This window comes from Nipponia nippon, unplaced genomic scaffold (genome assembly GCF_047370975.1).
Source record: "Nipponia nippon isolate SJK-2023a ecotype South Korea unplaced genomic scaffold, ASM4737097v1 scaffold_32, whole genome shotgun sequence".
Classification (NCBI taxonomy): Eukaryota; Metazoa; Chordata; class Aves; order Pelecaniformes; family Threskiornithidae; genus Nipponia; species Nipponia nippon.
Window position 1 is genome coordinate 3,286,141 of NW_028262350.1, and position 136,118 is coordinate 3,422,258.

At 51.0% G+C, this 136,118-nt stretch overlaps 9 protein-coding genes and 3 long non-coding RNA genes across 31 annotated transcripts; 2 read left to right on the top strand and 10 right to left on the bottom strand.

Annotated features, from left to right (window-relative positions):
* Window positions 1-998: 998 nt before the first annotated feature.
* On the bottom strand, window positions 999-4,639 carry HOXB2 (homeobox B2). The gene is made up of 2 exons (XM_087770144.1): window positions 3,319-4,639; window positions 999-2,185 (listed from the first exon to the last, which is right to left on the bottom strand). Exons 1-2 carry the CDS (start codon window positions 3,710-3,712, stop codon window positions 1,554-1,556), a joined length of 1,026 nt encoding a protein of 341 aa, XP_087626270.1. The 5' UTR covers window positions 3,713-4,639; the 3' UTR covers window positions 999-1,553.
* Window positions 4,640-7,327: 2,688 nt separating this feature from the next.
* HOXB3 (homeobox B3) lies at window positions 7,328-22,374 on the bottom strand. 4 transcript variants are annotated; one of them, XM_087770354.1, is made up of 4 exons: window positions 22,105-22,374; window positions 16,777-16,839; window positions 10,645-11,198; window positions 7,328-9,585 (listed from the first exon to the last, which is right to left on the bottom strand). In XM_087770354.1, the coding sequence occupies exons 3-4, from the start codon at window positions 11,078-11,080 to the stop codon at window positions 8,819-8,821; spliced, it is 1,203 nt and encodes a 400-aa protein (XP_087626480.1). In that variant the 5' UTR covers window positions 11,081-11,198; window positions 16,777-16,839; window positions 22,105-22,374; the 3' UTR covers window positions 7,328-8,818. The 4 variants fall into 4 exon arrangements, with proteins under 4 accessions (XP_087626480.1, XP_087626482.1, XP_087626479.1 ...); XM_087770356.1 differs by lacking the exon at window positions 22,105-22,374 and having other exon boundaries at window positions 7,328-9,582; window positions 16,777-18,087; XM_087770353.1 differs by lacking the exon at window positions 22,105-22,374 and having other exon boundaries at window positions 16,777-18,087.
* A 10,821-nt stretch (window positions 22,375-33,195) lies between these two features.
* Window positions 33,196-48,057, bottom strand: HOXB4 (homeobox B4). Of its 3 annotated transcripts, none has more exons than XM_009464583.2 (3): window positions 35,496-35,688; window positions 34,962-35,388; window positions 33,196-34,191 (listed from the first exon to the last, which is right to left on the bottom strand). In XM_009464583.2, exons 1-3 carry the CDS (start codon window positions 35,607-35,609, stop codon window positions 33,875-33,877), a joined length of 858 nt encoding a protein of 285 aa, XP_009462858.2. In that variant the 5' UTR covers window positions 35,610-35,688; the 3' UTR covers window positions 33,196-33,874. The 3 variants fall into 3 exon arrangements, with proteins under 3 accessions (XP_009462858.2, XP_087626240.1, XP_009462859.1); XM_087770114.1 differs by lacking the exon at window positions 35,496-35,688 and adding an exon at window positions 38,816-38,900 and having other exon boundaries at window positions 33,197-34,191; XM_009464584.2 differs by lacking the exon at window positions 35,496-35,688 and adding an exon at window positions 47,928-48,057 and having other exon boundaries at window positions 33,198-34,191.
* Window positions 48,058-48,294: 237 nt separating this feature from the next.
* LOC148054274 (uncharacterized) lies at window positions 48,295-63,915 on the top strand. Of its 2 annotated transcripts, none has more exons than XR_015707484.1 (3): window positions 48,295-48,401; window positions 58,885-59,187; window positions 63,189-63,915. It is a non-coding gene; the product is annotated as an uncharacterized LOC148054274 (long non-coding RNA). The 2 variants fall into 2 exon arrangements; XR_015707485.1 differs by lacking the exon at window positions 48,295-48,401 and adding an exon at window positions 57,137-58,319.
* On the bottom strand, window positions 49,298-52,158 carry HOXB5 (homeobox B5). The gene is made up of 2 exons (XM_009464591.2): window positions 51,372-52,158; window positions 49,298-50,461 (listed from the first exon to the last, which is right to left on the bottom strand). Exons 1-2 carry the CDS (start codon window positions 51,919-51,921, stop codon window positions 50,214-50,216), a joined length of 798 nt encoding a protein of 265 aa, XP_009462866.1. The 5' UTR covers window positions 51,922-52,158; the 3' UTR covers window positions 49,298-50,213.
* Window positions 54,695-64,416, bottom strand: HOXB6 (homeobox B6). Of its 2 annotated transcripts, none has more exons than XM_087770187.1 (3): window positions 63,922-64,416; window positions 56,557-57,031; window positions 54,695-55,239 (listed from the first exon to the last, which is right to left on the bottom strand). In XM_087770187.1, the coding sequence occupies exons 1-3, from the start codon at window positions 64,072-64,074 to the stop codon at window positions 54,980-54,982; spliced, it is 888 nt and encodes a 295-aa protein (XP_087626313.1). In that variant the 5' UTR covers window positions 64,075-64,416; the 3' UTR covers window positions 54,695-54,979. The 2 variants fall into 2 exon arrangements, with proteins under 2 accessions (XP_087626313.1, XP_009462865.1); XM_009464590.2 differs by having other exon boundaries at window positions 56,557-57,143.
* Window positions 64,417-66,474: 2,058 nt separating this feature from the next.
* HOXB7 (homeobox B7) lies at window positions 66,475-72,170 on the bottom strand. 11 transcript variants are annotated; one of them, XM_087770067.1, is made up of 4 exons: window positions 71,949-72,085; window positions 71,284-71,501; window positions 70,282-70,635; window positions 66,475-67,431 (listed from the first exon to the last, which is right to left on the bottom strand). In XM_087770067.1, the coding sequence occupies exons 2-4, from the start codon at window positions 71,378-71,380 to the stop codon at window positions 67,178-67,180; spliced, it is 705 nt and encodes a 234-aa protein (XP_087626193.1). In that variant the 5' UTR covers window positions 71,381-71,501; window positions 71,949-72,085; the 3' UTR covers window positions 66,475-67,177. The 11 variants fall into 11 exon arrangements, with proteins under 11 accessions (XP_087626193.1, XP_087626195.1, XP_087626198.1 ...); XM_087770069.1 differs by having other exon boundaries at window positions 71,284-71,498; window positions 71,949-72,071; XM_087770072.1 differs by having other exon boundaries at window positions 71,284-71,442; window positions 71,949-72,045.
* Window positions 72,171-72,263: 93 nt separating this feature from the next.
* Window positions 72,264-75,170, bottom strand: HOXB8 (homeobox B8). 2 transcript variants are annotated; one of them, XM_009464587.2, is made up of 2 exons: window positions 74,270-75,170; window positions 72,264-73,443 (listed from the first exon to the last, which is right to left on the bottom strand). In XM_009464587.2, exons 1-2 carry the CDS (start codon window positions 74,688-74,690, stop codon window positions 73,139-73,141), a joined length of 726 nt encoding a protein of 241 aa, XP_009462862.1. In that variant the 5' UTR covers window positions 74,691-75,170; the 3' UTR covers window positions 72,264-73,138. The 2 variants fall into 2 exon arrangements, with proteins under 2 accessions (XP_009462862.1, XP_009462861.1); XM_009464586.2 differs by having other exon boundaries at window positions 72,264-73,446.
* A 7,839-nt stretch (window positions 75,171-83,009) lies between these two features.
* Window positions 83,010-87,853, bottom strand: HOXB9 (homeobox B9). Its single transcript, XM_009464592.2, has 2 exons — window positions 87,225-87,853; window positions 83,010-83,814 (listed from the first exon to the last, which is right to left on the bottom strand). The coding sequence occupies exons 1-2, from the start codon at window positions 87,730-87,732 to the stop codon at window positions 83,579-83,581; spliced, it is 744 nt and encodes a 247-aa protein (XP_009462867.1). The 5' UTR covers window positions 87,733-87,853; the 3' UTR covers window positions 83,010-83,578.
* A 9,596-nt stretch (window positions 87,854-97,449) lies between these two features.
* Window positions 97,450-100,894, bottom strand: LOC148054275 (uncharacterized). The gene is made up of 2 exons (XR_015707536.1): window positions 100,641-100,894; window positions 97,450-98,297 (listed from the first exon to the last, which is right to left on the bottom strand). It is a non-coding gene; the product is annotated as an uncharacterized LOC148054275 (long non-coding RNA).
* Window positions 100,670-108,923, top strand: LOC148054276 (uncharacterized). Of its 2 annotated transcripts, none has more exons than XR_015707533.1 (3): window positions 100,670-100,747; window positions 100,956-101,109; window positions 107,714-108,923. It is a non-coding gene; the product is annotated as an uncharacterized LOC148054276 (long non-coding RNA). The 2 variants fall into 2 exon arrangements; XR_015707535.1 differs by lacking the exon at window positions 107,714-108,923 and adding an exon at window positions 103,370-103,633.
* Window positions 108,924-129,969: 21,046 nt separating this feature from the next.
* On the bottom strand, window positions 129,970-131,753 carry HOXB13 (homeobox B13). The gene is made up of 2 exons (XM_087770600.1): window positions 131,135-131,753; window positions 129,970-130,232 (listed from the first exon to the last, which is right to left on the bottom strand). Exons 1-2 carry the CDS (start codon window positions 131,751-131,753, stop codon window positions 129,970-129,972), a joined length of 882 nt encoding a protein of 293 aa, XP_087626726.1.
* Window positions 131,754-136,118: the final 4,365 nt, after the last annotated feature.

The following is a 136,118-nucleotide window of genomic DNA, read 5'->3' on the forward strand; positions in this document are numbered from 1 at the left end:
TTGAACGCCTACCAAATTTCTGCCGTGTCTGAGGAAACACCGATGACTTAGCAAAGACGTAATATGATTTATTTTGGGTGTCACCGCGATTGATTCCTGCGCTGACCCCTTTTCATTCATAAGCCTCCCCACCCCCTCTGCCTCCCCCTCCCTCCCTGATCTATGAGTTTTGTATTTAAAATTACGCGTTGCGAGAAAGCTTGCGTAAAGGGACCCGCGGCCGGGACGGAGCGGCACAAATTGCCGTGGAAGGAGATCACGGATTGATAAGGCCGGGGGGGTCTGGTTTGCACTGCTGAAAAAGAGGAGAGGGAAAAAGAAAGGCCTCTTTCGGGCTGATCTCCTACCCCTCTTTCCTCTGTAGCATTTATTTGTTGGCTAAAATGCCGGCACGCACCGCCCTCCCGGGGTGGATTTTTTGCAATTACTCAAAATCCTTCCCTTACGCCTTATTTTTTGCAGTCCGGCACGTTTAAAGCACCAACAATCGCGATATGGAGGAGCGGGCTGAAGGCGAGAAGGCCGGGCTGGGGGGGGTGGGGGTGTCCCCCGCGGGAGCTGAGCGGCCCCGCCGCCCCCCGCGGAATGTGCGGGGGCTGCGCGGAGCGGCCGCGGCCCCGGCGCCTCTCCCAGCGCTGCCTTTGTGTCGCCTTCCCCCCCTTCACCCGGCGGTTTCCTTACAGGAGGGGGGCGGTCAGCTCGAAAAATATAACCGCCAGTGTTAAAATTAGAAACAAATGTCCTGCTTTGATTTAGTGAAAAATAAAATCAAATCCGAGCTGGAGGCGAATGCAGGCGGAACTGAACACAGCGAAACATCCCGGGCTCCCGAAGCCTCTTGAAAATGTTAGTTGGGAGCAATTTCTTTTGTCTCCTCTCTCAATGCACACAAGGGGGTTGTTAGGACACCGTCACTGCAAAGCAGGGAAGAGGAAGGCGAACGATTTAGCCCCAAAAATAGCACATTTTCGAATGAAATACGTAGCGAGCCACGTCTCTTGGTTTTATAAAGACATTTATTTACTCTATGAAAATAATGTACAATAAATAATTTGCCATTTACTATTAAAGGATTTGAATAAATAGTCTACATCTAAAACTTAAAAAGAGGAAGGAAAATTCCTCTGTTTTTTTATTTTATTTTATTAAGAAATCTAAAAGTCTCGTTCTGATTCCTGAGAAAGTCTCTTGAAGGATTCACAAATGTTTTCTCTTGGGGGCCGACATCTCTGATGTGCATGAGAACTATCGGGTGCTTTCTTTAAAATAAATAAGGAAAAAAATAAAACTATCATTAAATACCTGCATTTAGCAAAACTCGGGCTGTTCTTTCATGTGAGCCTTCTAGAATAAATATTGGGAGGGTGATTTGGGGCCCACAGTGTGAGGAGCTTTCCGAGAAAGTGGGGGGGGGGGGCGGGATGGGGCGATTGAATGAGAAATGGCTTGGGTTTATTTTTGGGGGTCCCCCCCCCGGTACATGAGACCGGGGGAGCCGGCAACGGCTCGGGATGGGGCTCAGAAGCGGCGAGGCGGGCGGGGAGCGGGGCTCGCTATTGGAAATTTAAATGTTGTAAATCTATCGTACAAAGTGCGCTTGTAAAAAAGTCCAAGTCTTCCTCGGAGAAGTGGACGGGGCTCTCCAGGGAGGCCGGGAGCCCGGGGGAAAGCCCCTCCGAGAGCTGCAGGCAGGACTCTGCCGAGAAGATGCTCAGCTCTGGCAGCAAAGGCGAGTCCTGGCCCCCGGGGTAGCCGCGGTCCGAGGGGCCGGCGGCGGCACTGGGCTCCCCCGCGGCCGCCCGCTCCGCCCCGGCCGCCGCCGCCGCCCGCCGGCTCCCGGGCTCCGCGCTTCGGTAGGGCCCGCTGGGCTCCGGAGCCGGCCCGAAAGCCGGGCTCTCCTCAGCCTCCTCCGCCGGGTCGCTGCCCTCGTCCAGGTTGGGGTAGGCGAGGTCCCCGTCGGGGGTTTCTTTGTACTGGGTTTGCCTCTTGTGCTTCATCCGGCGGTTCTGGAACCAGACCTTGACTTGCCGCTCGGTGAGGTCGAGCAGCGCCGCGATCTCCACCCGCCGGGGCCTGCAGAGGTATTTGTTGAAGTGAAATTCCTTCTCCAGCTCCAGCAGCTGCGTGTTGGTGTACGCGGTCCGGAGCCTCCTGGAGCCGCTGGTGTCTGCCAGCCCCTGGGTGTCTTAAACACACAGAAAAGCCCACGTTGCAAAGAGAGGGAGCGGGGGCAAGTGGAGGGTCTGGGTCCGTCCCCTCCCTGCTGCGGGCAGGGCAGAGCCGTGCCCCGCACAGCGAGCACGGGGCGGGGGGGAGCCGCTACGGGAGAAAATAAATGTTTAATTAAACTCTTCCCACTGTGGAAGAGGGTTGGAAATCACTCTCCGGTCCCCTTGCCCAAGGAGGAGAAAGGATTTTGCTCCCTGGCCTCTCCCTTTAGAGACCTTCCTTCTCTGCCACCTTCGCGGAAAAGGGGAATTTCGACCCATTCCTTCCTTTTTTTTTTTTTTTTTTCTCCTTTTGCCAGTAGTTTGGGGACGGACGCTGCGGGGCTTTGATTTCAGTATTCCTGCATTATCTGGCCAATGAGCTCCGGTGTCCGCCCTTCTGCCCGGGCATTTACCTGCACGGTGCCATCAAAACCCTGCGGCAGTGAATTGTGCCTTGAGCACCTCGTCCCGGGGGAAGGAGGCTCCCCGGCCGAGGGGCGCCTCGGAGAGAGGCTGTTGCTTTATCGGGGGGCCGGGGGGAGGATTTGGGGCTGTATTGGTTTTATTTGGCCCTGGGGAGCTGCCTCTCCCCACCGTGCTGGCCGCTGGGAGCCCTGCTCTCGCTCTCTCCGCCTCCCCATCCTGCTGGGAGCAGCCTCCGCGCTACCCACCCGTCTTTCTTTCCCCCCCTCCGCTCTTCTTTCGGTTTTGTTGTTTTGTTTTTTCCTCCCATGTAGGCTGTAAAAAAATTCAGGGCTGGGAGAAAAAGTCAAGCAAATGGAGCTGTGGCTCAGCTGCCAGGTCCCCCCGCCGCAGCTAGTAAAGAGCCCGGCTCCCCCGGCCCCTCTCGCCCTTCGCTTTCGCCGAAGTTACAGCAATTTGCTCTTTTATTTGCGGGGGGAGGAGGCGGGAGGACCCCCCCCCCCCCCCCGTCTGGGTGCATTGCTGCGGTGTATTTTATTGCGTGACACAGTTTCGGGGGAGGTGCGGGGCAAAGTCTGCTGGGGAGGGGGCTGGGGTAGGGCTGCTCTGGGGCGGGGGGGGTTGTTTATTATTCGGATCCTCTCCGATTTCAGCAAACACCCCCTCATCCCCTCATGATACGAACCTGCAGGAGATCCTGCGGCAGGGACCGGCACCGAGGAAGATGATGGGGGGGAAGAGGAGGAAGAAGAGGCTGGAGCCTGGGTAGCTTTCTTGGACGATTTCTTCTCCTTCATCCAGGGGAATTCCGCTGCCAAGGGGCCGGGCTGTGCCGGAGGCTGGGGCTGGAGCTGGAGCAGGCCATGAGATGCTCTTTTTTGGCTCCTCGGTCTTGCCTGGCTGCTGGAACAAGGATTCAGGCTGAGGACGGTTTGCTCAAAAGGAGGAGGAATTAATGTCGAGTCCTTGATTGATGAAGTTTGAAATGTCTCCAGGACAGCGGGAAGAGACGTCAGGCACTCTGCGAGCGAAGGCTGGCTATTTATAAACCCGATCTCCCTCTCAAATTCAAAATTCATGGCTTTTCCAGGGCCCAGGGTTTAAAAAGCGGGAGGGGGGAGAGGGAGGAGGAGGGGGAGAGGGAAAGAAATCTGAGGGCCTCAGTTTTTATGGCAGTGATGATGATGGTTCTCGGGCTTTTTATAATTGTTATATTGCTGATAATACAGGCGTATGGGGACCTTGCTCTATTAAACTCGAGACTGGGGCGAAATTGCAGCCAATTCCTGGTCACGTGGCCAGCCCTGGCCAATGGCAGGCGGGGCCTGGTGGCAAACAGAAAGCATTATTTTCTTTAATTGATTAAAAAAAAAAAAGATCCCCCGAAAAGCCTCTCCCCCCCCCCCGCGCCCCCCGCCGCCGCCATCCCTCCTCGGCCGGCCGCGGGCTGCCGGGCTGCTCTGCCGGGGCCGGCGGGCTGCGGGCAGGGAGCCCCTGCCTGCGCTGCCTGCGCTGCCTGCACTGCCTGGTGCTGCCTGGTGCTGCCTGCCCTGCCTGTGCCGGGCGGCTCCAGAGGCGCTCGCTGAGCTCCCGAGGGTTTGTACCCCCAGCGGGGGGACAGGCGTGGGAAAAGGGGCTTTGCCCCCCCCTGGCCGCCCGCCGGCAGCCGGGGCAAGGCAGCCTGAGCCGCAGGCGAGCGGGGAGCTGGGGTCTGGCGAGCGAGGCCGGCGGTGCCGGGCGCATTTGCATATTTTATCCGTATCGCAGAGCTTGGGAAGTTCAAGCCAGCAGGAGGGTCTGGGCCGGGGGTCGGGCCTGGCTCTGGGCAGCAGCACTCGGGTAACCAAGTGAGCCTCAGGCCGGGTACAGCTGGGCCGGCCCGAGTGCCCTGGGTACATCACTCGTAAAGAACCAGCGCAACACTTCTGCTTCTAAAGCCAGACTTAATGGACGCTTTACGCTTCCCTTAAAGGCCAAACATGCTTTAAAGTCACGGATATCTTTGAAATCACATTTCTTCCTTCCCATTTTTTCCCCCTCCCCAATAAACGGCTCCACTTCCAGAGTTTACAAAATAAATAAATAAATAAAATGAGAAGTAATTTCCCAGGAAGACTTTTTTTTTTTCCCCCCCTTTTAAAGTGCCCGGGTCCACACAGACCGAAAAGAAGAGAGAAACGATCAATCTTTTTCTCGAAAGACTTTTGACAGCTCGGCCTAACTCACTCAGCGAAGAATTTTGGCTTTCGCAAAAGAGTTACTTCAACCAAGAAAGCTTTAAAAAGTTGAATCCAAGGGCCTGAACTAGGGAAGTCTAGAAAGTAAAAATTTCAGAGAGAAAAAAAATAAGCTGCCTGCTGGAGAACGGCAACGCGGCTGGTTTGTAGTTTGTTTGTTCAAGCTCCATTTCTCCCATTTTGCAGCGGAGAGGGACTGGCAGGCTGCATTCACGCAGGGAGAAGCCTAGAAACTTTTGTCAGTTCAAGCATCTGTGTGGGTGGTAAGGGTTTCTGAGAAACACATAATAAATCTAAAGCTGAAGCCGAGGCTAAAGCGCAGTTTAGCAAAGGGGCGAAGAAAATAAAAAAGCATTTGCAAAACGCGGCTCGATTGAAGGGAGAATTTCCCTGAATATTTCATATCTGTGCATGTGCTTATCGAAATCGGCATAAACCTGCTCAATCTCAGCAGATCAGGACTGATGCAAAAATTAATAGTTAAGTTTCCGATCATTTCTTGCTTGTTTGGATTAAAGTGGCATTTTGGGGGTCCCGGGCTCTGTCGTGAGGTCGCCGGTTCCCACTTTTTGAGGGACGGTGCGGTTCAGCAGGGAGCTGGGATACAGGGAAAGAGTTTGGGATGCGAAAGGAAACTCTTTCCAGCTGCTCCCAACTGTTCTCCCTGCTTTTGCTAACACCGAAGTTGCAAGGGGGGGGGGGGGGGGAGGGAAGCAAGCAAGCAAGAGAAAAGAAAAAAGAACCCCTTGGGGAAAGAGGGACTTTTCCCACGCACTACGCGGAGGCACAAGGGGAAAAAAATCTCCCTCCTCAGGGGGAAAGGCGTCACCTTATACGAATGGATTCACAGGGTTAGCGAACGATAGAGAAATGCAATAATTGTAAGACAGCCCCGGGCCTGCTTCTTTAATGCAGATGAAACCGTGGATGCGAGGAGTTGCGGGGGAGGGAGCCCACCGAGAAACCGAGCGGTGGCACCTCGGAACCGGCTGCTTTTTCCCGATTTTCCCTAGTTCCTGGGAATCCCTGACACAAAACCCGGCAACATGGCGACCGGGAGGCGAGAAGGAAAATCATATTCAATGAGAGGGGGAGGAAAAAAGCCAAGGAGAAACGCAAGCCCAGCCCAAGCTCCCGTTCCTTGAGCCGATCCCAATCAGAGCCTGCACGCTTTTATGCTTTTAAATTACAGTATCGCCGAATGGCAATTTGCTCTCTGCATGGACGGGCACAGCCCAGCCCCGGTCCCGGGGAGAAAAACAAGCCCTGTCTCCCTGTTATGCCGTTATTTATTATTGCGCGAAGGTTATAATTATTAACCTGGAACTTCATTTATTAAGAGAGATCAGAGATAGAAAGCAGCGCGGGCTCATTTCTCACGTACAGCTTTCTCCGCTCGGCCTTTCTGTGCGGGTGGGTTTAGCCAGGCGCCCACGGATGCGCCCACAGGTGTGTGAATACAGGCACACCCACACCCCCCCGCTCTGTTTCTACAGCCCAGCTCTTTTTTTCCGTTCCTTTTACAGCCTTTTCAGCCCTTTCTCCCAGCAGCAATCAAAATCCCCCTCTCCTTTCCCCCGGAGGGGACCTTCCCCTCCGCCGGCCGCAGAGACGGAGCAGTCGGAGCCTGACAAGCAGCTCCCTCCTTTCCAGAACCATAAAACTTTTATTGGCCCTCGTTGCTTTAATATAAGTTTTCTTAGGGCTTTAGAGCATAAAAAGCAAATTATTCACGGTGTTATCCCATCTGCTTTTGCTGCTGGCGAAGGGTTGGTCCCCCTTTTGCTTGCCCTGCTGATGTAACCTTTGGCGGCGGCTTTTTCCCCTCTTAACAACAATTTTAGGGCCGCGTGTCAGTGCGAGGGGGTGCGGGGGGTGCGTGTGCGTGCACACGTGTGTGCGTGCACGCGTGCCTGCGTCTGTGCACATGGGCGCGTATTTTCGTAATAATTAATCATAATAAGTAATTTAATTTCTCTTCACTTTTAAGGTCCCCGCATGGAAACTCGGGGTCTTTTTTTTTTTTTTTTTGGTGATTAATCCTTTTCCTTTGTTTTCATTCGCGGCCCAATGGCAGCCCGGCCCCGCCGCCACGTGACCCGCCTTTGTGGCCGCGGGCGCGGGCCGGGCCGCGCAGGAGCCGCGCAGGAGCCGCGCAGGGGGCGCGGAGGGGGCGGCCCGGCCGCTCCGGGCCCGAACCCCCCGGGGTTCACCCCAGGAGGGGACGCGGGCCTGAACCCCGCTGTCTGGACGCTGGAACGGTTTGGGCGGCCCCTTTCCTGCCTTCTCTTCGCTATTTTGATTTACACATCGTTTCTTTTCACCCTTAAGTCCGACTGATAGGACAAGATAAAATTGATAACAGAAAGTTTATTCAAGAATTGTTCAACAGACAACCCTTAAGCAAGGAAATAAAATAACTACCATAAGAACAAAGAAAGATCTCCCAAGAGGAGGGGTGAGGTGGGAGGGAGGGATTAGCTATAGTTCTTCTAATTCAGGACTATACAGTTACAGTCTGGTTCTGCTCTCATGCCTCCAGTAGAACTAATTACATTATTCATAAGTACGAAGGTAACATAAAACTACTGGTCTTTCTAAATTACAATAACTAAAATAAGCTTGTTGTACAATGACAAGGAAACACAATGTCCTTTGTAACAGTAAATACTAAAAAAGTACAATTTGATTCTTTTTTCCTCATATAAATACATAATATTGGGGATAAATAATACAAAAAAAGGAAAATATTTTAAACTGGCTATAACCAATAAATATATATGAATGTTCACCAGAACACACACCTATTGAAGGACGTCTCGACTGAGTTGGACGAACGCCCTTCAAAGTTGTTTTTATACCCATTATATGTAAACTCTAAGTGCAACAAAGATGTCCAGACAAGAAAGCATTAGCAAATACTAGAGATCCATTCACTTCTGCTTCGATTGGAGGACATTCCGTTTGTTCAAATATACCCTGTTTTCACGTAAGGTCAAGAGAAGAGGAGGAAAGAAGCGTAGGACTTCTAAGTCTTAAGATTGCTTTTCTGTTAAGGAACCCTAAGAAAAATACCCCCAAAACAAAAAACCCCAGCAGCGTCGAATGGAGACTTCATGTCATCAGAGGCAAAGGTGCGAAAATATTCAGACCTGTCAACTCTTTCTTCCTCTCTTTGGACTGCTGTTATTGTTGGCGGGGGGTTTCTAGGCATTTCAAAAACTTGTTTCCCGAATCTTTTGCAATTCTTAGACCTCTCTTATTCTAATTTTTTTTATTATTATTATTATTTTTGAGAGGGGAGGCAGGGGCCGGAGGGGAAGAGCGTGAATCCCACGTGTTGGCAGGTATGTATATTTGCAGTTTATGTGGGGACTGGTGGGAAGTTACTGAGCGAAAAAGGATGCCCTTCCTCCCAAGGCTGGAAAGGAAAGCGCGAGGTTCCTCTTGAGAAGGAATTGGAGAGAAGGGTAGTTTTCTTGCGAATCTCTTTTGATTGCATATGTATAGACATGTGCATGTTTACGTAGATGCGGAGACACCAACTGTAAAGACTTGGCTGGCTGACTATTCTCCTTTCCAGTGTCCGAGAATTATCAGTGATGATCTGTACTTGGAATTAAGGATGCTGCTGCTAAAAATCTGCTGGATTCCCACAAAACTACCCCAAACCCATTTCAGAAGCATTTGTGTTGAAACACAGGAGGTATATCTCTTGAGAGAGAGAGCTGCTCGTGGCAGTAAATACTGAAATGCTTGGAAATTGTGCCTCATAAAACCCAGAAATAAGAATAGCAAGCACAACCACCTGGTAGAAATTGCCCTGTCAAAGAAAGAAAGAGAACAGCTCAACACAAATGTTCCTGAAGCCGATCCTGCCCTCTTCCCCTCTCCCACGCCCCGTGGCGAGGTCCCATCCGCTTCGCCCGAGCCTGTCCCTGCTCCTGATCACAGGTGGGTCAGCTTGGGCGCCTCTTGGATTCTGCCCTGAGAAGAAGCGTGGTGCGTGGAAAGGTCTGTGTAGGTGGGGTGGGTCTCGCATGGTCCGTGGTGCTGGCTCGGGGGCATCTGCGGAGGCCCACTGTAGTCCATGTTGGCCGCCTGGTGATGTGGCAGGTGATTGAGGCCGTAAAGGGACGGGCCAGAGGTGGGCATAGAATCCACATAGTTACCTCCAACATAGACGGGGCTTCCCTGCATGCTGGGAGTCCCGTAGGCCACCCCGTTCCCTTGTAAGACGTGGGGGTCGTACTCGGGGGCCGTGTTGGCGTATTTCTGTTGGGAGGGGCAGCCTTTGATGGGGTTTTGGTAGTTAGTTGACATGGCATAGGCATTTTGGTGGGGTTTATTGAAGGAAGGCGGCGAGGGGGCATCATAGTTACTGCTCATGGTGTGCAAGGCGTTCATAAATCCAGCGGAGGATTGCATGGGCTGGGGGGGGCTGCCGGTGGGGGAAGGCCCTCCTGAGGAAGACCCCATGCCTTTCGACTTCTGATCTTTCTTGTACTTCATCCTCCTGTTCTGGAACCAGATCTTGATCTGCCTCTCGCTGAGGTTCAGCAGGTTGGCCATCTCCACGCGGCGGGGCCTGCACAGGTAGCGGTTGAAGTGGAATTCCTTCTCCAGCTCCACCAGCTGAGCGCTGGTGTAGGCTGTGCGGGCTCTCTTGGAGGCCGAGGAGCCTGGAGGGCTTTTCTCGCCGCTGCAGGTTTCTGCTGGCCGCGAAATGAAATAAAAGATAATTACTTACATGCAGAAATTGAATGCATCGTTTCTTAATAAATCCTGGAACAGGCACAAGAGTTCGACCCCCCCTTCCCTCACCCCTTTGCATTAGCCTGCACTCCATAATCATGTCATTTATTAAGAGTTCTGTTCTCCAAAGCTGCCCCTGGTTTATGAAAATTTGATCATGTCATGTAGAAAAGGATTCCAGGGCCATTTGTTTAGGAGTCGATTATTTCCAACAGATAATTTTGAGAAAATAATATTTGGCAGGGGGGCAGTCACTGCAAAGCCAATTAATACTAACACGGGTCAGTGTTGGGAGGTATTTTGTTTGCCGAGGTACGAATGCACACACACACATCTTGTCTCTTTCTTGTATTTGTGTAACACAAATATTTGCACGTACATTGTTAAACACCGAATTGCATTTGTACCTAGCTTTTTGTGAGATAAAAATGTATATAGCATATATTAACGTAGAGTCAAGTGTGTGCCGCAAAGTTTATATGAATATATCTGTCAGAACAGTGATATTTCCATACTGCTTTTTTTCTTGATCGCGTTAGAGATGTGCGGGTATGCATGCAAGAATATCCATGTGTTCGTGCATACGCTCTATACATGCGCACATACACTCCGAGCGCACCATGTTTACTGCTGTGTCTGGAGGCAGGGAGGTGGGAAGAGAACAAGCTCTCCACTTTAGCATCGCTAGGTTGAGCAGTGGGTGTACATTTTCATGTATCTGTACCTACACAGTCAGACATCGGCTGTGTACAACCGCCTGGTTGTATTTCCCTGCGGTGCTCTGGATATGTTTAAAATAAACCAAGTGTGCGCAGTCAGTGCTGCAGGATGGGCCAAGGCTCGCTCAGCCTGGCCGGGGCATGCGGCTGGCAGTCTTGGGATCGTGCCCAGCACCAGGATCCTCGCTGGATCCTTGCTGGATCCTCGCTGTGTCCTCTCCCCCTCTCCCCTCCCTCCGAACAAGATCACTCTGGCCAGTGGCTGCGTTACCTCGCTGTTACAAAAGCAGAACAGTGTACCTGTGCTAGGGGAGCTGTTTTTCTGTTTGGAGTTTTGCCTCGATTCTTTCATCCAGGGGAAAATCTGCTTGGTGAGACTGGCGTTTGCACTGAGGTTGGCTTTGCTGGGGGCAGTTTTACTGCTCCCCGACTGGTTATTGCTGTTGCTACTGGTGCTGTTGGCGGCAGGGTTTGGGGGCGGCGAGACGGGGGGAGGCGGGTGGTGCTCCTGGGGCAGACTTGGACGCATGCAGCTCCCGTTCAGGTCTTTACTTTTTGCGTGCGGGGTTGTGTTGCCAAGAGACTGGAGGGAGCAGGCGGACCTCTGGTAGTCGTTCTCCACGTGAGAGGCCGGCTGGAAGGGCTGCTGGGGACCCTCGTAGCCGAACCCATTGGCACTCCCGTAGGAGTAACCCCCAAAGAGCGTGGAGCTGTCGTAGTACGTTGTCTTCTGCATCTCTGGGACTCCCCAAAATGATTTTTCCGGCTACCAGGGTCTTGACACCCCTATGGCAGAACATTGGCACCCCAAGGCCACGTGACAGGCCGTTTCCAGCTGTCTATTGGAAGCTGACCTGAAAGGTTAGGAGAAAACACACAATAATAGTACCCGGCCTATGAATCCATCTTGGGGCCTGAAAGGCCCATGACATGAATAGGGTCCTGCAGAACAGGGCGAACAGATGCTTTGAGCAGATTTTGTCCTGTGTGCAGCCTAAGGAAGCTCAACAAATGTTACAGCGCAAAAGTCTTGAGCTGATTTTGGGGGGTAGTTTGCCTGGTTGGATGGTTGTTTGCACCTTTTTTCCCTTACAGGATAGCACCCAGGACGTATAACTGCACACATGCTCTGTAAGTGCACGTGGTCTCATCTGTATACATCTATTTACTTCTATATTTATCTATATACATATAAACACACCCCCATGCATTCACATATGCTCCCATATAAATGTGCGTGTGTATATGCGTGTAGATGTGTGTGTTGTGTGCACGTATACACACCCACGTCCAGACAGCACACACATTAACGTAAATATGAGAATACAGAACGGATAATTGCTAGCTACAAGCATGAAAGGAATGAAAGTCTTGCTTTCTTACCCCTGACCTATTCAGATCAGCCATTCACACACATAAAAACCGGCAAGACGTTATATCATCAGAAATTAAAAGTCTGCTAAGTTTCTTGCACGGCCTCTGTCCGGTATATTTGTTTTTAAACTGGAAACAGCAAATAGTCAATATGTTTTATCCAGGTAACGCTGTCCTGACACAGTGGCTTGATTTGCTGTTTACACAATGTCTTTGGAATTCGGTGCAAATATTTTAAGCAGATTTAAACAGGGGCCCAAATTCAAGAATGTGCTTCCTTTGGCCTGTTTGTGAGTCTCTCGCTCTGGTAGCACAGGTTCTGTTTAGAAAACATACCCCTTCGTTGCCTGCACTGCTTTGTGCTCATCGGTCTTGAATCTGGAACTACCATTGGCAAGATGTGATTCTAAAACCAGTTTAATTGCCGTTGGGTTTTTTCCCTTGGAAAACAAACGCGTCACCAGGCCATTTGCTCTTAACTTTCTGCCCTTTGATTTTTCGTCGTTCCTCCCTCCCTCAATCCAGGCTCAAAAAGTCTGAAAACCCAATCCAAACCCTCAAATTACAAAATGAAACCTTCCTTTTTTCTTTCTCTCTCTGGCCTTTTTACTTTTCTTCATCTCTTTCTTTCTCTTTCTTTTCTCGAAACATAAACTTTCTCTGCCATAAAGACAGAGTAGAAATACCCCTAGAAATACAAAAACTATCTTTACCTGAAAATAATCTGATGTGTGAGGAGCAATCGAGCAGCAAATGTATTTTAAAAGGGCAGTGGCTTCTCTCTGCAGCTCAGAGTTTGCGAGGAGCCACTGTGCATTTTGTTTGGAAATTGATATCCATTGTATATTTAATTGTATCTATTGTATATTTAATTTTATCTGGGCTCTTTCATTCTCTAAAATAAAATAAAATAAACTCTGTGGAGATAAAGTCTAATGCGATATTTCTAAGTACCGGGGTTTAACAGAAGCCATAGCTCGACGATAAATAACATCTTTTTTTCCCTTCCCTGACTGCTGTGTTCGTATGTCACGTCACATGAAACCTCCGTATACTTCGAACACAGCCTCAGACAACGTGTCCACGAAGGGACTGCTCCGCTTTTTTACACCGATTAAATCCTTTATGCATTCCCAAATCTGTATTGTATCTTCCACGGAGATGTATTATTGTCTACAGAGAGGATGATAGCCTTGCTGGGAGTTATTCTCATTTGGTTTCCTCGCCATGATAAATATGTCTTATTAAAAAGTAGACTCCGCTACCCGAGCCGAGAAGCTGTGAATTAATTAACAAACAGCAGCGCCTTGATTATGAATAGGTTTGCTGAAAATATCTGCGAGGGCAGAGGTGGGAATTTCTCCAAGGCCTTCCTGTCTGGCATAGGTTTCTTAAAAAAAACACAACAAAACAAACCCAAACCAGAACCGAGCAGAGAGGCTCAGCTAAAGCAGCTAAAAATAACAGCGACGATTTTTTTTTTTTTTTAAATGGCCATAAAATAAATTTACAATCCCCTTTGCCCAAAAGCTCGCTCGCTTGTGGCTTCCACAGAAGATTTGCTTTGTACCTCATCTCTCAGCGCCTCACAAATGCCGCTCATTTATCTTCGCCGAGGACGGCCGCAATCCTAATTATTTACTCCAAGGAATTGTTTAAAAAAAAAAAAAAATCTCAGGCAGAATGATAAATATTCGATTATCTCCTGTTCCAATTAAACCCGGGCAGGATCCGCGCTGGCTGTTTCATCACGCTCCAAGTTTCACTTTGCGAGCGGTAACATTTAACCACAAACTCTTTGCCTGCAACTTTTGAGTGCGAGGATATGGAGATATTTAAAAAAAAAAAAAAAACAAAAAAAAAACCAAAACCAAAACCAAACAAATCGGGGGAAGGTGCGAGAGGGAAAGGGCTGCGGGGAGGAGGAGGCTCGGGAAAAAACAGGCGGTCGGGGGCAAAAGAGAAAAGGGATCTGAGGCAGAGGGATTCTGCTGTAAAGCCATCCCCTCCATGTTGGAAACCCTAAATTCACAACCTGACCGTGTTTATGAAGAAGAGCAGCGCCTTTCCCCTCCCCCGCCCCTCCTAAGGTACATTTCCCAGAGCCAGCGAAACCAGGCAGAGCCCCGCTTTTAATTTAAATTATTATTAATAATAAATATTCTAAACGTGCCCTTAACAATAGGTCGGCTGCTCAGAAAGAGCGCAAATCCCAGCGACTGCCTGGCGGTGGATATGCCTGGAAAACAGAGACACATTCCTAAAATTTCCCTCTTCCCTCCCCCCACAACCGAGCTTCACCCCAACCAGAACTCCCCAGTTGTAAAGCGGGGGGGAAAAAAAGGGCCCTGGATGAGGGCTGCAAAAGAGCCTCTGCGTGGAAGGAAGCTTAAAGCTTGTGAACTCTTCTTGAACCGAGATTGGAGTCATATGGTCATAAATCATTGGGACATATACTCCGCCATTCACAAAGTGATAGCCTATTTGAGTCCGGCTTACCTTAGTCTCTGACGAGCAAAGCACAGGCAGACATAATATATTTTCACATCCAGCATCCACGCAATCAATAAGCAAGGAATGACCCCCTTCCTTTGAAAACGTTAAAGGAATATACGAGAGAGAGGAAAAAAATCCGGCATATGCATGTATATATGTATAAAAAAAAAGCCAAAACAGAGGGGGAGGGGGCTCAGCCAGTGGAGCTTTCGGTTACGGCAGCTCAAATTGTCTCTCTGTCTCCGTTTGGGGAAGAGGAAAAAAAAAAAAAAAAAAAAAATCAAGATGCTTTCCAGCTTCCAAGATGTGCAGAAAAGCTGAGGGCTTTGAATGGACAAACCCTGAGATTCTACTTGCCCTATAGACTGGTACGCGCTGCTCACTGATAACAATGGCCTCTGCTTTACCACAGCAAAGGGGAAGAAGGGAAAGGAGAAGGGAAAAAAAAAAAAGAAAGAAAGAAAAGCTGAACACAATCCCCCCCCCCCCCTTTAACTATGCAATGCTTGGCTGGGATTAAAATAATAACGAAAAGAATCCAGACTACGGAGGGGGGGTGGGCGAGGGGGGGGATAAAGCGGAGGGGATATTTAAAAATAAAGATTTGGTTGGGATTGCCGGGCAAAGCCAACGAGCCTCCCGAACAGCGTCACTAGTGAAAAATTATGCTAATTGCAGACGTGGTGGACAGAGGCCTAGGCAGAAAGATAGCAAAGCTTGCCTTTGATTCACGTGTTTAACAATTAGGTGTCAATTTATGCTAATAAACCGTTTCAACATAGTCATAGTCTCCCCCCTCCCCTTCCGCGGCGGCGATCGCGGCTCTCAATAGCCGATGCTTTGCCTCCCCCGGCCCTTCGGCCCCTCGCAGAGCCCCCCCCCCCATAGCGAACCCCCTTTTCTGGGGCCGGGGGGGTTCGGGGGGGGCCGGCCCCGGTGCTGGCGAGGGGCTAAGGGCGGAGGGGAGCCGGGGCGGGGGGAGGAATCCCTGGTGTTGCTGCAACTCCGCAGCCCCGGGTAACTTCGGCGTTAAGTTTGCGCGTCCGGATGCCTGGGGGCTCCTCTCGCCCCTCGGCCCCCGCCGGGGGGAGGCGCGGGGTCCGGGGGGGCTCAGGGCGCAAATCCCCCCCGGGGGAGGCCGAGGCAGCGAGGTGCTGAGCAATAAAGATGATTATTATTGCTATTATTAATAACGCCGTTATTGCTATGCAAGGCGCTGCTGCTGTCGCCACGGGAGATTTATGCCTTTCCCCGCTCCCAGACGGCTGCCGAAAGCAGAAACTCGCCAAGAAGCGTTTTGGGGAAAGTCCGTGACGAGGAGGGGCTGGCGAGTGGGAGGAAGGCAGGGCAAGGAATTTAGGTGTCTGCACTTTTTTTTTTTTTTTTAAGTGCTACTTTTGTTTCACATCGCAATTATCTTCCCTCCTTTAATTCCGGCGCTCACTGCTTTGGGTTAAGTGCTGACGGGGGGGAATTTACGTTTAGCAAAACAAGAAAAAGAGGGACCACAAAGGCTCTTTGGACTTCGCTGGGAAGGTATGAGCCGTCGGGGGGGGTTTGCATCGCCTTTTTGTGTGTGTGTGCACCTTCAGGCTGGTAACTCTGGCGAGAAAAAGAAGGGTGTCCAAGTCAACATTTGACTTTTGAGAGAACTGACTCTGGGCTGGACAGGCAAGGTTTTCCAGGTGATGGATAAAGCCTTATCCCAAGGACTACGGTGTTTCCAGCTATTGTTCTGGCTGCAGCCTTCCGATCCCAGACGGGAGGGTTCCGAGCAGGGGACACCGTTACGGCGATTTCCCCCCCCCGCCCCAGCTGACTTTTTATGAACTGCTCCGACATAAATCTTCTGCTACGGGATAGTTCCTATTTTGGAGCCCCGGCGTTGAAATTCCAGGGAAGGAAAGAGGAAAACCAGTCGTGGACTATTCTTTTAAAGACTCCTCTGTAGGTGAAGCGCTCTCTAGGTTTCTGAACGTGGATCTCCACTGACCCGTTTGGAGCACCTAGGCAATCAGAAGTACCTCGGACTCTGCAAATAACTCCTCTCAAGTGCAAAATTTTGTTTTAACCTTAACTGGCAGCCGAAAAAAAGCCCTGTTAAGAAGGTCGTTGCACGTTTATATGTTGAGCTCCTGTAAGTAGATTTTTTTTAGGCTCCCTGCGTCTTGCCATCTTTGCTTTGGTTGCAGCTTATTTTTCTTTAAAATGTAACTCCCTCGCACTCGTCACGAAATCAGCAGCAAATGTTGCAATCTGACTGGGTTTCCCTTCAAAGGGAGCACAGGAAATATTTTGGATTTAAAACACTCCCTCAAAGTTACGGCCATAAATCACAAAGTTTAAAGACAAGCCAGTAGCAAAATGAAAATACTCAGCTGAAATCCAGGGCAGCCGTGCTTATTCTGGGGTTGGTGGAGGGAAGGGGAAAAAAAAAAAAGAAAAGTCACGTTGGGTGACTTTAGAGACTTTGGAGAAGGAATGGCTTCCAAGCCTGATGGAGAGGGGGGTACGGAGGCACACACAGACAGGGGACCAGGTAGGACATTCGGCAAAACTCACCAGTTCTCGGATGTCTGGTCCAGCAAATACGAGGCAGCGGTGGACTTTGAGAGAGGAGAAGAACTGGGTGGGGGAAAAAAGGGAGAAAACAACAAAAAAAAAGTATGAAACTTCGGTCAGAAAAGCGTGGACAAGGGGATTCATCACAGAGGGAAACCTTTGGGTGGAAGTGGGGAGAAGATAGGCTCTAATGAACAAAAGCCCCCGCGTTTCCTCCGAGATTATCGCCCGTCCGAGCCACCACAGCCTTTCCAGGTCTCCATCCACTGCTAACCCGGTGTTCCCACCGGCGGCGGTGGGCACCGGGGCTGCTGCTGCAAAGCGGGTGCGGGCCCCGCCGCCCCCTGCCCCGGGGGCTCCGCTCCCCGCCGGGCGCCTCGGCGTGAGCCCGGGCGGCTTGGCCACGGCTGCCCGTCAGCTCGAGCGTCACGGCAAACATACCGGGGAGGGCTTGGGTTAAATTCTGGTGGTAATTTCCGAGTTAAATGCGTTTAAGAGATTAAATACGTGCAGTTAATTAGCTCTGGGTTCAACAACGGGGTAAGAGCAGGGAAAAGAGGAGGCCGTTTTCCTCAGAGGCAGAAAAGCCTTAAGGATGTTTTTTTCGTGTTTCTCCAATGTGGTCGGCGGATCGCCACGAAGGGGGGGAGGACGGAGATGCTTTATAGTGTACGCGGACACTCACACGGCAGTGATTTGGTACCAGAATTAACGGTATCGAGCCGTAAACATTTTTAAAGCCACGCCGAGATTTATCACCGCAACTTTGGCACGAAGGACTAGGAAAGGGAGAAAGAAGGGGAGAAAGAAAAAGCAATCTCATTTAAAAATATTTTCGTTTGGGGAAACATTCAGTCGCTTTAATAATCCTGTTTCCGTTCTGTATGTTGATGTTATTAATCTCAAATAAAAATGTTCCCCTCACACCCCTACTCCGCTTGTGACAACATCCCCGAGTCCATAAATCACCCGCGGATGCTCCGTGACCTTCTCCAGTCGGCGGCCTATAGCTGTATTTTTTATTAGTATTATTATTACGTGCGCGCACACTTTAATACACAGCTTTGGCAATATTCCACTTACATCACAGCCTTCCCCGGTTAAGCGGGGCTTTTCAGTTCCCACTGTAGAGTACCCATAGAGATTTGTAAAAAGGGGGAGAAAAAAGAAGCAGCAGAAGAAAAGCGAGCGCCCTTTCTGCGCTGGGAGCGGAGCGAGGGCAGGCTGGGTCCGGGCGAGTTCCTCCCACGCCGGGCCCGGGAGGAAGGGGAGCGGTGGGCAGCCCCAGAGGAGGTGGAGAAAAGAGGGAAAATCGCGTTTATTCGGAGTGGGAGAGGGAGGGAGGAGGGGGGAAGAGAAACAAACAAACAAACAAACAAACAATGCCGAAGAAGCGGCGTAAATAACGGCTCCAGCAAGGAGGGCGGGGGGGGGGGGGGTGTTTTGCTTGGGTTTTAATTTATTCCCTCGCAGTACAGGCAGGAGAGGGATGGAGAGAGCCGCCCCCCCCCCCTTTGCTCTTTGTTTTGATTTGGGGTTTTTTGCTCTATTTGCTTGGCATTAATTTTGCCCTCGGAGGCGGCGCAGGCCGGGCCCGGCCCCTGCTCGTCCCGCAGCCGCCGCCGGGCTCACCGCGCCCCGGGGCCGCGCACCCTCCGCGCCCCGGGCTTTTCGTCTAAATGGAGGGAGTTTGGCTTTTCCCACTCCCCGAACAGAGAGCCCGAGGGAGGGGAGAGCTCCGAGGAGGAAGGGAGAGTTATGGAGGGTCCAGGACCTCCTGAAGCCCCAAACAGAAGCCAGCCCGGATAAGAAATCAAAATGAAACTGAGTGAGCAGTGCTTTTGCCTTGACAGATTAGACCTTTTTCTCCCCCTGACCTTTGCTTGGAAGAGCAATAACTCACCAGGTTAATGATCAATCAGCGGGAGCGCTTTGGAATTGTCTCCAAAAACCCAAACCAGAAACAACACGGGGGCTGCCGGCGGGGCGGCCCCCCCCGAACCCCAGCACCCCTCTCCCCGGGGCCGCCCGTCGCCAAAAGCCTCAGCGGGGGGTGAGGTGCGGCTGGGTGGGTGGGTGGGGGGGTGCTGGGGGGGTGCGGGGGAGTGCGAGGAGCCGGCGGTTTGCGATATCGGCGTGCGACAAACAGCTATTTTGGGAGCAGCTCACAGAGACGGGAATCCCCATCCCCACTTTTCTTCCCTCTCTCCCCCCCTCCAAATGCCAAAATAATAGCTTGAATTATGCGCTCACGTGACCGGGACACGTCAACCTTTTGCCCGTTTTACAGAGAATTGGGACCTGAGCGGCTCCCCCCGCCAGCCCCTCTAATTCCCCCATCAGCAAATTCCCCAAACTTCCCGGGCAGGCGATGCCCCTCGCACCCTCCTGCCGCAGTTGGGGCTGCCCTGGCCTTTGGGGCGTTCTGGGCTGCTTTTCCTTTTCCTTTTACATTTTTTTTTTCTTTTAGCTTTCCTTTTCCTTTTTTATCTTTTAACCTGACGGCGAAGGAGGCGAACAAACACTAACGAGGAAAGCGACCGCAGCGGCCACGGTTCCCAAAGCCTCAGCGTCCAGCCAAACGGCAGAGACGACGGCAACGGAGGGATAAAAAACGGGTTTGGGGGACGGAAAAAACGGAGAGGGGCTTCTGTGCCTGCCCGGCGGCGGGGCAGCGCCCGGAGGCCCCGGGGATGGCCTCCTGGCCCCCGGGCTGCGCCGCTGGCCCCGGCACCGAGGCCGCGGCTCCTCGGCTTCCTACGCCCGCGTCCAGGCTCCCCGTTTCTTCCCATTTTAACCCCCACCCTCCTCCTCCAAAACAAAACAAAACAAAAAAAAAAAAGAGAGAGAGGGAGAAAATGAGGATTCAAAGCTTTTCTCCCGCTGCCCTTCCTTCGCCTCCCGGGAGGACCGGGCACCCACGCTACCGCCGTGGCCGTTTCTGTGAGAAAAGGAAGGAATTCGGTTATTTTTTGCAGTGATACTCGCCTGAATCCGGGCCCCGGCTGGCGCTGGAGGACGAGCTGGGCATGGGGGAGAAGGGACCTGGGAGAAGAAATGAGTTCCATTTTACCTGCTTCCATCTGATAATTCATAAAGGCTAACAGTTCCTGAGGAGCAAGTCTCAGGAGAGGGAGAGAGAAGGGGTGTCAAGGAATGGTATTTCTCTGCTTTGGGATGTTTACACCGAATTATTTATCGTCTGTAGGGAACGGCGCGGATCCCAGCGAGTCCTGCACCCTCCCTGCACCCTCCCTGCACCCACCCTGCACCGTGCGGCTCTGCAAACACCCCCAAACGCGGGCACACACCCGAGCCACCCCCCTTTGCTGCGACCCCCTGTTACTGCAAGGGTGCTGGCTCTGTCAGCCTCATCACCATATCAAAGGGCTCCCATCCATCCCGAGCTCTTAGTTAATTTTTAATTAGGCGGGAAAACTTTGGGAACGGCAAGGTTGAACGCAGCAGAGGACACGTAGATGGAAGCGGGGGTTTTAAATCCTTTACATCCTATTTTTAAGGCGGATGCGAGAGAGGCGGTGCTGGCGCTGGCCGGGACGCAACACGCGTGGTTTTCCCAGGGAGATCCCATCCCTGTTCCCACCAAAGCCCCGGGCAGAGGGGATAACCCACCTAGGGGAATAACCCGAGGAAACCCGACTCATCCACCCCAAAACGCCGCATCCCGGTGCTCCTGGATTTACCCACTGCTCCAAGGAGGAGCTGAGCCCTCAGAGCCCCCCTCCAAACCCGGGATCAGGTTCCCCACGCTGGGGGAAAAAAAAAAAACCAACACAGTCGGTTTTTAGGGATGGTGGGAGAAACGAAAACGAGAAGGGTGGAAAAATACCTCCCCCCTAAAATCTCTTGTCCCAAAAGAGCAGAAATGGGAGCACCGCCACCGTATAGATCTATACCGTTAAATTTCAGAAAGTGTCCATTAATATCAATTTACTTCAATGAAAACTTTGGTTCTTCATGAAGTTGATGATTTATGATAAAATCAATTAAATTACAGCCACTTAGGGCCTGCGGTTTCTTCTCAGATTTCATTCGCCAACAGATCAAGCGCTTGGTAAAAAATTTCAAGTTTAGCTGGAGGCGAGTAAAGATAATTCTGAAGCTGAGGAAATTTAATGCAAAGCAATTTTCAGCAAAAAACCAGGCGCTTGTGTATCCGAGCTCCTGCTCTCTGCCAATATACCAGTTCGCCTCGGGAAATATTAGACACTGAGTCAAAACTTTTCCAGTTTCACAATGCATGAGGACATTTTTAGAACTGGCAACTTGTCCCGGGGACTGAGTTATTATCTCGCTCTAAAGGGAGAGGAACCAAAGGAGAACAGAGAGCGTAGATAGATAGACAGATAGAAAAACTTTCCAGGTTTAATTCGATTTCTCGGAGGGTTTTTTCCTCCGTACAAACGATTTCCCTGTCTCGCTCTTAAAATAGGCATCGGGCGCTGCCGGGGGGAGGCTGGAGGGGGGATTTTTTTTTAAGCCAGAAATGAATAGCACAAGTCCATGGAAAACAACGCATCCGATATTCCCACGCGAAATCTCGCCCTCCCGGCCGTTTCCCTTCCAATCCCAGAAACTGCATCGCAGCGAAATGTCCCGTTTGGAGGACATCCCCCCCAGCCCAAACAAACCCTCAACCTCTTTGAAAGCCTGATCTTCTCAGGCTCGGACTCCCCCAAATGCCAAATGTTTAAGAGCCTCGGTCTTACCCATTTCGGTCAAATTCACTGGCCGACTAAAAGGAACAGCAGCTCAGCTAACCAGATGTTTGTTAGTCACATCTGGCCACTACAGCCCGACCTGGGGAGGGAAAACCCGCTATGGACATACACAGAGCTCGGGATTTTTTTTTTTTTTTTTTAGGAGCCCTTGTAATTAGGGTCTGCTTCAAGTAAACAAAAAACTTTGTAGGGCCATAAATCACCATCACATACATTCTTCAGTTTAACACCCCGCTTTTCCAATGGGCTTTTGTAGTTTCTTTTTCAAACACGAGAGAGGTGCTAAACCTTTACCAAATGCGTCCCGGACAAACTCCGCGGGGAAGACGCACTGGGAAGGGAGCGGCTGGCGGCCGGGCTCGGCTCTGGACCCCGCCAGCTCCTTGCTGCTCCTCTTCACCTCCCCGCTCCCGAGGCATCACTCTTAATTTGCTAGCAGGAGAAAGTCGGCTCTAGCTCGGGGTGAGCGGTGGAGAAGCCTGTCAGAGCTTTCGGAGCAATTAATTATATCTCACAGCGTCGGAGCTGAGAAGGTAGGAAAGGCAGAGCCGCAGCATTCCTTTCTTTATTTATTTTAACTTCTTACCTGTGATACTGTCCGACCCAGGACTTCGAGAAGAAGGAGCGAAGCCGGATCGGGGTGGTGTGAGTTCGCAACCGGAGCAGGCAAATTAAGGAGAAGAAACTACTTTATTGCACCCCGGTGGATCTTGCTGACGGCTTTCTCGGCCGGTTTGGATATTTTTTTTTTTTCCTCCCCCAAAGATGCTTTGATTTTTTTGGACTCGCTCGATTCAAACGGAACTGACTTGACGTGGAGAAAAATAGAAACTCTTCCAAAACAGATTAAAGTATTGCAAGGATGCGGCCCCCTTTGCAGAGCGATGCCGAGCGGAGGGGGACGAGCTGGGGGTGCCGGGGGGGGGGGGGGGGCTGCGCGCACGTTCCCCTTTAAAAACAAAAAAAAAGGCCCCCAAAAACCTCCCCCACTCCCGAGTCCTTGGTATCTCTCTGGAAAGCTGTTTCTCTTTATAAAGACTTAAAATGTTGCAAGACGGTTATAATACTGAGTGACAAGGGGTGCTGGAGAGAAGGGAACCAAATGGATTCTGGTTTTTAGAGCCAGTAGGAATTGGCCAGCCTTCAATGTCAGGATTCAAAATTGATTCCATATGTCTCGTCCGGAGAAAGGGGGAAAAACGAAGGAAAGGAAGAAAGAAGGAAAGAGAGAGAAAGGAAGGGGGGGGGGAATAAAAGTTCTGCAAAGCCCACCGGGTTTCTTTCCTTCGCCCCCCGCCCTTCCACAGCCCCGTCATTAAGTCGTGCTCTTTTTCAGGGAATAGCTTGGACTCTCGCCTTTGCAGCGCGGAGAGGGAGAGGTACCGGTAGCAACAAGCCAGATCCTGGCGGTTATTTTTAGACTCGGCTTTGCTGGAGCTGACCTCAGCGCGGGGAGAGAAAAATACGGATCTGGTGAAAGGGCGAAGCGTGCCCTGGCGCGGCGGCGGCTCCCAAAATCCGGGAGGGAAGGGGAGGGGGGCGCAAAACGTCCCCCCCAAACCAGCCCCCAGCCCGCCCGGAGCCGGGCAGAGGCGAGGGGCTGGGGGCCGGGCCCGCGGGCAGGTGATGGGCTCGCAGGCTCCGGGGCGGTGGGAGAGGGGCGGGGGGGGGCGGCCGGTGCCTCTCCCCGTCCCCCCCAGCCCGGGACTGCCATTCCCTATTGATTTCAGCGGGATATGCTGGGAGAGAATTTGACCCGAAGTTTTTCAGGCTTTTCTCCTGACCTCTAGATACCACTGCCAATAAAGCGCTGATATACTTCGCATTGAGTCGGACATCAAAAGGAGACGAAATAGCAACGAGTGGGGATTTCTCCTTAACCCCTCCCCTCGCAGCTACGCTAAAAAAAAAAATAAGGAGTCAAATCTCCACCATCGCCTCTGATTTATAGCCTTCTTTTTCAACTGGGATGGTTACGCGCAGGGAAGTGTTGAAATGTGGTTATTGCCTTTTATTTCTTTCGTCTCCCCCCTCCTCTCCTCTCCTCTCCCTCCGCCCGACCAAAAAAAAAAAAAAAAAGGGAAAACTTCAAAGAAAACCGTCACCGTTTCCAAACTTTTGCCTATTTGACTGAAAAGCGACCGAGCTCTTCCCTTTTGTCTCGTCTGCCTGCGACTCGTGTTCGTCTCCCTTTTTAAACATGAAAATGAAGCAGCGTAATTGGCACCGGCTCCGGGCCCTCCCCTGCGGCTCCGCGGGCGCGCAGCGGGGCGGATTTTGGGGCGATGCCGGCTTTGCTCGGGCCTGAGCCGCTTCGCTGGAGCAGCAGGACCGGCCCGGGGCCATGCTGGGGGCCGGGCCGGGCAAAGACTGCCCGACCCCCCCCTTCCAGGGGAAAACAAAACAAAAGGTGGGGGGAAAAAGCTGCCGCCACGTCCTGCCCGCCCTGCCGCCGCGTCCGCTCCGCGCCTCTCCGCGCCGCTCCGCGCCTAAGCCACAGGTTTCCGCGTTATCCTCCTTATCGCTCTGCTCCGCTCCCTCGCCTCCACGCCTTGCAGCTCTCGCCCTCCGCGATGCTTTGATCTTAAATAACTCTCTCCTACCGCCTGCAATAAATTATGAATTAAGGTGCTGTTGACTCATATTTACAACTTTAATAGCTTCCTCTTTGGGCAAAGATAGGGTCTGCCCGGCCGGGAGGGGAAGGGAGGGCGGCTGCTTCGGGGACGAGATGCGATCAACAGGGATTCGCAGCGCTGATAGACCAGGGACTTCTGACGAGATGACAGGCAAGGAGAAAGGCTTATTGCGCAGAAATTAATGAAATAGCACTTGCTCGAGCTACTCGAAATAGCTTATTACCTCCTCCCGCCTCTCGAACATGACTTCTGCCATCTGTAACTCTAAGGCACGGTAGCTGGTTTCTCGAAAAACTCGGTTTCAACGAGTTAATAAAGAAATATGGCTCAAAAAATGGTAAGGGATTATTTGCTGGTTATTTTTAGCGGGTCTGGGAGAGCAGCGAAGCTGTTGGGCGGCTGAGCTGGGAGAGGCGGTGGTGAGCGGCGGCGGCGGGGCTGCGCGGGGGCTGCGCGGGGCTGCGCGGGGGCTGCGCGGGAGCTGCGCGGGGCAGGGGCTTCTGCTCCGGATTTCCCTTCCCAGCTCTGGCCGACACCAAGCTCTTTCCCTCGGGTCACCGCTGCCCGCAAAGGGGAGAAACTCGGGGTTTTGGGGAGGACGGAGCTGACACGGGTGGGGGGAGCAGAGCCCCAGGATCCGAGGCGGTGCTCCGGGGGTCACCCTCCCGGGTCGGGGTCCTCTCCTGGGTCTGGGGTCCCCTCCAAGGTTGGAGGCTCTTCTCCCGAGTTTTGGGGTCCTATCCCTGTTGTGGGGTGCCCTTCTGGGTCTGGGGATCCTAATCGTGGTCTGGGTCCCCTAATGGGAGTGTGGGGCTCTTATCCAGGATCTGAGATCCCATCCCGGCTCTGAGTGTCTTAATCAGGGTCTGGGGCTCTTACCCAGGGCCATATTTCGGGTCCGGAGCCCCCGCCCGGGTCCGGGCTCCCCTCCCGGGCCGGGAAGGCAGCGCCCCGGGCTCGGGGCTGCGTCCCCAGCACGAAGGGTCGGCCAGAGCGACCCGGCAGCCCTCGGCCACCCCATCTCCTCCTGACAGCTGATTATTAAAGGGAGACACTCGCACAAAGGCGTCTGGACCGGGGATAAATAAAGCCCCGGTATTGATTTAACGGGGGCTGCCGCCCAGGGCGGGGGGTGCGGGGTGGCTCCCCCGCACTGAGCCCGCAGCCGCCCCCCGCCAAGGGCCCTTTCTCACGCTCAGCATCCCAAGCCGACAGGAAAAAACAGAATACAATAAAATAAAACAAAACAAAATACCACCGAATGAAATAAAGGGGGAAGAAAAAAAGAGGGGAGGGGGTCTGCATCCATTTGAAGCCGACAACTGAAATTAATACGGGGCTTGACAGAGAATGATGCTCTACTTCTGGCTCAGTCACCGTCCCTGGATCTCCCTTAATATTTAATGAAAGTCGCTGAGTTGCTCTAATTTTGCTACATAAAGGTTTACACTAGCAGACAGTTAAATACCCCGGCTGGGGCGGTGTGAGCCTTGGCTGGCGAGCGGAGGGGAGGGAGGGGAGGGAAGGGGGAGAGCGGTGAATTCTCGCCCGAGAATCCGGTGCGAACATTTAATCTTTGCTCCTGTTGTCAGTTTTATTGACTCCTCGCATGCTGGAGCTTGTAAAATATTTAAAAACGCGATCTCCCACTTCCTCCTTCCCTTTCAACACTCCCGGTTAGGACCAATTTGGTCCAGTTTGGAGACGGGAGGGCAGTGCCTGACTCCTGACCTCCCGTTTTCCGCGGAAGATGCGCTCCCCGCGCTGACATTAAGGCAGGTAGCGGTGCTCCCCGCTTGGGACGCGCATCTCGTCCCGTCCCCAAAGCTTCAGCTCCGCTGCCCCACCTCAGTGGCTTGAGAGGAATTTCCCTATTAAAGCTCTCCTATATTTTCCATAGCAATCACTACAACGGTAACCGCTGCCGGCCGGGCTCCGCTGCTATTTAAGCTTATTTTCCGTGCTGTTTCTCCTCGGAGCTCTGCTTTTCCCGAGGTAAACAACAGGCCCGGGCTCCTAGAGGGAAAGCCATCCCTCAGAGCACCTTCTCCAGCTCCCACCGTCCGCCGTCCCCATCCATCCCCACCGCGGCTCGGCAGAGCTATCCCCCGGCTCCAGCAGCACCGCCAACCGCCCGCCGCGGGTTTATTCCCCTTTCCCTTGGTGTCAGCGGCTGTGGGGAGAACTCGCCTCTGCCGGGGTCCCTCGGCAGCGCCCCAGTTCCCGCAGACCCCCATTGTTCTGGTTTTAATGGGCAAAGTCCCCGTCCCACCTGGGACCAGAGCCGTGCCTCTCTCGGAGGCAGCTACCTTGCAGCCCTCCTGCTGCAACCTCTACTTTATTTGGGGGTGCGTTTTTTCTTTTTTTGCATTTTAAGTCCGATTTCTGTGTCTGCTTTAAGACAGGGCATCTCCAGAAATTACCTTGCTCTGCTAAAGCAACCTGTGCTCCAGCGAGGAGCCCTGCCGGGGGATGGGAACCGGGGAGAAAATGAGTTCTCGTTGATAAAGGGATGCTGCAACGCAGGACTCCGAGCTGTGATTTTTATATTAAGGTCGTGCTCTTTTACTAGGTCTATATGCCAATGAGGCGTTCCCGGTTTACCAAATTTATACAAATCTCTCCTTAATTGGTAATCACAGATGCTGTAATTTAAGACCCCCAGCTACAGAGCTTTCATATTAGCTGCTGATCTATTACTGTAAATCGTCTGAAATAATCAGCTCCAGGGAGTGGGGTAGAGAGAGATCCTCGCTCTAAAATATCATCGCTTGCACATCATTTTCACTCGAGAAATGATTTATCTTGGACACCACTATAAACAACACAACTCTCTCACAAACACACACACAATGGCAGCCGCACTGCTGCTGACATGTTTATTGTAATAAATCAAGAAAGGGGGGAAGAGAGAAAAAAAAAAAAGGTTGCGAGGAGAGAGAGGGAGAGGGAGAGAGAGGAATATTCCTAAAAATATCAATGAAATGCCTCGATGGGTATAAACACACATACCACCATGTGAAGAGAAATGGGAGGAAATGAAGACGGCTATTTGTCACATTTTACGACAATAACATTAATAACAAACAATAAATTTACATGGACATATAGACACGCTAGGAATCGGGAAGCCCCTGCTACTTACAATAATCCAGCCCTCGGCGTGGCTTCGTGGTTCCTGAGAATTGTTTTATTGCCGACTCCTCTCCCTCTCCCTCTCCCTCTCCTCCTCTCCCCCTCTTTCTCTCTCTCCCTCTCGCTCTTTCTCTCTTTTTTTTCCCTCAGCTATAGGCTTGTTTTTTAAAGGACAGTTGAATTTCACGTCAGACACAAGGAGACCATGTCTGCGATTTTCCTGACGAATACATATCTATTCTGCAACCTCTGCATTAATTATTTAATGAATCACGTGATGGGGAAGGGGGAAGGGGGTCTCTCCGTTTCATACTCAAAGGACCACTGTGACCTTCCACCGGAACAGTATTTTTTTAAAGAAGTTGCGAACTGAACGAAGCTTTTCTGGCTGGACGGAGCCCCCCCGCCCGGGGCCGGGGCCGGGGCCGGGGCCGGGGCCGGCGGGGCAGGAGGGTGCGCGGAGGCCCTCGCCCCTCGGCCGCTTCTCCAGCGAAGGGCACCAATTCAGGGTTATTGCCCCGTCCCCCCTCCTGCCTGAAGCTGGGAGCGTTTCAACCTCTAAACCCTTCCCGGAGGCTGGCTTTGCTGCACCTCGGTTCAGCTAAGCCACATCGTGCTTTTTTCCCTTTTTTTTCCCCTCTCCACGCTGAGATTTTAATGCCAATCTCCTACTGAATAGCACGACTGTTTTAGAGCCTAAACCAGCTGAGAATATTTATACTCTTGGTTTTCAAGACCTCAGCCCTCCCTTCGCCTCACTTCCAGGCCTTTTCTCCCCGCTGCTGTTATTGTTTGGCCAGCCTTTATTGCATTAAAAAAAAAAAAAAAATCAAATTTTGTCTCTGAAGAGAGCTGCCAAGTACAAGCATCCTGGAAAAAAAAAAAAAAAAAAGACTCAGCAACAAAGGGAGCCGCTGGGAAAGGCCGCCGAGCGGGCGGCCGGCTCCCCACGTCCACGGGGGAAAAACTGACACCCCAGAAAAGGCAGCAAGTGGAGGCTGAAAGCCTCAGGACCGTGTCCCAGCACCCCCGGGGCTCCCAGGTGCGGGGGGGACCTCGGGGCTGAGCCTCTCCCCAGCCCCCCCCCCAAGCACCCCAGCATCCCTGCACCCCACCGGGGCAGCTACACCGGGAACTGAAATGCCCCCCCCGGGTAAAGCCTGGAGGGAGCACGTATGAAACATAGAAATTAATTTTAAAAGATTAAAAGCGGGGTTTCCCCCCTTTAAGCCGAGCCTAGGGGCTGGGGGGATCTGGGCTCCCCCCGGCCAGGAAGGAGCGAGCGGGGAAGCTTCGTTTTCAAAAGCCCTCGATTATTTCTAAATCGATTTTATCGAGTGAAAGTGGCTGTCGGAAGAGAGACGTTTGGTCAAGGTGTGGGAGGGAGCGGAGAAAAATCCGATTAAAAGGGGCTCCCGCCGCTGGGGGGGTCCCACGAGGGAGGAAACTTCGGGGGGGCTTTTATGGGAACTGCAGGTCAATTCAGAAGCCGCAACTTTCGCTTCACACAACCACTTCTTTTTTTTTGCCTTAGCCATAAAACGAAGCGTCCCTGTGAATGGAGCCGGGTAAATAATAAAAAAAAAAGGAACCAAGCCATCCGAGGCAGCAAACGGGGCAGATAAAACCTCCCCCCGCACCTCCGCTGGCATTTTTGGGTTTGTTTCATGCAAAATAAGCACCCATTTCGTGGTTTTGTTTTTTTTTTTTAAAGCCCCCAGTTCAAAGGGTCGGAAACGCGGCCATAAACAGCGGCTTCGCCCTCCGAGGTGCCGTGATCAAAGCCGTTTTCTTTCTAAAGATAAAATGAACGTTTATATAGTGAGAAAGCGAGATTGATTTACGGATTTAAACACGCCGTTCTTATTGCGGATCATAAATCTGTCACCGGGGCTGAGAAACTCCCAACCCGCTCGCCCAGCCCAGCCGCCTCCAAAGCGACCCAGCGCTATAGCGGGGCAGCACGGCCCCCCCAGGCCCCTATACCCGGCAGACCCCCCCTTATCCATGCCTATATAGCTAGATATACACGTATAGATTTATTTTTACTTCCTCGATACCCCTTCTCTCTGGTAACTACATCTCAGTGGGGCTGGGTTACGCGACTTCGCTCTCACGGGAGAATCCTTTTTTTGTCCCATTTTGGGACCCAGAGGAAACAAAGGGGCTCCGAGGGGGGCTGGGATGGGGGTCCCGGCTCGGGGGTCCCGGGGAGAGGCCGCCCCCGCGTCCCCCGGCGCGCTGGGATCCCCCCGCGCCGCTCCGCGCCTCTCCGCGCCGCTCCGCGCCGCTCCGCGCCGGCAGCTGGGCACAGAGAGGCTTTTGAGAGCGCCGTGGGCAGGGGCGAAGCGGGAGGAGGTGCGGGGGGAGGGCGGGGGGGATGGAGAGGGACTCTCGGAAACAAAGGAATTTCTGAAAATAAGAGGCGAGGGGAGACGCGGGCCGAGGGAAGCGGCGGCGGGCTGGGGGCTTGGCTGCTTCGGTGCGGGGCTGGGGGTGGTTTTCCCCAAATTATCCTTGTAAAGCAAGGAGCAACCAGTCTGCTCCGCGAAGGCAAACCCGGGGGTCCCCCCCACCTCTCCCGCTCCCCTTCTCCCCTACAAAGAAGCGCACAACCGAGCGACCACCGCGGGCTTTTGAAGTGAAATCAGAGGGGAGAGCGCCTGTCGGGCCCGGGCTCGGAAAGAGGACGATTAAACCCTGAGAAAACCGAAATAAACCCACTCCTAAGGCCCCTCTCCGCGCCTTTCTCCGCCCCCCCCCGCTGCTGAGCTCCCGCTCCCACGGCCGAGCCCGCGGTGCGGAGCCGGGGACCCCGCACACGCGAGGCTTGGCCGCGCTGCGGGCTGGGCTCCTGCCCAGCACAATGTCCAGCCTCGGAGAGGTCAAGGGGTTTGCGAGGTCAGTCCGGGCTGCAGCGCACAGCTAATCGCCTAGAAAACGTGTCCTCTGCGTGAACTCTATCCCCCGATCCCGGCTTGCCAGCGCTGGGTTTTGTCTCCCCGATTTTCACCCCTTTCCTTCGCCACGGTATTCCCGCACCGCTCCCGGGACCGGGCAGCGACCCCCCGCACCGCCAGCACCCCCAGGACCCCGACACTCGTGGGACACAGACACCCCCGGGACACAGAAAGCCGCGGGACACCCGCACCCCCCGGGACACCCGCACCCCCCGGACACCCGCACCCCCGGCGCTCTGCCCCCCCTTCAGACACTCTGCCAATCCCTCCCCAAAGCGGTCCGTGACACGGGCAGGGAAATCTTGCTGGGGAAAAAAACACTAAAAAAGGGAAAAAAAGAGGAAAATAATTTAAAAAAAAGGCAGCGAGCGGGGGACCCCCCAGGCTGCCATCGAGGGCCCCCGCCGCCGCCCCGCCCGGGGTCCCGCAGCAAAGCCCGGCCGGGCCGAGCCCCGAACACGCACGGCCCCAAATGGAGGAGGAAAAAAAAAACCCTCGTCACCAGAAACCCGCTGCAAACTTTCTCTGCCCGCTCCCCTCGCTAACATCGGTCAAAATAAAACGAGAAAACAGAAGGAAAACCCCGCACAAGAATTCACGTGTTGTTTTTCTTTCTGCCCCCCCTTTTTTTTTTTTTAGCTCCTTTTTTTCTTGTGCTTTCCCCCAGCTTTCTCGTGAAAGGAGGCAATAAACCGATCAGAAATGCATGCCAAGAGAGCAGCTCTGTTACCTGGTTCGCTCCCACATCCTTTTTCCAACGCCCCAGAGTCGGCCCTCATGGTTTGGGTGGTTTCTTCCAAAGTGAGAGGTCTGGGGGAGGGGGTGGCTTGGGGGGCTTTTGGGTTTGTTTTTCTCCCCCAAAAATAAAGCTTTCACCTTTACGATCCAGATTTTATTACTAATATTATTATTTCCCCTGAAGATTCTTGTAGGACTCCGGGTGCTTTTTTCCCAACAGACGGTCTGCGGAGATTTGCTGTTGAATAACAATGGGAAAAGGATAAGTATTTAAAGAAAAGAAGTGATTAATGATTTTCTGTATAATTCTCGCATTTTTCTTGGCTTCTGTCTGCTTATAATGGCTGTGAACTTTTAGGTCCTATAGAAATCTTCTTTTCTCCCCCTTCTATTCTATTCATACTTTCCAGCTTTGATTTGCTTCTATAGACCCCGCATTCCTGGAAGCATATGCTTTTTTTTTTTTTAAAGAACGATTTTTTGCCATTCTTAGAAGCGCTATCTTGAAAATAACACCCTCTTTACAACCCCAGCAGATCAAAGAGAGAGACAGTAAAATAAAATGCAACAACAACAACAAAACACCCCAACCTCAGGCATTACAATAAAATACAGCCCTTGCCACCCTCCCTGGGGGGAAAAAAAAAAAAAAAAGAAGAAAGAAACTTTAAAGGTTTGCAGTTGCTACCTCTAAACCCGCGATAGTTAACCCAAAATACATCCATAAATCCATTTCTTCTACATCAGAGCGTGTAACAGATCCGTACCATGTGACTACATTGATATTATTTTAAAGTACTAAAATGTCAATAGAAAGAAAAAGCTATCGGCCCTTTGTTTGGGCTGGGGGCAGGGGGACTTGGGGGACACTTTATTTGCAAGGTGGCCGTGCGGTGCCTTACTGCGACTGAAGGAATAACACACAAACACGCTCGGGCTTTAAATATTTCCAGCTCTGCCTTTGTTTCTGAATAACGCGGGGGAAGATTTCGGCCCTGCTGGGGGGTCCCGGCGAATTCCGTGAACAAATAAGCAAAAGTCCTTTTTTTTTTTAGAGGCAACTATAAGAAAATGATGATTTTCTTCAGCTGGTGCGGAGGCTTCCTCCCCTGCGGACCTCCCTGCGCACAATAGGCTTTTTTTTTTTTTTATATTTGTAACTTAGGACTGGAATGTTATTTCGTCCTGAACAGTTTTTTCGATACTTTCTATGAGAAAGAAAATGAAAATTAATACAAGAGCTGCGGCTCACAAAAGAAGCCATTTGTCTTCTTGATTATCTATTTGCTTGTCAGGCTATGAGCTATCGCAGGAGCCAGCTCCTTTGTAACATAAAAATACACAGAAAACCTGCAAACACCGAGAAACATCTGTGCAAAAATTAGACTCATTAATGCATTAACTACCTTGGAGAAGGAGATTTTTTTTTTTTTTTTAAATCGAAAGGTCTCTCTAGAGAAATACAACGCTGCATCCATTGCTTACAGCAAAGCAAAGCGCTAATGACTACCTCTGTTTTGTCTGAGCCCGGTTTGGGAAGAGCATATTAATATATGCTTAGAACAAATAAATCATAATATGTAAGGCTTAGCAGTACTTAAGGCTGATATACCCTATAGTCAAACATCTTTTGTTTTCATTAGGGAGCTGAGGCTGTGCCACGGACAACAGAAATCCCTGTAAAAAAGAAACGTGCTGTTTAATTAATTTCTTTAAAATAGATATTTTTTCCTCACCAGACCAAAAAGACAAACGCTCCCCCCCCCAAAAAAAAAGAAAACAACCACCACACAGGGTCAGATTCACAATGAAAAAATTTATTTCCAATTGCGCTTTTTTTGTTTAGCTTTGTTCCTTTTCTCTGCCGCCCCCAGGTAACCCCGGCCGCCCCGGAGGACACGGCGGGGGGTGGAGGCGGCCGGGCCGGGCGGGGGTCGGGGGGGGCCTCCCCCAGCCCCGGCCTCCCCCCTCCCTCCGCAATTCACATTTCCAGTACAAAACTGGGCCAGACGGCGGCAGAGGAGCCCCCCCCACCCCCACCCCGGGCGGGGGGGGTTCAGGTGCCGCTGTTGTCGCCCAGTTTCTAACCTAAACCCCTTCTGCTTTCCCCGCTCCCCTCCCACCCCCCTTTCCCAGACCCACAAGGAACCTGCTGGACTCAGAAACGTGGCGGGGGGGCCCTACCCCCCTCTCCATCCTCTCGCTTTCTTTGTCCCCCACCCACTTCACCTAATTTTTTTTTTTTTTTTCCCCAGGGGGTCCCCCCACCCGCCGCTCCCACGCACGACCGTGTCCGAGACCCGCCGCTCCCCACGGGCCGGGCCCGGCGGGGATTTGCGTTGTGTTTGTTGGGGTTTGGGTGGGTTTTTTTCCCCTCCATCGCAGGGCTGTGCTAGAATCGCCGCGTCTTTGGGCTGGCGGGACAGAACTTTCCGTTTGTGGCCGGCAGGCGAGAAAAGAAAAAGAGGAAGAAAAAAAAAAGCGGGGGGGGGGGAGAAAATCCAGTTCGTCTTGAAGAAACTGAGCCTCATTTATTAAAGTGAGCGCTGGTTGTCGAGGTAATAGCAGACATAAGGTCCATCCTTTGTACGGGAGAGTAAACATGACAAATGGGGCAGAGCTTGGCGTGATTAAAGATGAAACAAGGATCCATCTTAGCCAAATCTGAAAACTACTATCTACAGCCTTCTTTTAATGGAAGAGAGGCACACCAGCACAGCCCTGCTTTGTTGCAGCTGAGTCTCCCTCTGTTCCCCCTATAAATAAAGAGCACCCCTCCTTCCCTCGCTTCTTGGAGCATTAAAAAAAAAAATTATCATGTGTTCCCTACACACACACAACCTCACACCCACAGACACGCACACTCCATCCACCCAAGGAATAGTTATAGGCTGCTGGCTGGTCCATGGGATCGGGTTTGAGATCCTCCTTGTGGGATCTGCAGGCTGGCAGAGGAGCTGGAAGAATTAGACCTGATCTTGGTATTTGGTAACTTGTGATCTTTTTTCCATTTCATCCTCCTGTTCTGGAACCAGATTTTGATCTGGCGCTCGGAGAGGCAGAGGGAATGGGCGATCTCGACCCTGCGCCGCCGGGTGAGATAGCGGTTATAGTGAAATTCCTTCTCCAGCTCCAGGACTTGCTGCCTGGTGTAGGCTGTGCGGGAGCGTTTCGGTTCCCCTCCTGAGTAATTGGGGTTTACTGAACAAACACAAAGGAGGAAAAAGAAAAAGGGGAAAAAAAAAAAGGAGGAGGGGAAAAAAAAAAAAAAGAGCAGAAGAAGAATTACTGAGCTGTTCCTTTAATGGGACCTTTCCCCCCCAAAAAAAGCATCACACATTCTTTTGGTGGGGGGATATACTCAAAAAAATACACCGCAAACCTTCTAAAAATACACCCCGAACCTCTCTCCGAATCTCCACCTCCATCCTCATTGCTTGACGTGTATTCCTGTCTAAACGGTTCCGTAAGGTCCCCTAGACGCATTTTCCATGCCCTCTGCGCGTGTATATACACGTATATATACACCCCTCTACTTGAGCATCACTCTATTATCCCCAAATCTTTAAAGTTCCCCGCACACACATGCAAACAGGCAAACGCAGACACTCCTTTTTAATAAACATCACGCTACAAAAAAAAAAAAAAAAGGGTGGGGGAGGGAAAATAGTAAAAGTTTACTCAACCCGCCACTTAAATACAAATTACGAAAACATAAAACTTAACTTATGAAGATTCAACAGCCATAAAAAAAGTAGCCTGCAAGAAATTGGAGGAGGATGGTAACAGAGACTTCAAAGGCACATGGCCAAGCAGAGCAATAAAAATTTATGGAGGATGTAATTATACCGCTCTGCAAACAGGCGATCGTAAATCTCCACGAATGGTTATTTTACAACTGGTGCAATAAGATTTCTACAAGACTTTGAGGTGCTACTTAGTATAAAGCAAAGCCACTTTAGTTCACTTACCCGTGCTTACATGGACTTTTTTCATCCAGGGGTAAACTACCGGCTCTTTGCAAGAGGAACTGGAAGGGCTTTGGTTCAGAGAGTTTTGGCTGCAGGAGGGTGGTGGGCTGGGGGTGACCGGCTCGCAGGGATGCTGTGGCTCAGAGAGGTGGCTCTGCGGTCCGGCCGGAGGATGGACGTGACCCCGGGGGGATAACACCGCTGCTTGGTGGCCGGAGCTCTGACAGGACGCGTAGAGCTGCTCCTTGCAGGCTGACCGCGGCTGGTACATCGCTTCATGTTGGAAAGTGCTCTCTCGCCTCTGGCTGCTGTAATATTCCGGCGAGTGATTGGGAAGGTAATCGCTGTGGGAATACTCTTCACAGGGTGGGAACTTGGGGTCCACATAGTTGGAGTTGACCAAAAACGAGCTCATGGCCATTAATTTCTTAGAATTGCACACACGGAAAAAAAAAAATATATATCTCTCTCCTAAAATTTATTCCTGTCCCCCCCTTTACTCGTTTTCCTGTTTCGTGGAACCCTCCTACTTACTGTCAAGTGAACAAAGTTGGAGTCCATGTGACAGCGCGGGCCAATGGCGAGGTGCCCTGCGATCCCCGGATAAGGAAATCTGCCCAGCCCGGGCTCTCCCGGGGCCCCGAGCATCCCCGGGGAGGCGGCCGGGGGCGCCCGCTCCCCTCCGGCCGCCCCCGGCCCCGGCGCCGCCGGGCCCCGCCGGCCCCGGGCTCCGCAGCGCCCCGCGGGCGAGAACCGGCCCCCCCGGCCCCCTCCCCCCGGGGGTGTGTCCTGGCTCGGGGCGGGGGGGGCCGGGGGCAGAGGGGGGTGGGAGAAATGAAAATCCCCCCAAAACGCAAAAAAAAACAACAAAAAAAAAAAAATTGAAAGCGGAGGGCAAAACTGATTTTTCAGGGGGTTCGGGGCTGCGGCTCCCGGCCGTGCCCCGGCTCATGATCCACGGCCGCCCCCGCGGTGGGGGTTGCATCTCACCCCGTCCTAAGGTGATGCGGGAAGGGACATTGCGCCCCGAGCCTGGCAGAGATGGATAGGGCTTGGTCGGGATCGATAGGAAATTCATCAGCTAATTCGGGGTACCCGGTCTCCTAAATCACATTTAGCTGTGCGCTGAGATTGACTGTTTTCCCACGCACCGATGGAAAAAGGAGCCCGTCCTCCAAGCAAGAAATCAAGGACTTGATGAGCAATTACAAAAGCGAATTAGCCCAAGTCCTAATGCATCTTCGCCTCGCCCTTCTTGTAATAAAGACGCTGTAAAAGCCAGAGCAAGCCAGCAGCCTCTCAAAAGCCACCCCTAATTCCTCAAATCCGTGCTTTAGCCCCGAAGGCGCAGGGAGCCCCGCACCAGCGGCAGGCAAACAAGCGATATTTTGTTGTCGCTGCCAGCGCTGGGCTCGCACGAACCGAAGCGACAGCGGGACCCCGGCTCCCAAACCGCAGCAGGACCGCCCTGCCCCCCCCCCGCCCTCGCAGCTCCGATTTTATCGCGAAGTGACGATAAAGTTTATCGCGGGAGCGCTGGAGTTGAGCTAAGGTCAAATCCAACGGATTTCTTTTCAGCTATAAAACGCTTTTCTGGTTAGGACCTTGTTTTCACCCTTTCACTTCGGGTTCGGGGGGGGGGGTGGCTTGGGTTTGATTTGGTTTTTTTTTTTATTTTTAATGCCTTCTGGGACTGTGACCTGTAGTGTTTGTGTCAACTACATATTCCCCTAGATACGAATTTGTGACCCAACTTCCTTTACACAAATTCGGATCTACAGGGTACATATAGAAGACAGATGCATCCTCCTTGGTCAGAGATCTTCGCCTACCGCCATAATTTTCTTCTGGGGCAGGGGGGCGGGGGGGTAAAGTTTTGTGACTCGAGAGAGCGAGAATTAATCTAGAGATGGTTAAAAGATTCACCCTTCAGAGGAAAGACGATTAATTAAAGCGCCGACTCAGTGTCCGAACAGAGAGATCAGAAAAACGAGAACTTTTCTACCTTCCCCTCCACACCTTCTGCGTTAGTTTACCGCTGTGCTAAAAAAATACAATAAAATATCAGCTCCTGGGCTGAATAGATGAGTCCAGAGGCACAACGGGACTGGAACCCAACTAATGGTCGTTGAAAGGCAAACGGCCGCAGCCCCGTCCCCTCCGTCCCCTCCGTCCCCTCCGTCCCCTCCGTCCCCAGCCCCGCCGTTACTCGGTGCCAGCGCCCAGGTTTCAGCCTTTTTTCGTTCCCGGAGGTCAACCAAGGTTCGGGTTTATACGTGCGTGCGCGGAGAAATTATAAAAAAAAAAAAAGGGAAAGAAACAGATGAAAAGAAATAGAGAATGTAAAGGCAGATGGGACGACAGGTTTTTTTTTTAATGACAGGCAATTCTTTTTACAACCCGAGAAAAAGATCAAAGGCGTTTCATTTCCGAAAAAGGGATATAAAGCAATAAAATATTCATACTGTCTAGGTAATGAACCTTCATTCGGAACTAATGAGGGTAGCATCATGTTGAGATTTCGTTTAAAACTACAGTTGCCCAAGAGATTAAAAGTATAGCATCCTCTCCCCCCCCTTTTTCTTTTTTTTTTTTTTTTTTGTATTTCAAAAGGCAGAACATTTTTTGGTCAAGCATCTCCCGAATTAATTGCATTTAAATGCCACAGCAGAGAGGCTAGCAGAGAAAAGCTGCGTTTCCTCTATATTAAAACTCCTGGGAAATATCTTCAATATATTCCACAAACTCCTGCGGGTTTTTCCTACCAAATCCCGTCACGGCCGGGAACGATCGCCCCGGCTTTGCCCGGCCACGTCGCGCCCCGCGGTTTTTCAGGTACTTTAAGGTGCACGGCCGCTCGCCCTGATAAAACGCCCGATTCCCAGCTAAACAGAAAAACGAAGCCGTATTTTAAGAAATAACCCCCAACACACTCAGGACGACCCCCAGACCGATTTACACGTTTCAGCAGACCCCAGTTTCCAGCCCAGGCAGCCGAGCCCAGCGAGGCGCCCCTTGCGCGGGCGGGGCCCAGCTCCGCCGCCCGGCACCCCCACGCTCGCAAAGGTACCTTCCCCTCTAAAACCTGCCGGAAAAGTAAGAAGCCAAATCAAATCTGCTTGTACAACGTGTAGATGGATGCCATAAAATAATTCTACAGAACCGATCCCATTAGAGCTCTTTTTTTTTTCCCCTCTTAAATTTTATTCCTCCTTTCCAATCCCCTTCTCTGATTTATTTTATTGTATTTCCTCGCAGCCGTAGCGATCTCCTAACCGAGGAGAGGAGCCCGAATAGCAATAACTAGGCCTATTCCGTATTTTTAACCCCCTCCCACATCCTTTAAAAAAAAAAATCGGTTTTAATTTTCCTTCCCAATGACACAAGGGGTTTGGTGCTAGCAAACCAGCACCCCTAGCGTTTACCAGAAATCTTCCCCCCACCACACCTCCAAGCAATCTCCCCCTCGCCGCCTCTGATCCCAAATTACGGGCAGCCCCTCTCTGCCCCCCCGCGCACCTTTCCCCCTTCGTGGGAAACCGCCCCACGCCGCGCAAGTTGCTCACAGCAAATTTCGCCCGAGCTCTTTTCCATTTCAAAGCAACCTCGGTCGGGACGGGGAGGGGGGGTCCCCCGGGCTCCCCGGCCCCTTCCCCCCCTTGGGGGGCCGGGGGAGCCCCCAGCCCTCCCCCAAAGCCTCCCCAAGGCACCTGCCAGCGCGGGGGGGGTTACAGCGCTCCTGATGCTGAGCCCCTCTTTGGCCGCCTCCGCCCCCCCGAGAGGGGGCTCTGAGCGGGGGGAGCCCCCCCAGCCCGGCCGCAGCACCGAGGGGGAGCCCCGGCAGCGGTACCTACCTTGGCGGAGCGCGGGTCCGTTCCTCGGGCCGATCCCGGGGGGCTGGGGCGCTCCCCCAAAACTTGGACAGGTTTTGCAGGCGGAATCCTATGGAAGCCCCCCCGCCACCCCTCCCACCCCAGCCTGGGCTCTTCTGCTCTCTCTGCCCCGTGTTGCTTTTTCAGTGAGATTATTTCTCGGCAAGAACACTAATTTCTCTCTCTCCTTCTCTCTCCCTTTTTTTTTTTTTTTTTGTTGGTGGGGTTTGTCGGTGCCCCCTCCCCCGCTCCCCCAGTATAAACCACTATTGTCCTTACAGGCGAGCGGAACTGCTCCTGGCAGCGCCAGGAGGCCCTCTGAGCATTTTGGGGTGGGAAACCCGCAAGTTTTGGTATTAATCTCATAGTTTGTCAGTCTTTGTTAAACAGCGAGGCGTGTCCGCAGCGCGGCGGCCGCCGAGAGCCGCGCTGACCCGCGCTTCACCCCGCGCCGCGCTCCCTCCGCGCCGCTCCGCGCCCTCTTCTTAGGGCTATTTTTTGCACCCCCCCCCCCCCCCCCGTATATTCCCCTCCTCCCCCAGAGATCTCGCTCTCGAGTCTGGCAGCAATGAGGAGGAGGATTTTTTAATTTTAATTTTTTTTTTTTATCCTCCCCCTTTCGGAAGCGCAAACCTTCGGGGTTTGTGTATTCAACTGGGATTTCCACCCACCCACCCCCCAGCAAACGGGGAGCGCTGGGGCTCTGAGGTGCTTTTTTGAGGGCAGAACTTTTAATAAGGAGCAACCGGCGCCTCGACTGCATCTGGGCTGTGTAAATGCGCCGGGGGTGGCTGCAGGGTGAGGTGGAAATCAGCTCACACCTGTTTTGCAACAGGGAAACGGAGATTTAACTTGGCGTGGTTTCCCAGCCGGCCTTGCGTCTCCTTTTCATTTATAATAGGGGGAAAAAAATCGTATTTCCCCCCAAAAGCCGCGAAGCAGCAGGCGCGGAGCGCGGGGGGGACGGGGCTGCGGGGACCGCGCTGCTCGCCCGGCCCCGCCGGCTCCGGCCCCGCGGTGAGGAGGTCATTTGGACATAAATCGGGATTAAAAAGCGCCTTCAGTTGACTGTCCGGTAGGGAAAAAAACCCAAAAAATTAGAAGGAAACCCCCCCCCCCCGAATCGTGTTGGCAGCGGCGGGCCGGTGCTCAGGGACCCTCGGCCCCGGGCCGCGCCGAGTCCGTCCCGGGCGAGGGAGATAAATTAGAAATATCCTTGCAAGTGGTACCCTAATGTCCTCCCTCTCCCCTCCCTCCTCTCCTCCTTCCACCTCCCCAAACGAACCCGCTTCCCACCGACACGCAGCCTCGCGTCCCGAAATTGGAAGTTAAGCGCTCTGATGCAGGAGCGAATATCCCAAGGAAAGCTGGGAGGGGCGGCTGGGTTGTTTTTTCTTCTTTTTTATTGCCGTGAAATTATACCTGCTTGTTTTAATACCCCGAAAACAAATGGCCTTTATTATCCATTACCTGTTCTATAAACCTGGAGTAGAAATGACTGTTCTGGAGAGATAAGTATAGTAATTACAAGGGCGAAGAGATGGATCACCCAAGTTACAACTAAACGGTAGCCCTTATATAGTGATATTTTATAAATACCAAGCAAATTCAGGGCAATTAATTAAACCCGAGCCTTATCACGCGAAACAAAACGCTTTACGTTCTCTTGAATTTCACCTACTCCACGAATATATCCGCATCGGGAAAGCAAATGGATTTTCCAGAATGCCTTTCCCAGGGCTCTAATATTCTCTCTTTCTCTTCCAAGAAAAATGACCCTTGCTATAAGTATTTAGTCACTGAAAATATTTAAAAGCCGAGGGGGAAAAAAAAGGCAAATTTGCAGGGCTTTTTTTTTTTTTTTTTTTTTTTTCCTCCAGAAGAGTTTGCCTTGCTACGACTGTTTGCTTAAGAAGCCATTGAAAAGATCTTCCCCAGTCCCAGTGCAAATAATATTTAGAGTTTGGAGGGTTCAAAGTCTGGCAGTGTAGAAATAACTTTGAAATGCCAAGGGAAATATTTATTATATCAGTTCATTAAACTGTTGCAATGACCGGAGTGGAGTCACATTTCAAGCAAGAAATAGAAAACATTTCATTCAAACGCCGGCGGAAAGCGTGCTGCACAACAAAACCAGCTCCTTTAACCGGACCGAGCGACGAAACGGGCACTTAAAGCGCCTTTAAATGCGTATATAGGAATCTTTAAAGCCATCGGTCCGTTGAGTTTGCCTGTGCATCACTATTCGAGATGCCCTGCGATTGAGGTAGAAAGGCGAGCGGTAAATCACGGGCGTTATTTCGGGCGATCCTTTCATTTGTTTTGGCTGAGGGTTTGCACCCGCACCGAGTCCGCGTTAAACGCCGGGGCTCCGGCGGGGGGAGGCGGGAGCCAGGCTCCCCTCCCCGCCTTGGGAAGCGCCTCCAAGCAAGGACGCCGAGCGCACCTTCACCAGCCGTGCCAGACTTTTTTTTTTTTTTTTGGGGGGGGGGGGTATAATTTAAACCCTATCCAAACAAAATTGACGCTGGGATGAAAATTATTTTTTAACTGCTCGCGTTAATATCCTAGAGGGACCTCCACGTAATTGGATTTAATAAATGCATTTCCCCCTATATTCTGTTAATTCGACTCCAAATAGCGTTTCAGGGGTTATCTTAGAAAAATACTAAGAAGTCGCTCGGCGTTCCCTCACGGGAGACCCAAATCAATCTGCCTTATTTGCTGCCGACATCCCACCCCAAATCCTGCAGCCCTTTTTGCTGCGGTCCCTGCCTCCCCGCCCGCGGCCGAGGGTCGCTCCCACCCCGCCAGCATCTTCTCCCGCCCCGGAGCGGAGCCTTCCTCCCGCCTCGCCCCCGCCCCGGAGCGGAGCCTTCCTCTCGCCTCGCCCCCGCCCCGGAGCGGAGCCTTCCTCCCGCCCCGCTCTCGCCCTTTCCTCCGCACCGACACCAGTCCGTCAGGGTTTTACACAGGACGGAGTCACGCACGCCGTAAACTTTTGACCCTCAACTTTTTGACCCCTCGAGCTATAATGCTGTACTAACAAGCCCCCCAAGACCACAGTTACCGTCTGCGTCTCCAGAAACCAATGCGGCGCTGATTTCCCTATTTTATTTATTTTACTTACAAAAGAAAAAAAAAAAGGACATTTCTTCGTGATTTTTTTTTTCCCAGGGAAGAACCAAAAATCAGAGCTTCGCAAACATGAGATGTTTCTCTCCAGCTCACCCATTGCTGTCTTAGACATTTTTTTTTCCCTTTTGCCCCCCCCCCCCATTTAAAAGAACAGGAGGAAACAAAATGCCTTAAAGCACAGCTGCTTTGCATTATTTCTCTTTTATTTGGGATTTCACCTAGGTGAGTTGTTGACTGCGGCAATGAGCCTGCTCTGATTTTTGTTGTTGTTGTTGTTGTTGTTGCTTTTCGGGGGTAAGGAGGGAGGTGTCACCACGGTTCTTTTGGAGCCCCGGAGCCCGGCGAGGAGCAGCGCCGCGGCCGCCCGGGGGCAGCCGGAGCCCGGGGGTGGGGGGGGACGCGGGGCTGCGGGGCGGCCGGTCCCGCTCCAGCCCAGCCCGGCCCGGCTCGGCCCGTCCCTGCTGGCAGTGAACTTGGTCTGAAGCGAGCTCTGCTGGCTGCTTGGGGACGTTACAGCCCAGGCGGCTGCGGCGGCTCCCCCGGCCCGGGGTCGCCCCTTCCCCCCGCTGCATCCCCAATCCCCCGCCCCCGCTGCGAAGCCTCCCCGCACCCACAGGGCCCCGCTCCGCCACCCGGAGAACGCCCTCCGCAAAAACCCCGGCGCTGTCATTTGTTTTGACTTGAAGGGGATATATATACGTGTATATACACATACACATACATACACATGTTAAAAAGAGATAAATCAACGGGGAAAGAAAAACCCTCGTACTACTCTTATTCTTTCAACGCTCGCTGTCAAAATAGTTTCTTTTTAAAGCTATTTAGGGTAACAGAACACGGAAAAACTACGCAGGGTGGACACCTCTCGAGTTAAGTTATCAACCTCCTTCCAAATAACATTTATTTAATATTAGGAGAGGAAAGAAGGGGAAAAACCAGCTCAGGCACCGAAACAGCCACGCTCTGAAAGAAAATTTCATTCTTAAATCCTTTCTAGGGCTGGAAAGAGACCCCCAGAGGAGGAGCCAAACCCCATAATAGTCCTTTCCGGGTTCCCTAATTGAGCAGAGACCTTTATCAAGAGGATTTAAAATAATCCCGTCAGCTCCTTCCCTTCAGGTCGGACGTGTAATAAAAAAAGGGGAAGAGGCTGGGGCTGGGGGGAAGAAAGAGCAGTTTCTCAGCCTGAAATTCGGCTGGGGGGGGGAAGGGGGCTGGGGAGCGGGGGGGGGGGGTCCTTCTTGGGGAGGCCGGGGGTGTAGATGGAGTCAGCTACAGCACTACTGCAAAAAAACAGGCGAATAATCGGATTCGTCCTTTAAATAGAATGAAATACAGGAATTGCAGCCCGAGCAGCCCAATGTCTAGTCCCTGCCGCCAGCCCAAGGCAGATAAGGACCCACGGCCTCCCAACCTTCATTTTTTGTGGCCAAGGGGAAGGGGAAAAAAAAAAAAAAAAAAGGAGATCCCTTTGGCTTCTCAAAAGCATAATTACCACATTGTTGGTGTGTGTCAGTATTGGAGCAATATGAACCGCGTCCAGCCCTTCCCCAGCCCTCCCCCTCCCTTACTGCCAGTCACCGACACACCCGGGCGGCGGGACGTGGTAAATTAAAAAAAAAAAAAAAAAAAAAGGAAGAAGAAGGAAAAAAAGAAAGACAGAAAAAAACCCCACCCTGGAGCTTATGTTTTCCTTAAGAAGGTGGCCCGGCAGCCGCGGGGCCCGTGTTGTGTTGCGATACGATGCTCACCCGCTCCCCGAGAGAGGAGCCGGGGCTGTACAAGTCTGCTGACCTCGGAATGATCCCTCTTGCCTATGAATTATTGATGAGATATGAGCTCTGATTTCTCTTTTCAGTATGCAAACCCCATTATACTGTTAAAATGGCGATTTAATCGTTTAGAATAGCTTTGCTTTTTTCCAACTCATTTGTGCCCCTTCCTTTTCATTTAATTCTCTTAATTAAATCCTTTAACAGATTTTAATCACTTTTTGTTGAATAAAATAAGACATCATACACATCTGCAACTAGGTTACCTTGGCGAAGTTTGTTTTTGGTGGGGTTCCTTTGTTTTGGTTTTGGTTTTAGTTTGGTTTGCCTGCTTTCTTGGTCGAGTTTTTAAAACCTGGGTGGAAGGAAATTTTATTTTGCCTTACGCCGTACCCAGTGAGCAAAGAAGGTCTGAAATGCACAAACGCTTAAAAAAAAAGCTAAAAAAGCAATGAAAATAAATAAAGCCGTGACATTCAAGATGGCCTGACAACGGCATTGCAATATCGAGCTGCAATTTGCGTTGAGGCGCTCCCCAAACCGCTCTGTGCTGCTCACAAAAACAATCCCTCCCCCCCCCCAAATTATCGCTGACCGAACCTGGGAACCAAATGAGTATTTTACGGGTGAAATTCCATCTTATTCGTCCTTCAGCAGCAGCCTGGGCACGGGGGTCCCACGCCCGCCCTGGCCCAGGGCCCTGGGGAGATGCCCCAAAGGCAGCTGGGGGGGGGCTGTCATTAATACAGATGCTCAGCTCGGCTTTTCCAAGCTGTGGAGCCTGGGATGGGTCTTGGGTGAGAAATAACTGCGTTTGGGTTCGGTTTTTTCTCCCCTCAAAGTGCCAGCGAGGTTTAGGTACTATTTACTAAATGAAATAGGAAACTTTTCGGGATGGGGAGAGGCTAAAGAGACATGACGGGGGCCAAAAAAAGGGGAAAAGCGGGGATGGCTGCACCCATCTTTGGTAAGTGAGAGGTGCTGTGGGCCAGGCGCGCTCACGGGGAGGCTCCGCTGGGCTGTGGTAGACTTTGGACATCTGGGGCACGCCATCTACCAGGCCGTCAGCAGCCTCAGGTTTGGAGAGTCCTTCCGTCAGAGGGTTTTCCCCATCTGTACCCAGAGCCATGGCATAAAGTTCTGCACAACTGCAGGTTTAAAAAAAAAGATATTTTCCTTCCTAAGTAGTAATCACGTCCTAGAGATTCTCCACAGTCTTAGACACGACACTAAAGCATTTCGTATTTATTCTGTCTTCTACAGCTACAGAAGAACTAATTGTCCCATGTCTGACGTGTGCCATTAAAGTGAGAGAAAGGATGAAAAATGCAAAGGAAAATCCCCGCCTACCTGCACGGTCAGAGCTCCACTTTCCTGTTCACTCTCCTTATACTTCCTTTTCACCAGCAAGAGGGAGATTTTTTTTTTTTTCTTTAAAGGATGGGGTGGGGGAAGCCTGTGCTGAGCCTGTGGCCCCTTCCAGGATGTAAAATGGTAGCCAGTGATACCTCCTTATGCCTCACAGGAAGCTGGAGGTTAACACCATAAAGGGAAAAAAAACCTCTAAAAGCCCCAAAACCCAGCTTGTAAAAAAAAAAAAAACCCACACCAAAAAAACCAAAATAAAACCAAACCCCCAAACCATGCTACAAGCTGCAGGTAGAAAGCAGATCTCATGGCCAGAGAGGACGGGTTTCTTGTGGGCGATGGGAAGGAGAGGGGGGTGATATTATTGTGCCAGCAATGAAATGCAGTCCCTGCTCCTTTGCTGCGACACAGGCCCGGCGCCATCCCTGTGCCGAGGATGCTGAAATCAAGGGGGTGGCACAGGGCTGTTACCTGTTGTCACCCATGCAGGCATCGCCTCCTCGCCGCAACATCCTGGACCTAAACCGCATTGCAAATCCCCCCTGGCCTGGCTAGCTCGGCCTGCCTTTTTTTTTTCCCCTTGAAATAACACGTTGCGTACACCAAGTGATTAGAAATGGTGGTACTTCAGGAAGAAAAACCACCTTGTGCCTCCTGCAATCAGAGTGAATTTGAAAGGAAAGTTGGCCTGGGACTATAGATAAAAAAGGGATATCTTTGAGCGGGGATCGGACGGCGATGCAGATGATGAATGGGGAAGAGGTGGATGGATGGATGGATCTATGGATGGGTGGATGGATGAATATATTGTGGAAAGACGGTGTTTGTGGGTACATGCATGCATTGACCGTACGGTTACATTTTCAAACGTACATTACGGCGAAGGGACGTCACTTTTCTCGCCTAAATCGCTTGAATCATTTGAATCAGTAGAAATTCTTTCTAGTCGCCGGTACGGATCAGAAGGGTAACGAACCAGCAGGCCACCGCTTGGTCTAACCCACACGGCCCCACACCTCTCCCCACCCCTCTCCTCCCAGCGTTTCTAACCCCGTGTAGACAAACCCTCGGCAGCCTGGCGTGTTCCTGCGCCAAATGCTCCTTTAAAGGCCGTGCCATCGAAGCCCTTTAGGATCCCGTAAAATATCTTTATTATCAACTGAAAAGCAGGCGTCCAGCTTGCTCAGAGATTAGGGGGAGGCTGTTCAGCACAAAACCAGTCTGCTGAATAGGAAAGGCTCCCTGCGCCCTGCTTCCCTTCCTTGAATGTCCAGCTTTTGCGCCTGTGTTTACAGGTTTTCAGAGCAGAGGTTTTTCAGGATTGCACCGGCCACCCTCTGCCTGCTCAGGGAGAAGCCAGGAGTTCAAATGATGATAGCAAAGATATTAGGAGACACATGGAGCAGGACAGGAAAAACAGCCCAAGGAAGGAAAAGCAATCTCCAAAGTGTGCTAAAGGGGGACATTCTGCTTTGTGTAAAAGAGACGGACATGTGTCCACCAAATGTTGTCTTACCGTAAAAAAAGGGGGGGGGGGGGGAAAGAAGCGTGTGACTGCTCCAAATTCTAGAAACCCCCCCACCCCCCAGTACGTCCTCTTTGAACTTTTTTTTTTTTTTTTTATTTTTTAAGGAGCAAGGAGGAGGGGGGGAATAGATGTGAGTTGGTTCAGGTGTGGACGAAGTGTCCCCCCCCACCTCTGCTGCAGATGTGGCCACTTGGCTTTCAAAAAAAGCAACCTCTCCAGGGTTTCCCCCACCACCACCCTATTTTGCTCTGTTTTGCTCCATTTTGCTCTCTTTTGCGCTCTCTGCGCGGGCGCGGAGCCGGAGCCCCCGGCCGGGGCCACCTGCCCGCCCCAGCCCGCAGCCGGGCCCGCAGCCCCCGCCGCAGCCCCCGCCCCGGCCCCGGCCGCCCCCGCTCCCCGGCCCTGCCCCGCGAACTTGTTTATTTTCCCAAAGAAAAAGGCTGCTGCCTGCCTTTTCCAGCACGATGGCACCCTTAGAGGGGGAGAAGGAAATCTGTGAGATACCGGTGGGTTCAGTACGGTTTGGAGGGTCCGTATGCGAACTGCAGCCCCTCTGATTATTTTTCTGTAGCACTTCAAGACAGGCTGGAGACATAACAGCGGTCATTCAGTGTCTCCATATGGCAGAAACGAACTACGGAAATAGGAGGACACTCGGTCGTATTATTGGGAAAAAAAAACGAAACCCAAGAGAAAAAAAAATAAAGGGGAAAAAAAAAAGCCCTGGGGGAAAATAAACCCGGTCCCTACACAGGCCGAAAAGGGGAAAAAAAAAAAAAAAAAAAGTCCACACATTTCTTTGGTAAGCAGGTGAAAATAAGTAAAATCGAAAGGTGTTAACAACCTGAAGAGCACAGAGAGAAAACAGCTCATGGAAATGCAAAGGCAGGGGCCAGATTGTGGCTATTTGCGAGCAGCACAAACCACCCCGAATCACCTCCGGCAAGCGAGCGCTCGCCCTTTTACTTGGCGAAGGACAAAACCAAACTTTGTCTGAAGTACAGCTGTCCCCCGGCAGAGACAGGACGGAGTTTGCCTTGCGACGGTAATGAATCTTTACAGCTTTTTCTATTTCCCCCGCTTCCACAAAGTTTACTTGCGGGCCTCGAAGCTGTGATGGAAATGTAACGCAATTCCAGCTCTCGGGAGGGTAAGAATTAGGACCTTCTAAAAGTGAGAAATAAAGCTCTGAAAGAGAGACAGACCCTCTTTCCTCCCCGCTCAGCCTTTAGCCATATCAACCCTTTAAAATAGTTTAAGCAGATAATATTTCAGAAGAACTTACTTTCAGGACTCCAGTCTATTGGCTCCCTGGACTGAAAACTGGACCCGCAAAACATGTTCCCTGCAATGGCAACGTTTATCTCATCTGGAAAAGTGCTCACCCATTGCTGCCCCTTACAAGCCAAACCAAGCAGTTAAAGTGTCACTTAACATTCTAGAGAATGTGAAATATATTGTACATTGTCAACTCCCCAAAACCATAAAACTAACTTTATGGACCTCACGTGACTTTTGAGAGCCAGTGAGGGGTATCTGTCTGAGGTCTGGGCGATTTTTACGATCTAACTTCTAGATAAAACCCTATCCATTTGACATCTAAATGTCATACCCACTTTTGGTATAGTTCGCTATTGGTAAAAAAAAAAAAAAAAAAAAATCAAGGGAAGGCGAGCAAATGGTTTGGGATCTGACAGTCCACTTCACATCCCTCTCAAAATCACTTAAGAAGTACCTAAACAGTGGGAGATTAAGTTTGGTAAGTTTTAAGCTCCAACTTTACTTGCTACGAACAAAAAGCCTAAGCTGTATTGTAGAGATGTCAGTGGCGTTTTGCCAAACCGAGCGACTTTAAACCGGAGTATCTCGTGCCTTGTTAGATTCCCTAGGTAGCGAAACGGCAACATTTGCCATCTTTGATGATGTTAAATTGTCTGCAGCCAAAATGACTCGGGGTAGTAAGTGTCCGTAGTTGCAGAGCTGTGAGCTGGTATTTACATGTTGAGCCAGGGAGCAGGAGGGGAGAGCAGTAAGCGCCAGAAACCGAGGACGAGAGGCAGCGGAGAGAGTACAGCCTAGCACAGAAATGTATTATGTATATACATGTTATATATCTATATATAAAATAAATATATCTCGACAAACACCCGGATCTGTAGTTCTATAGCACCCAGTTTTACGTGGACGTAGATGCGGCGATAAATACCTCTCGCTTTTAAATCGTGCGTGCGTACAGCTGTATCTGACAATTCCTGAAGTGCACGTAAACCCGCCGGGGCAGCGTTTATACCGTCTTGTTGCAACGCGAAGGGCTTGAAACCGGTTTTGTCTGCTACGGGGGGCTGCGCTGGTTCGGGGGAGAGGCGTGCGGGGCGGTGCGGGGGGTCGCGCTCGGGTCCCGTGCGGTGCCAGAGGGGGATTTGCTGGGAAGAGTTGGGGGGGATTTGCTGGGAAGAGTTGAGGGGGATTTGCTGGGAAGAGTTGGGGGGGATTCGCTGGGAAGAGCTGGTGTTCCCGAGCTGCCGAGGAGCTGCCCAGGGGAGGCTGGAGCTCTGCCGAGAGCGCCCAGCCCGGCTCAGCCCCATGCCAGCCCCTCTCCGGCTGCAGCCTGTGCTGCGAGTGCCGGAGGTTGTGGATAAAGTGCGACTGGGAGCCTTGTGAATAGGAGAAACGTTTATTTGACTTCAAGTAAAGCTACAAACAAATACAAAAAGCTTATTGGCAAAGTACTAACAGGCAGCTAGACATGACAGATGCCATTTTTACACATAACATTGCATTCACTCTGCCCACTACGAACCGTCTATTAGTCACGTCAGAAATATTTCTAGTATTTACAAACATTAGAGCACTCTATCGTTGGTCCGATTTTATACATTTTTTTTAATAGTGAAGTTTACCCACGTCTAAGAGTACGTCTCGGAATTAGCCTGGGACTAGAAATCCTGGCCTGAAGTTTGAACTAAAACACAGACTGGACAATTTTAAGACAGAAAGATACAAGAGCTTTTTCTTTTTTTTTTTTTTTCCTTTTTTTTCCCTTTTTTTTTTACATTTTTGTTTGGTTTCTTAGATTTTTTTTTTTTCTGCGACTGTAGTGCAGGAACCCCCGATTTTAGCTTAGGCAGAGAAGAACTCACCCAAAAGCAGTAAACTCAGGAAAGGGGGGAAAAAAAACCCAACAAATAAACAAACAATCTTATCTGTTCTCAATTTATAAATAAGTTATAACATTTAAAGGGCTCACATAAAACATGCTAGCTTTCCAGAAAGCATCAAGAGAGCACGGACACATACATTTATAAGAACAACAAGAGCATGAGGAGCATCTGGAAATAAAATTTAATTAAAAAAAAAAAAAAAAAGGAAAAAAACCCCCAACAGAACACGACATGAACTCAGTCCTGGGATAACGGTACCATACGCGTTGTTTTAGAATATCAACCACATGCCGAAAAGAAGGTGCCTCACTGTACAGTACTCCGAAACTAAGATCTGCGGCGCTTTATTTATTTATTTACGTATTTCTTTCTCGCCTCCTCTTCTTTCCTGGATATTCCTCCTCTAGAATTTATGGCTGAAAGGCGCTGCCCGCCGAGGCTAAGCTCATGCTTTTCAGTTTATTATCCTTCTTCCATTTCATCCTCCTGTTCTGGAACCAGATTTTGATCTGGCGCTCGGAGAGGCAGAGAGCGTGAGCGATCTCTATTCTCCTCCTGCGGGTGAGATATCTATTGAAGTGGAATTCCTTTTCCAACTCCAGGGTCTGGTAGCGAGTGTACGCTGTCCTCGCCCTCTTACCGTCTGGTCCAGTCATGTCTGAATAACACGGACAACAGCGGGGTTGGGGTTTTTTGCTTTCTGCTAGCATTTTTGTTATCCTTAAGGCTATTTTATTTTAATTTTTTTTAATACCGAGGTAAAATATTCGCCGCCTTCGAGCAGCTAGGAAAGCTGCTTATTCCCCAAATAACAGCCCCCCCCCCCCTTTCTCGCACACCCCCAGACACGTGTAAAACCCCCCACCCTTGGCCCCTCCAGAACCGACATTCGCGACTCAATATTCGTAATTTAACCGGAGAAGCGAGATCTTGAAATCTCCCTTTTTCGCCTCTGCCTGGGTGTTTCTGGCTCTGTTTGCAGGGGCATCTGGTTTAATGCCGCTTTCTTTCCTCCAGGAGAAAAGCGGGGGGGGGGGGGGGGGGTCGCTATTCCCCGTGTTTCTCCTCGCAATTTTGGTTTTGTCAAGAGCAGATTGGCAAGACTACACCCAGCAAAATAAGAGTAGGAAAGGGCTGAGAGACCCATCTGTGCATATAATGCCATTTTAATGGTCAATTCTTTCCTTTCCTCTCCTCTCCCCCCCCCCCCAGGAACACCCCCTTCCCTCAATTTTTAAATTGCCTTCTCCCACCGTCCACGTAGAGCTAAGAGCTTGAAATAAGCGCACATTTCGCGGCAAGGATAGCGAAACTAAAATAAAATCGCCCCCCCTCCAGGCGCCAGAGGCAGCTTTAAAGCAGCGATCAGAGCAAGAAATACAAAAGCAATAAATAGCTGCGTTTCTGATCAAAGCGCCTCCACCGAATAAAGGGAAGGAGAGGAAAAAAGGGAGCGGGGTGGGGGGGTGGGGAGGGAAAAGGGGGGGAAAAAACACAAGAGAAAAAGAGAGGGGGGGTGCGAAAATAAACAACAACAACGACAACGACGGAAAAAGAAGTAGCTGTACCATGGCTAATGTGAAGTTTCCTCATCCAAGGGAATATCTGAGGTGCCTGCCCTTCTGTTGCTGCGGTGGAGGTTGCGATGGGCTCTGCCTGCGCTCGGGGGATGCTGCTGCTTATTGGAGTGCCCTCGTCGGCTCCCGAGGACGCGCTGGTCTCGTCTAGTTCTGTGAAATTTGTGTTGGTGGTGCTGGCAGAAGTAGCTTGGTCGGAGGGGGACGGGGCGGGTTTGCCTCCATGGCTCTCGCTGTTGGAGCAGGGAAGGGAGTCGGGAGAAGATAAGGAGCAGCTAGACGCCTGTCTAAACCTGCTCTCCTGAGCTGGAGAAGGGAAACCGCGGGAGCTCTCCCCCACAGCCCCAAAGTGACTAGAGGAGGCTGAGCGGTTGATGCTAAGGTCCATCCCATTGTAGTTGTAGCCATAAGAGCTGGAATGCATGGTGCTTGAATCTCTGTAAGAACCGTTCATGGAACTGCTGGTCCCATAATTTAGTAACTGATAGTCGGGGCCATTTGGGTAGCGCCCTGAGAACGAGTTTACAAAGTAAGAGCTCATTTGGGTTATTTTGGAGGGCTTGATTTGTGGCTCGTGGTCGTTATAACCCTGTGCTTGACGATTTATGATGTATTAATGAATTATAGCAATGCACTGTACTTCGTTTTTGCTATGTATGCGGCCAAATATGGGGGGAGGGTGTGGGTGCGTTTGGGAATCACGTGCTTTTGTTGACCAGTCGTAAATTCTCACTGATGACCTCAAGAGGTAATTCATGCTCTATGGTTACAAATAATGACGATCGCGGAGCCGTTTTAGGCCCAAGTCGGCGCGCGGCGCCCCGAATCCCCGCGCGCGCGGCGCCCCCCACCTTGGCGGAGCGCGCCACCTGCCGGCCGCGCGGGGGCACGCAGGGCGCGCGGGGGGGGCCCCGCACCCCCAAACCCGGCCCCGCCGCTCCGCACCCCCCCCCCCTTTATCGCCCTTTTCCTTCCCCAAAACCAAGGCGGAGAGGAAAGGGGGGGGGGGGACACGGACACACACACGGACCCTGCGGCGGCTCGCGCGTCCGCGCTCCCCGCGTGGGTGCCCTCGCCCGGCTCCTTTGCTTTATTAAACTCTTAATTTCTCCCTTTCTAACGGCGGCGGGGCAGTCGGAGAGGCGGCGAGGGATGAGGTGCCGGGTCGCCGGGAGGCCGGGCAGTCTTCTCGTTTAATGTCTGACGGGAGGGGGGGGCCGAGGCGAGGCTGGGGGGGGGGGGAGCTCGGGGTTATTTCGCGTGTTATTGTCCGAAAAGTGAAGCTCGGCCGCCCGCTGAGCGCGGAGCCGGCGCTGCGGTCGCACCTTAGTTCTGGAGGGGGGAGGGAAAAAAAAAAAGGGGGGGGGGGAAGAGAAATAAAAGCAAAGAAGGAAAGTCCAGGCGGTGGAACTGGTTGCCAACGTTGGTTTTAGGATGTTCTTGTTCCTGAGCGTTTCATGTCCTCTTTGAACACAGCGTTGTGCTACGTTGTTTTTCCTTTCCATTTGCTAACCTGCAAGGAATATTGGGGAGCAAAAGCACTCTGAAATTGGTAAAAACGTCGTGAAAGAGCTGTGCTTTGTTAAGCATTACTTTCTTTTTTTTCCTCTTCTTCTTCTCTTTTCTCTCCTTTTTTTTTTTTTTTTTTTTTTTCCAAGGCAGTTTAGGAATTTCATATGCTTGTCTGCAACTCATTGGAAATTATGCGCCATATTGAAAGTGACATATAATTATAATAATTACGGGCAATGAAAAGCGTGGCAATAATAGTAAATGTCCTACAGCTGTGAAGCTTCTGCATGAATTGATTTTAAAAGTGACTGACATTAAACCAGCTTGTGGCATGGGGGAATGCATTCATACATAGGTATTCCTTGTGGGTAGAGGGGAAAGGGGACGGAGGCAGGAGATACTGTTACATCGCGTTTTCCCCCCGAGAAGCAGCAGAAAACGGTATCCGAAATAGGCTGGGCTGGTCGCCTGCTTCCAGTCCTAAATCCCCAGCAGAAAAAGCACTTCCTTTCGTTTAATTCCCAAACCCAGGAAAAGTTCGCTATTTGCATGCACGAGATTCCTCTTTGGTACGGAGCAGAAACCTTCCCCATCCCATCCCGAGCAAAGCCAGCCTCTCGAAAGGAGCCATTGAAAACGCTTTCAAGCGAAAATAAAAATCTACTCTTTTAAAGGAGCTCACCAGACTCAGTTTAGATTTTTTCCACTTCTTTCCCCCCCCGAAACGGAGGCTGTATTCCCGGAGCTGAGACGCTCCTCGTTTCGCAGGGCAAATTCCCTTGAAATCTGGACTTTTTTGCAATACACTTCACTTTGATTTGGGGATATGAAGTAGGGGACCAGATGTTTGAAAGATGCTAGGCAAATGTTAGGTATCTTTGGTAGATAAATGAGAGCATATTTTTGCCTGTTTCCTTGATTTATTATGTATATGGAGAGCGTTTCGTCATAACTCTTTGTACTGTAACAATAAAAAAAGAGCGATACTAAAGCAGAATGTCAGCGAGGAAATACTATTGGTGAAAGGTCTTCCATTTCAGATTAGACAAAAAGAGGGAAAACCAGATTTATCTCTCCACTGTAACTTCCGCGGGCTCGGAGCTGCTTGTCCTTGCAGATTAGGAGACAGTGTCATACAGAGAGAAGCAAGGCTTCCTTTACAACTCTCTGCTCCTTAAGAATGGCAAGTTCCCCTGGAAAAGGGAAAGATAATAATAATAATAGTAATAATGATGACAGGGTGGTGTGCGTGAGCTCGAAGACTTTGTTTTTATTAGAGAATTCCATGTTCATACCTAAGACAAACTTCAAACACAACACGTACAAAAATTAATAAAATATAACTTTTTTTCTGGTGGTGGTGTTGCTTTTGCATCCTTTTAGGTAGTACTCGTTCTTTCAGTAGATTTTCCTTTTTAAAAAAAAAAAAAAACAACAAAACAAACCCCAAAAAACTAATTACAAAGACCCCAGGGCTTGATTAATTTACCAAAGGAGAAAAAAAAAAAAAAAAAAAAGAAAAATGAACAAAAAACCCTATGTCAACCGTGCATGAAACATTTTTACAAAATTAAGACAATAAACACCCCAAATGACATATATTGCAGCACTTCCATTAAATACAAGAGTTAGCAGATTACTAACAGTGACACCAAGGGTAGAAACACGGGTAGGAGTCCTTTTTTTTTTTTGTCTTTTCTCTTTCCCTTTCCTTTCCTCCTTCTCTCTCTCTCTTCACTTTTGTATTATTATTATTTCATTTCGGGGGGTGGAGTGGGAGGGGAGGGAGGTCTAGGAAAGGGAAAAAAAAAATTAAAAAACGCAACTAGAAGCCTGATTTTTTTGTGTTTTTTTTGTTTTTTTTTTTTTCTGGACACGACAGCTCACTGGGAACACGAGTCCATGGCATTGGTGGCCCAAACTTTCTAGCTGTTGCCGCCGCTGCAGAGGGCTTGTCCCACCAATGTGCAGGTTTTCCCTGTCCTCGCTGCCAGCCCACACCCCCCTCATCCTCTCGGCTCTCACACACACTCACTCACTCCCTCTCTATTTTTTTCTTTTTGTTGTGTGTGCTTTAAATAATACTTTCACTCCGCCGTTTTCTCCTCCTCCTCCTCCGCGCTCAGTTGCGAGGAGTTGAGCAATTTATTCTCTTTTTTCCACTTCATCCTGCGGTTCTGGAACCAGATTTTGATCTGCCGCTCCGTCAGGCAGAGGGAATGGGCGATCTCGATCCGCCGGCGCCGGGTCAGGTAGCGGTTGAAGTGAAATTCCTTCTCCAGCTCCAGCGTCTGGTAGCGGGTGTAGGTCTGGCGGCCTCTGCGGCCGCTGGGCCCGAAGGAGGAACCTGTGACACCCGCAAAAAAAAATAGGGAAAAAATAGGAAAAAAAAATAGGAAAAAAATGGGGGGGGGGGGGAGAGGAGGGGGAAGTGGGGAAAAAAGGGGGGAAAAAAAAGAGAGGGGAGGAAAAAGAGGGGAAAGCCCTGAGGTTTAGTGGAGCCGCGGAGATGCTGGATAATCCGCGGGGATGCTACGCCCCGCACCGCGGCTGCGTGCGGAGGGGTGCGTGCCCGCTCCCCTGCCCTCCGCAGGCTTTGGCCGACCCCCAGATCAGCCCGGGGGCGGGGGAGCCCCTCCGTGCGCGCAGGGGGGCTCCGCCGCCGGGCCGCACCCGCGGAGGATCCGCAGCCGCGCTGCAGGCAGCAGGGCAGAAGGGTTAATGCTGAACTTGCCAGACTGCAGGCAGGGCTGGGGAGACAGGGCGAGATCTATCTTATTCCGGGATGAAAAATCGCAAGGTGTTCTCCCCCCCGCCCGCCCTCGCTATTTTCCACACTACCGGCAACTGTAATAGATCTGAGCATTTAAGCAATAATGAAGTGAATCGATCTGCCCAAACTCTACATTAAAGAGGACACAACACTTTATGTCCCTGCGCTAATGGACATCAATTTGGAACTTAAAAGGCAACAAATGCATCTAAACATGGGAAGGAGGGTGGTGAGCCTCTATTATTTTTCTCCCCCCCCTCCATTTTTTTTTTTTTTTTCCTGATTGAGGAAACAGCACTTAAAGAAGTCATATATCACCAGGGGGAAAAAAATTCTCCCCGGGCAGACTTTTCATTATGTGCGAGTTTCATTAAAAATGTAGCCCTCTCCTTTCAAATATTTAAACGCTTTTATATTATTTAATTCCAGAGCGGGTAGCCAGCGAGAGAGGGAGCTGCGTGGGGGCGCGGGTCCGTGCGTGTGTAAAGTCATCCAGGTCTGAGTTAGGAAAGATATCTCCCTGTGCGTGTGGGGGAAAGACAGAGACAAATCGGTGTAGCTGAGTGACACGCAAACTGGAATGTGAAAAAAAAAAAAAAAAAAAAGGGGGGGGTGGGATGGAGAAATACTGTATTGGGGTTTAAATGCGGGGCAAACTTTTTAGCTGGGGGGGTGCTGGGAGAAAAATACTTCAGCGGCGTGAAGTTTTGGTGCGTGTCAGGAGCAAGTTGGAGCCTCTCGTGTCGCCCAACTTCCCCGCTGGAAGTTTGGGCTCTAAAGTGAACCTTATCCCTGCTTCCCTCGCTCGCTCGCTCTCTCTCTCTGGCGGTAACAAATAAGAAAGGGGGGGAGGAGATTGATGTATTTATTTCTGTAAAAGAGTAAACTCACTATTGCAAGAGTTCATCCGCTGCATCCAGGGGTAAACCGGGGCGGAACACTTGTGCTCCTCGCTCTCTCCGAACACAGTTTTGCTCTGCGCGCAGTCCGACTTGCGCGGCTCGGGGGCGAAGGGCACCTCGTCCAGGCTGGGGGGGCCGCAGGCAGGGTCCTTCTCCCTGAAAAACCCGCCGGCCCCATAGTCACAGGCGGAGCTGCGGCTGTAGGCTCCGTTGCTTTGCTGGTAGTAAGGAGAGGAGGTATAGCCCTTCTCCTGGACGCCCGTGGCTCCATAGGTGGTGGGGTAGTGCCTCAAAGGATCCGCATAGCCCGAGGGATATAGCGGGATCTGTCCCAGGAAGGGCTCCTGCCCCGCCGCCAGACTCACCGGGAAGGTCGAGTTGACAAAATAAGAACTCATTGGAAGGAGCCTGCCGTCCTTTCCCGGCTTTATGATTTGTTGTGTTTTATAGTCCAAGTGGTTTAGCTATTAGTAGTATATCGGAGATTGGGTTTTAGCTGAAGGGAGATGGCGTGGTGCCAGCGAGGGACACAAGGAAATACAACCATCTGATCATGGGCTGACCAATAGCAGGCGCCTGAGGTTGCAAAATAGCACCCATGAGGAGCTGAGATTGCACCAGGGACCCCAAGAACAAACCATCCACCCCCTTTTCCCTCCCTTTTAAACAACAGAAATGCACCCCCTTAACCAAATATATAATATCTGCCGAAAGAAACATTCCCGGCGCGCTCGGAGCTTCATAAATAAATAACGGCGGCCCCCCCGCCCCCGGCGCCCGGCGCGGGGGTGTGCGAGAGCCCGGCTGCGCGGCCGGCCGCCTGCGCGCCGATGTGTAGTTACACACAGCTAACGTACACAAATGCCGGCTGTAAGGGGGGGGTGGGGGGGTGGAGGGGGGGGGAGTTAATTATTCGCATTCGGAAAACTTTAAGCCCTGGTGTTTGTAAATCGTCCTGAAATGGCCGGGTACTTTGCTGCAGTTAAAGAAAACAAAACAAAAAGGAAAAAAAAAAAAGTTTGGTGTGTGTCTGTGTGGGAACTTTGCAAGAGGAGATCCCGCCGGGTTGATTAACTTAGATTTGCTATCGGAGAAGAAATCGGTTTTGACAACTTATTTCGGTTCATGATTATCTAATTACCATAGATTAGCATTCCCTGCTCAGAAAAGCTGCGCTCGCTTGAACCAAACCTTCGCTGTTCACAGATCGCATCTTTTTCCCTTTTTTTTTTTTTTCGCTCTGCAAAAGCTCCGTATTCGGGAGATAAATGGAAAATCGAAGTATTTCCTTTATATCCCTTGCTAAATCCCGATCTCCTCCGGAGGCCGGTACCGCATTGTGCCCTCTTGCGTTTTTTTGTTAATACCAAATCTATGCCCGACCTTTTATGGCTAAAAGGAAGCCTTGGGTTACGGTCAAAAGCTGAGTTTATTGATCGTTACCGATCGAGATTTTTTCCCTTTTTTAAGGAGAAGAAAGCCGGCGGTGTGCTGGGGCTGCTGCCCGGGAGGGGCGCGGAGACCCCGCCGTTTTGCATCCCCCCCTTTGAGCCGGTCCCCACTGCGAAATACCTATTTTTGCAGAGTTAAAAGGCTGGAAGGGATAATTCCCAAAGTCTCGAGCAATTCCCGGTCACCCTCAAAGCTGCACTTTGCTCTGGGCTTTGCCTCTCGGCTTTGCCCGGGTTTCCTCGCCAGAGATGTGCTCTGCTCTACCTGGTGCATCCCCCCTCAGATCCCGGCTTGCTCAAGGTAGGGTTGGATCTCTGACCGCCGCCTTCCCTTTTTTTCCAATGGGAAAATCAGAGCGATCTCACAGGAAAAAAAAAAAAAAAAAAACAAAACCAAAAAAACCCCCCCAACAAACCACAACTAAATTAAACCCAGGACTGTCCCCCCGATCATTCGCGTTTTATCAAGGATTTGTTTCCTGTCCGAATTTGTAGCCATCCGTCTGTCGGGTCTTACATGCAGTGAAACGACACGCCTTATAATACACACTCCCCTCTACTTGAGTCTGTGAATGTGTGTGCTACAAATCTAGAATTACATATATTACATGGTGACTGTAGCGCTGCCAATGCGGCTCTCTCTGACGGAGCTTTAAGTATCTACGAAACCGGTATCTTATTACGAGCTAATTTATTTTAAACATCATGTTTACAGCAGCAAAGCCAAGATTGTTTCATGCCACGGCTGCAATGAACATTTCGACTGAAACGTAATCCTTATAATTCAAGGAAATAACATGCAAAGGAAGTAGTTTTCCATCCTCCACCCCCTCTCTGACTGATATCTCTTATATTTGTTCTTGCAGAGTTTCCCTTTGTGTATGGAATGGACCCAAACTTACGTAGATCTGCTTTATTGGTATGCAAGGAAAAAAAAAAAAAAAGTGAGATTGAAAGGGAACGGTGACTAGAGAAGAAAAAAAAACCCCAAACCCACACCAGGATCGGATGAGAGCCTGAAGTTAACTGCTTTGCAGGAACGACCAGCTCACCCAGTTGATTAGAGTTACGCAATATTTGTTGCTCTGCAAACCCAGCGCTTATCTGGGATGATCAGCTCCGCATGCAAATTTTGGGCTAAGAAATGGGATGTCCTGATAATTCGATGCGTGAGTACCTCTGCTGAAAATGTTTGCTCTAATGCTTTCTCTCACTTCGCGTGATTGCTCTGCAAATAAATCCCTGGAAATTGTTTGGGGGAAAAAAAAATCCCCCTCCCCCAAGTTTTGCCGGGGTAAAATGCCGCTCAGCCTAGCACCTTCGTGGCTAAACCAGGCTTTTTGCGCAGTTTGACAGTCGACATTTTAAAAGAGAATAAAAATGCACTAATCGAAGCTGGCCGCTTGCTAATTGCTTATTGCTGACATCTTAGACGCGCTATAGATAAGAAATAATACCTCTCGCCTCGTAGGAGGATGCCCCTAGAGCTGGTTATTCGGGGGAGGAAAAGAAAAGAAGAAAACTTGGTTCCCAAGGTGAAAAAAAACCCCAACGCCTGTCATAGTTTTCATCTTCCGCAGGGTCAGGCCCGCGGTCTAATTGATTTGCCACCTATAATACATGTAAATACGAGCAGAGGTCTTAAACCGCACTAAATCTCAGAGAACCGAACGTTTAGCACAGAGGTGGTTTCTATTCCCACTTCAACAGCTTCAGAAACAAAAAATAAATTAAAAAAAAAAATTAGAATGGTGCCTTATTAGCGTAGCTGTTTAACAGACGCTCGCCCCGCTGAAGTCCGAAGGTAAATCCGAGCCCGATTTTGCGAATATGTTTTCTTTGGACGCCGCCAGCCCCGGCCCGGCCGGGAGGGACGCAGGCACGGAGCCACGGCGGCCGCAGGAGCGAGCTCGTACAGCAGCCCCTCAGGCGGCCCCGGCCGTAGGGCACCGCTGGGCACATCTGCCCTCGGGCTTTGGCCTCGGCTCCTCAAACCCAGGCGAAGGAGGAGGCGATAAAGCCATTTCACTGCGCCGGGAAGCCGGCTTTCCCCTCCTGACAGACATCACTCAGCTGGCAGGGGATAAATACAGATAAAGAGAAGTATTTACAGTATGTACAACCCCAGCTCTCTGCCCAGGAAGGTCCCACTTTTTGTCGCTTTGCTTTTCTGGCCAGCAAACGCCAAGCCCACCAAGCAGAGCCAGGCAGATAGATGAGGGGATTAAAACAACACCCAAATATTTCGAAAGGCAAACAGAACAGAGCATTGCTTGTGTGAAAGCTAAACCCGCTAAGAACTTGGTAGAAAGTTCAGTGCAGTTGGTTCCAATAAAAAATGAAACTCTTTTTTTCATGCGGAGCTGGAATTCCCGATCCTTCTGAAGTGAGAACACAGCGGGGGTTTCCCTACCGAGGGACTTATTGCAGCCATAAAGTCAAGCCAACACCACGAAAACACTTGAAATAACCCCTTGTTCCTGGAGTCAGACACAGAGAGCCTTTGGCAGCAGAGCAGCCTGCCCTGGGCTCTCCTGCAGCCCCACCAGCACAGCGGAAAAAAGCCCCGGCAGAGCCCCGCCGGGCTGCGGGGCTGGGGTGCTGGGGGGCTGGGGTGCTGGGGGGCTGGGGTGCTGCGAGGCTGGGGTGCTGCGGGGCTGGGGTGCTGCGGGGCTGCAGTGCTGGGGGGCTGCGGTGCTGAACACAGCCGTCCCCGAAGGTGGAAAAAAATACCCGCTCTCCCCGCATAACCGCCTGAAACTTAATTTCCAGCCATTTAAGTTTAATTTACCTGACTTCCCGTGCAGTGCATAATAACCTTGTTAATGGGATCTTTGAAAAGAAGCAATAATAATCTACCATTGTTCCATTAAAGAGTGCAGCTAATTATTAACAAAAAAAAGGGGGAGGGGGGAGGAGGGGAGGGCAGAGGGGGAGAGGGACACGGGGGGAGTCCAATGCATCCAGACCGAGGTATTTCCGCGAAAGCAAGCCCTGGGAAGGGGAGAGGGGGCTGCTGGTCAAATAATATTGGGAAAGCAGGGAGAAGGCGAGGGAAGGGCGAGACGGATCACGAAATGCGGAAAGCGAGCGCTGGGGGTGTTGGGAATTACAGCACGGAACAAGTTAATCACGGCTGTTGCTGGTCAAAAGAGAGAAACTTTTTTTTTTTTTCTCCCCTCCCTTTATTTTTTTTGAACATAGTCCCTGGGCATCTCACTTTCCTCGAGAAAATATCCCCAGCCCAGACGTAAACAGTTGCCAGGAAACTGTGTGGTCGAAGGAGAAAACGAGAGGGGAAAGCGAGAGGGAGGGAGGGAGAGAGAGAAACCTTTTAAAATAACAGGCACGCATTGTCCCTTCAAAGCCTACAGTAACTTAAAAGTGATTCGTCGTCTGCCTTTACTCCCCGCTCCTTCCCCAGCAACCACCTCAGGTCTGTGCGCACGACTGGACGTAGCTTCTCCAGCCCCCTCCGAGGTGCCCACGCCAAGCGAGAAATACCCGCAGGCTCCTCTGCCTCTTACGACGAGCTGAACCCCCCTCGCCTCGCACGTCATTACTGCATTGCGTTCTCCCACATCTCCGCTTGCGTTCGCGCTCAGCAACCCCCCGGCCACCCTTCACCTCCCCTCTGCCTATAGACAGAGAGATGCCAGCCTTTACGCGGGGGTGCGCCTATAGGTTTTGCACGCCCGTGGCGCGGAACGGAGGTGCAGCGGGGCGGCGTAGGCTGGGGGATGTATAGATCAGCACGCGCACATGGCATGTCCGTAGCTCCCAAGTGAGGGCACATATATGTGCGAAAGCACCCTATACGTGTATATTCAGCCGCTTTAGGGCTAGGCGTATAGCGAAAAGCACATCCAGCGCCCGCAACGCGCGGCAGGGCAGCAGGCCGCAGGGGCGAAGCGGAGCCGGGGGGGCTGCGGTCCGGCCGGGGAGAGGGGAGGGCGGCCGGGGCAGGGCCCCCCCCGCCGGGGCACCGGCAGCGGGGAGCCCCCCGGGAGCCGCCGCCCGCCGCCGCCGACGGTAGATGGCAGCAGACGGCGGGGAATGGGCGAGCCCGGGGCCGCACCGGGGCCGGGCGGCGGGGGCTGCCCGCGCCCGGGGCCGCTCGGGTTTGTTTTCTGAAATAAATAAGCGAGGGAAGGTGCCGGGAGCGGAGCCCCGCCGGGAGCAGCGCGGACCCCCCCCCTCCACCCCCGGGGGTGCGGGGAGCTTCCCCGCTCATCCCACGCCAGACCGGGCTGAAATGGTTAAAAAGACCTGCCCGCACCGAGGTGCGTGCTTTCCACAAGTGGTTGCCCACGCAGGATGGGGAAGAATCGGCGTAAAAGCGTTTTGGAGCAAGGTTTCTAAATTAAATTATTTTTTATAATTTTTTTTTTCTTACAAAGAGCAAAAAAACCCAACCAACCGAGCGCGGAGAGACTTAGGGAAAAGGGAGAACAGGCGTTTGAACCGGCATTAGGGTTTTTTTCCCCCGTGATTTATGAAAAATGTAACAGGTTCGGGAAGAAATAGCTTTTAAAAATGACTTTCTGTTTATTATTTCCACCGCTTGCGATCATTTACTCTCGTCCACACAATATTCAGGCACAGTCAGTTTAGGCGAGATAAATCGTCACGTCATAAAATGGTTTATGCTTAAGTAATGAATCTCTTCTTACTCAATCTCGCTTCGCATACACAGGCTCTTACATTATCTTATTTAAAAACCACCTCGTAACAGTAGCAATTAGTACTATATTTCAACCCCTCCCCCCTGGAAATCTTGGAAAAAAAAAACACATTTAAAATGACGGGTGTCTCCGGACAAATATTTTCCTGAACCCGAAGGCAAGCGTTAGGGAATCGGGGAGGGAGAGGGGAGGGAGCTTTGCAGGGAGCCCGGGGTGGAAGAGCACCGGCACACGGCGGGGCTGGCCCCCACGCCGGGATTCCGGCCGGGAAAGCCGTAAAGCCCCGTTAACACTGCAGAACGCAATTAAATACAAGGTTTATGGCATCGCAACGTCAGCTTCATTTGGGAGTTTCGGGAGGGGGAAAAAAAAAAATACAATGAGAGCGCTGCGCTCTGGGTTGGCTTCATTCTTATTATCTTTTTTTTTTTTTTCTCTTTTCTTTTTTTGTTCCCCCCCCTTTTTTTTTTTTAACTAATTTCCAGAACCTTATTTCCGAGGACTGCCGCGAACTGCCCTCTCCGAAGAAACCACCCACATAATAATGACCCTGGAGAGCAACGCAAAACCCAACTGGCTTCCACACAAACTTCGCCGAATTACTGGGCTCGCCTGAAGACAGGCAAACTGGCAAGAGATTCTGCGAGGGGGAAAAAATAAAACACGACAACTACCCACAACGGGTTTGGTATTTTTTTAAAGGCAGTCTCTAAAAGCCTCCGTCACCGAGCTACTGCAAAATCCTTCATTCCAAGTCTACTATCTCCAGGTGACCTTACAGGCTTTATTTTTCCTTCTTATTCCGTTATTTTATTTTTCTTTCACCTTCTCATTTCCTTTCTTATTTTCTTCCCCTGTTTCTTTCTCCCTCTCTTTCTTTCTCGCTTTCTTACATTTTTTCTATTTTCCTTCTCTATTTCTTTCTTTCCTCCTCTCAATTTCTTTCTTTACCTTTTTTCCATTCTCCTTTCTCTCCCCTTCCTCTCCCCTTCTCACCTTTACGCTACACTTTTTCGGGGAAATTGTCACTTCAACAGATTTCCACCACCCCTGATTTCTTCCAGTGTCTCCTTCTTCATCACCCCACCCTTTTCTTTCTCTTCCCCTCCCCGGGTAGAGGGGAGAGGGAGAAGGGGAATGGAACAGAAAAGGCAGCTTGACAAATGCATTTTCTCAAAGAAAAAATTAAATTAAGAGAAGCAGATATTATTCCCTTACCTTTTGACGTCCATTTCTGTGGTATAAGTAAAATATATAGGGAGAGAGAGACAGCGTTTGCTTATCTGTTAGCTGACAAATATTGTCCCAACCTGATAGCCGTCGATTGCCTCTCTGACTTGTGAGAGCTTCTTGCATTTCTGTCATTTGCATAGAAAATGGAGTAACTTCCCTCTGTGAAAAATGATAGCCTCCACTCGGTCCAGAATCTCCTCTGCCCCTCCATTACTACTGAGATTCCAAATCAGCAGGCAAATTAACAGAGGAATTAAAAAAAAAAAATTAAAAAAAAAGATATAACTCTCTTGCTATGTGTGTGTGCGGAGGTGGGTGTCTGGGTGTGCGGGTGGATGTGTGTATAGGCGTCCCCCCTCCCCTCTCCCCTGTTTTAGCCCTATCGAGCTTATACACAAAAGTAAAAAAATGTAAAGAGGCGAGAGCCCTATAGAGGACACTGATCCGACCCAAGGTGCAGCGGACAGAAGAATGGTGCAATATAACCACATGGGAAATAATAAAAAGTTCATGTTCACGGTTAGCAGTCCACATGACCGGCTCTGGCCAATCCCAGAACCCAGCCACTCATAAAGTTCTATCACAAAGTTGTAAATTTTCATAAAACAACAAGGAATTTATTGCATTTCTTCATGACCGGTTTAACAGCAGTCTTTTTCTTAGCCGCCATCTTTTTTTTAAACAAAAATAAAAGAATATGAAAGCGGGTTCAGGGATTTTCCCCCCCCCCCCCTCCTTGGTTGCAAGCGGGGGGGTGTTGGAGAGAAATAATCGAATAACGCCTCGCACGTTAGGCTCCGGACACTAACGGCCCCCCCGGAATAAGGAGCTTGGGGCTGGGGTTGGCTTTTAAATGGGGAAAGACACAGTAAAACAGTGGGGTTCGGGTGGGATTTTTGATGTCTTTTTTTGACGCAATCGGGATCCTTTCTGCTGAAAGGGGCAATCAGCAGATTTCGGGGGCGGGGGGGGGAAGAGACAAATAAAGGCAATAAAAGCCTGGCCGGGGTGCCCATGCCCCGGGCAGAGCCGAGCCGGCGGGGTTCGCGCCTGCCGGGCCCCCCACGGCCAGACCCCCCCCGGGGAGCCGCCGGGACCCGCCCGGGGCCCCCCGCGGCCCCGCTATAGCGCGGGTTGGGGGGGGGGTGTGCTCCGGCAAGGTGGGTCACCCCGCCGCTAAACCGCTGCCCTGGCTTCAGCGCATTAAAGCCTCGGTGTGCCTCGCTTTGCCTTTTTTTTCCATGGAATTTTCCTCAATTCCTGCTCGCCCCGCGACCGCAGAGGTCCGTGCCAGGGGGGCAACCAGCCGGGCCACTGCGGTCCAGCAGCGGGGGGGGAAATTTCTGGAAGCGCTGCTTTTTTTGTTTTGTTTTGTTTTCCCCCTCCATCCCCGCTATGCACAGAGCGCTCCCGCAAAGAGATTGCACCAAGGGGGTTCACCAAGGAAAAAGGAAGATTTCCCTCTATTTTCCTTTCCCTTCAAGTGGGAATTTCAGTCTGCAAAAGCCGTAATAGCTGCTGCCTTTAATAATGGGCTTCCCATAATTAGTCCGTGCAGCATATACCGCAAATCTGTGTTAGGGACGTGGGCGCGCAGATGCTTGACGTGGCACCTTATTTTCGCTAAAACCTGCTGAAGGATGCGCTGCGCTTAGGACATGCGGTCCTCCAGGGCGGTGGGTGGTGAAGCAGCAGCGAGCCAGAGAGGGAAGGAAGGGGAGAAGGTGGAGAGCTGCCATCGCCAAGTCCTTCCAAAGCTGGCTCGGTTTTTTTTTTGGTTTTTTTCTTTTTTTTCCCCTTCTCCCTGTGCATCTTGCGCAACGCATTTGTGGAGTAAATTACGTGGAGCCTCCGCGGGAGGAATCCGCGGTTTTACTGCGCAGGCTGGCAATGTAAATAAACAGGCAGGGGCGGGGGGGGGGGGGGCGGAGGATGCGCCCCCGCGCAAGTGCCTAAATTTACTCGCCTTTTGTTTTGCATTGTTGATTTTTTCCTGCGTTTAATTGCTTTAATTTATTTTATGCGTGCTTTGATGCTAAACATTATTTGGTGCTAATGAAAGAGTTCCAGTCCGCGGTAAAGTAATTGAAGGGCGGAGGGAGAATCTTAAAAAAATATATATACTAAAGGCAGGGCAAAATAGGTTGGTTTTCTGCAAATTAGTTACAAGAAGAAGAGAATTAAAACAAGGGGCGGAAAGACTATTTGGGCTGTTTCTGGCTTCTTTGCATTCCTCCTTTATGCTCTTACCTCCTTCAGCAATAGCCCCAGCGCAATCGCAGAGGGAGAGAGAGGAGACCGGCCCGCATTTCGGGAGCCCCGAAGAGCACTGATACCTTAGTGCATTCCCCAAAGCTACTAAAAGGCACTAAAATTTTGAAAGGAGTGAGTTTCCTAAAAAAAGAGAGAGGTCCAGGATGATAGGTCGGGGCACGTGTTCATCTAAAAGGACCTTCTAGTATATTTATTTTACATGAGAAAAAGCAATTCCAAAAGCCCGTGTGTTATTTTTAAAAGGGGAAGGAACCCAACGCGATGGTAGGTTACTGGAGATTTCCTTTTTATTTCGAAGAATAATAATCACAGACAAGGGGGGAGAAAAAAAAAAAGCAACGCGTCGCCATTAAATAATTTGATACTTTGATATACAACATTTTACGTAGCACAATATTAATTTCTCTTCTTTTTTTTTCGTAGAGACTTGAACAAGGAAGAAATGCAGGTAAAAATATACACAGACAAAAGAGCATAGCAAGGAGAAAAGAACGACAGAGGTTACAGGGAGAAGGCGTGATAATCATTCATATTATGTACAGGACTATATATGCTAAGTATAATTTGCATTCAGAGCTTCAGGTCACATTTTCTAAATTAAAGGTGCTAAACACGACCACGTTACTTCATACCAAAAAGTACACAGCGAAGTACAAACGGAGATTTACAAATTACTTGTACTATAGGAAGACTCACATAGAAAAATGTGTCTATTCTGACTCTAAAGCCACATTTAATAGGTAGATAGTCATTCTATTGTACAAAAAAAAAAAAAAAAAAAAAAGACTTTAATATAGGTAGTATTTTTTCAGTGTCAGGAAACACAATGTATCATTCCTAGGGTTTTTAATTATTTATGCACTTATCATTTATCTATTTTAATATATAGTCTTTTTTTCCGTGTGTTTTCCCCCCCTTTTCTTCTCGCGTGGGTTTCCACATTTCCTGCATCCACCTCTCGCCCCTTTCATTCCTCCTCCTCATCCTCCACGTCTGGTTTTTCCTGGCTGTTGGAGCCGGAGCAGGCAGTTTTATTTTCTTTTTTCCACTTCATGCGCCTGTTCTGGAACCAGATTTTGATCTGCCTCTCTGTGAGACACAGGGCGTGGGCGATCTCGATGCGTCTCCTCCTCGTCAGGTAGCGGTTGTAGTGGAACTCCTTCTCCAGCTCCAGGGTCTGGTACCTGGTGTAGGTCTGGCGGCCGCGTTTTCTGTCGGTGCCTGGGAAAGAAATGCAGATTTTAGATCAGCCGGGGGGTTAGGGGAGATGTTTTGGGGTTGCTGCTGCTTTGGTTTGCTCTCTTGCTTTTGTCTTCGGGCGCAGCCCAGCGAGCGCCCATCCACCGCAGTCCCACGGGGGGGACAAAATCCTCGGAGGAACCGTGCAACCTGGGACAGCCCTTGGTTTTATTTGCAAGATCAACTCATTCTGCTCGAGGCTTTCCCCACCTCGCCCTCCCTGTTCTCAGCCCCCCAACCACCCCAGCTTTAATTTCCCTTCATCCAGGAAAAGCGAGCAGTGCTTTTTGTGTGTGTGTCTGTGTGTGCGCCTGTGCGCGTCTCCGAGCGCACAACCAACTTCAGAAAGTTTCCTGCCCTCCTAGCAGGGCTCAGACTCTGAGCTCCGGCTTTAATTTTTATTTAGACACCAGAAATTTCGGATGGTTGGGGAATAAATACAGAAATGCGGTCGAGCGAGAGCGGGAGAGGCATCTGCTACCTACACAAATCCAACTATTTGTCCTCTCTTAAAGCTGTCATCAGGGCGCCTGCTTGGAAGGTGCGTGATGGGCTTCGGTATTTCAAGGGGATGTTTTGGGCACAGCAGTGGCTTCTGGGGCTGACAGGGGGGCTGCTCCCCCCGGCTGCGCTTCTGGGGGTGTCCGCACATGAGCAGGGCCTCAGCCCTCACCCCAGGCTCCCCCCACCCTCCCGCTGCCTGCGAGCGGGCTTTGGGAAGGGCCCAGCTCCGCCGTCTCCCTTCCACCCGGTATTTCCTGCAGTCCGCTTGGAAATAGTTCTACAATATGGTGTTTGTGATCCTGACTCTATTTTCTGTGTAAATGCTATGTAGATCTATAGTGTAATGTGTTCTTTCCCAGAGCGGTGGGGATGGCGAACAGCAGCCCTCGGCCTCTCCTCCACACATTCCACCGGACTCCTCTTCTTCCCTTTTTTTACCCCCCCCCCCTTTCTTTTTAAAAGAAGAAAAGATCCAGTCATTAAAAGGAGAAAAAAAAGAAGCAAAATAGCCAGGCTAGCTGTAAAGTAAAAATGTGCAGGTCGTGGAATGTGGGTTGTAAAATCCGCTGAGGGGAGAGCCATAAACTGCTGCTGAATAGGGATGACAACTCTATCTCTGCTCGCTGATGAAATTCCACAAGCGCGATCGCACAGTGGGCATGGGGCACGGGGGGGAGGCAGGGGGGACCCCGCTTTTATGACCGAGGTCGACTTTTTCTGGGTTTAGGCTCAGCAGATCCCAGAGTATCCAGGGTTTTTTTGAGCGCAGGACCCGTTTCCCTGCTTCCAGACCCTCTCTAATGTTGATCCTCGCAGCGTCACAGGCTAAAAAGGGGGCGAGTGGGGGGGCTTCTTAAATCTAAAGTCAGATAAAAGCAGAGGTGAAGTGTTTACGACCAGAAATATTTGGTCTTTGATAAATCAACTGTAAAAGTGAATGAATTATGGAGCAGGTAATGGAAAGAACTGACCACCAAATAAGTGTGAGGGTAACTCCTGCCTTTATAAGCCGCTATGCGTTGGCTGCTCCGCTGTTTTCTTTTCCCTCTGCTTGGCAGGGAGGCTGGCCCGCACTCCCCTCGCCCCCAGGGTTACTCACAGGACCCTGCCCGGGTCCCTGGCCGCGGAGGGAGGCTGGCTCGCAGGGATGCTCTCCCGTTGCAGCCTGGCACGGCAGAGCCGAAGCCGGGGCGGCTGGAAAACCGGCTTCCGCCTTCCCCTCCGCTCCCAGCCGGGACGGCAGAGCCTCTCTCCCCCCTTCTCAGGATTACACGGGTGTAAACACCACCACGCGTGCACACGGACACCGGCCGGGCTGCTCCGAGCCGGGGGAGCCGGGCCCGGAGCGCCCAGCCCGGCCCCGGTGCGCTCGGTGCGGCCGGGCCCGGGGGGAGCCGGGAGGCGCCGGGCCCGCTCCCGCGCGAGGGGGTGGGTATTTATTAAAGGTTAATTGACATTAATGCCCCGGGACGGGGCGCCTCGGTGACTGAAGGCAGCGGGGCCGCCCGGCGTTCGGCGGCTTTGGGGGCGGGAGGCGTGCGCGGGGGCAGCGTCCCGGGGACCCCCACCCCCCCGGCAGGGCCACGCCGAGCACCCCGCGGCCCCCAGGGAGCCTCCCCCAGCCTGCGGAGCGCACCCCAGCCCTCCGCCGTGGTGGGTTTTTCGGGAGGTGACACAGATAAACCTGCTCCCCCCCTGTATCCATCCGTCCGTCCGTCCATCCACCCGTCCGTCCGTCCATCCGGATTCCGGCCGGAGTGTCACCGTTTTGAGAGCGGGGCTTTTAATTGCCCCGGGAATGATGTGTTGCTGTTTCTGATGGCAACACGCTACGCTTAATGGCAGTGTCTGGGACATTGTGGTGAGGGGCTGGCAAATGAAGGTTTTGCAGTCTAACAGAACACAAACCAGGCTTGCAAGCACCTCCCATAAATAGTTTCTTTCGGAATCTATATCTCTATCTGCATGGGGGTAGCACAATCTCCATCCTGTAGATGCAGGAGAAGAAGGGGCTGGCCATTATTTCCGCAGCTCTGTCTGTCCCTTCTAAGACAAACTGCCTTTTGCATGGCACATACACAGCCCCAGCAACACCAATAAATATTTAAAGCTAAAAGGATGGCTTTACGGCGGGGGGGTGGGGGTGGGCTCGCTCTCTCCCTCTCTCTTTTGAAGATGCGTTTTCGGTGAAACGTCATGAAAGGAGTTGGGGACAATTCCCCCCTCCCCTCCCCCTCCGCCGCCCCCCGCGCACGCCAGCAAATAATTTACACTCCCCCAGCCCCCTCCCCACCCCGGGCTCCTTTCTTTAGGGAGGCTGGGGCTTACCTGTGCTCCTCATCCAGGGGTAGATACGGAAGTTACTGTCGCTTTGCAAATCTGAGTCCCTCTGGTCCGTTTTGCTGCAGTTCTGCTTGGAAGCATCTCCCGGGCACATCATGGAGAGGTTTTGCTCGAAAGGGGAACAGTGCATGTTGAAGGAGCCGGGCTCCAGGCCGTAGCCGGAGGAATACATGCTGGGGGGCTGGGGGTGCACGGCGCTGGCACTGGAGTAGAGCCCGGGCATGGAGGCGGCGAAGGGAGGCGTGGATCCGGCCCCATACCCCGCTCGCTGGGTGTTGGAGGCGAAAGCGCAAGAAGTTTGCTCGGGAAAGACTCCGGATGGGAAAACCGAACTTGCGGCTTGATATTTAGAAAATAAAGCATTCGCATAATACAATGAACTCATAATTTGGCCGGGTGATTTGTAGGTCGGGACGTTTTAGTGTCGGTTTTACGAGGTACCGTGATATATTACGGAATTAGAGTCCAGATTTACACCAAAAAGGAGCCCTTTTTCCTCCCGGCCCATGTGACGCGCGGGCACGTGGCTCCGGCGGCGCCAATCGCCGCCCGCTCCCTCCTCGGGGGCAAAAAATTGTAGTGCTGCTGGATTTATAAAATATGATAAATAATTGATGCGATATAAAACCCTCCAAGATCTATGCTGGAAGGGGTGAAATTGTGCTGGAGTCGATAAGCAACCTGTAATCAGTTTTCAGCTCAGACCGAGGGAGAAAGAGAAAAGGGGGGGGGGGGGTAAAAGCACGTTGCTGATAAACCAGCGTCTCCCTCTCGGTCTCTCTCTGCTGGAGGAAAAGGAAGGGAGCTCTATTTATCCCTTTATTGATCCCGTCTAAAATTTCCCCCTTCGCACCATTTCCCCGGCTCCGAGGTACTTTTTCACAAGACTGTACAGAATTCCCTCCCCTCCCCCCTTGACCCTCTCCCCCTCCCCGGCCACCCCCCCCCCAAAAAAAAAAAAAAAAAGGACAAATGTCTCATTGATACCTAATAGTTTCAGAGTTCTTTTTTCCCAAATGCCATTCAGCTCTATATCTAATTTATTCCAGTGCCACAGGCTTTGAGCTTCGTATTGAGCTGGCATTTGCTTTTCTTGTTGCGAGAAATAAAGAGCGCACAGATCCCTTGTTCAGCGTGTCAGCGGTTCTGCGGGACTCAATTACAGTCAGAAGTAAAACCTTACCAGCTGGCTGATTTGCTTTCTGCTGGAGAAGCAGAGAGACCTTCCAAAATGCGATCTGCCTCGATTTTTTTCAAGGGGGGGGGGGTTTAGAAAGAAAGAAAGTCTTACAGGCAGGAGAAGCGGCCCAGACAATGGGGATGTGCGTCCAGGGGCTGTGCTGTTTTGCCGGTTGTGGTGCGGGGGGCCGCGCAGCCCCGCGCTCCGCCGCGGCCGCGCAGGGCGGCTGGGCAGGCGGAGGAGCAGAAAGCAGCAGCTCAGCTGCGCGACCGGCGGGGTTTTTTTCTTTCTTCTTCTTTTTTTTTTTTTTTTTTTTTTTGGAGCGAGATGAGTGGGAGGGAAGGCAGGGGGACCCAGAGCTGGGCTTCGTCTTGCGGGGACAGCGGGGTGGGCGAGGAGAGAGGCAGAAAGAAGGAGGAAAGAGAAAGGGGGGGGGGGGGGGAGGGAACCAAACCAAAACAAGAGACGTTACCTTCAGGAAGGATTTCCACACAGCCTCCCAACCTGTCACCACCCGGGAACTGCTAGGAACAACAACAAGAGCAGAAGCCATGGCAGTTGCCCCGTCCCCCTCCCCTTCCCCGCGGCTCCCCGGCAGCGGCTCCCCGGCCCCGGCCCCGGCCCGGCCGCCGCCCGGCCCGCCAGCATCGCTCCAGGCAGGGGCGGCTTTGATGGCCAGGGCTGCAGCTCCCACACAATTGACTTTTATTTCCTTTCTATCAAAGTGGTCCTGGAGGAAATGGAGCAGGGTAAAAGAATGATGTCACGGAATTCTCGCTTGTAAACTTTATTGTAACTTTCTTCCGCCGCTTCCAGGTTTAGACAATAGAACAAAGTGGTGAAAGAACAACAAAATATATCATTAGTTCCCCCAATAAAGTAATTCACGTATACAGTATACATTCTTTTTCACAGTTAACCTAAAGATCACTTTACAACTTGCTTCACTGTGCGCATGCTAACTAAAGGAGAGAAAAACGCTTTTTTTCTTGTCTTTTTTTTCTTTTTTTTCCCTTTTTTTGAAAGAGACATTCAAAAATTGTAAACAAAAAAAAAAAAAAAGAAGAAAATCCCGAACCAAAGAAAAGAACAGAAGTAAGGAAAGCAAAGAGAGAAGGAGAGAGAGAAAGAGAGAGATAACTATAGCATAAATAGGCAGTTTCATGTTGTTGGGATGCTTGTTTCAATAGCTACCTCCAGTACATACAGATAAACCACAACAAAAAAGGTGGAAACTAAAAAAAAAAGTGCACAAATGTAATTTCACGTAACTCCTATAGCATTGAAAGCTATGTTAACCAACCCACCCCCCAGGAAAGAAGAGAGAGACAGAGAGAAAGACAGAGAGAGAGAGAAAATTTCACAGTCATGTTTTACATAAGCTATTGCGTTACACTACCACTAGTTAATAACTGGCAAAAGGCAGGAGAGACCTCCCGACCACTTTTGCATACTGTTCATTGTATCAAAGGATAATCAGGAAAGTGGTGCTTACAGCTATATTGTTTTACAGCAATAAAAGGGTTTTTTTTTTTTTCCTTTCTCTTTTCTATGCATTGTTGGTTTTTTTCCCACCCCTCCCTTACACTAACTGCCATTAACGTGGGGCTCAGGGGCTCTGCCACCCCAGCAGCGCTTGCCTTTCAGTCCTTAAAAATCCTTTTATTTCTTGTCCGCCTTCTGTGCTTCCCCTTCCTCGTCCACCTCCTGGGCTCTTTCCATTTTCTGTTTTTCCAGTTCTTCCTGCTCGCATTTGCTGCTGGGAAACTTGTCTTTGTTGTTTTCCTTTTTCCATTTCATCCTCCTGTTCTGGAACCAGATTTTGACCTGCCTTTCTGTCAATCCCAGGGCATGCGAGACCTCGATCCTCCGTTTGCGGGTCAGGTAGGGATTAAATAGAAATTCCTTCTCCAGTTCCAGCGTCTGGTAGCGGCTGTAGGTTTGCCTCCCCCTCCTCCGTCCAGCGGCTGCTGGGGAATTGCAAAGGTTGGGTGGAAGAGGGGAAGAAGAGAAGGAGGTTGAAAGATACATAAACCAGGCTCGGGGATGGGCACACGCGGGCTCACACCCGCTCACACCCGCTCACAACCGCGCACAGCCGCGCACACACCCGCTCACACCCGCACACACCCGCACAGGCGCGGGAGGGGGAGGAAGAAAGGACTCGCAGGAGCAAAGGCAGGAAGCAAACAGGGAGAGGGAAAGGCTCCTGTGGAATATTATCAAAGGGAAGATGGTTATAAAGGAAAGGGGTGATGGTGGCGGGGGAGGGGGGGTCACCCACCAGCCCACTCCGAGCAGCCCAGCTAAAGCCTGCACTTGCACACTTATTATTACCCGAAGCACAACAACAACAGCAGCAGCAGCAGCAGCAGCAGCAACGGACTCCGGCTCTTTGGGATCCCGGGGAAAAAAAAAAAAAAAAAAAAAAAAAAAAAAAGAGCTGCAGCCCGGGGAGAGCAAGCAGCACCGCCGAAACCCCAAATCAAACGCAAAACAAAAATGAGGGGGCTTTTTAAGGCTATAAAAGTGCCATAAACTTTAAGGACGCGTCCTTCCACAGAAAGCCCGGCTCGCTCAGCCCCCAGAAGAAAAGGTCTCCTTCAGGGTAATTAAACTATAAAGCAATTTACAAGTGCAAAAGTTTACCCCCATAAAGCAGTAAAATACAGTCACCGGGGAAGAAAAAGGGAGCGAAAGAAAGCAAGCAAGCAAGAGGGGCAGAAAGAAAGCAGAGGGCTACTTTATGGGCTCAGGAACTGCCTCCTCGCTGTCCTTTCCATCTCGCCTCACCTTGCGGTCGCATCCAGGGGAAAAGCTGGGTCGGAGAAGGGCTCTGCTCCGAGCTCTCCGCCTCCTCTCCAAGGCCGCTGGCAGCAAGCTTGCAGTCCGTGTACTGCACCAAGTCCGACTCCTGGGCGCTGAAGAGGCTCTGCCTTTGCAAGGGGTCGTAGCCATAGAAGTTGCTGGGGTCCCCATGGCACGCCACGGCGCAGGGATTCTGTTGGTAAGGGGAGCTGGAGAGTGAGGATGCTCCGTGGTAAAACTCCTGGATTTGGGTCGGATGCTGGAAGGTGCCCCCCGTGCTGGGTCCGTACACCACCGTGGGTCTGCCCCCAAGATCCTGAGCGAACCCACAGTCATAGTAATTGGGACGCAAGGAGTCCCCGGTTTTGTATTTGGAGAAGAGTGAGTTGACAAAATAAGAGCTCATTTTAATTTAAATAAGAATATTTGTTTGGAGGAGGAAGAAAAGGCAAAAAAAAAAAAAAAAAAAAAAAAAAAAAAGAAGCCAACCAAACCAGACCACGGGAATCTATTAGCAAAAAAAGAAAGCGCTAAGATGCTAAGCAACGACAGTTTGTGATTTCCAGGAATATAAAAGGAGGATATAATCAAAACTCTAAGCCTGCATGATATTGAATTCTTTCCTCCCCCCCACCCCTAAAAAAAAAAAAAAATCGCCACTTAAAGAGTTCTCGCTTTACATTTCCAAGAAGAGATGCCAGTTCATAAACAGTTTTCAGTGATTTACTTCAGCGCAAATGAGTTGTTTCATATTTTGCAGTGTCTTTTCATGATCATTTGCATCTATTACCAAAACCTCATCCTATTGGCTTCTCCTTACTCCACACGGACTCTGCACCGCATGATTGTGAAAGGAAGAGTGTGAGAGAATAAAGAAGGAAAAGCAAGCGAGGGGGAGCGAGAGAGGGAGAGGGAGCGAGCGAGAGAGAGAGAGGGAGCGAGAGGGGAAGGGAGAAGGAGGTGGGGTGAATATACGGATTAAATATGTTTAACTACCTACATTAATGAGATATCGCTCGCCTCACAACAAATCACATACCTAGACCACCCAAAAGATTGATTTTTGGGGAGTGTTGGAAAATTAAAGAGAAGCGCTCGCAGTCGTTAATTTCAAAATTTTAACGAGGCAGTTTTAGCCTTTTTAAATGTCAGGGTCGCTTTGGAAAACTGTAAAAGAACACGATTTAATTGCTACCAGTTTTAAAAGGTCCTATAAATGTAATTGGTATTTTAATACAAGTTATCAAATCATACAGCTTCTTACCCTAAACATATTTTAAAACAAACGAGGTAGTCATATTTAACATTTTAATGATCAATTTCCTTATTATTGATAAAGGTTTAACTATCACATGAAGGGAATTGCATTTGTAATAGCCCCAAAAAAGGCTGTAAACTGTTTAACAAACTATAAAACGCCATAAAGCCGGGGATGTTGTTGTTGTTTATACCGCACTACATAAAAGCCGTTAGGATTTTACGAGTTCGTTCCTCTACTGCTATAAACCAGAGGTTTCGATTGGACCCGTCCGCATTACAGCGAGATGTTGAGGTGTCAATATTGAATTAAAATGATTATAGTTTTTCATATATAACATTGACTTTTTGTGTCTCTCCCGCAGCCCCCTCCCTGCCTCCTCCCCCGCCGAGGACTCGTTCAAGATGTGGTCGGGGATGATTGCGAACTAAAAGTATTGTGTGGCTTATCACACCCCGAGCAGAGCCTTTACGGCCGGGAACGGATGGCTGTGCCCTCCCTCACCCCCTCCTCAATAACTTAAAAAAAAAAAAAAATTTTTTTTTTTTTTTTTGTGATACTTGTAGTGAAAACTGGGGAGAAGAGGGGGTGGGGTGAGGGAGAGAGGCTTTCTATTTTATTGGCATTTGGTAACAACGAGGCAAACTTACCCCTAAGATGCCAACGCTGCAATTTTCCACCATCTAAACACACAGGGGGTAGATTTTGAAATTCATTTAGCGCAGTCAGCAAATATTACCGAGGCGTATTTCAGCTAATAACGACCCAAACCCGCCCAGCCCCGCCGCTGCCCCAGCCTGCCTGACACCCCCGGCGCCCCTCCAAGCCCCCCGCAATGCCACCTATATTTTCCAATCCTTCAACAGGAGTTAAAGACACCCTTTTAAACCTCTATTTATTTTTTTTTTTCCCTTTGCCCCGGGTAGATTTCTGCTGCTTCCCATTGCATCCGTCTGCGCGGTTTTGACACGAGAAAGGTGAATGAAAGAGGGTTTCACTCGTGCCTGCCTTCAACCGAGGGACAATTTTCCACCTCCACACCATGGAAAAGAGGAAAAAGTTGAAATGTTTCGGTTAGTCTGTCTTGCCAGGGCTTTGGTGAAAAAATACTTGAATTAAAATTGGCAGTGGGAATAGGCAGGGAATTGAGACAGACAGGCAGAAAGAGAGAAAGAAAGAAAACAAAGATAGTAACGGAATAAAACTTTAAAACCATCCTTAGAGATATAGTTTAAGTAAATACGTTTCCTTTATTTTGTGTAGGGATCATTTCAGTCGAGCCTAAGAGCCTTTTCAAGTAATTATTGTTGTTGGAGTACTTGCAGTGGTATAATTAAGGCTTTTTTTCCCCCCTAAAAGACAAGTTAACATTTTATTTTTCTCAACACTTTTATTGTCGATTGAGCAGATTTTGGTTTCCTCTTTGAACATAAAACCCCAGAAATGGTGCACAGAAGTAAACAGAGCTTTGCAGCCTGGCGTGGGGATGCTCGATGCTGGAATTTTCAAGAAAGCAAAAAAAAAAAAAAAAATTGAATCGACTAAAGTATTTTTAGAAAAGATGCTCTCCTCTTCTGTGTGTGTTTGGAGGGGTACTCCCATCTATTCAAGTTCGCCAAGTAAAAAATAGCAGGAATTCCCGTTCGTCCGTGGACCCCAAGAAGGCAGGAGCGAAGTTGTTCTTGGAAGTTAACATTTTTATCAAGTGCAGGAGGATTTTATGGTCATGATGGGATGGTAACTCACCAATGCACCAGAAATCAATGGCTGATCTTAAATCATTCATATACTGTACTCAGATTCCTGATGAAAGGAAAATGTTTCTATTATAAGAAGAAACAAGTGGGGATGTGTGTGAGTGTGCTTGCCTGTGTGTGTCTGCGAGGGAGAAGATAATGTATAAATACCCAGCGGAGGAAAGATTTATTAGGAATTCACAAGGAAAAAAAAGAGAACCCCAAACCCTTTCCTAGGTAAACCTTAACTTTCCACTACTCCGCATTTTACTGAATGCACAAGGGCAGGATTTGTCTTTATTTTCCCCATCTATTTCTGTTTACTTCTGTATTTCATTTTAGAGCATTTAAGCAGAGTCCTGAGATGCTTAAACTTTGCTTCTCGAAGCAGCATATTGCGTCCCGTTCTGTTGTGTGCACCCGTTTAATTTGTTACGTCCTTCCCCAGAAGGCTGCGTACTGGGCAGCGCGCGCGCGTTTTCTGGTGTAACTTCGGAGCAACGTTTATTCAGAAAATACCTGTTTAGAACAATTTGAAAGAAAACCTATATTGAAATTATTGCCACCATTCCTTTCTATGTTATTTGTAGCTGAAGGACTGGAACGTCTGAATAATTTTTGCCTTGTAATTTTGAAGAAACAAAGGCCAAAATAAAAGTGAACTAACGGAGTTAGAAGTTTACATTTTTGCTGCTACTGTATCCGTGGAATATTTACGCATATCACAAAACGTGGTAAGTTAATAGCATTTTGGATTAATTTACTATTTTGTAGCATTTAAAAATATTTCCAAACATATTAAGTGAAGACCTTGGGCGAAGAGCAGTAGCATTACCAAAAGACGGAGCAAGTTTACCAAAAATCACCCGTTCAACTTCTGAAAAGCATATACTGGCTTTTTTTCGGCGATGGCTATGAACGTAAAGCGTAGAAAATAAAGAGCTGAGAAAGCGCAGATCATCCTAACGGCTAAGGTAAAGAGCCAGGGGAAAATGCCCTGATTCTGTGTGCGCCTTTCCCCCCGAAATCTTTCAGCCACTCTCTTTTCCAGTCCTGCAAACGTAAATCTTCGGTTTGGAGATAATTACGCTGTCCTCCCACCTCCACCCGAACCAGCAGAAGACAAAACCCGATGGTATTTTTCTCCCCTTTAAATGAACATTTAAAATAGCTGCGTGCCCCACCTCTCACCGCATCCCAGCACAGAGCTTCCAGCTTAACTCTCTTTTTTTTTGTTGTTTTCCCAGCCTCACATAATTCACCCTCGCAGGGAAAAAATAGACGTAACCTATAAAATCGGCAAAATAGCGATAATTAACCCTATATTTTATGCCTCGGGATTATTCATGCTCGCCAAGCGAGCAGCCCGGTGGCTGCCGCTAATGAAGTCAAGGTGTTACGCGGGGCCCCGCGGCCGAGCGCGGGAGACGCGCGTCCAGCGTGGAGCAAGGGCGCCACCTCGCGGCGCGGCGCGGCGCCGCAGCCTGGGCCGGGGGGCGCGCAGGGAGGGGGGAGGTTTCCTTTGGAGAGAGGGGGGGAAGCAGAAAAAGAGGGGGGGGGGTGTCCCCGCTCGGACCTGGGGAAATAAAACCGGGGGAAAGCGAGGGGAGGGAGAAAAAAAAAGGGAGAAAAAGGAAAATGGAGTTCCTCCTCCTCCGCGCTGAAGTTTTACGCGGGGAAAGCTCCACCATCCAGTCGCTCTACCCGGCAATAAAAGAGGGAAAATGGGTTTGCTTTTGAAAACCACTATTGTTTCAAATTCCGAGACTAAACAATTGGTCATTCTGCTCTGGAGGGGGAAGGCCAGAGCTGTAAACCGATAAAGAGCTTCCCAAGCCCAGACGTCTCGCCAGAACTTCGAGTGTGTGAGGAGTGCGGGGGTGCCTCTGTGTGTGTGTGTTGTTGTTGTTGTTGCGTGCATGGCTCAGCATTCTGGCAGCCTGGAATTGCTTTAAAGGAAAAAGAAAAAAAAAAAAAAAAAGGAGGAGGGAAAAAAAAAAAAAAAAAAAAGAACAAAGGGAAGCATCCAGAGCGCTGGATTTTCACGGCATCTGCAAGAGAAGAATAAATTAGCAAAAGTCCCTCCCCACCTTTTCTCTCCATCCCCCCCCCCCCTTATTTTTTAACTACCCCCTCCCTTAAGGAAAAAAAAAAAAAAAAAAGAGGGGAACTTTGTATGTGAGTGAAGCAGAAACAAGAGCATTTACACGTTGGGTTTCCCCACATTCCCAAGTCGTTGTAGTAATTTAGGAGTTCCTGAAAGTTTTCTTGCACTGTTTGCTTTACAGCCGTTTAGTTCCTTAACCTTCAGAAATTTATACCCTATAAAGTTTTATAGCGGTCATATTCTTTTATTGCAGCACACTGCACTGAATTTTCCTTTTTTTTATGACAAGTTACTTCCCTTTCTCTCTCTTCCCTCAGTAAGCTCCAAATATCTTTCTTCTTCTTTTGTTTTCTTTTCAGAGCTGCCCCAAAGAAAGGATTTTTTTAAGAAGTGAAATATTGCCCTTTAGAGCGCCCATTATGTTAAAAATTAGTGGAAAGAGATTCTCGGTTATATTTCTCACTACCTGCTTCCTGCAGGGCTGAGCAGGTCTTAGGGTTTGTTTGTTTTTTAAATATAGAGATAGAAACACTTTCCAAGCGCTTGTATTTCTTCATGAGCAATAAAATGTCAAACGAATTTAGAGAGGGAATTATAGGAACCACTCATTGAGCCCTTGGAAAAAGGAACCGCGTGTCAAATCCGAGGCGATGCCAAGCGGGGAAAGCGGGGTGGGGTTTCCCACTGTTTGTTTTGGGTTTCTAATTTTTCTTTAGCAACGTTTTCCTTGGGCGGTAGGGGAATAAACCGAGGAAAGTCAAATAAAGCCAGTCCGCTCTGCGCCTCCACTCCTGCTCCCCTAAGGCTGCTGCGGGAATGTAGAGATCAAACCCTCGAAAACAAACAGGTAAACAAGCAAACAAACCAAAGCCCAAGCAACCACCGGTAAATGTAACCAGAGATTAACGATCTCCAATTCAAAAAAATCAAACAATTTTAAAAACATTTAGAAGGGCAGCAAGCTTGCATGGGACCGAGTAAGCACTTGCTGCACCGGAGAGGAATTGTTTCCATTTGTCTCTGGACTTCTTTTTTTTAACCTAAGCAAAAATTGATTCTTATAATACACTTAACGAGCCACTGAAGAACGCAGGAAAGCCCAATGAAAATATTTCTGAAATTTTAGATGAAGCAGTATAACACAATGACATATAGGTGCTGTTGTTCTAAAATCGATTTTTATTCTGGAGCATTAAACATCTCTGGAAAATACATCCTGCTGATGCTACAGAAGACAGCTTTTCCAACATTTTTAAAGTAAGCATATTTCCTAATAAAATGAACTAACATTTTAAATTCTATTTAAAAAGAACCTTATATTGTCGTCTTAAAAATATCCGCTCTTTACCACAGTTCTAAGGAAAGTGAAAAATGTTTCTAAATTCTAGTGGCCGATGGGTTGCAAACATCACTTAAGTCACGGGTACGCTTCTGAAAAATATAGCAATGAGGATTTAGGCAAGTCCATACTCAGTCCGAGATACGAGGAATATATCAATTCAGCATGAAGCGGATTTGAAATTCATCCATCCTTGAGAAGAATCAAACAAAACTGAAAAATTTGACTGCCCAGCTTAAACACAGCTAAATCATCTTTTTTCAAACCACTATCTTTTTTTTTTTTCTTTTTAAATAAATCCGGATTTAGAGAACTGATCCTGCTGCCACCAACTTTCTTTCCTCAGCTCAAAATGTCTCCGAAACTGCGTTTCTTAAATGAGTTTCGAGGAAGGGGATTAGGGGCTTTGACACAGGGTGAAGTTTGGTTACATCTAACTCCCTCCGGCAACAGAACAGTTAAATTTTGAAGCCCCCGAGGAGCTACTTCGTGGTGGAAAGTTTTACATGAGAAAGTCTAGGCATTCAAAAAAAAAAAAACAACACAACTTTCTGAGGAATGGTCTTAAACGCTTAAGGTCTGGTTTCTTGTCGAGTGGAAGATTTTTTCTTTTCCCCCTTTCAAGAGGAATTGAAGTGGTGGAAATTTCAGTGCACCGAGGGGCAGCTATTTGCTTCTTATCTCTGGATCATGGGGGGGGGGGGGGGGGGAGGGGAAAAAAAAAACCCAAAACACAACAAAAAAAAGCAGGAACACTTTCCAAAACCGCAAATCTGCCTATCGCTTCTTCCCAGAGCAATCTCTGTTCAGCAGATAAAAGTGGTCCCACAAAAGCTAACGCTAAGGCTACACAAGTGAGTCGCTTCTGAAATCAGATTTGCACTGGTTCGTTCAGATATACAGCAGAAATAAATGTCTTTTCTCCGTTTTTTTCCCCACCCTATTAAAACAAGCCACCTTACACTCGCCTTGTTCCTAGAAAGCCTCCTGGCAGCTAAATATACAAATTCGCACACGAAGAAAACGAGAGAGGTTTATTTCGATATTTTCCATCCACTATCAACTGCAGAACTCTTCGCATACTTAAAAAGCCACAGCAGAAACAGAAAACGAGCTTCAACGTTCACAGAAACACAACCACGAACACAGTTTACAATACCCACCATATAATCGACTGGTACTAACCCCCCCCGCCCCCCCCCGCCCCCCTTCCCAAAACAAAGTTAAGTCTTACAGAGATAAAGGGAAACCGGTCCCGCACGGGCGGGTTGGAGAAAGCTCCAGCGGATCTGTCAGATGAGAAATCAGCTCCGGCCGGCACGACATGGGACCAGCGAGGTCTATATTTGTGACTCTAACCGCTTCTTCGGGATGAGGATGAGGAAGGGGGGGCAGCGCGGAGCCGCCGCGTCCCCCGGTGCCACCCGCGGGACGAGGCTCCTTCCCCGGGGAGGCGGCGGGCCCCGGCCCCGGCGCGGCACCGGGCCCCGGAGGGAGGCGGGTGGCAGTGGGAAAACACGCCGGGAGCTGGCTTCAGGCGAGAAAAAAACCACCCCACCCCACCAAAACCCCAGCGACATTCAAGTATTAAAAGCATCTCAGCAAACAGGAGGGGGAAGAAATACACACAGGCTAGGGTTGGCACTTTATCTCTGCAACAGCCTACTGCTTTAGGAAAAGTCAATTCACAATAAATTATAAATATGCTAGCACTAAGAACACAACCTTCCCCTCCCTTACAGCTCTACTAAGGTAGTTTTTTAACTAGAAAATCCCATTCTTCCTCTCCTCTAAAAGTTAGGAATAAGTTGGCAGGGGTTCTTCCGCCCCTTTTTCTCCTAAATAATTTACAATGCGGCTCTGAGAGTGCCCCCCACACACTCTCTCGCCTCCCTCCCCGGCTTTTCTCCTCTTCCAAGTGACCCAGTATAAAATTACCAGATGAGGAGGTTTGCCTGTAAAGATCCTACTAAACTTTCAGGTCAAAGTCACATATCTGCCATGGCACGATTCAAATAAAAAATCCCGCATAATAAAACAAACTGGGGGGGGGGGGGGGGGAAGGAAAAAAAAAAAAAAGGGGAAAAAGAAAAGCAACGCAGCGCGGCTGGGAGTTGGGCTGTCATTAACCGACTGCCCCGGTATAAAGTTGGCGAATTGAAAATGATTTGTTGGGTGCAATTAAACGCAAGTCTTACGAATGTGTCTGTCTTGCAGTAGTTTAATTAAATCGTCTGGTTCCTTGGCCACCTCAACGTGTGAGTGTGAGCGTGTGTGAGTGTGGGTGTGTGTGAGTGTGTGTGGGTGTGTGTGGGTGTGTGTGTGCGCCGGGGTGTTGTGAATGTTAGAGGATCATTGTCCTTACGTGGCTAAAGAAAGACAGCGAGGTTTGGTGGGGGCTTGGGCCAGGGCTGGTTGTGGCCAGTTGGGTTTGCCGTCTTGCTTTCCATGGAGAAAATGCAAGCAGGGAAAGCTGCTGCTCGGACAGGAGCCTGTGTCTGTGTTACACTGTGGGGAGAAGAAAAGAGAAAGCGAACAAACAAACAAACAAAAAAAAATAGAAAAAGAAAACAAGAGAATAGAAACAAAACCCAGCGTGTGTCCCCAAAAAGGAGCTGCAGTTTTGGCTAAGTTGCCTCCGATGTGGCAATGCTAAGAAGATAAAAAAGAATAATAAGCAACATCTCGCATGCAAAGGTGGAGCTGGGAAACGGGGAGGTTTTCCCCGCGCGTTTGGGGGATGTGGCAGCACTGCGGGGGGGTGCGCGGCCGCGGAGGCTGGGAGCTGGGGGCAAGGGGGGATGCTGCTTTTCTGTTTGGGTTTTGTTTTTTGTTGGTTTTTTTTTTTTTTTTTTCATTCTTTGCCCTGTTCCTTGTTCATTTTCTTCATTTTCATCCTTCGGTTCTGAAACCAGATTTTGACTTGTCTCTCACTCAGGTTGAGGAGTCTGGCCACTTCGTGTCTACGGTCCCTCGTCAGGTACATATTGAATAAAAACTCCTTCTCTAGTTCCAGGGTCTGGTATTTGGTGTAAGGGCATCGTTTTTTCCTGGAGGAACGGGCGTGAAGCCAGCTGGCAGCTGGGTTGGCTGAAAGAAAAGCAGCGAGATCAATACGATGCAGCTTGAGCGTTTCTCAGAAGGTTTTAATCATGCCATCAAATATTAAGATTATACATACGCATATGCACGCCCGGGTGAAAAATGCTCCCTGCCGTAGGAGTTAGCAGCAGAGGCCGGATGAAAATCCTAGGGGATGGCCAGGGCCAGCGCAGGGGGGCCCGATCCCGAAAGAGGGGCACACGCCCCCCCTCCCTCCCGAGCGGGGGGGGCCCGGGAGCCGCGGACACGCGGGGCTGCGCTGCCTGCACGCCCAGGCTCGTGTCCGTGCACCCCCGTGCCGGCGGGCACACGCGGGTCCGTGCGGGCACGCGCCTCTGCACACGCGGGTCCGTGCACAGCCGCGGCCCCCGCACACCCGTGCCTGGGCGCACACGCGTGTTTGGGCGCACACGTGGCGGAGCTCCCCCCGCTTTCCCCCGGGCCCATCTCTGCCAGGTAAACACCCCCAGGCACTTATAGATTTGCATAACGCCCATCTGCACGTCACGCACGCTATATACAAAGAAACCGGTGCAAAAATTACATATATTACATTTTTTTCCAGCTGTGTTTTCCCACGTGCCTACAGATTTGCTCCCGCAGCCACACCGCGCAGGCAAGGAGCGGGGAGAGGAGGGCTGGAGAAACCTTGCGTAAATCCTGCCTGCTTTTTTGCTATGTGGCAAGAAACGGTCTCGATACAATAAACATCCTCTGAGGGCTGGGGGGACGCTGCTGCCGGAGATCTGGACAGTGTTACCCGGAGACATGGACATTTGCAGGGCTGCAAACGCAGCCAAAAATAAATAAGAGGCTGCCCGTCAGCCTCGCGTGTGGGAGAAGTTACGTGGGAATCTTTTGCAAAAAGGACGTTGCAGGCATTAGCCCGGTCGTGGGGGGCTGGGGGGGGGGAGGGGGGGAGAAAGCAACATTTGGGGAGCAGAAACCACCCCCAGGCACGGTGGTGGTGAAGGTCGCACCCGAAGGTGAAGTGGGCTTAGGGTAAATAATAGAGCACTGGCTAATCACATGCAAATATTAGCTGACCGTTGGGGAACTGAGAGGCGGGAAAGAGTAAAACGAAGGGTTATAGACGGACCACGTATTTCTATTTTATTTCCTTTGCCTCCTCTGAAATGATGACTGAAGCCATAAACCTTTACACCAATTAAATGGACCATTATAAATATATACATACACACGCGCGCGCGCCATCAGAACGTTTCCTCTACGTAAAATGAAATATATTGAATATTTTTTAAAAAATAATCCGGTTAATCTTCCCCTGTAAGTACTGCCTCTTACAAATTTGCACGGCTATTTCCTTAATGTAATTGACTTGATCTAATATGCAGAATTAAATATTAAAGAGGAAGAAAGCTGTTAATAATTGATACTGTTAATCCTGCTACCCATCCTTTAATGGCAATGGAGGGCTCTGCTTCATAACGGATTTTTATTCGGTTTGGTTTTATTTTTCGGTCGTATCTTGGGTCGTTAAAGTAGAAGATATTTTAAACGCCAGCGGTGCTTTATCTATTCACTATACACACATCCCCAAACAGAAAAGCGAAAGGGAAGAGGTCCTGGCACATCTTTTCTTTAAAATCCAGCAAATAAATTAACAGAGCCCTGTGCCATACACAGGGCGGGGATTCATTATTGCGAAATACTTTCAAAAATTGAAAGAGTCAGGGAAATCGGTGGGAGTACTTTCTGCAAAAGAGCTTCGTCTTCCAGCCCTGGCAGCCTCTCAACATCAGCCCAAATTAAACTATTATTTAAAACAAAATATGCATCGTAACCACATGCCATAGAAACCACACAGCATCCTCCTCGCGCGGGTCCCTGCACTTACTTATAACTTAATAACATTTTCTTGGACAAGATTTTTATATATTCAATTTCAGGGACATTGAGCACAGAACCTGGATATTTAATTCTCTCAAATCATTCACCTCACGGTTGCAGTTTGTTCTGGATCTCTGCCCAGTACAATAGAATAGGACTTTCTTTTTGTGTGTGTGTGAGTGTGTGTGCGCGCCTGTGTGTCTGCGCGCAAGTTAAATGATAGGGGGGGGAAAAAAAGTCACGGTAACATCCTGCACAAGGAGGGGAGGAATCCGTGAGGGGCGAGAAGATACTGTGGTTTTAATCGTAGGGTTGCAATGGCAATTTCTGTTCCAATGGAGGGGGGGAAACCGAAGTTAATTCAAGGGGAAAAAGGACCGTGGGAGGCTCCGAGGAGTTGTACCCCCGGCGGGGGCTGCTCCTCTGCCAGCCGGGGAAACTCCGGCTTTCGCGGCGCGGTGTTCACCGCGGGGGCGAAGCCAAGTTTCTCCCTCTGCCTCCTGCTCGGGCTTCGGCTCCCCTTCACCTTCCAGATGGCAACCAGGTACCGACCGGACCGGCACGAGGTGGAGATACCGAGTCTTTCTCACTCAGACGCCACCGCATTATTAGTATTATCATTACTATAATAATTATGAGCATTATTATTAATAATGGTATTATTAATCGCATTATTGACAGTATTATTAAATATTTTCAAGGCGAATGATTTTTTTTTTTCTATATTTCAGGGGAAAAAAAAGACAAGCCTCCTCGCGGAAAAAGCACATGCTGAAGTTTAACTGTTTCCCCAATCTGGCTACATTACAAATAAAAGCTAATTAAGTTGGAAGCACCCCCCCCTCCTTTTTTTTTTTTTTTCACTAGGAAGGAGCGTGGCTTTGAAATATTCATACCCTGCACCGTTGCATTTAATAAACAAGCAATTAAAAAAACCCAAATAAACAAACAAACAGGAGGAATAATGAGAACAAAAAGGCAGCACCACCGCAGACCCGAGAGGAGCGGCGGAGGGAGCGAGCCCGTCCCCGCCTCCGCCGGGCTCCGCCGGGCTCCGGGCACGGCAAAGCCCCCGCTGCTCTTTCCGTCCCCCACGTGAACTTTTCCTCCGTAATTTCGCCTCTTTCCCCCCTTCTTCTCCTTCTCCCCCCCTGCTCCCCTTTCCCGGCCTCGCTCCCCGACATCTCCCGGCTCCCCCCGTCCCTCCCCGTCCCCGCCGCCCGCACCCGCGCAGATTTACTCCCGCTTACTACAGTGGTCTCTGCTGCCGGAGCCAGAGCTCTGTAGGAAAGAGGATGACTCGCTCCAGCTTTTGTCCGCTCTGGACTCTGTTTAAGCTCAGAGACGACGCTCATTTTTATTTTTATTTTTATTTACCGGCAGAGACAATGCCACCCCTCTCCCCTCCCCACCTCTCCCCTTAGGTTGGCATCAGCAAGCTGAGACTTTTCTTTAAGCCCTGATTTTAAACTTTACGCAGCATTGTCCCCTTTTATTGCACCTCCTCCAGCTTTTATACTGTTTACTTCCTCACTTTTATAACTTACTTTGATCTGTCCTGTCTTTGTCTTCGCTTCCTTCACAAACTTTATTGTCCTCGAAGCTGGGCCTTTGATTGGAAACGATCCCTTCCCTTGCAGCAGAAGTTTCTAAATTGTACTCCTGTGTTCCCTGTTTATGGACATCCCCGGGACGGCCCAGCAGCGGCTCTGCCTTAACAGAGCCCTGCCCGGGGAGGTTCTCTGCTCTGGGCACTGGATCCAGCCAGCTCCGTAGATACCTGCTATCAGATGGGACGCTTTGATGTTGAATATATGGATGGTAGACGGCAGGAAGGGTACCAGAAGAATGTGGATTCAAAGGAGTCCAGGAGGCGCTGAAAACTGGAGGTTTTGGCTGAAAACTACAGGAGGGGAATTCTAGATGCTCATTGTGCCCAGCTTGCCTGGAACTCGTATATTGCCCAGATGAAAATTTAGCTGAAGGCGAGTCTTCGCTTTCATGACTTATAATGGAGTCGACATAATAATTGCTAAGAGTCCCAGAAATGGACATTCTCAGACATCATACAAAGCACGGTTCAATGAAGGGAAAAAAATATATAGGACAGATCTAGATTTGTACTCTACCCCCTTCTCCAACTTCCCAGCCAACAAAGTACAGTTGGGCTGCTGTGTTGTGAGCTCCCAGCAAAATGATTGGTCAAACTTTTTTCGTGTGCCTGATAAAGCGTCAGTCTCGGCGTAAATCAATCGAAGCCGAGGGGGCTGCGCTGCGCTGTCATCCGCCCTTGCATTCCATATCAAGGATGGATTGTTTTATGTTTATGCAATGTTGCAAAACGTCAGGAGTTTCGAAAAGGCACCAAACGGGCAGAGCTGGGGCTCATATCCCTTCCCAGATTTGCTCCTGAAATATTGGGGGGGCAGGAGGGGGGGCCGGATTTTTTTTATTATTTTTTTTTAGAGAAAGATGCTGATGTGCTCGCTTTGCCTTTAATAACCATCACGGGGGAATAGAGATAAAAGCTATTCTTTGCCACTCGGGCTCCAGAGTGCGATAGCAAAAAACCGGAGAATAAGTACAACCCCACCGCCCCCCCGGCCGTGATTTCATGTACACACATACGTGTGCGTGCACCGCAGGCGCGGAGGCACAAACGCACACGTATACGCGGTTTTGTAAAGAAAGAGATGGATCTAGGTAGCAAGAGTGGTGGGGAGGGGGTTATAAATAATTAACCAGCCGGGATGGGAAAGTGGATTGTTAACATGGTAAAATAATGGGGGTAAATATGAAATTTAAAATGTCACTGGCATGGACGTGGCATGGCAACTTTGACCAGCAAGCTGCCGAGCCGCAGCCCCTCTGTACAGCCAAAGCCTGCCTCGGACTTTATGCTTATGTATATACATAAATTTCTCAAAAATATCTCTGCATATGAACATATGTTCGCATGTTTCGCGGCATAATCCCAGGGTTGCTTTGCTTGGGCTAAAATAGTTCCCCACATTGCTGAAATCAGAAGCCTTCATTTAACTTTACAAGGCTAGTAAAATACAGTGCGCCACTGATCCGGCTTTGTTACAGAATGCCTTAAACTTGTGATGGTTAAATAGTTTAATAAAACTTACATTAGCTTTCTTTGATTTTTATAGCCTTGAATTTATTGCCTGTGGAAAAGAAAAGGGGCAAAAAAGGAATCCCTCGCGTTTTCAGCCCCCGTGCCCCCCCCCGCACCTCACATGTGGGTGCCCACGGTGTCTGTGCGTGTCAACCCCCCCCCACCCCCCCGCATTTTCCGTGTGATTTCGAAAACCCGACGATTTCGGGTTTTTTCCCTGCCCCGAAGCCAATGATTGACACGGGGCTGGGGCTCGGTGCGGCTCCCAGCCCCGGCGATGCGGGGTAACGGCGTCGGCTTTCCCAAGTTATGATGATAAATCCGTTTATTGCAAGAGGGTCCGATGGCGGCGTAAATGTTGGTTAAGGGAAAGGTGGGCTCTGTGCTTACGGCAAAAGTGTTTCTCTGGACTTCAGCTGTAACAGCCTGGATCAATTCGCCTCCTTTAATCTATTACCCCTCCGCCCTTCTCCCTCTCACCCCAACACTGAAGGATATTTAAAATGAAGGGCAAAGAGATTTCTAGGAACGATAAATCATCGCGAATCCTTCCTGAAGTGTATAGGGATGGAAGTCTATATTAACAGGCTAATAATAACATTGAAGGGTGCTAATAGCCGCCTGAAATGAAGGAAAAATGTATTTCGCATTTCCCTCTGTCTGTATGAGAGCGGGCGGGCGTGTGTCCGTGTGTCCGTGCCTACACAAAACGGACGTGGGAAATTGCGATCAGGGGTGTTTTACTGATACTGGAAGATTATGAAGGCGCTTAAAAACCCGCACCCAAAGCCTGAGGTTTTCCCCTTATCCTAGAAGCCGTGCTTTTCCGTGAGCATCTGCCCTGCAGCCTGACGGAGGGACGCGGTTCCCCATGCCCAGGACCGGAGCTCCTCTAAAAGAGGCGCTACCAGGAGGCTCTCCATTTTCAGTTAAAAAACCCGAGAGGGTCGGGATGATGGGCAAGGAGAGCCGGAGCTTAATGCCGGAGGTCTGGTTTATTTTTCATTTTTGCATCCATCAGGGTAGCAAGAGCCCCCCAACCAGCTCAAAATCCTCCCTGTGCTGGAAAAGCAGATGCAGTCCGCAGGCTCCAGCCAAGGTGAGGTTGGAGGAGGGCTTGGGGAGCCCTCGCCAGCCCCTGGGCTAAGATCTTGCCAAGGCAGCCGTGGGTAAATGTCACCAGGTGAGTACTCCCCACTGACCTGCGAGCTCTCCTCTCCTCTCCTTTCCAGGGGGGTTAATCCAAAGTAACTCCACTTCACCCCTTTCGCGTTTAAACCGGTGGAGGCAGAGAAATCCCCTACCAGGGAGCAGCATGGGGCAGGGGCGCTGCTCCCTCCACTCCATCTCACACGAACAGGGGTAGTGAGAAACGAGGGGGGAAATTCCTGCTTTTTCCAACTTTTCACATTTCTATCTCCTTCCCCCCCCCCCCTTCCTTTAACTTCCTTAAGAGTTGGGGAGGTTTTGAAATGAAAAGACCCTGTGTCATCAGACATGAAATACGAGCTGGTCGCTCGCGTTGTCATATTTCTCGGCTTTATCGCCTTTCAGAAATGATTTTTAAAAATCAGACTATTTCACAAGAGATTCGGAGGGACTCTGCGCATGTTATGAGAGCTTGGGAAAGGAAAGGGCTGATTTAAGTGTGTTGTGGAGATTAAACTCGCTTGGCGCATTGAAATGTGTTTATACAACTGATGGATAAACAGCCGTGTTGGTAGCAGGGTGTTGAATAAGTATAGATGAAATTATTGAACGTTAATTGAAGCAAAACACCTGTTCTCTGTTTGCCAGATAGATTGGCCGTGTCTTACCTGTAATAAATATATTCTTGGAAAAAATCCTGGTGCGCCTCCTATAAATAATGATGAACTATGTCAGCATGTGAGTATATAATTTTCTGTAGTATATAAATTTAAACCAAGAAGACTCCTAGGAGTGTGGCTCTGAGGCAGAAACCAAGGGTTTTCAGATCCCCAGTGAATGGAAACCTCACAAGAAGATCTGCAAAATCCATTTGCTTTTGCTCCTCTGGAGGTTTCCGTTTGTTCAGTAGTTTATTTTTTATACATATCCCCATAGCTCATCTCTCTGTAGCCTTTTCTGAGAGGGGCTTAAGGCAAACTACAGCTTCATCCCCGGTCTGCCCGCTTGGAGAGACCTGCTCCGGGTGCTGCGGGTGACATTACATGGGCGTTTATATTTTAAAACCCCAAATAGAGCCCATCAGAAATGACATGAAAAGCTCTTCTGTTTGCAAAAAAATCTTGGGGAAGGAAAAGACGAGGAGAAAGTGACCTCGGAGCAGAGTCTAAAAGTCTAAAAGGAGGAATCTTTGGGAGAGCGGAGGCAGGATGTGCGAGCTGCGCTCGGTTCCCAAACTAGATTAATCTTAGATATGTGATTGTTGTGAGCTGGTAAAGGGAAGTGGAACTGGAAATAGTTATTAAAAAAAAAAAAGTCCGAAGAGGAAACTTTCCTGCTTTCAGAATCAGCACCAAGTGTATTTAGCTGTGAGGAAAAATTGGGAGTATTGTCAGCTTGCCATGGAAAGCCAGGGGCTTCTGAGCTCAGACGCTGTTTATAAATAATCTTTATTGTTTGTGGAGAGAAGGAATCGTTTCCAAAGAGCGCTTTGACATACACAATTGCCAAAATCTATCCTTAACAAACAACTCTTTGGGTTGGCATTTCTAAGCTGAAAACAACCAAATAGAAAATGTTTTCGTAATAGGCAGATTTTAAGCCTGTGCAATTGCCACCTTTTACTGATTTATAAGTTTTGGCGTAAGAAATCCAAAAGAGCGGATGAGCCATTTCTTACCGGAAACATATTTAACCGCTTTTTAAAGAGGGCTGTTATCATTTATTAGAACTGGCACCTTCTTCCAGCTGATTTTGCCCCTTTACCACCGGTGCGGGGAAGGCGGAGGGGACCTGGGGGTGCGGAGCCTCCCCCGTCCCCATGCAGGGACAGGGCAAGGCCGGGGGGGTTCGCCGGGCTCTGTCCCCCCGGAGGCCGACGCGGCGGCGGGGGTAACCTGCCTCACTTGGGGTGTATTTACTTCTCCACTTTGGGTTTGGAAGCCGATAAGGATACGCTAGGAGAGGATAAAAGCTGAGAGTGAACTTCATGGCTATGGAGAGTCTGGAGACCAGATTCTGAGATAACCCAGCCTTCAAAGGGCTGAGCGTTTATTTTACGCGATATAAAACATTCCGAAATTATACTAATAACAATAATAGGGATAATCACAACAACAACAAGCGAATAACTTTTTTTTTTTTTTTTAAGAGCCAGGAAACAAAAATAAAACCTCAGCATAAAGCAAACATAATTTATGAATGATACATTTAGGCAGGTCTAAGAGGTTATGAAAGAAACTTCAGTCACGGACCCCTCCTAACGCACGAAAGCGCAACAAAAAAAGAAAAAAAATCCCTCCTGAAGAGTAAAACCTTTAAAAAAAAAAAAGTGAAATAAGTTTCTGTAGCCTAAAAGCCGAAGGATCTACCTTTGCCATTTCCTGTGCTAGCGCTGGGTTTGAATGCTGCCGTCTGTTAAAAATCCGTAAGTGGTGAGGAGGGAGGGAGGGAGGGGGGGGAATTCCTTGTCTGAAGAGAAGCAAAAACAAGTTACACATGTGGGCAATTTTCCAAGGACCGAAAGTATACTCTGGCCAAAAACCCCAATTCCAAATGAGGTTTGTAATCTCAGCAGTTAATAAAGCATTTAGATCCCCTGTAAAGTAAAAGCGTATGCGCATTTGGAAAGGGAAGCTGGAAGGAGAGAAAGTTAAAATAAAGTTTGATTGTTGTTCGGGAACCCGCATTTCTGGCTACCAGACTAATTCACCCCCTCGCCCCTCGCCTCCCTCCTTGAAATAATATTCAGCTCCCATGAAATAGCTGGGCGCCTGCCTCGCTCCGGCTGCCGCAGATTTTACACCCCAGGAGCTGCTGGTGCGACGGCTGCGGGTTCCCCGGGCTCTGCTTTGGGGTCACCACGACACAACTGGAGCCTCCCCCCCCCAAAAAAAAAAAATTCGTCCCGATCGCCTTAGTCTGGGAGGAAGGGAAGTCACAGCCCGGGGTGGTGAGAAATCTGTCGCTCCCACTCAAGGCAGGGGAAGCGGGTGGGAAAATACAAGCACAGGTACCAGAATTAAGTTGCGATAGAATTGTTTCCATAAAACCCCTAGCATGAGCCCCAGTAAAATAAAAGGGGGAGTTTCTTTTCGATGGGCTCTTTTCACAACACTTTTGTCCGTAATTAAAACTCACCCCGGGTCGGGGTAACAGCAGCCAGGCTGGACCTGGGCAGGAGAGCAACTGGGGGGGATTTGTTGCATTAACCTTGCCTGGAAGCGCAGAAATGTGCAGCATGGCGCAAAGCAGGCAATTACGACGCGGAGGATAATTTTTATTTTTTTTTTTTAGCCATCCCCACACAGCTCCTTCTCCAGGTAAGGTCGTTCTTATCTTTCTAATTTGGAAAAGAAGGGAAATGAAGCGCTCCAGAGGCAGCCGTGCCTGCGGGACAGGCGGGACCCCTGCCCGCCGCACCCTCCTCTCCCCGCTCCTGCCTCCCCACAGCCCTTGGGAAATGAGTCCCAATTCCCGTTTTCAGGCAGCAATACAGACCCCCCGGGCCTGATTCGGATCTTTCCCAGCTCCGTGTCCCCCATTCTCCTCCCTGGCCCTTGTTTCCTGCATTTACGTGGGTAGGAGGGAGATCAAAATCAGAAGCCCAGACATTTACAAGGCAGGTTAGTGGTTGCCTATGGGGACGTTATTACCGAATAGTTTATGATTAACTTTCCCAGATTGTCCTTTTCCGTTTAAGGGCTTTGAGTTAGGGCACAAGTAGCACGTTGTTTCTAAGGAAGGAGTCACAGGGCTTGTGAGTTCGGTAGAAAACTCTGAGTTATTTTACGCTGTTTGACTTTCGCCCTCCTCCCCTCGAGCGGCTGTTTGCCTTATAGGCGAGATAGGCGCTGTGCCTACAAGGATCACCAGTTTCGGGAATAAAGCACGCACCCGTTCAAAACCCATACGAGTTTTTTGTTTGTTTGTTTTCGTTTTCTCTTAACACTCCGAGTGGAGAAAAAACCTGAAATCCAAGTAATCCCCTCGGCCACAAAAAGTAGCAGCAGCTGGCGGTTTAGACCCTGGATACGGTATCAAAGTTTAATTCTTCAAACCTCGAAGGGAGATCCAGTCCCAGGCTTATTTAGCCGTGGCCTGGCCCATGTGAAACTTGGTTTTATGCATATTTGAAACAGCAGCGCAGGGAAAATCGCCTCCATGAGCCGATTGCTCGCACGCAGACGCGCAGCTCCGCGGGCTCCATTGCGCAGCCAGCGGAACGGGTGGGCTTCACCCAGGCGCACCCCTGGCACGCAGCGCTCCCCGCGCTCCCTCTTGCTCCCACGGATTTTTATCGTTTTGGGTTGTTTTTTTTTTTTTCAAAAAAACCCCAGCATATTCCCACGTGCAGCACGTTGAGATACGGAGGAAGGATGTGGTGAAACGATTGTGGGCATTTCTGACACCACCTAAACCCTTTTATTTCGTGAACTTCGCAGCCGTGGTCCTCGCCCAGCTTTGTCTGAAGACGTTACATGTGCTGAACTTACAGATCAACGCCCAGCAATGAGCATCAGCCGCGCATCTATGCGCGGTTACGTGCGTACAGACCGCGGCTTGGCATTTGTCGGTCCCTAAAGACGGGGGCACGTTTCCTACGAGATGCGGGAGCTCCCCGGGGACTAAATACGCGATATCCAGCCCGTATGGCTAAGTGCGGCATTTTCACCTCCACAGGAAAAACCAGAGAGACCCGGTCCCTGCAAACATTGCCGGCGAACCGACACACGGGAAGCGCTGCGGGGCCTTTAATAAACTTATTTTATCCATGGGGACGAGTAAAGTCATGAGCTGGACACGGTTCTTTTGTGCTCCCTAAACCCACAGTTTACCCTTTACACCGAGGTGTAGATCACAGCTGGTGGAATAAACCACGCTTAAATGTCTGCGTAGCTGTGCGTGTATGTGCAGGTATATGGGTTTATGCGAGAGACAAACTTGATTGCGCCCGCGGAGGGTTTGCTAACGCGGGGCTGCTGGCGCTGGGGAGGGGGGCTTCAGCCTCTGAGAGGCGCCGCAGCCTAATTAGACCTTTAATAAGCTCTTGATGATTCGGGGCGGGACTGCGTGGTCTCGCAAGAGGTCCCTGAACCGGGGCTTTAAACAAAGGAACCATCGCCCCCGCCCCGGCGGTGCCCGGTGCCGCGGCCCGGCGGCGGCGCGGGCTGAGCCGGGCTCGGGGGGGCCGGAGCCGGAGCCGGGGCCGGGGGCCGGGGGGGGGGGGGGGGGGGCTGGGGGACACGGGGATGCCACCCCTTCCCCAGCCTTCCCGGGACAACTGCCCTCAGCAAAGAAGACCGAGGAGGATAACTGGAGTAAATCAGGTAGTTTGATGTTCTTGTGTTTAAAATTAAAAGCCCAACAACATGAAACTACCTAATTCACAGAGCAGTTCTAGTTCAGCCTTGGGTCAAAGGCTAAAATTCCCAAGAAAGGCGCCTGGGCGGCCATTTTGTTTGACATCATCTGCAATCTGAACTTTTATAATAGAAAACAGTTGCTAGGAAACAAAAGCAACAAAAGGATCTTTTCAGAGACGAAATAAAACCCCTCCGATTGCACGAAATAACTATTCAAATGATTTCCTATGTACAGTGTCTGGAGCGGATCCCTCCTGCAGGACTTTACAAATAGTTTACAAATAGACCAGAGGAAACAGTAAAATGCTATTGACTTTGAGAAACAAGCGATTATCGCAGCTATAAAAAAGAGCAAAAATTCCTAAAGTTCTTCCCCCACCTCCTCTGGAAAGCTAATTTAAAGGATTTATCTTGATTTATCAAGACTTCGTATTAAAACACTATTACCAGATTTTTTTTTTTATCTGAACCCGCCAGCGTTTGGATAACTTTCCGCAGAGAACAGAGTCAAATCAGCGAGTCCCGGGAAAAAAAAAAAAAAAACAACAAACCACAACAATTAATTCATATTCTCCTCCCCTGAAAGCAAGTATAACGTGATTCATTTAAAGAAGGAAAAAAAAAAAAGCCAAGAACATATAAATCAATTAAAGCAAGAGAAAAAAAGATCATTGTGACTATTTTATAGGTGTAAATAGCAACACAGAGAAACTTATTGTGTCCTTTCCTCCCTCCATCGTGCTCCCCGCGCTGGAAAAGCGTGGTATAAAATAATGACTCGGTGGCGATAAAAGGGAGAATTAAAGCCGCGGAGAGGGGCCGGGAGGCGGCCGGGCCCCGGGGGCTTTGCTGAGCGCCGAGCAACTTCCGCGGGGGAGGTTTGGCAGGGGGAAAAAAAAGCCAAAATATCCATTTGGGGGGGGGGGGGGGGAAGAAAAGGACCATACATCCCCAGCCCATCGGGTCAGGTCACAAACACTTTTATATGTGTATATTTATATATGTTTATATAATATAAAGTCAGTGTCTTACCTTGTAAGCCGGGGGTTTGTCCTCAAGTGGATTAAATAACTAAACGGGGTGAGCAAAAGAAATAATAAAGGCTGGAAAGACAATAGCAGAGACTTGCCCGTCCCGAAAGGGCAAGTTTAGGGGAGTTTAAAAGTTCATTGAAGAAACAAATCCTCCGAGTTCAAGAGACGCACGGAGGAGCCAGAAACTTGACTATAACTTAACTTCATTTCATTTGAAAAGCCTTTAAAAGCCTGGATGGGACGGTATATAAATCTATTGTACCGGAAATACAATAAAACTTAGCCATGTTGTTGAACTTCAAACAGTTTACACCAGGTCGGGCGGGGAGACGGGGCGGAATCCGAAAACAAACAAACAAACCCAGAAAGAACAACCACCCCCGGACAAAACCCAAACACCCATTTGAAAGAGAATAGAAGGGGGGAAAAGTCTTTTTTTTTTGGGGGGGGGGGATATCGACAGCCTGGGGGGTTGTTTGTGGTTTTATTTTGTGCGAGGTTAGAGCTCTCTAACTGCGCGGAGGGAGGAAAGCATCGTCTGATTCCGCATCTTTGCTATCATAGGCTGTAATTTGAAATTAATATCGATTTTTCTATTATTTCACAATTCATCATTTCTCTCCTTTTTGATACACGAATATGGGCAGACTCAAGTTTAAATCAAACCTGCGGAGGGAAAGAACTGAAACTTTACTATAAAACTTGAATTACGTTTACACATGAGGGACCTATAATATTAAATACCTCTAGCACGTATATGCGCTATGTGTTTGCAGACGTACACACATACCATCTGCTATACTTACATGTACCACACCTATAACAATTTTAATTTTTGTCGAATGCTTTCTATTTCCTACAAAGAGGATTAAAAAAACCCTCTAGATCCACGGCTTTACTTTTTCTGCCAATGCAATTTGTAAAACAAAAGTCGTAGTCACACTTGAACTCGTCCTCCTAAAAGCTCTTTCTTTCAGACAAAACAGGCAGGAGGAATATATTTTAACAGAGCTTTCACTGCTGCAACTTGGAAATGAAGCATCCCCCCGCCCCTAAATTGCAGATTGAAAACATAAATAAAGAAAAGCACTCAAGAGAAGCGTGAAAAACAAAACTGCATGTGCCATTTAATTTCACGATTGGGTTTAAAATAAATAACAGTAAGGGGGGGGGGGGAAGAGGAAAAAAAGAAAAAGAACCCCAAATCTAAGTAGGTGATGTATTAGGTTTAATTCTTGGGCTGGAATAACATTTGAAGGTAATGGGATTTTTTTTTTTCCCCTTCTGGCTGTTGCTAAAGTTTTTAAACACATTTTAAATTCAGACGTCAAAGACAAGTTAGAGCTCTTAGACAGTAAATGGATGTCTTAGCTATAAGATAACTTCTACTTGTCAGGGGAATAAGTGCTAAAATAATTAATAGGCTGGGATGGGAGGGATTTCAAGTGTTTGCGCGAGCATATATCAGTGAACGTATATATGTGTACATATCCATTACACACACACCCTTACATAATAGAAGAATCTATTACAGATCATCCAAGGGAAATGGCACTGAATCTCAAGATCTCATTATGGGTTTCTTTGTGACTTACTTAGATCTTCACAAAGCAGTATTTTTATTAAAATATGGTTATAGCAGCTGGTTTTCACAGTTCCCATTCATCAGCATTAGCCTTTGGGAGTATTTGGTGTCCGCTCCTTAGGAGTCATGCGGTTATTCCCAAGCAGAATCCGTTACAAACGGGAGGTGCTTGTCGCATTTATAGGAAAAAGATTAAAAAGTGGGCCTTAAACCCTCCTCCTTCCCTCCCCCTCCACATGGCTGTGCCTGGATGTGAGTGGGAAACAGCTCGGCGTGGGCTCTTTCTTTCTTCCAGCTATCCATCAGGCCGAAGGACATAACAGCAACGCACACAAAACTGCGCTGGCATAGTTCTCAACCACCCACTGCAAAAATATGTATATTTTCTTACGTGAATGCTTGAATCATTACAGCTCCGGTAATAATAATAATAATAATTAATGAAAAAAAGAGGAATAAAGAATCCATACCGCCCTTCCGCTGGCTGGGGCCGTGTTTAAGGGCTCGGCCCCGGGAGGAGCGGGCTGGGAGCGCCGGCGGCCCCGCTGCGCCCTCCCGCTCCCGGCGGCGGCGGGGCTGGTGGCCTCGGGGCGGCGCTCGCCGGCCGGGCTCGCCCGGGACCCGCAGCGGCCTCGGCCCGGCCGCGCTCCGCGGAGCCAGCTGCCAGCCCGAGGTGCGGCTTTTGTTTCTCTGCCAGGGAGAAGACAAACATTTTCACTGTGTTTTTTTTTTCCCTTTTTTTTTTTTTTTTTTTGAAGTGAAAGGAGGGAAAAGCAAAGAGAGAAAAGCGCTTTGGAATAAAAATTAAATCAAACATTCTGCCTTAAGGAAAGCCGCATTAAAATAAAAATACCCCCCCCCCCAACACATTTCTCTGAAGCCCCGTAGGGCTCTTGTGACCCACGCAAAGAGCTTTGCTGCGCCAGATTCCGGGGGGTGGAGGGGTGCGAGGCACACGGGGTGCCGCGGCCCCGAGCGGGGGCGAACGGGGGGTCCCGACGGCGCTGGGCAGGCACGGAGGGGGGCAGCGGTCCTCGCCCCGCCGCCCTGCCCCGGCCCCGGGGTGCCGGGGGCGGGGGGAGCCCCGAGCGAGCGGCGAGACCCCGCCGTGGGCCGCCGAAACGCGGGCAGGCCCGGCCGGGGCGGCTCCGGCTGCCGCTCCCCTCGCCGGGGTCTGGGGGCTCGGCGGGCTGCCCCGGCCCGGAGAAGCAAAACCCCGAGGGCCGCATCGCCTCGGTTGCTGCGGGAAAAAAAGTTTTCCTGCGGGGCAAGGGAGACACGAGTGGGGTGAAACGGGCGCCCGCCGGAGCCCCTCGGCCCGGCCTCCTGCCCTCCCCGTCGGGGCTGGCCTGGAGGAGTTGCTTTTCCACTTTCGGGGCTTTTTTCGCCCCCTCGAAATCACGGTGCGCGGCCGTCCACGCTCCTCCGGCGTTCACGGAGAGCCGGAGCCCCTGATTTTATGGACTAAACCCGCAATTAGACGGAGCCATTAATTAGTCATCCCATCCCAGGCAGGGAAACGCAAGGAATGGCCCACGCGTGTCCCCGCAGCGTCCCTTCCCCTCCGCACCCACCTCCCGAGGAATTAAGGGAAAGCAAACTCTGCAAAGCCCCGGGATTAAAAGCAGAATCCAGGTGAAAAAGAAATCTTCCCTTCGCTGTTGCAATTAATTGGAAAACTCCAATTACCGGGAAGGCAAAGGCGGCGGGAACTCCCGCCCGCCCGCCGCGGAATAACTCCCGATTTCTTTGCAGGGAGAACTGGAAACCCAGGCGGTGCGGAGAAGCAAAACGAAAAGACATCTCGGTAGCGAGCAAGCACTCAAGCATCTTCCCCCAGCCGCCGGATTTAATTTGGGGCGGCCGGAGGGGCCGCCGGGGCTCAGGGCTGAGCCCAGCCCGGCCCGGCCGCCGGCCCCGGGCCCCAGCAGCACCGGGGGTGGGGGAGAGCTGCTGCGCTTGGAAAAAAAATGAATCAGTCCCCACACAGGCGGGGAAGTTTCTGAGTTAGTCAAATGAGGCTTCCTTTAATTAGCGAGAGAGGCTTTGGGCGGAGGGGTTGGTGGGCTAAGCCTTAAAAAGTCATTTTTACAGGTACAAAAAGAGTCAGAACCGTTCCGTTGGCTGTCATTAAATAAAATAAATTAGCAAAATACTTTGGACAAGCCGATGGTCAGACAAGAAATCGATAGGTCAAGCGCATTTAGCTTTCCAGAATTAAACCTTTCGCTTTGCGAAGACCCTTACAGGTCCAACAACTCGGGCGAGAATTTATTTTGCCCCGTATATTCGCATGCCACCAAAATATTTCTAAGATCTTCGTTTTAATAATTTTCAGGAGAGTTTTTGTTTCTTTTTAGGAATTCTTTCGGTTGCTGTATTTCGGGGCATTTTGAATTACACTTAAATCTTTGCAAGAGTTCTCCATCGGGGAAAAAAAAAGAAAAAAAAAGGAACAATATTGACAAAAATTGTCTGGAAATGAGCAACAGAAATATATCCAGCACCGGGCGGTCCCTTAAGCAAAATACTCCCATTTGTTCCTATTCCATCCATTTGTTGGGAAATTCAATTAAGCCTGGCTACCTTCAATTATTTACATAAGCCCTCTGTCCCGGAGCCTTTAATAGGTTTCTTCTCCGGTTTTCAACATTGTTATTAGAAATCCATAAAGCAGGGGAGGGACAGGAAATTAAATGTAAAGGTACCTCATTACGGCACAACTGCTTTCCTAGCTCTGCATCGCCGCGGACGGACGCGAGTTTATGGAGACGGAGAGAACCACATGGCGCCATGGAAAGGCTGAGTCCCCTCGGCAAGTGGACTTGGCAATCCTGTCGAAATGACCTTTTAGTTTCAAGTCTAGCAAGCAGCCTTCCTTCCCATCCCACCGGTGGGCTCGGGGAGCCAGCAGAGAGCGGGGAGAAAGAGGGAGAAAGGAAAATCGTGCAAATGGTAGAGCCACGGAAGTAGAAAGCGTAGGTTGGATTATTATTATTTTTTTTTTTTTTTTTTTAAACTAGGTATGCGCTGGGAGAGGCTGAAATGGGGGGATTTACTCCAGAAGGCTTTCCCAGCCTTTGAGCCATCGGGATTTCTCCGCGGTGAGCTGGAGCTGCGACGCGGCCGCCTCCGATCCCCGGGTCCATCGCGCAGGTTGGTGGCTTAGGCAAACAGGTAAGGAAAGAGGTGATGCTAATGATGACGAGTCGGATCAATGATTAAAAAAAGAAACAGTCAAAACTCCCAGCAGAGAAACAGGCGGGTGGAGAAGGGGGACAGGAGCAACGCGTCTTTGCCTCCCATCTCCGGTTTAAAAGAGCTTGAGGTTTTTTAGAAGACGGAGCATGAAATTATCATGAAAAAATAAAGACGAGGGAAGAGAAGCAAGGCTGCTCGCCCGTCCAGAGAGCCGGCTAGCGGGCTTCTACCCAGGCGTCTGCAGCTGATGAGGAGGATAAAGTATTCTCGGGGAGCTACGCGTGGGAAATTATAAAAGACCAACACGTTACGAAAAACGCCTCCCTCTCTGCTCTCCCGGCGAGGCCGACCCCAGCACTCACTTACCTGTCCGTGCCTCTCCTCTCTGTCTTGTCTTTTTTTTTTTTAATCAAAAGCTTCCCCTCCCCCTTAAAATTACCAGGGAAATAAATAAATGCCGGCAGCCCCTCTCCTCCGCAGAGGCATCCTTCCACCACTTGTTACAGCCGAGCAAACCTTCCCCAGCTCCGGTTGGTTTGATTTTACTATTTTTTAATTTTTTTTTTTTTTGTAATCCTAGGGACTCCTTCTGGTTGAATGTTAGTCTGGCTTGAAAGCGAGGGTGCTGTAAATTAATTTTTAACCAAAGGGCCATTGTGTTAGCAAAGGGGAAAAAACCCCACCTTCCCTCCCTCTGTCTAGACAAAATCCCTCTGTTTTGACGGCAAACTGCAGGCTTTCCCCGCTCCTCCCTAATTCCTGCTTGTTTGCCTTCTGCTACAAAGCAAGGGAGGGGAGTTTAATTTTTATTGATTTGTTTTACCCACCTTCGACTTCTCGTGCTGTTTTAGCATCTTTAGACCTGGCTAAAGACGGAGCTTCCTGCCGCAAAAAAAAAAAAAAAAAAGACTTTATCTTCTCTTTTACTCCCCCCCGGTCCATAAGCAGGCTCCTGCACAACGGGCACCTCCAAATCCCCTCGGCACCCCAAAATCCCCCTCTTCCCAGGGAGAGGCGGCCGCAGCGGGGGGGGGGGGGGGGCTCGGGAGGCACCCGAGAACTTGGGGGGTCGGTGGGTGAAGCGGGGAGCCCCTCTCCGGCCTGGCCCCCCGAGCCGGGGGGGGCAGGGGGTTCCAGCCTCGCTCCCCAGGCAGGAACCCCTCATCTGTGCCCATGGGGGGGCGGGCAGGGCTCTGCTGGGGACCCCGGAGGGGGTGGGGGGGCGGCAGGACCCCCAGCCCTGGCTGCTGGCCGCTCATCCCCAAAGGAGATGCGGGGGGGACCCCTCTTCCCCCCCAGGTTGCAATGGGAAGCCTTGAGCAGGGGTGGAGGGAGGAGAGGCGGCTGGGGGCGCGGGTCGCTGCCAGGGGAAGGAACGGGCTGGGGCTTTGCAAAAAAAGATATTTTGGGGTAAGGAGGGGGGGGGGGGGAGGTCTCTGTCGATTGACTTATCTGTTAGAAAAGGCGTCTGCAGGCGAGCTCGCCAATCCGGGGCTGCCGAGGCTGCTGAGCCCATCCCCTGGTGTCAGCTTTAAGGGGAAACTTCACTGCTTTGCGGGGGGGGGGGGCTATATTTTTTAATATAAAGACCTGCAGCTACCGCCGGCTTTCCCCTCGCCCCTCCCCACTCGCTTGGCCCCGGAGCAGTTTGCTCCCGTCTCTATCTCCAGCCTCCCCTTTTTTGGGGTGGGGGCTATTTTGGGAAAGCCCTTTGCGGAGGTGAAGCGGGAGCCTGTGGCTGTGCCAAGGCACCCAAGCCCATCTCCAAAAATAACAGAGAGGAGAAAGGGTCCTGCGGAGAGCTGATGCCCGGCTCCCCCCGCTGAGCTCCTTGCAGCGCACCTTGCTTGCAGGCTGCGCACATCTACGTGCAAATCTTAAATACTAGATATGGGATATTAAATGCAAAAAGGCCGTGGCATTTTTTGGGAAGGGCAGACGACCTGGCCCCCGGGCTGGGGTTTCTTGCTGCAGTGCCAGGCCGCCGGGAGGGGTGAGCCGGGAGTGACACGGAGCACCCCAAAGGCCGGGGGACCCCGGGACCCGTCCCCCGGCCCCGCCTCCCCCTTCCCGGGGCCGAAACCGCAGCCGGGGTCGGGCCGCTCCCGCGGAAAACCCGCACACGCGGGGGCCTGGTGGGGCTGCAAGCGAGGGCGCAGCAGGCAGAGCAGCCCCCCCCGGGTGGGTCCCCCATTTTCCGACTCAGCCAACTTCTTTTTCCTCCTCCCTCCCGCAGGAATTCAAGTTCTTGGCCGGTGGCTGGGTCGGGACCCTCCTCCCAGGCCGGCAAAGCCGGGGCTGGGGGGGGGCTCCCCAGTTCGGGGGTCGCTCGGGGGCATGTCTAGCACAGAGGAAAGCCGGGGTTCCCAGGAGGACGGCGCCCAGCCCTCTGGCTCTCTTCACAAAGGATTTATACGCAGGATTAAATGCCCGGCCGCATAGGACAATTTAACAATCAGCGTGAATTAATTCTGACTCTGTGCTTAAGAAAAATGATGGTTTGTGGTAGAATCCTCTGCAGGGCTCTCATTGCAAAGGAGAAAAGAAAGCAAACCCCACCAGCACGGGCGGGTTTCTGAGGGCTGGAGGCACTGGTTCCAAATCGGCTCGGACTGAGAGTGTGGAGAAAAGGGGAAATTTGGTTCTTCGTTAGACTCTATTTATCCAATTTCTTCACTGGTAATACACCTTCCCTTCTGGAGATGAGCCTGCGGGGACGGGTGTTGTTGGAAACCTATGAAAGCTTACAGCGGTAGGAGATACTTTGCAGTTGCGTCTGGTTCTGTATTCACGATACATTCTCAAAAATATAAAAATAGGCTGATTTAAATAGCTGATAATGGATAATAATGGGGAAAAAAAAAAAAAAGGAGGAGTGGGATTTTACAGATTTTGGAAACCATAAGTATAATCCAAAACTTCATATAGAAAAAAAAAGACCCCAAACCCAACCCAACCAAACCTCTGCTATAAAACAAGGGAGGGAGAAAGAGAGGGGCGCATTTCGGAGCGGATGTTTGCCCCCTTCCAGCCCGGCCCGGCCTGGGGCAGCGCGCAGGACCCGCTCCCCGCACTTCTCCGAGCCGCAGCCGTGAGCTGTGAAATCGGGCTCTTTTTCCCCATTTCATCTCCTTTCTGCCTCCCATCTATTCCAACCGGTTCCCCACTTGCCCCCGCAACAGGCCTTTGCACAGAATCCTTAATTAAAAAACCCAACCCTTGCTCTTCCAGGGGCTGATTCTGCACTGCGGCTCCTCGGGGAGGGACTTTTCCCCTCGGCTTCACCCTCTCCTCTTCCCCCAGGGACCGAAGTCCAGACCCGCTTTGCACATTGATCCTGCGGTCCAAAGGGAACCCGTGGGTTCTTCCAGCGAGCTGGGGGGACAAAACCAGCGTGGGCCCGAGGGGGACCGGCCGTCCCCGTCCCCCCCCGGCCACCGGGCCCGCTGCAGCCCGGCCACGCTCCGGGCATTTGCTCCCTTGTCCTCTTCCCATCCCCGGGAGCCGTCGGCAAATTGGGGAGGGGGAACGGGAAGGATAAACGGGAGCAGGACTTGGAAAAGTCCAGGATTGAGGTTTCAGGGTGTCTCGGCTAAAAGGAGTGAAGATCTGGGTTTTTTTTCCTTTATTTTTCTTTTCTTTTTGAGCAAAAATCTGTTGGAAAAGCGTGAAGGAAAATGCGCCACTGGAAAGCTGGGAAGAGGGCAGGGGATGTGATCAGCCCTCGGAAAGGACCCTCGTCCCTCTCGAGAGTTTTTTTTGTGGAAATACTTGAAGGATGACCAATGTCCCTGCGCAGGGAGAGCTGGAGAGGGCCCAGGGCGTTATCATTGCCCGGGGAAGCTGCCGAAGGGCCGGACTAAATACACGCTGTTAAGGCGGGTGGGGGCTTTGCTCTCTTCTTACTCCGGGCCAAATCCTGACAATCGCTCCTCGACTTGGATTTCAGCCGGGGACCCCGTCCCCTCCCCACCCGGACCGGTTTTGCTACATTTACTTCGCTTTCAGGTTTTCATGCTGAAGCCCCGCAGCTGCGATCGTGCGGGGCCTCGGGGTGGCGGGTGCCGAGGGCGGGGGACACGCAGTGAATTTTGCCACATGATGCAAATCACATGAGAAATAACCCCAAACCGCTGCCTCCCCAGGTTTGCTGCCGGCAGGTATTAACCTGCTTTGCCGCCGGTGCTGCAGTGACCGGCCCCGGGCCGAGCATCCTGATCCCGGTCCGGCCCGGCGGAGCCCGGGGCACCCCCAGCGACAGCCCTTGTGCCGCCGGTTCATAAAGAAACCTTCCTTGTAAAAGTCCCTTTACATCTCCTGAGCCTGAAAACTACTAGGTAACAACTTTTTACGACCCGACTCCCAGGCCACAGTTTCATTTTATTCCTTAACTCAACTCTCCGTCCCTTTCTCTCCCAGCTGTGTTTCCCAGCAAGAGATCCCTCCGGGTTTAGCATGAATTTAAACATTCAAACCTTGCAACGAGAGCTGGTTCACCACCTGGCCTTAAAATGCAGGATTTTCAGACCGTCTGGAGTTGAACTCTGATTCCAGCCGGGGGGATTTTCAGCCTTTTAGAAGTCCTTGGGATCCCTGTGATGGTGGGGAGAGCCCCTCCGCCAGCAGCAGCTCCGGTCTCCGCAGGAAGGTGCTGGGGCTGGTTTATCCCGAGGGTTTCCCAGCTCCGGGACATCCCAAGGGTCACTCTGCTCCCTTGCAGGCCCAGCTGTCCACGCAGAAAAATCCCAACCCAATCCCAGCCTGACGCAGCTGGAGAAGCTCCTCAGATGTGTTGCTTTGCTGTTCTTGTTGGTTTTCCTTCTAATTACTTGTCCATTCTGGAGTTCGAAGCAGGAGCTTGGCGGGGAGAGAAGGAGGTGAAAGAGGGGGAAAGCAGCGCTGTAAAGCCAGTCAAGGAAAAAGCACAAGAGCAAATCCATGGCTTAACTCCCCTTGGAAGTGGATGGATGTGAGCCCTCCTCTCCCCCTTGCCCCCCCAGCCCTTGTCCGGGGACCTTTGCCTCTCGGGTTTATGGTGCTCCTCTGTGTAGTGTCAGCATTTCACGCCCTTGATGACACAGCCTCCCCTTCTCCAGTCCCTCTGCAGGTTTGGATCCCAAATAGAGCCAAAAAAAAGCCTTCTCCAGCTCTGTGATTGTTCCTAGTCCTTGGGAGGTGGTGGGGTTTTGCCCACTAGTCCATCAGTTATTCTTTAGATAAAGAAATAAAATAAAATGAAAAGACCCCAAAATCAAGAGGTGAATCCCAAGAGCAAAACGAGACCGGGGATCCCAGCAGCAGAGCTCGGCGTCTCTCCCCTCCGACAGAGCAAAGGCAAGTGGTGGCACCATCCTGAAACTATTTAGCTCGCATCCATGGGAGATGGGGGCCTTTTAAGGTCTCTTCTCCCTACCCCACCCCCAGAGCCACTACCCCTCGTATATTATTTTTACTAATGTGGTGGGATTTTTTTTTTCCTTTCTTGGAGGAGGAGGGATTTGTGTAGCCAGATCCGAGGAATTTGGGGAGAGAGAGAGAGAGAGAGAGATCCCCCTGTTGACTAGAGAGATGTTGTTCTTGGGATTAGAGATGTCTGACCTTGAAGGTCACAGGTCATGGTCTTGAATAAGGAGCAGGAGTGCGAGGTTGGGATTGAAACTTGAGGTGTGTCTGCTGGAGATCACAGGGAAAAGTCTTCCAAACAAGAGGAATGCCTCGGTCAGGGCGAGAAAAGACAACTTCTCCAAGAATTATGGGCTCCTTCCGGATGGTTGCATACCTGCAGACCCCCCAAAGGATGTGCCGTGGCTGAGGGAGGGGAGAAAGGAGGGGAGAAAGGAGGGGCAGGATGGCTGGAGCCAGAAGGCCCCATTATTTATTACTATTTGCATTCTGGGCAGGCCCAGAGGCCCTGATGCTGGCGGGTTTATGGGGATAGGTGCTGTGGAGAGCGATAAAAAGAGCATCCCACTGTTGGGGCAGGGATGGCTGCCCAGAAGCATCTTTGCAGGAAGGGAAGAAAGGAAGAGATTCCCCCCAGGGCAGGGAAGTAACACAGAGGCACAGCAAGAGTCTGAGTCTCGAATCTGTGTCCAACACAACAACTACGAAAGTCTTCCCTCTGTGAGATCCGCAGAGCTCTGGGGAGTTGCTCACAGCTATGTGCCTCAGTTTCCCCCTGGGAATATCAATCAGAGAAGCAAGAGCACTTCCAGCCTTGTTTCAGGGCAGCGAGGTTAGAACAGACTACAGGAACCTTATTTCTCTGCTGGGATCTCCATCCCAATAAGGAAAGTAACATATTTAGTGGTCCAGAGCCACCTGGCTCGTGCCCATGAAGCCTGCCGATGGAGGTTTGTGCATGTCTGCTTCTGGGTGCCTGTGCACGGGCTGTGCCCCTGCTCTGTCCGGGGGATGAGGTTCTGTGGGTGGTGTGAGCAGGATCACGGCATCACCCTGCCCGTGTCCCCTGCTGGAGGCCTGCGCATCTCACCAAAACCAGCCAGCACCGCGCACCGCTGGCAACAGATCCCTTTGGCGATTCAACACGGCATTAAAGTCCATGTTTAAATGCACGCAGGTCGACCCCCTGGGCCAAGAGGAATGACGCACACAGGAAAGCGTTTGAAGATCCAGGACCTTCAACACAACCTCAGCCCACCTCCCTGAAGCCCCAACATTTGAACAGACTCAGCTCCAGATCCTCTGCTGGTGTCAATATGGTCTAAATGACCTCAAGGATGAAAAGCCCTGCCTCTATTTCGACATTTTTTGAAGAGAGCAAGGAGAACCTCATCGGATCACCTGTGCAAACCACGCACGGAAAGATCTGCAGTAAAACTCCACAGGCCAGGTCTTGCTGCGATGCTGAAGCCCACCATTAAGGCCTTTTCTTTCCCATTTTCGGGCCTGGTGGTCGGGAGGGGAAGGGCGAAGGTCGGGGCGGGAGCAGCCCCTGCCCCGGGAGCGGCCCCGAGCGACGCTAGAGGGAGCCCCGGGCTCAATTAATTAACGAGCGAGAATTAACCAAGTGGGAGACACATGGGAGCTGGGAGAGAAAGTGAAGAATTAATTTACCTGTGCTATTACTGGCATTTCAAGCTGCATTTAAGCTGATACATATAAAAAAACCCTGACGTGCGTAGCAGCGAGATGACACTAACCTGAAATGCAGGAAAGGAAATGACTTTGTGCATTTGTGATCTGATTCGGGGCAATTTGGGCTCTAAATGATTTAAATGGCTATCAAAACTGCTTTCCCCTCTGCCCAGGTATTTATTCTTCACTTTGAAGCATTTGAGGGAAAGCAGAAGGCATCAATCTGTCTCCAAAATGCCTTTTTTATGCCAGCATTGATTTTTGAAGTGCCTCTGGAGGAAGGGGAAATGTAAGGAATAAATGCTAAGGAGTTCAGCGTTTCCCAGCCTGGCCCAGCCGTGCGCTCACACCCAGGGAGGCCAGAGCAGAGCTGCTCTAGGGAGGTCCCCAGGCCTGATCCAGCGCCTGCCGAACGCAGTGGGACCACAACCAAGAGGCCATGAGAGAGGGTTGCAGAGGCCAGGGACACCCTTGGGTACCAGCCAAGCGGCTGCAGCAGGGTCCTCTGTTTTTTGGGGTGCTTGTAAGGTGCTGCCTGCATGCAGAAGGGTCTGCAGACCCATCCTGAGCCCCAGCCTCAGTTTCCCCCTCACCTTCCTCCCTCTGCAGCCTTTCCTGTACGGTGCAGAGTTCTGCTGCGGGTCCAAAGCCTCCTGAAGGCAATGGGGGGTTTCAGGGGCTGTAGCAGACCTAAGCAGAGCTCCAGTGGGTGGGGAAAGGGGAAAGCAGCCCCAGCACAGGTCTCCATGGCGGGGTGGACGGGCTGGAGCTGCGTGGTGCATGAGCTCAGGCTTGAGTGTGAGCAAAACTGAACCAAAAGGCAGCTCAGCCAAAACGAGGTCATAAAAGCTGCTGTTGGGCTTATTTATTATCATTTTAATCTTATTAGCATCCCATTCAGTGGCTCTTTGGAGAATAAAACACTGGTATTGTGTATTTATCTTGACAGAAACCAACCAACCTTAATAAAAATGAATCACTCGATAAAGAAAAAAAGGGGAATCAATCCTTTCTGAAGTTTTATATCGTCTTTTTAATTAACTACTCTAATATTGCCTAAGTATGTAGGAGGGGGGAAAGTAGAAAGTAGCAGAGATTATGTAAAGGGGTTACTGTGTCCCCCATCCTAGATGTAAATAATGCTCCTGTTAATTTAAAACCAAGGCTGCCTGCCTTTACGACTTCACTGCACTCCCATTAGCTCTATCTTTGTACAGTGTCATGGGTGCAAATAGATTGGGTTGAAAACTTCCCCCAGAGCCACTTTAAAGTGACTTCTAATCTTTCCCTTTAGTGGTGTTAATTCAACTTCACAAGAGTGTTTGAAGCACCATTAGGCAGAGAAATGGACCTTCTCTCCTGCTGGTGCCCTTATCCAAATAGCAACGTTAAAAAAAAAAAAATCTGTTTCATATCAGGCCAAGTCTCTGGGGCTCCGGAGAGCAGCTGAAGGAGACGTGGGCTTCCTTTTTATGAGACATAAATACATAAAGGATTTATGCTTTGCATTTCTGTATCACCACCCCGTGGAGGTCTCCAAGCACCTTGGAAACCTCCTGCCTCATAGCATGCAGGACGAGTGGCAGCGGTTGCTGGAAATGGGGAGAGGGAAAGAGCTGGGGACACAGCCAGGGAAAGAGAAGAGGCCACGTAACCCAGGCTGGCTACGTGGGGGCATGCTGCTGGCGTGGGTTTTTTAACAGCAGGACACTGAGGAAAGGTGGAAAGCGAGGTGCTGGGAAGCCCCACATGTTTTGTGATGGGCCATGACCGTGTCTATATGCCTGTCCAGCATCCTACAAGTGGGTGATGAGGAGAGCAAAAGCCATGGTGTCACCTGTCATTAGTGGGAATGTGGCTTGGCATTACAAAAGCTGTGAGACCCAGAAGCATTGGTGCTGCTGGGTGGAGCGTGGGTTGTCACAGGCATCAGCCCAGCTTCCAGCGGGGCCCAGGAGCAGATATAGAGGGGAAAAGGGGCACGCGCAGAGCGTGCCTTTGCTGAGGACAGTGTCCCAGCCTCTGGCAAGCAGCAGGGTAAGAAACTTTCTGACCTGGTGGCTCTGCCTGGACCGTCATGATTGACAGCCAAAGTTGGATGCATCCCTCAGCAGTCTGTTGGTTCCCTTTTTGACTCTCATTTATGATTTTGGCTTCTACAGCCTCCAGTAGCAGTGAGTTCCACAGTGTAAGTGCACATTTTGTGAGAAACTACCTGTCCGTGCTCTGACACAGCGAAATATTCCCCTGGACCCTTCCCTTCCCCTTCTAGGCTGGGACAGACCCCCGCCACCCTCCATCTCCACCATCCCTCTGTTCCTGGGAGGAACAGCTTAGTCATTGCAGCTTAGTCAGCAATGAATGGTGTGCTTACCCCAAGTTTTGGTGGAGAAAATGTTTTATTACAGGACAGTCTGTCCCAGGAGAGCCAAATTGTCCCTGGGGTCTGGCAGGTGCAGGGGTTACAGCCCAAACGGAAGGATCGTGGAGTGCGACTTTCTCCTGTCCTCCAGGAGAGGGCAATCCCTGGATGGAACTGAACTGAGAAACACTGGTTAAAGAGAGATGGTTGGGAGGATTTTCCTCTTTCGCTGCTCAGTCCAAGCAAAAGCTCAAATTACTGTGATGGAGGAAGGCTGTAAAACGGAAAACACAGATGGGGGAACTTACGGGGAGTGTGGGTTTGGGGCAGCCTGTGTTTCTTTACACAGTGGCATTCATTAATACAAACCGGCTCTACGAAAAGGAAAAGGCAGAGTTAAAAATAAAGCAGAGTTTCTTTTGAATCAGTCAGAACTTTATGCTGGGTGAGCCAATCATAAGATATCTCACCGTTTATTTTCATGAGGCTTGTGTTGAATTTATCTTTAATCTTCTTTCTTTTTAAAACCCAGGCAGAAGATGCAGGTGTATGTTGGGTAACACAAGCAGATCTCGTTGTAGCCTCTCTCCCAACCTCCTCCAAACACTTGATTTCCACCGCACGCACTGTTTTATTTATGCAATACATTCTCACAGTAGCAAATGCATTCTTGACCTGCCCTGTGGAGACAGGCTGGTGAGCAAGATCCTGGCAAAAGTTTATTCCAAGTTGTATTCCATATCATTGGGTGACACAGATCAAATAGCTCAGCCTCTTCTCCGTCTCAGCTTCATCTGCAAAATAAGGATCATGAAACTGTAACATTTTGCAAGATGCCACGCTGCAGAAGCCATGAATTAAACATAATTTTCTTCAGATGTCCTCTTTCCTAAGAGAGTGGTGAAGATCCAAGCCAGTATTTCAGACGTGGTTTATTCTGAGTGTGAGAGGTGTCTCATGCCTTTCAGGGAAGCTACTTTTGAGCACGGCCTTAACTTTGTACTTGAATGTGTCCAGGAGCTGGCGGGAGGGGAAGGTGGGGAGAGGAAAGGGGGTCAAAGTGCTTCTGAGTAAAGACACAACCCGCTCGAGGACGGCTGCTCAACACCTCAGCGATTTCCCAACTGCTTCCAGGGAGAAGGTTTGGAAAACCTACTGTACGAGTACTGGAAGGGAAGTGGGCATCCCACCGGGCCACTTCGTCCTGGTGAGGGTGTGCAGCTCAGAGAAATGTCTGGAAAATAAATGAACAAAACCTTGTTAAAATAGTCCTTGGACCATCCCGGCTCTTGCTAACTGTTAACTACAGAAAGAAAGTAGGAACGAGAAAAAAAAACTCAAGCCCGGGAGAACAGGAATGTGGAGCTTTTTGGCACAAGCTGAGCAGGAGAAGTTTCCAGAAGAAACAACATGAGTGAGAGGATTATTACGAAAGGCCAGAGTGTCAAATCTGTGCTGGGAGTTAAAAGGAGCCCATAAAATCCACTCACCAGAAATGGAGCCGGAGCGAGGTCTGGAGTTAACTCCTTAAAGTCTACAAACCAGTGATAACCATCAGGAGTGACTTTCCTTCTGTGAGGTGCAGAGTCTGGGCAAAGTCCCATCTTAGCCATCACCCAGAAAGCTATAAAGAGGAAAAAGGCAGATCAAGCAGGTTGACGAGTGTTTTATGCAATGCAATAAATCCAATGTCCAGAGTAGCTCTCTAATTTAAACTCCCCTTTCATAGCCATTTATAATGATTCTTTCAAAAATAAAAGAGAATCATAGCAATATAACCCAGTTATATTATAACAATATAATCCATATGCACCTAATTTTACCATCATTATTAATAAAAATTATTGCACTGCAGTAGCTATGTGAGGCCAAACCCTACTGGGGACTTGCAAACTGACTGCGAAGTAGGAGAAAAAGAAATTCCAATGGCTTTTAATTTTTTTCCCTGTTCAAACCCTTTGCAAACACTCAGCGGTGAATCCCTGCAAATTACACAGGAATTTCTCCTCTTCTGTATAAATGCAATGAGTTCTTCCCGTTATTGGAAGACTTCCTAATCCAAAAAGTAGCGTCTGAAGAGAAATTTCAGAGCATTGCCTAAATAATATGTGAATGTGGGGGCAAGACTGGACTGTACCACGTTTTTCACTTGCCTGGTGGACAGGACAAGAAACGATGGGTTTAGATTGCAGCTAAAGAAGATTTGTATTACACATTTTCAAAGACTTTATATTTGCAAGGAACAGAGAGGATGGATTTGGAGTCGGAAGGTGGTGGGGGATCTCTGACGCTGGATGGCTGCATGTCACAGTAATAACAAGGTCAGACTGTCTGAAATCCTGTGGCAAGCTGAGACTGGCACTCCAACCTTATGCAGAGGGTAGGAGACTCATTCGTACAGCTCTCACCTCCTGCTTTCCTTGCAGAGTGCCTTTATTGGCCTCTGATCCCAAAAGCCAGGAGCAGCTGATTCAGCTGTGATTCTCTGATCACAGAGCAGCCCCGGCCTGTCCCCAGTTCCCCTTCTGCTCCTGGCCTTTGGATCCTGACCCTGCCCTCCAAACGTGCGAGGTGAAACCTGTCTGGAGGGAGCGGGAGGCAGGACGCGGCTGCGTGAGCCCTGCCCTCCGTGCGTGGCTTTGGCTCGTCTGCATAAAGCAGGGAAAGTGAGAGAAGAAGCAGGGTCTAGGAGATCATGAAAGGTTGACTTGAGAGTTGCTAGTAATTCAGTCCTGTTTGGATCACTGCTGTTCAGAGACATGTCGGGAGAAAGAAGAAAGCATGTGGCCAACATTTTCCAAAGATTTGGGCTGCTCCCCTGGAATGGCAGGTGCTCAGCCAGAAGAAATGACTGCAGTTTAACACACACCAGAACAAATATCGTGTCTCCAACTCAGAGGGGCAGAGCTTAAAGGGACAAGCAAACTGAGATGCTTTGAAAAGGCAGAAAAACGTGTCATACAGAAGCAAAGGCAGACTAATGAAAGTCAGAATGAATTTATGAGGCACCTTAATGAAACACGTGGACAGGCAGAAGATGAATCCATGATGTTTAAGCTTTTAAGTCTGCAGATAGCATGGAACTCACATGATTGGGAAGGTAATAAATTTCCTAGCAAATGGACAAGATCATATTTGCACAGAGAAAACCTTTGCCCAAAGCGAGCGTGTGTGGTTAGCGAAAGATTCAATTAGGCTCTTTAATGCCAGTTGCACAACTGTCTTGTTCAAAGCCTTGTACTATGTTCTGTCAAAGGTTGCACCCCTTAAATGGTAACATTTATGGGTTAAAGCCGAGCAGCTTTGCTCTGCCCGACAGATGGGTCTTGTTCCTTTGATGAGAAAGATCACAGAGAAAATGATAAACAAATCATGTCCGACTCCATACCCATCGTGACAGAACATATATAATAAATGTTACTTTTTACTTAATTACCCAGAAGATGCTCAGACAATACACAGCCTGGAAACGGGACATGGAAGCGCTGAGCACCGAGCCGAAGCCGTGCACATTTTCAGCCGTTCGCGTTTTTAGCCCTCCTGCAGCAGGGCTCAGAACCCCGCCGCACTGCTAGGCAGGCACGAAGCAACACCCCAGGGTGTTGCAGGGTGTCAGCAGGGGCTGAGAGCCCGGGAAGCCCCTCCCGAACACCAGCGGGCTCCGCCGCCGCCCTCCGCGCCCGCGGGGCCGCGCTTGAACCCGGGGCCGGCAGCACCGCGGAGAGCTCCGCGCCCCCGACGGGGCGGCCGAGGGTCGGGCTTGGGGACGCGCCTGGGCTGCGGTGTGCGGATACACAGACGGACACGCAGGGATATGGAAGCATCGTCCCGCCTGGGCATTGGCACCCTCGGGTTTTCCGAGCTAGGGTTCGGACGTGGCCGCGCTGCTCAGGGCAAAGCTCCGCCTGTCCCGTCACGCGTGGCTGGGATTCCCCCTTTCCCATGAGGTCTGGGGCTTCTTCTTCTCCAAATGAATCCTCTGAAAGGAGCCCCCAGCGAGGGTCTCACCCCCCTCGCTGTGGCAGGCAGCGAACGCTAATGAGGGGTATGAGCAGCAAGAGCCGTACCGGTTGCGAGTCCCCATCGGTCCCCAGCTGGGCAGGGTCCCCCCACTCCAGCTACAGCCACGCTCTCCTGAAGCACCACAGACGTTAAGTGAGCCCGGTTATTTGGGCTGGTACTTGCCTTTTCTTTCCTGCAGTGATTTATTTGTAGTTGTGCGTGCAGCTGCGTGAAGTCACTGCGCAACAAGGCAGAAACACCACCACCTTAAAGAGCAAGAGTAAAGTAACACCGCCAGCTTCAATTGCAAAAGTAAAAACCTTAATAATAGCAATAGCGATAGCGATAGCGATAGCAGTAACAGTAGCAATAGCAGTAGCAATAGCAATAGCAGTAGCAGTAGCAGTAGCAATAGCAGTAGCAGTAGCAATAGCAATAGTAATAGTAATAGCAATATTAGCAATAATAGCAATAATAGCAATAATAGCAATAGCAATAATAATAATAATAATAATAATAATAATAATAATAATAATAATAATAATAATAATAATAATATGCACTCGCCTTAAGCGATATTTAATACAGAGGGACAGAAAGAATAACTTCTTCCTGCAGAGGGGGAAAAATCGAGAAGCTAAGTGGTAAAATAAAGGTACCGGGGTGCTGCCATGTACTTGTGCTTTCTGTGAGCGGCTCAGGTGCGGCTGCAAACGCGCAGAAGGCAGGAGCTGGTGCCCGCACAGACCCTGCCTGCGCCGCACAAGCGGCTCCGCTCCCCTCTGCTGGGTTTCTAATCCATTTTCTTGCAGCCAAGAGCTGCAAGATTGCAAGTGTCTGTGTTTGCAAGCCAAACAGGCGCGCAAGGAAAATGAGCAAATAAGCAGTGGTTTCGTGCAAGGAAGAAACAGCGGGGTTTGTTTTATTTTGTTTTTCCCCAGCTAGAAACACAACTTTCTGCAAAACAGGAATTGAAGACGATGCAAAGCGGCAGCACGAGATATTACAGCGTAAGGAGAATTCAGATCTTCTTTACCTTTCCCTTACCGTCGGTGAGAGTGATCTCCTCTTCGCTTTTCCTTGAGAAACTCGGGGCTGCAGCACCCTTCTTATCTGCAGCGATAACTCTCTGTTGTTCTTTAACTGCGTGTATCCGATTCCCTTTCCTCTTCTTCAGCCGGGCGCCGAGCAAAGCAAAGCCTCCATCGACCCTGTGGGACCGCCACTGCAGATGGGGCCAAATAATAATTTGTAGCCTAAAAACTCGGTCTCTAGATGGAGGGAGGGGTTCGTTTCTGATTCCAGGAGAATAACAGTGGCCGGGGGTGTGAATTAGTGCAACAATTTCTACAGCTTAAAGGGTTAATATAAGCACGAGTATTTTTACGGAAATATTTGGAAGGCTGAAACTTGCATTTTGTGAAATCGTTACCCCCGCGAGAACGATATGTCTCCCATATTATTTAAAAAATGTCTCCTTATTATTTGCCATGTGTGCACTAGAAAAATACCCAAAGAGAAGGAAAAGAACAAAACCGGAGAGGCTTTTTCAGAGCTTTTGCGGCAGGGCCACAGCGGCGGGGCCCCGGCTGCTGCAGCCGGCTCGGGGCGGGGGCCTGGAGGTTGCCACCAAAAGGGCATCTGGGCTACCAAAATGGCTTTGGGTTACGGGTTTTTTTTTGGGGGGACAGGAGTTGTATATTGTAGCGTTGCCGTTGTCCAAAATAAATTAAAATCGTCTTAATCTGCGAGTCTCGCTGTTATAATGAATTAGGGTTTTTGTTTCGCTGCCTTGAGTTTCTTTTCTTCGAAAAGAAAATGAAATGGGGTAATTTTTGTGCTTCTATACGGCCACAACAACGGCTCCCCGGGTTGTTTCGGCGGTGGGGGAAGGCTGGGGTCGCTGCCTCCCGCCTGCTGGGTGGCCTCGGTCGCGACACCCCCGCCAAACTCTGGTCCTTAAGGCGAGGAAACGGCCCCTCGCCCCCTCCGGCTCCGGACCCGCCGGGGCTGCACCCGGAGCCTTTCCCCGTCCCTTCTGGCCGGGGCAGCCCCGCAGCCGCTTCCCTGAAGCTTTTTTTCCCAGGTGGTTTTACCCGCGCACGGTGGGTGCGGAGCCCGGACGGGGCCCCCGCTGCCCCCCTGCCCGTCGGTGCGGGGACGTGGCTTTGCCGTGGGACCCTCTCGGCCGGGGGACGAGACCCGGGGCCGGGATTTGCCGGGATTTGCCGGGATTACCCGGGACATCAGTCCCGGCCGTGAGCTCCCCGGGAGGGTCCGGGCCACCCAGCGGCAAGCCGGGCTGCACCCACGCCGCTCGGGGGCAGGGGGGTGGCGTTATTTCATTTATTAACCCATCATCCCCACCCCCTTTCCCTCTCCCCGGCTCCTTTCACGGAAAAGCTCCCCCCAGTTTTTCCTTTCCGCGTTTTCCCTGCGCGGCCGCGGAGCGCGGAGCCGCGGGGCCGTGCGGCTTTACGATCCGGCCGGTTGGAAACCGAAGCCCCGGGATTTACTGTAAAACGTCGCGGCGGCCTTTCCCGGAGGGGACTTGAGGCGAGAAAGTCTGAGAATGTCACTTAGCCAGAGTTTGTCGTCAAAAAAACCGTGCTCTTGTTTGGGCGGCGATAAATTTCCCCTCTGGCAGGGAGCAAATTGAACCGCGGCGGGGGGGAGAGGGGGGCCGAGGCGGGCGGGCAGGGGTCCCTGCCGCAGCCCTGGAGTTCTGGCAGCTTTGTCCCCCTGGGTCACATCCAGCCCCCCAGGACGCCCTCCCCCCCCGGTAATAGGGTTGCCCCGGTGCTGTGAACCCCCCAGTTTTGTCAGTCCCTGCACACACGGGCTCTCCGGTGGGGAAGGGGTCCTGATTTATATCCAAAGCATTATTGGATTGAATTATGCTTCCCGAGAGGTGAAAAGGGCCAGACAGACACAAGCATCCCCAGCCAGAGCCTGGGAGGGGGCACGGGCCTTTGGGGTGGGCTTGGGAGGACTCGGCCCCATGCATCATCCTGGGGCTCCGCCGTGCAGAGGAGCCCGGGGCCTTCTGCGCTCGGCGGAGGGTTCGATGGTGAAGTGAGCAGCGAGGGTGAGAAATGCTCCGGCATGGTAGAGATCTGCAGGAGCACGAGGGGAGACAGCAGAGAAACCTGCGCCCACAAATTCCCTCCAAGAATTTTGGTATCTCACTTCTCATCCCCCTTGCATTTGACATTTACAGCAAAAGGAAAAGTAAAAAAAAGAAAAATAAGGAGGAAAAATGGTAACTGCTACTGATTGTGGTGTGTTCTTCTGTTTTTTAAGACCAAACAGGGAGACAGGAGAAAAAAAAACCTTCTCTGGCTGAGCAGAGATCTCTAATTCCTAATTAGTTTCTCCTTATTTCCATGCAGGGCTGTTCTTGGAGGTGGCCAGACGTACGAGCGGAGACGTGAAGCCCCCAAGGAGCTGGAGGTGGGGGCTGGCAGACCCGTACCCAGCACCTCCGCACCGCTCAGCACCAGCGATGCGGCTCCGCAATGGGCAAGGGCTGCAGGGAGCAAAGCCAGAGACGCTCCTGCCCCAGTTCCTGCAGCAGCGGTGGGAATAAAGTGCGTTTCTCATAGAGTCTATGCCTAGAAATTCCACTTACTAAATCAGCCCTGTTCTCCTGCAGGGTTTTGCTGAGGTCTGTGGCTGCTGCTCAGGCATTGGGGACCTTGCCCCACATCAGCCTGGTGAAGCCGAGAAGAGCCACTGTCAAACTGGCCTTTTCCTCTGGAAGTCTGAGGGAGGAGGGCTTGAGAAAGCTGGATTGTGGAGACTGGTTAAAGGGAACAGTTAAAAGAGGTTTATATTTGGGGAGCGAGCAGCCCTCCGAGGTGGATGGTCCTCGCGGCTCTTGGTGGCCCGGTCCATCGTGCAGCCGGTCTTCATGCTCAGGCAGCGTGCCCGAAATGCCTCCTGTTCACACAGCATCTCTTCAGCCTTCTCCTGAGCTCTGCTGTCGGCCAAGCTGGAGGACCCCACAGGTTTGCTGTATTTCACCGTGCTCCTGGCCTGCCACTGACAGATGAGCTAGATGCTAGGCAGATTTGGGTGGTTTTCTTTGCAACTTAGACTATAAATGACATCAGCCCTTATATAGCAAAGTTCCACAGATATCTCCGCGTAGTTTACAATGGCTGTAAGAGGTGGAAATAAAATTAGAGATGATGGTAAAGCCAGAAGTACAACTCAAACCTCTCAAGTCCCAGGGTAGTACCCCAACCACTGGGCTCTTGGGTCTTCTGAAATACATTAATTCCTTTACAGCAGAAGCCGTAAACCAAATGCAAACCAAACCTTGGGATTTTTATGTAAAGCACTCAGTCTTGGGCTTTGAATTCACGCTGAGAACAGAGACAAGCCAACATTTATTTTTGTCTTTGAGAAATCCTAGTCCTGAATCTTCCCCTTTTCTTCTAAAACTTGGGTGGGGAAGGGGAAGAACCGGCCTGATTCTGGGAAGCATTTTGATAAAGAATAGCTACAGTCAAATTCAAACCCTCCAATTATTTTATTAAGGGGATTTCCTAATTCAACTATTTTCCCTCTTTGTGGCATTTTAAGATGTGGAGCACAGAGGAAGGTAGTGGTAGCGGCGAGATGTGACAAATACCGAAAGCCTTCAGCGCGTTTCCAGTTCTGCTCCATGCATATCGCATTTTTTCATGCATTTGTGTAACCCTAGGTTTAATGGAATGTGCCTGAATGATGGTTGAGCGCAGATGTAGGAAAAGACTGCCAAAAGCACTCCAAGAAAGGACATGGGACTGGCAATAAATAGAGCTGCATCAGCAGGAATGGAGGCTATGAGCCCTGGAATCTTGCTCCAGATTTCACATCCTCTATGGACTGATGATGGTGGGGAACTTGGGAGAGGGACAGGAGGCTGGGTGGCTGGTGTCCCAGCACCGGCAGCTCAGGCATAGGCTCAGCATTAGATTTAGCAACAACAAAAGAGCAAGTGGGAAATCAGAAGTAAAAAACTTGAGGGTGGTTCAATGCTTTGTGTTGAAAAATACCATCCCCACTGATTTACAGTGATGGGGGCTTGGCCCGGGGCGCGGAAAGCACCATGCAGATGGGTTAGGAGAACTGCGATTCCCAGGTGCCAGTTGTCCTCAATGCAGGCAAATTCAGACTGAAGGGGTAACGCAGAATAAGCATAAGGGAAAGTGCTCTCACACTTTACCAGAAGCCCTCCAGACTCAGGGACTGACAGAGCCCAGAGAAGGGCTTGTTCCGCCTGACTCTCCCTGTCCTCTCAGAACTGGGACTGTGCACGGCTGTAGGAATGAGCTTTGTCCTTTTTTTCATTTGCACTGAGCTGAGTCATTGTGGAGGAAAAGCCCATTTGTTAATGAGAACAAAGTGATAAGGTTGAGACCAGAATCTCTCCGGTTGCCAGATAAAAACAGGCACTGATTTCCCTGAGGTTCCTCTAAAAGCCCCCGCTGAGATTCCCAGCCCTGGGGCCCCCATCAGCCCCCTCCTCGCCTGCCAGCGGAGCTGCGGGCAGCAGCCTGCGTGGCTCCAACCATGCCCAGCCCATCTGGCCAGCAAGGCAAGCGCCTGGGTCTCTTGGGCTTCCCCTGGCAGTGCCGCGGGCTGCGCTCAGGGCTGTGCAGGGTGCCCATAAACCCCCCCCGCCCTTCGTCACCTGCCCAGACTGCAGACAGAGCTGTAAGGTACCATAAAGCTTAAGGTGTGTGATTTTTATGTAAACATTTATTTAGATACCGGTTCTTTGGTCTGCTCAGGAGACTCTACCTGGGGTACATTTGTTGCTGTGTACAAACTTTCACGTTTCTTTGAAAACCTTCCTAAGTTATGGGGCGCTTGGGACTAAAGAGTGAGGAAGTTCATGAAAATAGGAACAGAAAAACAAGAGTCTTTATCAGAGACGGCAGCATACATTAACCAGGGATTCCCATAAAAATACCACTGACCTTCCTTTGCTTGTGAAAACCTTATGTCTGAGGAGCTGCAACACCAGCGCACAAAAAAGAAAAGAAAAGAAAGTGCACAAAAGCACTTTCTCTTTTCACGGCGGCGGGGAGGAAGGTCCATGGGCTGGGCAAGGAAGGTCCACGGGCTGGGCAAGGAAGGTCCGCGGGCTGGGCAAGGAAGGTCTGCGGGCTGGGCAAGGAAGGTCTCAGAGCTGGGCAAGGAAGGTCCATGGGCTGGGCAAGGAAGGTCTCAGAGCTGGGCAAGGAAGGTCCATGGGCTGGGCAAGGAAGGTCTCAGAGCTGGGCAAGGAAGGTCTCAGGGCTGGGCAAGGAAGGTCCATGGGCTGGGCAAGGAAGGTCCATGGGCTGGGCAAGGAAGGTCTCAGAGCTGGGCAAGGAAGGTCTCAGAGCTGGGCAAGGAAGGTCCATGGGCTGGGCAAGGAAGGTCCATGGGCTGGGCAAAAACGCTGCTGTGAAGGGAAAAGGTGGGAAAATTGTTTCTGATGGTTCTGGAAAAATACACTGAAGCTATCTCAGTGCTAAATGCTGGTGTCTGACTTCTTGGAGGAAGAAATAGGAACAAAATAATTGTTTAGGGCCATCTGTATAAGGATCAGGTCTTTTCAGGAAAATAATGTGAGATCTGGGATAGGCTGATATATCTAAAAAGAAGAAAAATGTCATTATTCAAAAGTATGTTCAAGACACACAGATATGTTAAGCACTATTTTATAATCTTGGAGGAGATAGATGGTTGTTGCAAAAAGGGTGAGCCTTCAAATGACAGGAAACTCACCCCAACCTGCCATGTAATTCAGCAGAGGAATTTTAACAAGAAGCACCTGCCTGTCTCCTCCAGCTCAGCACTGGCCTTTATGGCTTTACACACATTGTTAAATTTAATCAAGCACATCAGTTTACATATTGTTTCTAATGATTAAACTCTCTATGGCTGGTTTTTTATGTATAGGTGAAGGTACTACGGTATATTAAAAATAAAAAAAAATGTATATTAATCAGCCAAAAACGTGCAGGTGTTTGCGTGCTGTGCCCTGAATCAGGAACTCGTGTATTCTTAGCACCGGCATCCAAGAGTTCATGCAGACTCTTGAGGAATATCATAGGCGAGAAATGATGAGATGGTAAAGGCATTTGACTTAACAACTGCTCCGCGCTTTGTGTCTGTGTGACACCGGTAGAAGCATTAGCCCAGCAAATGGTCCCTGTGGGTAGCCCAGCTCAACCGCTTGTGCCGCTGGAGGACTGGTACGCGGCGGATTGCAACGCGTTTGCCACGATGCGTTTCAAGTTCAGAGGTGAGCAAATATTTTGCGCTAACAAACATTCTCCAGGGTTAAAAAGCGAGCATCCAAAAAATGGGAGGAAGTGTGCGTTGGAGGGAGGAGGGGAAGGAAGGACAGTCACAACTTGGAAATCCCCGGCACAAAGAGGAGGTCACGGACCACGCAGCACGTCTGAGGGCGCTGGGCTCGCTGCCTGTGCGCTCTGTGTATAGCTGGCTCGTGTGTAGTAGGTCCCAGCGTGTCCCGAATGCATCAGGAATCACTGACCTCCGTGGAGTTAATCTCTTCCTATTTTCCTTTGTTCCGTATTTCTGCATGTCTAAAAACCATAACCAAATTCCTCTTCTTCCATCAAGGCAAAATTTCTTGGTGGATAAAGAGCACAAGTTGTGAAGCCATGAATTCCCACTTCTTTCTCAACTGTCTGGCTCAGCCTGATCTTCACAGGGCCCATGGGGACCGTTTCGGGGTGCACATGTGAAAGAACACAAGAGCACATGCTACTTTAGCTATTGCAGGTCACGAATCTCTTGTCCATCTGAAAGACATTGTCTTAACAGGCTGCTGCTTGCATGGGACAGATGGAGAGAAGAGACAGAGAAATCGGCTGTAGGAGAAGGAATCTCAGCTGCCATGGGAGGAAGGAACAGCTCCATCCCCAGTGGATCTGCAGCGCCGGTGTCTCAGCAACGTTGACCGAGGGATATTGTGGAGGGACAATTAGGAGAAGCCGTAATAAGGTGACATAAAACAACGGCTCATGCTGTAGAAAGGCTCTGCTTCATTCCTCGCAAATGTGCATGAAACGATGGTCCCAGTCTCCTCTGCACTAAACTTGAGGAGATTGCTTTGAACTTTAACCAGCGCAAGGGACAGCACAATTTTGCTCGTGCACTTTAGGGGAATTGCTATTGATTTACACCGAGAGAAGCTCAGGAGTTGAAGAGAGCGATGGGGAGGGGTGCTGGGCTCCGGCACCCCCGCAGAAGGAAAGGCTCCCCCCCAGCCTCAGGGCCACGTGTGCTCGGCAAGGCCAAATGAGCCGCACCTCACCACGGCTCCGGCTTTTCCGTGCATATTTGGATGTTCTGCTCTGGACAAAAGCTGGAAGCTGCTGCTCCCAGAGCTCCCGACACTGACTGAGCCCCAGTGCCTTCAAGCATTTCACAGTGCAGGAAAACCGGCATTTAACATAATTTAGTTACGTTCCGCTTCCCGCCTCTCCTGTTTCATGTGGTAAACTGCTAATAAACCAAAATATGTGAGAAAAGAATATGGTTATTTTTTTTCCAGGAAAGCCAATACAATACTTATGTTTCTGATAAATTTTATAAAAAGCCCTGGCTTTGCGTGCGGATGTGAATGCGTATGCAGGTACCTGAGCCAGTGACTGCTAAAGCAAAAGGAAATTTCTTTGATATCACTTCATTAATTGAGGGGGGGGAGGCAAGATGAAGGCATATAGCTATTTTAATAAAGACAATTTTTTTCAGGAAGATATTTCTTCCAACTAGCCTTTTCCTGATGGGATTTTCCAAGCCAGAAATGTTTTCCTCCTTTCCCTCACCCACTAACAGCCCTTCGGGTGAGCCATGACCGGCCCAGCGACCTCGCCTGTTTACACCCGCAGCTACCGCGACCCTTGCGGCTGCATGCGGTGCTGGAGGACAACCTTAGGAGCCCCATGGTGCACGAGGTGCTTGAAAGCCACCGGGTTTTAAACCAGATTAAGCTCCTGTGTCTCATTCACCTGCTTAAAGCAGTCACTGATGTCTCCTGCTAAACTGGGACTTTAATGAGGAAATGAAGCCATGAGTCCAAGTTTCTTTTTTTTTAATAAATTATTAAGTGCTGCTGAAATATATGTGTGCAAGCACAGACCTGCCTCTGCTCCCATCCCTCCCATTTCCATCCCTCTCCAGCATTTCAGTGCATTTCAGTGGGAAGCAGATACGAAAGCCCAAGCGCTCGGTTTCCATTTTCGGTGGCTTCGCATTGCTGTAAGCTCCGTCTCGGCTCTTTTCGTGCAGCCTTGGGTCCGTCCCTGGCATTTCCACACCTCGCTCCCTTTCGCTTTTGATATTCTTGCCTGTAGCTGCTTTCTGGCTTGCAGACCCAGGAGGGGCCCCTGATGGTTTCAGGGCTGTGCGAGGGCGAGTTGAGGTTGGAGGTGAATTTTAGGAAACCAAATCTTTTCGATACTCTGATAAATGGTCCCTGGGAGGTGACCCAGGGGGGACCTGGCTTTCTTCTGGCCACCGCACACACCAAGTGTCCTGTCCCTCAGTGCCCCAAGCCCCCTCGCTAGCCTCGTACCTATGCATCGGTCAGGAATTAATGGCATTAAAAAGCAACAGATCCTTTAATTCGGTTGCTTTATGCAACTGAAGAGAAACGCCACCGGGATTTTCCTTCCCTTCTCTGTCCAAAAACCCCATAGTCTCAAAATAACCGGCGCATTGATTTCCATGTATTTTTCTTCATTAGGTAGTACCCTTCCTGTGGCCGTACAGAGAGGCTTTCTTACTGCTTATAAAAATTAAAAGCAAGTGGGTGTACCCTCAAAAAAAACCCAAAACCCTTAGCCTTGGGCGTTTAGGGAAAAAACCAACCCTGCAGGTGCTGTAAAAAGTACATCGGGCTGCGAATTATTGAAGGGGACAGGAGGCACTTGCAAGGTGAGCTCGGGTGCAGCCAGGGCTTCTCTCTTTCTAGGTCAAATCGTGCTTTAAAAGCGATTTTCCCTCCTGGCGTAGCCCGGCCCGGGGCCGCAGCCCTCCCGCCCGTCGGGGCCGGCGTCCGGGGGCCGCGCACCTTCGCGGGACGGAGCGAAACGGGGCTTCTCCCCCCTTCTCCGCCGGGCTCTGGTTTCTCCTCCTGCCCGACCCAGAGCAGGAGGAGTCGCCTCTTTCTTGCACTTTCTTGCCCGTAAAATGATGCCGGAGAGGGTGATGGAGGCTGAGGGATGCGGCGAAATGCAAATGGGCAGCCTCGGGTTGTTCATTTATCGCCCTTTAAGGGGGAAAAAAAAAAAAAAAAAGTGTTTAGCCATCAGAATAAAGACAAAGCGGTGCTTGAAAGGAATTGAAAAGAGCCCCTTTTTCTCCGTCTTTTGGTTGCAACAGAAAATCGCACACGGATCTCTAATGCGGGTATTTCCAGCCCTACCGGTGCCATTAACATTCAGCACACGGCGCTCTGCAGCAGGAGCGAAATGGGTTTGAGTGCGAACGAACAAAAACCCATTAGAGAACCACGACTGTATTAAATTTCAGCTCGGAAAATTGAGATATTTCTCACTTGGACGCTTACTTCTGTAGATCAGAGCAAAAAGCCTAACGGGAAGAATGCTTTAGTTGCTGTTTAGGGAATGTTTCATCCCAATGGCACTGCCAGAGTGGTGTGGGACCCATCAATGGCGAGTCTGCTTGCGAACAATAAAGCCGTTTAATTTTTTTCTTTTATTTTTTAATTTTATAAAAAGCAATTAAGTCATCTAGCAGAGAAAGATAACATTGATTCCCTCGGAAAATAAATTATATTTTGCCTTTGTACAGAGTGTAACACTATACTATATCGAAAAGGCATTTCCCTGGCAGTGCTTTAGCTTAACGAATTTCATTTTAAATTTATTGGATGTAACTACAGTGAGGAGTTTTCCTGGTTTGTTTACAGGTCCAACACTGCATGGTGATGCACAGCAGCGCACACACTAAGAGACCACGGCGTCTCAGGGTCTGAACAAAAAATAATACGAGTCAAAAATCTAAAAAGAAAGAGACGCAGAGCTCCCTTTTATATCGTTTTTTAGTTTTGGACTCAGATTAGGAAACAAATGGAGTGAGGACGTGAAATTGTACCTTTGATTCTGCTGAAGGAGACGCGGGGAAAGGGAGCGCGGTCTGAGGTCCCTGTTAATGACATCCCGTCAAGATGCTTGTAAGACCCAAGAATGTTTACAACGTGGGCTCAAGTTCAATGACAAAATGCTTTGAAGGGGAAAGGGGAAGAAAAAAAAAAAAAAAAAGGCAGCCCAGACACTTTGTGCAGTGGGCATGAACTTGAACAAAAGAAAGGAGTCAAAGGCTGGGGAAGGGGGGGAGGCGTGAAGGAAGGACTCGGAGGAGAGGTGTCCCCACTGCGCCTCCGCTGCCTTTCCAGGCCGTAGGTGGGTCCTTGGAACTTTTAATTTGATTTAGGGGGAAAAAAAGGAGGGGAAAAAGGGAAGGGAAGGGAAGGGAAGGGAAGGGAAGGGAAGGGAAGGGAAGGGAAGGGAAGGGAAGGGAAGGGAAGGGAAGGGAAGGAGAAAGGAGGGAGGAGAGGAGAGGAGAGGAGAGGAGAGGAGAGGAGAGGAGAGGAGAGGAGAGGAGAGGAGAGGAGAGGAGAGGAGAGGAGAGGAGAGGAGAGGAGAGGAGAGGAGAGGAGAGGAGAGGAGAGGAGAGGAGAGGAGAGGAGAGGAGAGAAGAGAAGAGAAGAGAAGAGAAGAGAAGAGAAGAGAAGAGAAGAGAAGAGAAGAGAAGAGAAGAGAAGAGAAGAGAAGAGAAGAGAAGAGAAGAGAAGAGAAGAGAAGAGAAGAGAAGAGAAGAGAAGAGAAGAGAAGAGAAGAGAAGAGAAGAGAAGAGAAGAGAAGAGAAGAAGAAGAAGAAGAGAAGAAGAAGAGAAGAGAAGAGAAGAGAAGAGAAGAGAAGAGAAGAGAAGAGAAGAGAAGAGAAGAGAAGAGAAGAGAAGAGAAGAGAAGAGAAGAGAAGAGAAGAGAAGAGAAGAGAAGAGGAAGGATGCCAGCATGGTGCGTGCCCCACCTCGGGGCAGGGCAGCCGGCGGATGAAGGTGCCTCTCCAGTGACTTCGTTTTAAACACAATTTTCTTACTAAAACCATACCAGAGGCCCCCATCACCCCCCCACCGCCCACCCGGGACCTCCCAAGGCTGCCCTGCCCCGGGTTTGGGGCTGCTCTGCCCCGGGTTTGGGGCTGCTCTGCCCCGGGGTTTGGGGCTGCTCTGCCCCGGGGTTTGGGGCTGCTGTGCCCCGGGTTTTGGAGCTGCTCTGCCCCGGGGTTTGGGGCTGCTGTGCCCCGGGTTTGGGGCTGCTCTGCCCCGGGTTTTCTGAGTTTCAAGTTCAACGGCAAAGGGAGGGGGCGGGAGCCTTCACCTGGCCCGGCGCCCCCCGGCAGCGGCTCCTTCCCGGCGTTTTACGAGGATGTCGGGCCCTTCTCGCCCTTTGCTGAGGCCGCCGTGTGAAGGTTTTACAGCTCTCCCCGAGACTCTCCTCCTCCCCTTCCCATCTGCATTTTCCGCCTCGGATTCGGGGCTGGAGCTGAGGACAGAGATTGGGGGCGGGGGGTGTCACGTCTCCCAGTTTCAGCCCAGTTTCCCACTGGAACAGGGATCCTAATTGGGCTGGAGGTGCCTGGGGGTTTCCAGCCGTTCCAGTGAGGGTTTGGGGACATCGGGGAAAGATCTCGAGATGGGGAAAAAAAAGATGGGAAAAAGAAACATCTCACTAAAAGGATTAACCCTTAACGTGCCATAGAGGGGAGCTCTAAGAGGAGCGTCCCTTCCAAACCCGAAAACAGACCGGGTTTATTTTGAAGTCGCGCTCAAATAGGGGCCATGGGAGACCACAACCGGATTTCTTTTATTTTATTGGATTATTTGCTTTTCTTTGGGGGACATCCGAGGGGCTTCCTCCTGCTAGGTAAAGCCGCTTCTGCTTTGCGGCCCTTAGAGACGCACCGAAATCAGGGGGAGACGGTTCATTACTGGTAACACAGAGGGAAAGAAAAGGAGATTTGGAGCTTGCCCTCCACCCGCCCGCTCGGGGAAGCCAGGCAAACCTTCCCAGCCGCTTCCCAGCGCGGGGGAACGGGGGCTCCGGCCGGTGCCGCCGGGCCTCGGGGCCGGGATCCTCCCTCCGGGCCAGAAATGGAGAAAATAAACCCGAATTGGTTCAAAGCCGAGTAATTCAGAGCAGGATCCGGACTGGGAAGAGCAAAGCGTAACCGGTCCCTGCACGACAGCGCTGCCGCCCGTGCTCCCGCTGCCGGGGGCCCCGCCACCGCTGCCAGGGGCCGGGGCAGCGCTAGAGGCGAGCGCGGGGACCTGTAGGAGAGCGTTATAGGCGAGCGCGGGGACCTATAGCCCGCGCTGGGCCCGCAGCCGCGGAGCCGCGCGGTTTCCTACGCGCTCCTGCGCTCGCACTGCCCGCACCGCCCCGGTTCCTCCTTTTTTCGGTTTTGGTTTTTTTTTTTTTGGACCGGAGCGGCCGTCGCGGAGCCTCCCCGCAGCCCCGACGGCTCCCCCCCCCGGGGCGGGATCCGTTACGTCTGCCCCACCGCCCCCGCTTACGTCACCTCTCGGAACGCTCAGCCCGAGAGCCATTGGCTGTGCCTCTCCCGGAGCTTCTGGCGTCAGGCGTGACGTCACGGGCGAGTGACGCCCGCCCAGGCGGGGAAAGGCTGCACCCCGGGGTGCCGCCGGCACCTCCGGCAAAGCGCGGGGCGAAAATGGCTGGGGAAAACGAGGAAAAATGGGGAAAACGAGGAAAAACGGGGAAAAAACCGGGGAAAGCGCGCCCGGCTCGGCTCCGCTCCCCGCCGGGAGCCTGCTGGAAGCCAGAGCCTGCCCAAGCCTAAAATATTTCATAAATACGTCACTAACCGAGAACGAAATCACTATTTCAACTTGTCATTATTTAGGGCACGCTGCAGTTTAACGCTTCGAATTTCTAAAAGAAAGAAGAGGCGGGGGGAAAAGCGCAATTTTTCGTTTGTGGGAATCGCTGTTTTGGAGTTTCTTCGCCCTTTGAGAGGCTTTTGGGGGTCTCCGGGCAGGTTCAGGCGCGGGGCTGCCCTGAGCCACCCAGGCGTTCAACAAAGAGCTTGTGTGTGAGCTCGGCGTCGGGCACCGGGCGCTGCCCTGCGGCTGCAAATAACCGCGAAGAGCGGAGAAAAGCGCCTGTTCGCCTCTGTTTGCTTTACCCTATTTATTCTGCTGTAAAGGATGGCGACGTTTCTTAATACGAACCAAGACCATTTAGTGTTATACGGGGTTATCTCAGCACACGCCACGAACCGTGCCGCTGTAATTCCGCGTTAGCAGGAGAAGGAAAATGCGTGTACAAATACACGTATATTAGCACAAACGAAAGCGCGTATGGAATTATACAAATTGCATTTACCGGTACCAAAATATAGGCATGAATATACATATGAGTATGTATGTTCGTACGTATACAAACACGTGTATATACACCTTTATCTGAGTATATATTTATAGCCACACATCCAGTACTATATTGCATGTATACGTGCATACGTTTGGGTAGCTGGGTATATATAAACACACGACCACAAATATCGTATATGAGAAAAGGTAAAATAATGCTTATTGCTAAATACGTGCATGTGCATACGTATACGTATATTTTATATATAACCGCGCAAAAACGTAGTACGTGCCTTCATAAATGTGTGCCTACGGGTACATATGTGGCATACGCATATACTGTACATTCACGCAAACCCGCGCGTTTATGCGAACAATTCACCTGTGTTTCTCTATGACACACCGGACTGCATTTATTCTCCCTTAGACGCGCATTTTGATACTTCTGCCTGTAATTAAGGAGATTTTTTGTTTTCCTGCTAGAAGTGCGGCTTCTCGTTTCTAAAGACCGAATTCCCTGTGCCCCCCCCGGCCGGCCCCGCCGCACGCAGGCCAGCCGGGAGCTGCGTATTGGGGTGAATTAATGCAATTCAACAGGTTTTTTTCTTGGTGTTTTTTTGTTTGGTTTTGTTTTTTTTTTAAAGCGCTCTGAGGGTGCGGTGCAAACCGAAGCGGAGGGAGCACGACGTGGCAAGGCAAGAGCAAACTGTCCAGAGTCCTGTGCTGCAGGGCGGGCAGGGACGGGGCATCCCCGGGCTCGGGGGCGGCGGGGAGCGGAGCCCGGCCCCTGCGCTGCCCCGGCCGGCGGGGACGGCCCGGCCCGGCCCGGCCGCCGCTCGCTCCCGCCGCTCTCGGTACCGGAGCCTCCCCCGGGGGGGGGGGGGGGGCGCACACACAGACGGGGACCCCCTCGAGGCTTGCGGTGGCCGTGTCCTCACGGGGTGCTGCTGCTGCTGCTGCTTTTGATTTTGGCGACGACTTTTTTCTCTTTCACTCGCCTGTTCTGGAACCAGATGGTGATCTGTCGCTCCGTGAGGTTGGTGGCGGCGGAGATCTTCCTCCTCTTGTCGCGGGTGATGAATTTGCTGCTGGCGTACTCCTTCTCCAGCTCCTTCAGCTGCCCCTTGCTGTACGGCACCCTCTTCTTGCGGCCCCGGCGGAAGGAGCAGCCGTCGGGGGGCAGCTGCCCGGCCGAGTCTGGGCGGGGGGAGACGGGGCTGAGCGGGGCCGGGGGAGCCCCACGAGGGGTCCCCCCCACCCTGCACCCCCCCACCCTGCACCCACTTCCCACCGCCTTTCCCTGCAAGCAGCACCCTCGTTCCCTGCTCCCCGCATTTCATCCCTCCAGCCTCCCTGACAGCGATGATATTTAAAGATATTTAAGTTGTATCCTCCCCATTGATATTTAAAGGTTGTTTTTCTTCCCTGAATTTATTATTATTTTGGGGGGCGGAGAAACCCAGGTATTGGCAAAACCCCGCCGTGGGTGAGACCCGCGCTAACACCCGCGTACTCGCTCCGCCGTTTGGGCGCGGTCGTTGCGCGGCCGAGCAGGGCCGGGGCCGAGCTCGATCCCAGCGGCGTGGCGTGGGCGGGGGTGCGTGGGAAGGGTCCCCCCCGCTCACGGCCCTGCGCCGTGGGGGCCCTCCGCACCCCCACCCCCTTTACCGCAGCCCGGTTCCGAGGGCTGCTGCCGGGCTGCGGCTGGCCGGTGCCCCAACCCGGGCAGTATCACCGCCCCAGCCCGGGCAGTATCACCGCCCCAACCCGGGCAGTATCACCGCCCCAGCCCGGGCGGTATCACCGCCCGAACCGGGGCAGTATCACCGCCCCAACCCGGGCAGTATCACGCCCCAACCCGGGCAGTATCACCGCCTGCCTCCCTGCTCGGAGGGCGACGAGTTGCAAAGGGCAGTGTTAATCTAAAGTATTATTTTTTGAAGCCTACCTACCGGCTAATTTGGGCTGGCTCCCAGGCATTGCTGGACGGCAGGAGCAGCTCCCCATTATTTTAAGCCTTGGTCCGTCCCCCTCCGATGCACCCCCCCCCAACCCCCTCCCCTCTCCAGCCCCTCGCAGCCCCAGCACCGGGACTTTACCTGCAAAGGCGGATTTCAGGAGGTAGCCGGCCTGGCCCTGCTCTTTGGGGCAGCACATCTGGCTGCTCCAGCCACCGCCCAGAGCCCACGGCTGATGGTAACCGTCCACGGGCAGCAGAGTCTCATGCCGGGCCTCCCCCGGTCCGCCCAGCCCCGGTACCACCGACACGTCCAGGTAACCGGCCACGGGCTGGTAAGGGGCCCCGTAGCCGGGGTAGAAAGCGAACTCGGCGGGGCGGCTCTGGAAGTCCTCGCTGCCGGCGGGGGGGTCCAGGTACTTCTCGGCGGGGAAGGGGCCCGGGGCCGGGCCGGCTTTCAGGGCGCTGCGGGAGACGCGGCAGGAGTAGTAGCCGCTGCCGAAGTATCCGTAGGGCAGCGGGGCGGCGGCGGCGGGGCCCGGCGGGGCGGCCGGGGGCGGCGGCGGGGCGGCGGGGCACGGCTTGGGCGGCTCGGCCGGTCCCTCCGCCGGGAAGCCGGGGTTCATCCCGGGGGGAGGCGAAGGACCGGCGAGGGCCGGGGGGGGAGGCGGCAGCAGCCCCCTGCCCTGGCCGCCCGCGAAGCCGCCGGCTGCCAGGAGCCCCTCCAGGCCCGGGGGGCCGCGGGGCTCCGGGGGCTGCATGGGGGGCGGCTCGGGGGCCGGGGCATGGGGAGAGCCTGCTCGGCAGCACCCGGGCACTGCCCGAGGGGGGTCCCCGGATCTTTTTAAAAGGCTGCGAGCTGCCGAGAGCTGCCTTTCCCCGCCGGGCTGCCCTGACGCAACGGCCGGGGGCTGCCTCATTGGCTGCCGCTCGGGGGGAAAAGGACGGAGAAGGAGGAAAAAAACCCAACCCCACACAAAAAAACCTCCAGCCCCAATAAACCCTGGCTGCAGAAATTGCGAAAATGCTTTTATTGCAGTGGGAGGAGGAGGGGGACCCCCCCGCACGTGACGGGCGGGTACAGGGGGGCGGCTCTTGCGCTGCATCTTGCCAAAAAAAAAAAAAGGGGGGGGGGGATGGGGGGGACGAGGGGAGGGAGGGGAAGGGGAGGGAGGATCACAAACGGTGCGGAGGAGCAGTCCCCGGTGGAAAAATCCGGGCTCAGATTAAAACCACCTTTTTTCCTTTTTTTTTGGGGGGGTGTCGGTGTGACCCCTTCTTCCCACGCAGGTCCGGGGGCTTCTCCCCTGGGAAAAACCCCGGCCCGGCCCCAGGAGAGCCGCGGACCCCCCTCGTCCCAGCGGGGCGATGGCGGGCAGCCGTGGGGCAGCGGTGACCCCTGGGACGGGGCCTCCCCTCCGCCGGCCCCGCTCCCGGCCCCTGCGCGGGGGCTTCAGCCCCACTTTCAGCTGCAAAATGCCAAAACCTGTATCCCTGGGGAGAGGGACACAGGATGGCCCTAAAAGCAAGGAGAGAGGGGATCCCCGGTACCCCCAAAAAATAACTGCAAAGGGGGGGGAAACAATCGGCTTGCACACAGCTACTGCCACGCACGGCGCTGGTGTGGCCCTGGGTCTGCAGGTCAGTGCGGACCCCGGCTAAGAAGCATCCCAAAGGGAAAGAGTTTGGAAAAGAGGGGTGGGAAAACACTCCAGAGAGCCCCTTTGGGGTCCAGGAGCCGCAGACAGATGGGGAGCCGGACAGAAGCGGGGAAGGACAGATGGACGTGGCAATGAGGGGCTACATGGGCCTGGAAAAGTTTGGGGTAAATACGGCGAGGCCTGTGCCTATGTGCGTGCTAATAAATGATTCAGGTACGCACGGTTTTAATCTTCTGTACACATGGGACAAACACACACAGCCGTGTTTTTCTTGCCTTTTTCTCTCTGGTTTCCCCCCAAGGCCTTGTCGGAGGAAAAGCTTTGCCGGGATTCCCCCAAAGGCAGCTTGGGCTCACGCCTGCTTTCCTTCGTGCAAAGAAAGCGAGAGATTTCTGCTTTCTGACTCTCAAATCACAAGAAAAATTCTCCTTCTGCCACGTCTTTGGGCCACCAAAGCAACGACTCATCCGTCCAGAGGAGCCGCGACTGTTTGACACCTCGGGACAGAAATCGCGACAGTGTTGGACACCTCGGGACAGAAATCCCGACAGAAAAGAGGGGTTAAAAGCGATGATGGCGAAGCTGGCCCAGGCGGGGAAAAGCCCCGTTTCGGCTCCTTCCAGCCCCGCAGGCCCGCAGGGGCTTTGCCCCGGGCTGGCTCAGGGTCCCCTCTGCTCCCCGGCCTCTCCCAGGGAAACGAAGACATCGCGAAGCTGCCTCTTTGCTCCGCTGTCCCTCTCATCCCCTAAAAATCCCGGAGTTTCACCAAAACCGACGATTTTCTTTTTCTGGAAAACAACCCCAAACTAATAATAAAAAAAAATCCGTGTGTTTTCAGCCTTCACCTTTCCCATTTCAAAGCTCCTTTCTTCCCTTTCCGTAGTTTAACGACTGCACTCCTTCTTTGATGCCCTTTTTATTCTCCTCCGCTCCCCGTTTGCTTTGAACCAGCCCCTAACCGGGGCACGGCGGCCGCGGCGGGCGGCCCGGTGTTTGCCGGCGGGGCCGCAGCTCCCCCGCCTCTCACCCCGCTGCCTTCTCAGAAAGGTCGGGCTTAAATCCGGAGGTCAAGGCCAAGTTGAATGTTAAAAGCCTGTCGACTTCGGGGCTTCGCCGTGGCGGCGGCCGTCGGGGCTGCCCCGGCCCCGCCGCCCCACGGAGCGCCCACGGCGGCGGGGAGAGCTCGGTCCCCGCGGCGGCTCTGCGGGGAGAAGCTCCCGAGATGTCCCGGCTTGAGGCTGGAGCGGGATCCGCCGACAGAGCGACTTGCTGCAGCTTTTCCTGGTAGTTTGTGTCACTTTATTTCCTTTTATTAGTATTATTTTTTAATCCGAGCGGGGGGAAAAAAAAAAGGAGTGGGATCCACCGGCACAGACGCCCCGATGTGGAGGGTAGGGAACCTCCGATTTATGGAAATATGATTTTATTCCCTTTCCCAAGGACACCTCGGGCTCTGCCCCGGCGGGAGCAGCCTCGGGGGGGCGGGGGGGGGGAATTCACCTTTTGCACCCCAAAACCCCCCTGCACTTGGGCGAATTTCTGGAGAGGCGTTACCGGTTTCCGAAATTGCAGCGTACCTCGTGCTTTTCAGACCGCGCTTCCCTGCCGTTCATCTTCTCTCTGACACCGTCGGCAATTTTCGAGCAGACTTTGCCGTGGAAATAATTTAAAACGCGGCTTCCAACCCGGTATTAAGATTTCCGTTCTTTGACAATTTTACGGAGAAAATGTCAGTATACTATTGAAGGTCACAACAAAGCGAGAGGAACGGGGTTATTTTAAAGGAAAAAACGGATTTCTTTTACTAGTTCCTCTCTCCTCCCTGTGATCGGGCTTAAAATTATCAAATGCGCTTATGAGTTTGCAACTATTGTTTTATTCTATTCTCGATAGGATCCGTTTAATATTTATACCATCTGGAATCCAAAAAAGCTGAGGAATAACTTTTTAACAGTCTGTGATTTTTTTAAGCAATTGAATTTGAGGCCGTCGTTACAAAATACAAGGAAAAAACCTCAAAACCAACGCAAACCCCAAAGCAGTTTGAAGGGGGGAAAAAAATTGGAACTACTTAAAGACTTAACGTTTGGAAATAATCAATTGTTGGAAAATTGAATTCTGGGTCTGGAATGGAGCCCAGCTCTTTGGTTTCTGATTTTGGCAATATTTCTGGGAAGAAAAAATCAAATAAAAGCTAACATTTTGATCTTTTATTTCTGTTTTCTCCCTTCCCCGCCGGCCCCTCCTTCCCCGCCGGCATCCCCGGAAGGCCCCGGGATGTAGGTGCGAATATTTCTCTCCCCGATGCCTGAAGGGCCAGAATCTGTACTTTATAGCACATTTCTCGTGGATCCTTTGAACAAATCAGCTGGCATGGGAACAGAGAGCGTGGCCTGACTCCTCTTTGCTCTTTTTATCCCCGCTCCGCGCTGAAGCCCCGGCGCCGCAATCACTGCAGCGCACTTCTGACCCCCCCCCTCCTTTTGGGGTGAAATCTGGGGTGATTTCAATCTCGGGGTGTTTTGTTTAACCCGGTTCTCGCCATCCCTGCACCTCCCAAGTTTCCTCTCCCCTCCCTGGGCTTGGCTGGCGGCTCCTTCCTTGCCTTTTAGTTTCCCTTTGAGAAACCGGGGGGGCTGAGCTCCACCTCGGACCGCTCATCTCTTGCTCCTGCCAACCTGAGACCTCCAGTTTGGGTCTCTCCCTTCTGTTTGCCAAAATGGAAAATGAAACACCGTGGTGGCTTCCCAAAGGCTGAAGCCGCCGGTGCCCCCCGCTCCCAGCCCCAAACCCCGTCACTCCCTCGGAAAATGCCCCTCCGTGAGCCCCCTTCCCACCTCCTGCATCCTCCCCTGCAGCTCCGGCCTCCCCCAGCCCCAGCTCCTCGGCCAGGGAGGCTGAAACTTCAGAGGGGACCAACCCTGACCCCGCTCCTGCCTCTGGGAGAGGAAGAAGAGTGGTGGGAGCCTGCGATGGCTTTACCCACAGAGCAGAAGCCTGGGGAAAGCAGAGGGCATGTGGCCTGGGTGCAGCTCATGGAGCAAATGCTCCTGCCTGGGAGCAGAGAGACAAAATACAAATGTATTATACAACGTGTTTGTGTTTTATCTCTCTGCCTACTGCAGGCAGAGATTTTGCCCATCCTCGACCTGGAAACAGCCACATAAATGCAGCTGGGTGTCCTGGCTTGTGTTGGCTCTGCATACAATCCAGCTCTTCAACACCCTTTATTTTAAATAGAGCAAAATGTGCATCTCTGCACCCCCCCCTCCGCACCCCCCTGTACGTGTGTATCCGTGCATCCTGCACTGGGGCTGTGCATCCCGTCCATCCCGCCCAGCCGGAGCAGCCCTTGCGCCTGAGCACGTTTCCCTGTCGGCGCCGAGCCCGGCAGCGTGCGCCCATCACTGCACGCACCAGGCAGTAACTCTCTGTTCCCCAAGTTCCTGCTCAGCTAAAACAATT

Bases quoted from the DNA above. Each gene is read 5' to 3' on its own strand.
- HOXB2 (XM_087770144.1), bottom strand. From the start codon at position 3,712: ATGAATTTTGAATTTGAGAGGGAGATCGGGTTTATAAATAGCCAGCCT. The intron at 2,186-3,318 runs GTTCGTATCATG...TGTGTGTTTAAG, and splicing joins TGCCGCAGGATCTCCTGCAG to ACACCCAGGGGCTGGCAGAC.
- HOXB6 (XM_087770187.1), bottom strand. From the start codon at position 64,074: ATGCAAATGACAGAAATGCAAGAAGCTCTCACAAGTCAGAGAGGCAAT. The intron at 57,032-63,921 runs GTAAGGGAATAA...TACTACTAATAG, and splicing joins ACAGAAATGGACGTCAAAAG to CTAAACCACTTGGACTATAA. The intron at 55,240-56,556 runs GTGAGTTTACTC...CGGGTGTCACAG, and splicing joins GCGGATGAACTCTTGCAATA to GTTCCTCCTTCGGGCCCAGC.
- HOXB3 (XM_087770354.1), bottom strand. From the start codon at position 11,080: ATGCAGAAGACAACGTACTACGACAGCTCCACGCTCTTTGGGGGTTAC. The intron at 9,586-10,644 runs GTACACTGTTCT...TTTCGCGGCCAG, and splicing joins AAACAGCTCCCCTAGCACAG to CAGAAACCTGCAGCGGCGAG.
- HOXB8 (XM_009464586.2), bottom strand. From the start codon at position 74,690: ATGAGCTCTTATTTTGTCAACTCACTCTTCTCCAAATACAAAACCGGG. The intron at 73,447-74,269 runs GTGAGGCGAGAT...GCAATTCCCCAG, and splicing joins CCCCTGGATGCGACCGCAAG to CAGCCGCTGGACGGAGGAGG.
- HOXB9 (XM_009464592.2), bottom strand. From the start codon at position 87,732: ATGTCCATTTCTGGGACTCTTAGCAATTATTATGTCGACTCCATTATA. The intron at 83,815-87,224 runs GTAAGTTATAAA...CTTTTCTTTCAG, and splicing joins CAAAGACAGGACAGATCAAA to CCAACCCAGCTGCCAGCTGG.
- HOXB7 (XM_087770067.1), bottom strand. From the start codon at position 71,380: ATGCCAGCTCAATACGAAGCTCAAAGCCTGTGGCACTGGAATAAATTA. The intron at 70,636-71,283 runs GTATCAATGAGA...CTAAATATCAAG, and splicing joins AAGAACTCTGAAACTATTAG to CCGCAAGTTCGGTTTTCCCA. The intron at 67,432-70,281 runs GTAAGCCCCAGC...TTTCTTTCCCAG, and splicing joins CCCCTGGATGAGGAGCACAG to GCACCGACAGAAAACGCGGC.
- HOXB13 (XM_087770600.1), bottom strand. From the start codon at position 131,753: ATGCAGCCCCCGGAGCCCCGCGGCCCCCCGGGCCTGGAGGGGCTCCTG. The intron at 130,233-131,134 runs GTAAAGTCCCGG...CCCCCCGCCCAG, and splicing joins CCTGAAATCCGCCTTTGCAG to ACTCGGCCGGGCAGCTGCCC.
- HOXB4 (XM_009464583.2), bottom strand. From the start codon at position 35,609: ATGCTCGGGGCCCCGGGAGAGCCCGGGCTGGGCAGATTTCCTTATCCG. The intron at 35,389-35,495 runs GTAAGTAGGAGG...TGCAATTCTAAG, and splicing joins CCAACTTTGTTCACTTGACA to AAATTAATGGCCATGAGCTC. The intron at 34,192-34,961 runs GTAAGTGAACTA...GTGTTTGTTCAG, and splicing joins AAAAGTCCATGTAAGCACGG to TAAACCCCAATTACTCAGGA.
- HOXB5 (XM_009464591.2), bottom strand. From the start codon at position 51,921: ATGAGCTCTTACTTTGTAAACTCGTTCTCAGGGCGCTACCCAAATGGC. The intron at 50,462-51,371 runs GTACAGCTACTT...CGTGTTATTCAG, and splicing joins GAAACTTCACATTAGCCATG to ACATGACTGGACCAGACGGT.